Source organism: Saimiri boliviensis, chromosome 5 (assembly GCF_048565385.1).
Source record: "Saimiri boliviensis isolate mSaiBol1 chromosome 5, mSaiBol1.pri, whole genome shotgun sequence".
Taxonomy (NCBI): Eukaryota; Metazoa; Chordata; class Mammalia; order Primates; family Cebidae; genus Saimiri; species Saimiri boliviensis.
This window is the reverse complement of record NC_133453.1, coordinates 138,046,518-138,190,696: the sequence shown is the minus strand read 5'-3', so window position 1 is coordinate 138,190,696 and position 144,179 is coordinate 138,046,518. Positions and strand designations below refer to the sequence as shown.

The 144,179-nt window shown below is 38.7% G+C and overlaps 1 long non-coding RNA gene and 1 pseudogene across 1 annotated transcript; both read right to left on the bottom strand.

Annotated features, from left to right (window-relative positions):
* Positions 1-68,138: 68,138 nt before the first annotated feature.
* LOC120368089 (uncharacterized) lies at positions 68,139-128,406 on the bottom strand. Its single transcript, XR_012517561.1, has 3 exons — positions 128,287-128,406; positions 72,287-72,388; positions 68,139-68,616 (listed from the first exon to the last, which is right to left on the bottom strand). It is a non-coding gene; the product is annotated as an uncharacterized LOC120368089 (long non-coding RNA).
* Positions 76,850-78,563, bottom strand: LOC101045300 (mitochondrial-processing peptidase subunit alpha-like; annotated as a pseudogene).
* Positions 128,407-144,179: the final 15,773 nt, after the last annotated feature.

The following is a 144,179-nucleotide window of genomic DNA, read 5'->3' as shown; positions in this document are numbered from 1 at the left end:
GTAATTCTCTAAAAACTCTCCACTACTCCTTTTTTTGGTCGGGGTCACAGGAAGCGGGATGGAGTCTCACTCTGTCTCCCAGGTTGGAGTACAGTGGCAAAATCTTGGCTCACTGCAACCTCCACCTCCCTGGTTTGAGCAATTTTCTGCCTCAGCCTCCTGGGCAGCTGTGATTACAGGCACCTGCCACCACACCCAGCTAAATTTTGCATTTTTAGTAGAGATGGAGTTTCATCATCTTGGCCAGTCTGGTCTTGAATTCCTGACTTCGTGATCCACCCTCCTCGGCCTCCCAAAGAACTGGGATTACAGCATGAGTCACCGAGCCCAGCTTCCTTTTCTGTTGTGAAATCTTTGACTTTTTCTTAGACTTATTTTTCTCTACTTTATTTTTAAATATTCTATTAAATCTTATAATCTTCATTCTTGTTGGTTGAGAATTCCTTGAAAAATTATTTTCTAGACTCAAGCAATCTCTTATCTCCATGATTACTTGTGCGGGAGTGAATATATTTGATTTTTCATGCTATATTGTCTTGTTCCCTCTGAGTTTTTTTTTTTTTTCTGGCTTTTTGGTTTATTGCAGGGATTTCCACAAATAACAAGTGATCTACCATTCATTCCTAAATAGGAAGGGATACTAACAAGTTGAGTGTAAGCCATGTCCATGAGCAGATTTGTGAAACAGTAAAATGAATTGGAGGCAAATTGAGCAGAGATCCAGAAGCTTTTCTGGGGGCTGCCAGAATGCTAATATCTCTAGGTCTTCTCTCTTGGATTGTTCTATTAGCCAATTTAAAATGTATCAGCTTCTTCCCTTGGGGTTTGGAGCCTATACTTTGGAACTAATTGGGGGAGGAGAATAAGGGGATTTATTGTTCAATAAATAGATAATTGTTTACTGAATTCTCCTGTTGGTGATATGAATGGCATTACCCCTCACCCTCAGCTGGGGATGGCATGTGGGCATACAGAGCTTTAAAAGGCTCTTTTTCTCAGAATAATCTTTATCTTTTGCTTTAGTTGAAGGAATCAGAGAAGAAAGAGGACCTGGGATGTAGCTGCTTCTTGCAGAGAGTCTCAACTGATTTTTCTGCTTTTAAGATCCATTTCTCACTTTGCTTTCATAGGTACACTGTGTTTCTAATTCCCAAGCTTTCTGCATTCAATTTCATAATCATTTTGCTTATTTTTAGAAATCCTTGTTTCTTTTCTCTTCTCTTTCTCTCTCTGTCTCTCTTTCTCTCTTTCTTTCTTTCGCTCTTGTTGCCCAGGCTGGAGTGCAATGGCATGATGGCATGATCTCTCAGCTCACCACAACCTCTGCCTCCTGGGTTCAAGCAATTTTCCTGCCTCAGCCTCCCAAGTAGTTGGAATTTTAGGCATGTGTCACCACACCCAGCTAATTTTTTTGTATTTTTAGTAGAGATGGGGTTTCTCCCTGTTGGTCAGGCTGGTCTAGAACTCCCCACCTCAGATTATCCATCTGCCTTAGCCACCCAAAGTGTTGGGATTACAGGCATGAGCCACTGTGCTCAGCCAAAAGTCCTTTTCTTTACAGCACTTAGAGTTTTTTATTGGTGGCCGTGTTCTCATTGTTTAATTTGTCCTTATAGGTGGCTTTCTGCATAGAAAAGAAATAGATACATGGTAATATGTACCATATTTAAACAAAAATCTATTTGATACATTTTCAAATCCACGTTATTTTATTATCTTATTCCTTGTTATGTGTTCTCAGGTGTAGTGTACACTTCATTTCTGCACCTTTCACAGACTGATTTCTTAGTCACGTTTCTCGAACTCCCTGTACTCAGAGCAGTCAACTTGCTGCTCTCACAATACAGTTTGCTTATGTGCCTAGCTTACTGCTTCGTCTGTTGACTCCTGAGACAAGTCAATATGGGTACTGCTTTTTATAAGCAGATTTTGGGGAGTTACTTTCAATTTTGCTTCTTTTATGGTCCTCCTCATTTCTAAACCAGTTTTTATATGAGTTTTTAGCTAAGAGTTTTCTCCATGTTGCTAGAATTCCAGTCACCGGCAAGGGACTCTAGATTCACCTAAGCCTAGGCATATGGCTGTTTGGAGAATGCAGATTTTGTGGATTGGAGAATTTTTCTTAGATTCTAAGCCAGGGGTCCCCAAACTTTTTACACAGGGGGCCAGTTCACTGTCCCTCAGACCGTTGGAGGGCCGGACTATGCAAGGTGTGACACCCTTCAGAGCCAGCGCTGCTGCCTCCACTATCCCAGACAGCGGTGTACAGTGTCACAGGCCCAGCACCGCCTCCAGTGCTGTATATAGGGATGGCGGTGATCAGCCTGTGACACTGTTTATACAGTGTCCTGGACATCTGCAGCAGCGGTGGGCCTCTTCCATGGGAAGCCAACTGCTGCATGTTTCCCCTATTATAAGACACCTCCTAAAAATAAGACAGCCCCATCTTTTGGGGGTAAAATTAATATAAGACAGGGTCTTATAATAGGGGAAACACGGTGTGTAGTAATGTGGGGGGAGACTTTTGGGCAAAGGGAGGTTATAGGGGCCATTATGTTGTTGTACATTTGGGGAAGTATGGGGGCCATTGTACTGTGTAGTAATGGTTATAGTGCTTTGCCTTTCTTCCTACTTCTGCTGTTATTTCACACTGCTTCCGGTGATGTGGGGCGCGGCAGCCGCAGACCGGATGTGCATCATATGACATGCTTCCAGAGCCCTGACGTGTGCGTCCCGCATCACCAGAAGTAGTACTGTATGTGAGCCATGCCGCACTTTGTGGCGCCGCCACATACAGTGCTCCTCACACTGACCACCAATGAAAGAGGTGCCCCTTCCTGAAGTGCGACGGGAGCCGGATAAATGGCCTCAGGGGGTTGCATGCAGCCCGTGGGCCATAGTTTGGGGATGCCTGGTCTAAGCTTTGTGCACAGAGTACATTTTTAGCTGCCAGCCCTCTCTACTTCATCCAGCACAGGGTCCGGGGCTTTAACACCCAGAAAGTGGACAAGTGTGATATAAACCCAGTCCCTAAGGCACACATGTGGACTCCTTGCCTCCTCATCACTGGGCTTCAATTCCACCTTACTGCTTGAGGTATGAATTTGCTCTTCTATGGCATCTGGATAATGTCTTCACTGCGTCTTCAAACTCTGATACTTTTTTCTCATATTTTATCTAGCATGTTTCCTTGTGAAGGAGAAGAAGAAGAAGAGGAAGGGAGAACCCAGAGCCCTCATTTTATAACTACTGAGTTGCTCAGTGTGTGTGCACACATGCCTGGGTACATACACACACAATCTCTTTCAGTGCTTTGAGGCATTTCACCCCAGGTGGCTCCCAAGCCTAAAGAAGCTTTAAGACAACTCACAGGTTTTATAAATGGGAGGGAGAAAGGACTCCCACTTCCGGGTCAAGTAATCACATCAAGGTACCCTGCATCCAAGAGAAAGTGGGCATATCTATTACTAACACAAACAGGCTCACAGAAGTTCCCCTAACAAAATACCTTTCTCCTAAGCTACTCACACTATGAAATCCTGCTCAGACTGAGTCTTCTTTTATTTCTAAAGGCAGCTACTTTTAATCAGATGCCTCTCACTAGATAGACTTTAAGGGGTCCATAAAAGTCCTGAAATTTTATGCAAATAATATGGATATGGAATTTATTTCAGGTGAAATAATAAATACAGAGTGTTTATCTTCTGATAGTATACAAATAATCCTAGTGATGAAATATAATTAGGCTTATTTATTGTTTCTATGCTTTTGATTTTTTGAACATTTTCTCAAGAGGATTAGTGAGCTCCCAGGGACAGGAACAGGACCTGCTGTCTCTTTATCCGCATTCTAACACAGCATCTGGCACTTCCTCAACAAATGACAAGCATCTGTTGAATGAATGCATGAAAAGAAAAGTGGTAGAGTGCTATAGAGTGGCACAGCTTTGAAAGGGGGATGTTGGATGGAGTGGCACAGAGAGGAAACTTGATGACTGGGATTTCAGAGATAAATCCATTTGTCTTTACTGTATGTCTATTGGCTGAAAACAGTTAAAAGAACAAAAGAAAATTCATGATTAAAATGCCTTACTGAATAACTTTCCATAAATATTTCTAAAATAAAAACAATTTTAAAAGTCCACACTCCTAGGCAGTAGAGGTAATAGAGATTAATACAGGTTTAAACTGTGTGCTATTGAACATCAGGGCAGGGAAAGAAGTCAGAGATATTCTACATATGGCCTCCTCTATTAACCCATTTAAAAATAATGGGGTAAAAATTTTGATCACGATTTTCAGATCAACTTCCCATCAGGGCTCCAGGGAGCCTCCAATTTTATCCCATCTCCATTATGCTTTGTAGAAAGACACATGACTTCTTTGTCTCTCAAAATAAGAACCAGGCTTCTTGGACAGATGATGCAAGAAGGCAATTATGTGCACACCAATTGCTTCCACAGCTTGGAAGAGAAGTCCCTGGTATATAAATATGCTGCTCTGCTCTTCACAAAGCCTCTCAATCTGGAAGGAAGATCACTTGAGCCCAGGTGTTCAAAGCTGCAGTGGGTTATGCTATTGCCACTGCACTCCATCCTGGGTGACAGCCTGAGACCCTGTCTCTATAAATAAACAAATCAACAAATAAATAAATAAATTAAAATGCCTCTCAATTTGGACTGTGTTTGATTGCATAAGCCCCTTCCCCAGCTCCAAAAGATTTTACAGTTAGACAGGAAGGGACATTTAAACAGATAAACTGTCAATTGGGACACACTGAAGCACGATTTTTGAGAAGACGCAGTTACAACTTTAGTATAATTTCCTCCCTGCCAATCTAGTGTGGGCACAGTAAAAATAGATGAAGTGGCCTGCACAGTACTAAGCGGCTTCAGTCCCTGATGCTTTTTCAAATATTTCTACCAGGTTTCCAGAGCAGTGTCTGCTGCCAATCACAGTGGTTCACTGAGGAAGAACTCTAAAAAAGAAAGTAAATTATATGCTAATTCTCTTAGTTGGAGATAGGTAGGGAAATGAATGTATGGCAGGGAAGGTCAAGGGTATATATTAATAAATAAGTAAATTTCCTAACAAGTAAAATACGTCTTTCAAAAGCTTCCAGACTAGCTTATCTGTGCAGATTTCCAGAATTCCCCTGACCCTATGGAATAGTCTACCATTTCTCTAACATCCTTATTTCCTATAGTAAATTCATAAAACAGAAGTTCATGTCTGAAATGAAGTCAGCGTTCGGAGCAAAGAAACCCCAAAGCTGCTTGAAATTGTCCGGAGCTTTGGAAATACATCCAGAACTACTCAGAAAAGTACAAATCATTTTTCCCATCTTACAGGCTTTGCAAAAGGGCTCATGCCCCTTCAGCATCATAAATTATCTTTCCAGTAAGAGCCCTGGGCAAGTAGTGTAAGTCAAAGACAAAGGGCTGGTCACAGACACATTTTGAAATAGGTTAAGCTTGCTTCTGGAGCGGTCTCTTTTTTTCTGTGGAGCTCTGACCTACCTCGCTGGGTTCCTGAGCCTGTGCTTTCCATAACTTGACTGGTAGCTTTGTCTACCTCCCCTTCAGTCCTACTTCAGCTTACCAAATCTGGGCTGCCTTGTGCCAGTCTCACATTCACAACATTAGGGATGTCCATTTCTAGGGTTCAGTGATACTTACATTTCCGCGTTTAACATCTCAGACTCTTTGGGAGGCCAAGGTGGGCCAAGGATCACTTGAGGTCAGGAGTTCTGAGACCAGCCTGGCCAACATGACGAAACCTCGTCTCTACTAAAAATACAAAAACTAGCTTGGTGTCATGGCATGTACCTGTAAGGTGCCTGGGAGGCACCTTTCCTTATTTCATATATGGAAATTGACTCAAGATGGATTAAATACTTAAATGTGAAATCTTAAACTACAAAAAAACTAGAAGAAAACCTAGAAACTACCATTCTGGACATAGGCCTTGGCAAATAGTTCATGAAGAAGTCTCTAAAAGCAATTGCAATAAAAATAAAAATAGACAATTAGGACCTAATTTAACAAAAGAGCTTGTGCACAGCAAAAAGAAACAAAAGAGTAAACAGACAAACTACAGAATGGGAGGAAATATTTGTTATCTATGCATTGGACAAAGGTCTAGTATCCAGAACTTATAAGGAATTTAAACCAATTAACAAGGAAAAGACAAACACCTACTTTGGGAGGCCAAGGTGGGTGGATCAGCTGCAGTCAGGAGTTCGAGACCAGCCTGGCCAACATGGTGAAACCCTGTCTCTACTAAAAACACAAAATTTAGTTGGGCATGGTGGCCCACATCTGTAATCTCAACTACTTGGGAGGCTGGTGCAGAATGGCTTGAACCTGGCAGGCGGAAGTTGCGGTGAGCTAAGACTGCACCATTGGACTCCAGCCTGGGCAACAGAGCAAGACTCCATCTCAAAACAACAACAACAACAAAAACAAAAATAAAACAAGCAAAAACCAAATAACCTTACTAAAAAATGGCCAAATAGCAAGAACAGACGCTTCTTTAAAAAGAAGACATATACATGGCCAACAAATATATGAAAAAATGTTCAACATCATTAATCACTAAAGAAATGCTAATCAAAACCACAATGGGATACTATCTCACACCAGTCAGGATGGCTGTTATTAAAAAGTCAAAACATAACAGATGTTGGCAAGGTTGCAGAGAAAAGAGAACACATTCTCTGCTGGCAGAAATATAAATTTTTTCAGCCACTGTGGAAAGTAGTTTGGAGATTTCTCAAAGAACTTGAAAAACAGGATTACCAATTCACCTAGCAATTCCATTACTGGGTATATACCCAAAGGAAAATAAATTGTTCTACCAAAAAGACACATTCACTTGCATATTCATTGTAGCACAACTCACAATAGCAAAGACATGAAATCAAACTAGGTGCCCATCATTTGTGGACTGAGTAAAGAAAATGTAGTACATATACAACATGGACTACTATACAGCCATAAAAAATGAAATCACGTCCTTTGCTGCAACATGGATACAGCTGGAGGCCATTATCCTAAGCAAATTAATGCAGAAACAGAAAACCAAATATAACATGTTCTCACTTATAGATGGGAGCTAAATACTGAGTACACATGGAAACAAACAACAGACATTGAGGTCTGCTTGAGGGTTGAGACTGTAGGAGGGTAAGGGTATGCTTACTACCTGGGTGATGAAATTATTTGTACATCAAACTCTAGGGACATGCAATTTACCCATATAACACACCTGCATATATGTACCCCCTGAACCTAAAAAGAGTTGAAAATGAAAATAAAAGAGAGAGAAAGGTTTAAGAAACTATATAATGCAGAAAGTAAGAGCACAGTGTAATGAAAGAGAGAATTAAAAAATAAGCAAACACTATTGAGAATATTAAAATATCATTACAAAAAAAGAAAATAAAATAGCTAGAAATTAAATTTTTGTCTAAAATATAAAGCCCAGAAAATTTCTCAAAACGGATTGAAACAAAAGCAAAAACAAAAACCACCAGGTGCCACCATAAGGAAAGTTAAATGTTATGGAAGATAAGTGTAGGAAATATAATATCTGTCCAATAATGTTTGGTAGAAAAACCCACAGTCCTCCATTTTGTCCCTCACTTCCTGGAGTCCGCCTGCAGACCCTATTCTGCCTGGTAGCGCAGGGCGACCAATCACTGCTCAGCCTTAACCCGTCAAACCTAAAGCCAACCCCCATCCCCCACCCCTTGGCAGTTGCAGTAGTCTGCCTAGAAACAAGACAGCCAATAAAATTCAAACCTAAGCCCGCCAAGAGGTGACCAATCCCCTTCTGGCACGCAGAAAACCCTCCTCTGCTCTCCCTTCCACCAATCACTCCGCAACACCTCGCCTACACAGGCCACCGCCCCTATAAAAACCCTCTCCGGCAGCTGCTGGGTGCAGCTCAGCTCCCCTCCCGCCTGGGTTGCCCGCAGATCCCAATAAACCTGGACTCGGCTTAACAACTTCTTGCTCTCATTTGCTTTGGGAAGGGTCTCTGCGGGTCGCACAAATAAAATTTCAGAAAGAACAGAAATATGGAGGAAAAGAAATAATGACAGAAGCAACAATTTTCAAGAGTGAAAGAAAAGACTGAGTTAGCAGTAAAAAGAATTCACTGAATGTTCAGAATGATGATTCAGACATAAATAATAGATGGGATAAGGAATAATGTGGGCTTTCTTTAGATAGATGAAGTGCTTCTATGAAAAGGTGGCATGTGAGTTGACATGCAAAAGATGTGAAGAGCCAGGTGAGAATACGCAAAAGATGTGAAGAGTCAGGCATATGTGGGAGCTTTTGCAAAAGCTGAAGGCAGGAAAGTACTGAGTCAGCCAGAGTAATTAAAAGACCAGAATGGATCAAGATAAGGCTGAAGAGAAATCACTTACAGCATTTTAGGCCAAGATAAAGTACCCAGATGTTACTTCAGAAGGACACAAACTATTAGAATATTTGAAGAGTAGAGTGTAAACTAAAAAAAAAAAAAAAAGATCCTAAGCCCCTCAACTGACTGAATGAATCATCTCTTGGTCAAGGACATCCCAGAGTAACCTTGAAAATTGATTTCTAGGCCATGGCAAGATGGTAGGTCAGACACTCCTCCTGATATACTGTCCCTCTCTAACCATGATTAGCCTTTCTTCTCTGAGAGTCCAACAGAAACCAGCCCTTTCAAAATGCTCCACCACTGATACTAACCAACTGCTTGACACTGCCCCCCTTTTATTGCCTGATAAGAGACCAGGGAGTAACTCTGGACAGTCCAGGGAGAATGTGCAGTAAGGGTTTTCATGTTCTCTGTTTCATCTTTTGATGTCAGAGGGCAGAAAACTTTACTCTTTTCCTTTTTATTTACCTAAAATATTCTTGTGCAAGCTCTTGAATTTCCTCTAATGCTTTGTGACTTTTGGCTATTGGGTATGTTTATAAGCAAAGAACTAGCTGAATTAGTATGCTGAATATAGAATTTTTTTCTATCATATGTCTCCTAAATGGGCCCCTCCCCTGAATAGGAGAAATAACTGTGAGCTTTGTAGTTTAATTGCACCTGTCAGAAAGGTCCACTTCTCCATTTTATACATAGGCAGGGAACAGGCAGGTAGCTGAGAAGCAAGTAAATTTCTTGAGTAATGAGACTGACTCTCAGGTGGGAACATTTAATATGCATCTTTTTGGATGTCCAGATCTTATTTTAATTTAATCTGGATTCCCTTTTATGATCTTCAGTTATCTAAAGACTTTCCCTGTTTCTCTCTTAGACTTCAACATCTATACTAGGAGTCTTTTCTAAGATAATATTTGTAGTTATTTAGAAAATAGTTCATAGAATGCTATCTAGTGAGCAAATGCTTCAGCCATCTGCTCTATATATGTCAATGGCAGAGAGCTGGCTTACCCAGCTGATCTGGAAACAGTGCTTTAACCTTGAACTTGGATGATTGTCTCCAGCCCTCATTTACTGTATTTGTTAACCCCAGTTGGGTGTTCCTCAGACCTCTGACTTCTCTCAGCAGCAGCCTTTGGCTGTGAATACTTGGAGTTGTGGATTTTTCTATGTTGGTTGTGCTCCCATTCAACCTCTTCTACTTTCAATTATTAAGAAATAGCTCACAATTTCAGATCCACTAATAATATCCATTTGTATTTTTAGCACAAATGTTTATCACATATTTTAAAGACTTGTTACCATCATTTATGTGGGAATTTGGGAGGGGTGGGAAGTAAATAGATGAGCTCAATGCTATCATTATTTATTGGAAGTTCCTCTATATCTGCAGCAGTTTTATCTCCTTCACTAACTCTAACCATTTCTTTCTAGCCCTGGACTCATTTCACAGGCTTATCTTACCATGTATAATTCACCCTTGTTAGTCACTGTAATACATGTGGCATGGTGTGAGATATTAGTGAGTTAAAAAAAAATGCATATGAGAAGCTCCAAGAGAGTCAGGTACAAATGATCTGTGGGTGAAAGGGCCAGTTTAACTAGGTAGAGGCATGGATGCGCACAGAGAAGCCAACACAGTAGTCTTCACAGAGTGGGTAAATTGAGCTCGCTCTTGAAGGGAAAGAAGGCACTCAGGAAGGAGACCCCACGCAGAGAGGACAAAATTATCTGGGCATAAGTTTTACACAGGAAGGGAACCCAGTGAGCAGGCAATGAGGCGGGGTGCAAAATCAGGAGCCAGATGCTGACAACTATGTACAAGCCGGAAGAGTTGGTACAGCCCTATATTCCCAGCTACTCAGAAAGCTGAGGCAGGAAGATCACTTGAGCTCAGGAGTTCAAAGCCAGCCTGGGGCCAGGTGCAGTTGCCCATGCCTGTAATCCCAGTACTTTGGGAGGCTGAAGCAGGCAGATCACCTGAGATTAGGAGTTTGAGACCAGTGGGGGCAACATGGAGAAACCCCATCTCAACAAAAAAATACAAAAATCATCTGGGCATGGTGGTGCACACCTGTAGTCCCAGCTACTCAGGAGGCTGAAGCAGGAAAATTGCTTGAGCCCGAAAGGGCAAAGCTGCAGTGAGCCATAACTGTGCCATGTATTCCAGCCTGGGAGACAGTGAGACCCTGTCTCAAAACAAAACAACAACAACAAAAACCCAGCCTGAGAAACACAGCAACACCCAGTCTAAAAAACAAAACGAAACAAGAAACCAAAAAGAAAAAACCTATTTACGGACCAAATGCCATTCTTGCTAAACTAGTGACTGCCAAACCTGTTTTATCATACCCTGAAAAAACTTAACCTGTGTAAAGGGTAGTAAGTATTTTAAATGCATGTCCAATCAAGATGAGTTTTAATACAGTACCTGAAATATTCAATGTCCAACACTTTGAAGAGAAACTAAATAAATGGGATGTTCAGTGATAAAGTATTTTCTTAGCCTAGGTTTCAGCAAAAAGCAAAGCTTGAGCCAAGCACTGAGTGCAAATAGTTTTCGGGGGGTGTGGGGAAGCTGGGGGGAAGTGAATTCAAAGAGAAGAAGCAGGGAACTGGGAAAAGAAGCAGCCAGTCCAAGAGTGCTATAAAGTTGATTGTGACCAAGGGCAACTGGGGCTGGATCCCACTAGGGATAGTTCAATGAGACAAACAGAGTAAGTGCACTTCAAAATTGCCCTCCAGTTGGACAGAAGAGGGAGGATTTATCCCTCAGTTCTTTTCCTTCACCTCCCTCAGTTCTTTTCCTCATTGGTCAGTGGTTGCCCAATGTTCTGTTGACTACTAACACTTCCAGCCACGTGCATAGGTCAGTCCCTGAATGGGACTTTGCAGGTAATCTCTGCAGTGATGGTAAAGTAATTGTAGCAAAACAAAACAAAAAAAAAAAAAAAAAAAAAAAAAAAAAAAAAAAAAAGAAAGAAAGAAAGAGAGAGAGGAAAAAAAAAAAAAAAACACACACACACACACAAAGACACACGATGGAGCTGAGACAAGCTGCTGATAGGATATACCTGCACATAGCTGTTTATTGTAATAATGGCTTCGGTTAAGAAGGTGGGCCAAAAAAAAAAAAAATACAGCCTAAGGGGAATCTGATATACCCTTTTTAAGATCTTTAATAATTATCAAAAATGACTCCAGACAAAGGGGTGTGGGTTTTTTTCAAATGCATGAATTATAAATATTTTATTTCAAGAAATGGCTTTTGTATTTTTAGTCTAGATTCTGTTTATGCCCCATCCCTTCTCCTTCTAGCCTGATGGGAAACATTTGTCCCTTTGTAGTTAACATGCAAAACTTGGAAAGCACCCATGAAATAAAAGCAGGTTAAAATAAATTTCCTATGACATAAAATTAACCTTCATAGCTATGCCTTAGAAGTGTTTATTTGGTGACTGGAAAGAGTATGGTTGGACACTGAGCAGATTACGGAGTTGCCACCAAAAGGACTTCTAAGCATAGGTTGCTTTTAAATCATTCTGGTGATAGTGTAAGCTATGGTGTGCTGGAAGCATTTGGAAAAGTGCAGGATGTGTCTTCTGCTCTCTTCTCATAAGTACAGTGAGTCATTGTTTTCTTCTCTGGATGGTCTCAAAGTCCTCCATAGCTGTCTCTCCCCCAGCTCTCCTGTGATTTTCACTGCTCCTTATCATAGTGTCTGCCATTTTGCCATTAATATTTTTACAGAAAAAAAGACACTTTTTTAAAAAAAAACTTTTCTATTTTTTTCTGCCAGCATAGATCCATTTTTAACTGATCCATCTTTAACCTGAAATTCCTCCAGAAACTGCTTAGGCTGCCGATGCTGACTGGTACCTGGTTCTTGGGTACTAGTAAGAGCAAAAATACTGGAGTTTGTCAATCCTCTGTTGGAATCTAGGCTCGACCACTTATAAACTGTGTGAACCTGAAACGTGCCTTAACAATTTGAGCATCATGTTTTCTTCTGTGAAATGGAGATATGATTTCTCACAGGATTATTGTGAAACCCAAATGAGGTAATAGATGAAAAAGAGTAAGCTCTTTGTGTCTGCATTGTGCCTGCAACATAATAAACATTTGAAAAACGGTAATTAACATCATGATTCAGTGCTGCCATTAATTTATGTTTTTCATCTGTGTCCTTCGATGTTATCTTGAGTTTAACAGTAAATGTAAAGACAGAATGACCAGTAACAATAATTTGACATCAGTCTTGTCTACCAGTTTTAAACTGATGTTCTTTGAACCACAGTGCTGATAAACCAGGTGTGTAGAGACTTGTAAACAGAGACAAGTCTAATCAAATGTTGTTTAAAAACAAACCTAGATGGTAGAAACAATTCTTCAGTGAAGTCTTCAAGCAACACCAGTAAACTTCTGACACATCTGGGAAGCAGTGCTGGAGAGCTGACCTACCTTGAATGAGACCTTTAAATGTGAATCGTTTTTATCGACTTATTCAGTCAGAAACAGCAATAGATTTTGTTGCTGTGCTTGCAATCATGTAAAAAAAAAATGCAAGCTTCATATGTGGACAGTGGGGAAATGATTCTTGGTCTTACTTTGTGCTCTTCAATCACACCCAAAGTGCAGTCAGTACCACACAGTAAAAGAACAATGCTTTACTCAAGTTGGTGGCTCAGACAGGCAACCTGAATACCAAAAACACAAGAAAATTAAGTTGATTTTTGAAATCTAACTATTAATCACACTGGTATGTATGAATTTGCTTCTGGAGTGAACCAGAAGCTTTTCTGCAAACATGAGGATTGGGAACTCCTCAAAGACTTATTAAGATATCTTGGTTGTGATATCAGGAGGACAGCATAGGACTAGGACCTGAAAGGGGTGAGCAAAAACCTAATCAATGGCCTTTGACTGTTTGGAGAGACTCTATACAAACAGAAAAGGCTGGTCAGCTTGAAACATAAGAAAAGGAAGTTAGGGAGCCAGAATTTCACTGGGTTTATCTAAAGGCTTCCAATGAGAAAAACTCACTAGCTATAATAAGCACAAGACTGTCATCATAAAGAAGCTTTCTGCTGAGGAGCAGGGTTAACCTGATCTTCATGGGTACACGATAGCATCATGGAATTCTTAGGAGGTGATTTTTTGAAACCGGCCCTCAAGAATTGCTTGCAGGCAGAGTTATGTTTAGATCTGAGGTCTGATTACCCTATATTAAGAAATGAGGTCTTGACTTTTTTGTAATAGTTTGTATAGCAGTCTTACAATCTTGCCTGAATACTGGCAATCTACTTTTTTTTTTTTTTTTTTTTTTTTTTGAGACAGAGTCTTGCTCTGTCACCAGGCTGGAGTGCAGTGGCACAATATCAGCTCACTGCAACCTCCACCTCCTGGGTTCAAGTGATTCTGCTGCCTCAGCCTCCCAAGTAGTTGGGATTACAGGCATGCACCACCACACAGGGCTATTTTTTGTATTTTTAGTAGAGATGGGGATTAGTAGAGACAAGTGCTGAATACTTGTCAGCAAAACATCCTCTTTCATCTTCAGTGATTGTTATTAGTTTCCAAAATATTTTTGTGTATTGTTTATATATTTTCTATAGTTTTATTTTTAACTTATTGCAAGATATTATCCTAGAAATAATTTACATCAATCCTGAGAATCAAAGTCAAGGCTTTTCTTTCTCTTAAAACGTGTCTGCATATTGTATAAGTGTATTTATTCTTCAAGAAAATATGTATTTTATATATTAGGAATATACTATGGGGCTACATGTAAGACCCGGGCTTTTGGGTATAAGAATGGAACATATCTGGTGGAATTTCAGAAATCAGGAAACACTAAGGGAGATTTGGAATGAATATAGGGGCCTTCTTGCCCAACCAATTTTGTTCTTTATGTTACTGACCCAGATAATTTGAAGAAGAAAGATAGCTATTGGCTCCATCTGTCTCTCTCTCTCTCTCTCTGCCCCTGCCCTCACCTCTTCCTACCTTCTCTCCCTTTCTTCCCCTGTTCACCGCTAGGAGCATAACAAGCCTCCTCTTCCTGAACCAGGGTGAGGAGGCAACTCCTTCAAGATTGGTTGGGCTACCCAGGCTTTGATCACAGGCTTGCTTCACCATTGAGCCAGCCTGCCAGTCAGCTGTTCATGAGACATTTATTTAGAATTTGTCGTGTGCCAGGTAATGGTTTTTTGTTTTTTTTTTAAAGAAGAAATATACCTGATCTTCCTCTTTGGTAATATGCAATTTATCTTTCAGAGTTTTTGAAGGTTGATTATCTGACTGCAGATCAACCTTCCTTCAAGATTCTTGACTCCCTGGTTTTCCTTCATGACCCACTACTCAGGAGACTGCCTTTTTACTGATAATTCTGCTCAATTTCTGCTGACAATCTGCATATTCTTGATGACGAACCTACTTGATCTTTACCCTATACCCACCACCTCTCCCCTGGGTCTCCCTTTTCTTAGATTCATCGGTTTCCATTTGCACCCACATTCCTCCAGACACTGCCATCGCTATGACACTAATTTGGCTAGCCCTCTGGCAACTGAACCATTACAGCTGTTAATATAATCTTCCCATCGACTTCCTGAAGAGTGCCTGGGCAAGCCTGGTGTTCTAGACCTGGTTGCAGAGTCATACTAGTGGACAACATTTCTATTTCTTTCTGATGCTTCTGCTGGTGGTGGTGATGGTACCAGCACGAACACTGGTCAGGCATTATCACATCCAGTCATATCATATCACATTCCACAACAGCAACAACAGAAAGGAGGTGGCGATACCATCTACACTTTAGCAATCGGAAGACTTAGCTCCCCAAAGTAAAGTAGTTTGCCCTATGTCACCAAGTGGCAAGTGGCAGGAATAGCTTTATCTGTTCCTGAAACCCAGCCTGTTTCTCATAAATATCTCTACTACGCTATATTGCTTCCTTTGCAACTCCATTCCAGAGTCTTCTGACCCCTACAATCCAGAAATCTCTCTCCAAGCAAAGCTAAATCAGTACAGCATCAGCAAAAATGGCAAAAGTTAGTCATTGTCTGTGAAAACTCTTTCTAAACTCAAATACCATTTATGAATTCCTCTGTCTTCTAAAATATATAATTCACATTTATTTAGCATTTCAAGTTAGCTCTTTGCTGATCACACCGGGAAACTGCAGGCTATTATTTGGGCCATCTCACCCAGTTGAACATTCTAATGCATTACCAATACCAAAATAATTTCCTATGCCAGCAATGTCCACAATGATAGCCACTAACCACATCTGGCTCTTGGGCACTTGAAATGTGGCTAGTCTGATTTGAGATGGCTGTAAGTGTGAAATACATACTGGAATACAAAATCCTTGTGTAAAAAATAAACACAGTATCTTGTGAATAATTTTTACTGAGTGCATGTAAAAAATACTATCAGTAGAAATGGTATTTTTATCTACTGGGTTAATTATATTATTAAAATGCAATCACTTTTGTAATATGGCTATTGGCAAATTGCAAATTACATATGTGGCTCACCTTATATTTCTGACGGATGGTGCCAGCCACTGTAATCATAGCAATATCAGTTCAATTCATCAGCTTTGAAGTGAGTTGTTCTACCTTGAGTGTATAATAATCGTTTCTTTGAGATGGGCAAATACTATCCATTTTTATCTTTGGAATTTATTCCTAGCACTGGGTCTTCATGAAATTATGTCCTTTGAGAATGGTATGTAGTTCCGTGGTGGGGGACGACCAGGCAAATCTATAAAGGTCAGTCTAATGGTTCAACATCAGGACTTGCTTACAACACCACATTGTCTAAGACAGACTTGGGCTTTTTTATGTGCTTGCATTTGTAGCAGCAATTATGGTTTCCAGGGTCAGACACTTTCAGGCAGTTAATAACCGGTTTGACTAAAGGTCCATCAGCTTCCTAGCCATTCATTAAACACTAAGAAATGCCTTACCCCAAGGTCAATACTGCTTAACTCAGTCATACTTTATGATTGAAAGAATGCTTTCCTCTTCATTGTCAATAGTATTGATTGGCAGTTCTTTGGGTGGCCCTGGTCATTTTTATTTGTCCCCTTTGTTTTCAACTGTTAAGGAGATGACATCATCTCTTCTCTGACAATATGGAATTATTGCAATGCTGAAAGCTGAGTACAAGGAGGTCCACTGTCAAACTTTGGACCTCACCTCTTCATTATTATTGCAGAGTGACTCACAGGGGAAAGGAAATTGAGAGGAACAAGGGGTCCCATGCCATAAACTCTACAAATCACCAGGCTGATAAACCACCATCTTTACCATCAGTCACAATGCTCCCATTAGACTCAAACAGAAGAGTAGGTATGACTAATTCTTCCCTTTGCCCGCCAAAAATAAATCACAGCACTGAGCTGGAATGAGACACAGACTTTTCCAGGATGAAGAGTTGAGTTGGAGGCTGAGACATAGGAAACATTTTGAAAAGGAGCCAGGCAGCCTCAGCAGAGGATTGCTGAACAAGCTCCCCAGACCAGATCCTTCCATAAAAGCTGCGTTGTTAGAAGCAGCTGCCGAGACTTGCAGGACATGGTGGCATGTACAGCATTTTACTAGACATGAAATATGTCTTGTCCTTGTCAAAAGGTTATTCCTTAATCCATTTACATAAGCCTCTGTCCTTCAAAGACTTTTTACAAATTATTCATGTTCAAGGATCATTCCAGATCTTCCTGAAAGGCATATACCGAAAAATTTACAGCAACTTATGTACAAATCTTTTGTTTGCATCTGATTCACTGACCTTCAACTGCATGACACAAGACAAGCAATACCCAGGATGTAAGAGTAGCAGAAAGAACCTGAACACTGGGTCAGGAAGATTAAACTATAATATTTTATTTTGGATTTCTCATCTGTAAAATGGGAACATTCATATGATTTGGTAGAATAAAATGTATAAAAGATTCATTACAGTGCTAGTACCAAGTGAATATCATCATATTGATTGGGGTTTGTCCATAGTAGAATGAAATGGCAGAAGTTTTTCATTACTTTTGGTAGGAATCAATACATTTATCAAGCCAGAAGAGTGGCTTACATTGTTTTAGAAGTTACCTCCAAATGACTGGTTATTTTGAAACACCAAAAAATTGATTTCTTTTATGAGTATAATTATTATTGTACTTACATAATCCTGACATTTTGGAATAATGTGGTATAATTTAGCATCAAAGATCTAGTTTAGAAAAGTCATTAAGAGGATGATGAAGATTTAATTCATGTAAAACTTCTTGATGTTCATTTAGTTCATGCTTCAGTTTCATGATATACAGCCTATCACTGTGGGACAGTCCTGTATATAGGTTGGAGAAGACAGAAATGAAAACAATACATTCTGGAGTGACAGCTCCTTGCATATAAATCCTAGTTCTATCCCTTAACTATTGCATGACCTGTGGTACGCACCTCTTTGTACCTCAGATCTCTCAAATATAGGAGAGTAACAGTCTCAAAGAGATACTTGCACACCCATGTTCACAGCAGCCTTATTCACAATAGCCTAAAGAGGGAAGCAACCCAAATGTCCATAGAGAAATAATTGGATAGATAAAATATGGTATATATACAACAAAATATTATTCTGCCTTTAAAGAAGAAAATTCTGATATATGCTACAACATTGATGAACCTGGAGGATATGACGCTAAGTGAAATATACCAGTTACCAAAGGACTCATACTTGATGATCCCTCTTACGTGAGGTATCTAATCAAATTCACAGAGACACAAAGTAGAATGGTGGTTGCCATAATCTGGTGGGAGGGAAGAGTGGGAAGTTGTTTAATGGGTACACAGGATCAATTTTGCAAGAGAGTTGTGGAGATTGTTGGAGGTAATGTTTGCACAACCATGTCATTGTACTTAATGCCATGGAACTGAAAACGTAAGAATGACTAAGATGGTAAATTTTATGTCATGTGCACTTTACCACAACTTTAAAAATTAAAATTAAGAGCTGAATAACAATATTTATTTCTTTACTTTTTTGTTGTTGTTGTATTAATTAAATGGTCAAATGTCTTCCATAATTTGGCCCAATGCTGGACACATATATACAAGTCCAATAAATTGTAGGTATCAAAAAAATATAAAAATAAAAACAAAACACCAAAAACTAGCAAAAGATATTTTTTGAATTCACCACTCTTAGCTCTGAGCTAAGACTGCTAAGGCTGAAAACAAGCTTAAAGTGCTCCGCAGACCTGGAGTGAAACAGCAGTTAGGAGCAAGCCATGGTGAAGTCCTTAACAAGATGACACTCAATCTGAGACAAGGTATTTGTTTCTTATAGTTCCAGACAGAATGCAAAATAGCAGGTGGGGACAAAGAGGACAAGCAAAGTGCCTTAGGACATAACTAATGGGAAAGGTCAGAAGAAAGTCCTATGGATGGTGTCCCACTGTGGCGGGAGGTCGTAGCGTGTGGCTGAAGTCCAGTCCTCAGAACACAGCCCCTGACACTCAACCAGGTAGTAATTTCCCCTCATTATAAATGCCCTTCACAGTCCTTCACTCATTCGGATGTGTCTTTTCCCTGAAGCTAACAAGCTTGGCAAAGTTGTTCTTTTTAATAAAACATGGTGCCACCAGGAACATTTGTTTTTAAAAAAGAATGTTTTCTAAGCAGCTGAGATGGTTCAGTACCTGTCAGTTTTGCAGGGGTCATCTCACACCAGGATATGCCCAAGCCCAGCTGAGGCTACCTAAGGTTGGGCCGAAGCAATCTTTCTCAAAGGGCTGGGTTAATTTGCTCTTTCAGCTCACTTGCACCATCCCTGCAAATCTGGCCATGCTTCTTCCTACTGATCTAAAATATTCCAGTTTTTAATTAGTTCCAGGCCAGTCAATGCGACTGCCCCATCTGCACAATGCATTTGTGCCAATTCAAAGTCTGAAGTCGATGAACTAATATAGCCAACTGAAGACCTGTTGAAGGAGGCAAATGGAACTGCACTCCTGCTGTTGGAAAATTTGCCTGGAGTGCCTGCCAGCCCCCGGGGCCCTTTCCAAGCCAGGCCTGAACCACAGGCCTGTTATGAAAGGACTGCTGAATTAAGCCCTTGCCTCTCCAGAAATCAAAGGGTAAAAAGCGTGGGATGTAAATTCCCCACAATATGCAGGATGTATCCTATGATCTATAACATTATTGGCCTAGCACATGTTAACAGCAGTCATGAGCAAAATCCAGCAAGAGCCAGCAGAATGGAGAAGAAAAATTAATACACGTACAATTCCTTCTCAATATGTAGCCTCAGTTACCCCTGGAATACAGAGCCAAGCAATTTGAGTCTACAGCTCAGCTTCACTTCCTCTGCTTCTGTATCGGATAGTTTTAGGCAGGCGTCCTCAAACTTTTTACACAGGGGGCCAGTTCACTGTCCCTCAGACCGTTGGAGGGCCGCCACATACTGTGCTCCTCTCACTGACCACCAATGAAAGAGGTGCCCCTTCCTGAAGTGTGGCGGGGGCCGGATAAATGGCCTCAGGGGGCCACCCGTGGGCCACAGTTTGGGGCCGCCTGGTTTTAGGGAATCTTATGTCCAAAGTTGTCTCTTAATAGTATTATTTTGCATTTCTTAATTATGAAAAGGAAAAAAATATTCATATATCATATATGTGTGTAACGTATGTTTGGGTGTGTGTGTATATAATTTGAGTTTGAATTACATATTTAAATTCTGTATGTTTCTTTATATTACTCTTAAATACAACACTAATGTATAAACCATAACCCCCAAAATAAAATAATATGCACCTGGTAAAATTTCTTGTATCAGCTGGGATTATGTTTGCTACAATTCAATTCAGGTTATTAGACACATGGTGGATGTTAAACTCTCTCATTTTAAGTGCTCTCTAAAAACATGCTTTTCATTCATTCATTCATTCATTTATTCATTTGATGCATATTTATTGACTAAAAATACCCACTATTTGTCAGACTAAACATATTATTTAGCAGTGACCAATAAAAAATTTGTAGATGAAACTCCCTTCTTCATGGAACTTATATTGTCATGATATTATTTACCTCCCATTTATTTTTTTTAGAAAGAAAATAAATGTATCCCGAATGTTTAAGATTCTCAAGCGATTATTGCTAATTGTTTATGGTCATCATTTCTCTTACCTTTTAAATCATATTTACAAACTCTGTGGGTGATCTTTGACTCTGATAGTTTCCTCCATGTGATTCTCATATCACAGTGGAAATGGCGTTGACCCCACACCTCTGCTATCCTGCAACTCAGCGGCTGGTCCCACAAAGACCCTCTGGGACTCATAATGGTTGAATCACACTTTTCATTCAGGAAGTATATGCTTTCCCAGCCTGGCATGTGTACAAATTTTGGTTGAGATAGTAGGAAAAAGCATAGTCATTTTCACTGAACTGAATAAAAAAGCAGTCACAAGATGGCTGGATACAAATCCCTCTCAGGGGAAAAAATGAAACAGAGACTCCTTGTGTCCTAGTGACACTGGTGTACCAACATCGAGGTCTCATGTCAGGTTGGCCGGACTCCCTTTCTCCTCTCACTGGCTCTTCACCATTCTGCTGGATGGCTCCTGACACTGCTCTGGCCCAGGTTTAAGGAGAAAAATGTCACAATACATCCCTGAGGATTTCACCAAGCAACCTTCTGCTCCATACCACAGTACAGTCTTACTTCCCAGTTTGCAAACTAATCCCTACTCTTACAACTTCCTGAGTAGCTTCTCCCAACCCCTGGATGTCTGGTCACTGAAGAAGAATGTCATCATAGAGCAGGAAGTGTTTATCACAGAGAATTAGGTAGAAGGACAGAAACGTTTTGCTATGCGTCTGTTAGAAATTATTCTTTACCAAGATAGTAAAAAACAAAAAGAAAACTGGGAAGGGGAAGATCTGGCTTCACCTAGTCGGAATGAGCTAGACTTACCTATGACCTGCAGTGTTGACCAGGCCTGTCAGTTAAAACTAAACACATTTCACAGTGGCAGCCAGCCAAAAACATAAATTCTGCCAAAAACTAAACACTGCACAAGGTCTGCCTAGTTTCAAAACAGCTATGCCAACCCCACAATACACAGTGTTTTGTGAGTGTGATTTTGCAGAACTGCTGCAGGGGCAGTCTGCAGGATGGGGTCAGCTCTTAAAGCCACCAGCTTTCTAGGTTTGGAGAAGCGTCTTGGGATTTTTTCTTTACCTCCTATGACGTAATAAAAGCCAGGTGTGGGGAGAATGTCTGTTAAAAAGGGTCATTTGATTTGGTCATATGCCCACTAAATATCTTTAAGAAAGGTAGTTTTCAGAGAGCCCTAGGGAAGCATGAGTAGTCTTTATGGCTTACTCCTTTAAGATAGTTGAATTTGCAAGTAAAGACAGAGTATACCATTGTAAGAAGGTTTAGCTTCAGGATATAGAGACTGTTGTTTTGTCTTATTGTTTATTTAAAAATTAGATGAGTCTTAAAAAGCATCTCATAATGGCATCAGACTTGTAGATTTTGCATCCCAGGCTAGGAAAGGCATGATGACATTTGGGAACCACATGGATATATCTAATGACTTGAGAGCGTGAGAATCCATAAATAAAGGGCATACCTTGTCTAAGAATATAAATACATGTGCATATTTTACTGCCTTTGTTTAACAAATATATTTGAGAGATTTCTGTGTGCTGGGTCCTGAGAGTGAAACAATGAATGGTTCTCTCCAAGCACTTAAAAATTTTGTGGGAGATTGAGACAAGAAAGTAGGCAGCTGTGGAAGGTAGGTGAATGCTAGCAAAGGGACAAGCACAGAGCTTTGTTGGGATGGACAGGAGGGACATCTTACTCTATCATAGGGGGGCGGGTATAAAAGAAATCAAAGGACTTTCTGGAAGGACATGAAGGACTTGGGAATCAATTTAATGGGGGAAAAAAGAAAGAATTAAGAGTAAGCTTATTGGCCAGGTGTGGTGGCTCATGCCTGTAATCCCAGCACTTTGGGAGCCAAGGTGGGTGGATCACCTGAGGTCAGGAGTTCAAGACCAACCTGGCCAACATGGTAAAACCCCATCTCTACTAAAAATATAAAAATTAGCCAGGCGTGGTGGTGTGTACCTGTATTCCCAGCTACTTGGCAGGCTGAGGCAGGAGAATTGCCTGGACCCGGTAGGTGGAGGTTGCAGTGAGTCAAGATTATGCCATTGCACTCCAGCCAGGGAGACAAGAGAGAAACTCTGTCTCAAAAAAAAAAAAAAAAAAAAAAAAAAAAAAAAAAAAAAAAAAAAAAAGCTTATTATAGTTGGATTTCTCTTCAATTCCAGATGAGAATTGTAGTTTTCATGCTCATAATAGTGAAGAACCCTGAACCAAGGTCTTCTTGAGGAGACATTATTACGCAGCCCTGCTTCAGCTGTTTCTTTCTCACAAAGCATATTGGCTTCCTTCTCCCTGCTCCGTGCCAATGCCCTGAATTATTAGCCTCAGTTCGCAATTCTGTTTCAAAGGGAACTTTCCTGCTACCTTCAACTCCTGTTTAAACTCAACTAGCCTGGAGGAGTTTGTTTAGTTCTACACCCATATGAAAAGACCAATCAGAGCATCAGTGCTCTTTGGTAAATATTAAATAACCACATCTCTAGAAAGCATAATTTGGATCTGCTGGGCAATCCTTGAGACATCATGCCTTGCTCCACAATTCTATTTCAACCTATTTTTAAAAAGCTCATGACAATGAGGTCCTATCCGGCTTGTGATTGAAGCTATGTAAGTTAAAAGCCAGGTGTAGTGGTGTTTCTGTGGTCCCAGATGCTCAGGGAGGCTGAGACAGGAGAATCACTTGAGGCCAGAAGTTTGAGGCCACAGTGCACTATAATTGTGCCTCTGAGTAGCCATAACATTCTAGCCTGGGAAACATACCAAGTCTCTCTTCCTAAAAATAAATAAATGACTTTAAAACTATGTAAATTATGAAGCTTAATTCAGTATTTGAGATTTGAAGTTGATCTGGGTCAGAGGAGACTGTATGAAAAAAGAGTTTTGGGATTTTAGGGCAGTAAAGTTTACCAACACCTGTGGACTTGCCCTCTCTTATTTCCCTACTAAAATGTGTATAAGTGCACAAGAGGAAGTGCAGAAATGGCAATTGAAGCTGAGACTACTGACTGTGGCTCTCTGCCTATGGGAAGACTCTGTCAGCCTTGGTTAGGATGGTCTAAGAAGGGAGGCTGTTAACCAGGTTCTGACAACTGGAGTTACTTCAATGCCTTTGATCTTTTTTAAAAGTCAGTATCTTGGGCCAGGCCCAGTGGCTCATGCCTCTAATCCCAGCACTTTGGTAGGCCAAGGCAGGCAGATTGTCTGAAATCAAGAGTTCGAGACCAGCCTGGCCAATAGGGTGAAACCCCATCTCTACTGAAAATACAAAAATTATCTGGCTGTGGTGGTGGGCACCTGTAATCCCAGCTACTTGGGAGACTGAGCAGGAGAATCACTTGAATATCGGATACAAAGGTTGCAGTGAGCCATTGCACTCCAGCCTGGGCAACGGGAGTGAAACTCCATCTCAAAAAACGAAAGTTAGTATCTCAAAATATATATTTATCTTCCAATGTATCAAATAATCCTGTATGCAAAAAAATGCAGCATTTATTTTACCCATCTAGACCCCAAATGCATGTTCCTCAAAAGCAAACACATACAACTCTTTAGATTTTTCTACTGGTATATAACCAATATGTTTCATGTTTTCATTTAGAAAGATTATTGTCTTCTGCTAAAGAAGATGAATATTCAATTGCTTTTATATTCCCCCCACATCCAGATACAACTTCTTCCTCTCCTCCATCATTTTCAGACTCTCAATAGGAGAATTCTGTTTGCATTATTATGATTATGTATGCTACTTAACATTCATGAACTAAATCCTGTAGTGTGCCATGATTATATTCCTTTCCTTGTACAAAACTTTGGTTTTCTGGAGATTTTTATTTTTTGTTTGCATAGCTTGTTATGTGTCTGTTAGCAATTCTTCTTCCACAAACTCTAACAATGTACATTACATCCCCAGGAAGTCAGACACACCAGGTAATCTATGAGGCCTACCTTGTACATGTTACTCTCAGAACCTACTCTCCTTCAGTTCCAATCTGGGCTCCCTAGGTATGCTTCTTGCTGGGTAACAAACACACTAAACTCAGTAGTTTATACAACATCCATTTTATCATCTCTCATGGTTCTATAGGTTGCTCCACTGAGCAATTCTAAGACATCAAGACTTCAAAACTCCCTGCATCTCACTGAACCTCAGATGGCTCCATGTGTTAACTGTGGGCTTCCTCATAGAATGGCCATCTCAGGGTTATTAAATGTTTGGCTATCTCCAAACGTACCTGAATTTCTTAATGTTTGGACTTCAAAGTCCCAGAATGTAATTTCTACCCAATTCTAAAGGCTAGTCCAGATCTAAGGGAAGAAGAAATAAGCCCCACCTCTTCCCAGAATCATAGGAAAGCTATATTGCAAAAAAGTTTGTGGGATGGGAGATTACACAATCAGCTATATAGCTGTGTATCTTCTAATTCATGAAACCTCCCTCTCTCATCATTTTGATAGTTTCCTTTACCATCATCTAGAACATATTGTCCAGTGCGGTGGTCAATAGTCACATGAAGTTTTTTTAATTTAAATTATTTAAAATGAAATTAAAACTTAGTCACATTTGCCACATTGCAAGTTCTCACTAGCTACTTGTAGCTACTAGCTACTGCATTGGTCAGTGTAGATACAGAAGATTTCCACTGCCTTAGAAAGTTTTACTGCACAGAGCTGATCTAGATGTCTTTATCTCTTCTGTGATAGAACCATGATTCACTTGGCCCCAGATCTTTCTCTTTATAGTTTTATTCCTTTACTTTAGTGGAACATACCCGTAAGTATATTTCGAAGAAATAGCATATAGTTATCAATTTTACAGATGTTAGATGTCTGTATATGTGTTTAGTCTATTATATTTAATTAAAAAGTTTAAACTTTTAGCTTCAGGGGTACATGTGAAGGTTTGTTACATAGGTAAACTCATGTCACAGGGGTTTGTTGAACAGATTATTTTGTCACCTAGGTATTAAGCTCAGTACCTAATAATTATCTTTTCTGCTCCTCTCCCTCTTTCCACCCTCCTCCACCTCAGTGTCTGTTGTATCCTTCTTTGTGTTCATAAGTTATCATTTACCTCCACTAATAAGTGAGAACATCTGGCATTTGGTTTTCTGCTCCTGTTTTACTTTGCTAAGGATAATAGCCTCCAGCTCCATCCATGTTCCTTCAAAAGGCATGATCTCGTTCCTTTTTATGGCTGCATAGTATTCCATGGTGTATATGTACAACATTTCCTTTATCCAATGCAGCCAAGGCAGTCATTTAGGTTGATTCCATGTTTTTGCTATTGTGAATATGTTGCAACGAACATTAGCCTGTATTATATTAATGGTTGAATGATTTGTATTTCTCTGGGTATATACCCAATAATGGGATTCCTGGGTTGAATGGTAGTTCTTCTTTTAGCTCTTTGAGGAATCACCATACTGCTTTCCACAATGTTAGAACTAATTTATACTCCCACTAACAGTGAACAAGTGTTCCCTTTTCTCTGCAACCTCACCATCATCTATTACTTTTTGACCTTTAAATAATAGCCATTCTGACTGGTGTGAGATGGCATCTTGTTGTGATTTTGATTTGCATTTTTATAATGATCAATGATATCCATCAGTGATTAAAATTTTGAAAAGATAACATTTTTGGGGAAACATTTTCTCCAGGGTTTTGAAGGCATTGCTCTATTCTCTTCAAGCTTACAGTGTTGCCTTGAGAAGTTGGTAGATCTTTCGATTCCCAGCCTTTGTATGTGACTCCTCTCTATATATATCTTAAAACATTTAAGATTAGGAAAATAATCTTCATTGTTCTGAAATTTTATAAAGATACGACCTGACAGTCATTTTTCACTTATGACATGGGATGCTCCGTGGGCCTTTTCAATCTGGACAGTCATGATCTTCAGTTCTTAAATGTGTTCTATATAATTTATTTCATAATTTTCTTTTCATCATTTTTGCTATGGAACCCCATATGTCAGCATCAATAGACCTTTTTTCTTTGACATAGTATGTTTCTTTAGAAAGGTGTTAAACTTATTTAACAAGTAAACACATTTAACAAGCACATTTAGCACCCTTAAAAAGATGCCATTGGCCTGAAGCAGTCTCCATACCTTGAGTTTCTACTTATTGAACTGCAACCAAAACCAGCAGACAAATAAACCAAAACCTAACTTAAAAGAATATTTTTGATAACATACAGTAGGGTCTCAGCCAACTACATGAAGCCAAGTTTAAGCCAGTCACAGGCTATCAACTGATCATACCATATCCAAGAAAAGACAAATACCTAGCTGTAACCAATAACACAATTTCTGTGCATCACTTTCATTTTCTGTCTATACCATTCATGTTGTGAAATGAAGCATGAAGCACTCTGAACCACTTCTGGTTCTGGTTCTGAGTGCTGCCTGATCCACGAATAGTTCTTTGCTCAAATAAACTCTATTAATTTTTATTTTATTTTACTTTTTGAGACAACATGTCACTCTGCCACCCAGGCTGGAGCGCAGTGGTGTGATCTCAGCTCACTGCAACCTCTGCCCCCTGGATTCAAGTGATTTTCTTGCCTCAGCATCCTGAGTAGCTGGGATTACAGGCACACACCACCAAGTCTGGCTAATTTTTGTATTTTTAGTAGAAACAGTATTTCACCATGTTGGCCAGGCTGGTCTCAAACTTCTGACCTCAAGTGATTTGCCCACCTCGGCCTACCAAAGTGCTGAGATTACAAATGTGAGCTACCAGGCCTGGTCAATTCTATTAAATTTAGCTTGTCTAAAGTTTTCTTTGGTTTGTTTTCGCTTTTGGGGTTTTAACAACAAATAATGACCATACTATCTTATTTTAAATATATGATGGTCTTGCTGGCATCCTGGGAGCAGAGCAGGAGGATGACAGTTGGATTCAACAGGCAAAATTTTGTTAATTTTTATTTTTATTTATTTATTTTTTTCAATTCTGGAGCCCTCCAAACACCCCTCCCCTTCTCCCCCTCTCAATCCCTTGGTCACCTTCACTTATGCCTGATACTGCTGGGTCTAGGGCCTCCTGGGTGAAAACTCTTGATAGAGAAAGCATTGTATCTTATACAGGGAAGAAGAGGAGTAACCATTTCATTCCATGAGGTGTGAACGAAAATGGAAAATCTCACTGATCCTTATATACACTTCTATCAGTTCTCTTGGGTCAGGTCAATCCCACATCTTCCTTAAGTAGTACCTCAAATTCAGGACCACTCCAATGTTCTATACCATAAACTGGCATGTTTCGGCATTCGTTCTTGCATGCACTGAGGAACTTTCTCTGCCTTGTCAAGGGAGTTGCTAGCCATGCAAAGTTGATCTGTTGGCATCTAAGGGACTTTCAGAAGTGAGTAGAGATAAGCCTAAGTAAGAACTTGTTTTCTGAAGCATCTAATTCAGGATTTCTTTCTTTCCCCACCCCAACTTATATTTTTGTCTTGACATCCATATGGAGACCAAAGTTCCCAGATACATAAAACAGAATAGAAAAAAGTTAGGAATTAAATCCTTGGATTTAAAGAAAGAGGTTGAGACTGGAATAGCATTTTGTAGAGTCTCATTTCAGATGTTGCTATTCTTTGCATACCTTTTCAGCAGAAGGATAACAACAGATTAAACAGCAAAAAAACCCAAAAACAAACAAACAAAAAAACCATGAATTGATACAGTAAGAGGGCTAAGCAGTTGTACTTACTGACTCTTATTTTGTAGGCCAGAAGAAAAATACCAACTAAATATCTGCCAGTCTGTCGAAATTTAAAAGAGAATGTTTCCCAATACGCACTTTGGCTTAAGTAGGGAGACCACTATACTAACCAAAGGAAGACATTAAGGACGCATTTGAAGGACGAACCACATGAGGATGCAAACCCAGATGAGTCCTTTGCATGTCATATGTGTACACATGTGTGTGAATTCCTAGGCATACATGCTAGTTCTCATTCACATAAACTGGTCCATTGTACAGCAGAAGTGAAAAGTTTCCCCTTTCATCTGTAAATGTAAAACTCTCTACCAAAAACTAAAAAAGTCCCCTAAAATTAAACATAAAGTCTGGTTTTACAGATGATTATGAATCCAAAAATATTAAGTAAAATGCCAGAATATCAGTAGCAAAATATTAAAAAATAACCTCTAGGCAACTATAACTTATACCTTGAGCTGAAACATTTTTAAGCATATTTATCACTAATAACAGATGATGACATTAAATATAGACATTTAAACAAATTCACATCAGTTTTTTAAAAATATATATTTAAAAATAAAAAAATCGGATGATTCTAATAGGATAAAGAACACACTATTTGGAATGTAAATAAGCACCAAATAAAGTATGATGCTTATTTGGAAAACTGAGTTTAGGTAACAGTGTTTAAAGCATATTAAATAACAGGTCAAAAGAAAAGAAAAGGCCTAGTGCAGTGGCTCACATCTGCAATCCCAGCATTTTGGGAAGCTGAAGCAGGTGGGTCACCTGAGGTCAGGAGTTTTAGACCAGCCTGGCCAACATGATAAAACCTCATCTCTACCAAAAATACAAAAATTAGCTGGGCATGGTGGCAGGTGCCTGTAATCCCACCTACTCAGGAAGCTGAGGCAGGAGAATCACTTGAACCCCAGAGGCGGATGTTACAGTGAGCCAAGATCGCACCATTACACTCCAGCCTGGGAGACAAGAGCAAAATTGCGACTCAAAAAAATATATATATTCTTATTTGCAGAGCATTTGAGAGGTTTTCATATGCTAATTATAGAATGAATTTGAATTTTAAATGTGAATTTCCAAGACGCTATTAAATAAGCAGTTTCACTATCAATCCTCTTTCCCTCCCTGCCAGTACATTTTGAGACTCATTTTTCTTATGACAAAGGTGGTTCATTCTCAATACTATAATATGAATTAACATTGTTCTGGAAGATCCAGCCAATGCAATGTTCCATGAGGTTATGAGTATTATAAAACATAATAATTTATCAATATTTGCAAGTGACTTACTTGTCTTCTCAGGAAAACTAAGTGAAACAACTAAATGTTATGTACACTGGAAAAACAATCACTTTCCTAATAGCAAAAACAACTAAATGATACTTAGGCATAAATTGAGCAAGACTTGGATACAACAATAAGACACAATGTAACTTTACCAAGAGACACAGAAGTGTTCGAGAAAGCAATAGAATGTTACTGGATAGGAATGGTACACAGATGTTAGTTTTCCAGAAATAATTTGTAGGTTTAATATAATAGAAGTCACAATGCAATCTATGTGGGAGTAACAATAGAAGGGGAAATATTTGATTATATGGCTCTAAAGGATATCTGAAAGAATAAATACTAAATAATTGCCCCTTGCCGAATCATGAAAGGGTCAAGGAAAATAGGTCTGCCAATATCTAAAATATAGAATTGATTGTATAAAAACAGGCTTTTTCAGTGTATAGTCTTGCATTACCTTTAAACAAAATAAACCTGTTGTCCCAAATTATTTATATTATAATTACTGGGGCAACTGGTTTACTCTTGAAAAAGATTCAAGATATTGCCCTTCCTCACCACTCAAACTAAAATCCATCAGATAGACTGAGTATTTAAAGTAAAAAGTGAAACCATACAAGAAATGAAAGAAAACGTAGGTAAAGGTATATCTGATCTGGAAGGAAGAAGGTCTTTGTAACTGTAACACCAAAGGAAGAGTAGAAATGACATCATTGATGGGCTTGACGCTCTAGAGAGGGGAAAATTCTTTACACCAATTGACTTCTAAAGACTAAAAGACAAATACACAGTGGAAAAAACTGAAAAATACAAAAAGTGTGCATCAAAATGAATTACACAAATATAAATATGAATAAACTCATAATGAACTTACAAAAGTGAAAATATAAATAGTAAATATAAAAGCAAAAGCCCAATGTGTGATTATCAAAGAAACACATATTAAAATATAATGGCGATATGTCATGTTCACTAACAAATCAGCAAAGATTTTTAAATGCTAATTTTTGTAATGGAGCAATGGTACACACAAGTCAAATACTGCTGGTGATAGTATAAATTGGTATGGTTTTTCTAGAAAATAATTTAGTAACATATATGTTGAGTCCTGAAAAAGTTTGTCATTTTTTAACCTGGTATTTCTCCTTTCAAGAAGGCAGCCATAAGTCAAAAACACTGAGAAAGAATTATGCTTGAAATGTTCATTACATTCTTTATTATTATCCTAAATAAAAATTTATATGTATTAATGAAAATGGAAGAAAAGTAACTACTCCAAACATGAAGAATAATCACATATTTTGTGACAGGTCCAAATAATAAAATGTCATAGCAACTTTACAATGTATATTTTAAAAGAGTATTATTTAATAGCATCAGAAAGGGTCACACTAAAATGTAACAGAAAGAGACAGGGCACAAAAAAATGTATTGGTAGGATGATCCTGAATCATCTTCAAAGCAAACTGGAGAGAAACAAATAAAAATATCAGTGTGACTATCAATGTGTGATTTCAAACAAATATTCAAAATTATTTTTAATGCTCCCCATCAGCAAGTTTTGAGATTCATTTAATGAACTTTTATATGTTAAATGTGAGGTAAACACAGCACATTCTATTGTAAAAAAGGGGTTAGTTGAATAAATGAATGCATTCCTCCTGCAGTTTTATTTAACTTCTGGAAAGAATCGGGGGAGTCTACCCTGAGTTATGTTTCTGATACAGTATTGTCACTAGCCTAGAAGCTAAAGAATTGGATGACAACAGAACTTTGCCCATCCAATTTTCAAGAGAAAAAAAACAGTAACTCTAGAAAACTTTATAGAACTAATGAAAGTATGTAAAATCAGCTACACAAATTTAAAAGCCTACGTTATATTAGCTACATTACTTTTCTGGGACAATGGCCTAAACGTAGAAAACAAGCATTTTCAGCAAGCTAGACGAACATTTGGGAATAGATCAGTGCATAATGATGCTTCTATCATAATTTTTAATGTTCTATCTGCTTCTTCATTAGTAAGATCTTATCATCTTCAAAAAACACACAGATTTTCATCATTTGTTACATAATTCTCTTACTTTCCTTCCATAGTCAAATATTTTATTGTTTGTTGGTGGTAATTTCTGGTTGTTTGTGGTTTATTCCTTAAAAAGTTATTATTTAAGGAACCAATGTGGAAGAGAAATGTATGTGTTATTATTGCTTATGAAACTGTTGAAGTATGAGGAAGAATCAAGCAATGGTAATGACGGTGAAACTGTCCTTTTCCTGAAATAAACAGCAATTTTAATTTAATTTAACCTGAAATAAACAGCAATTTCCTGAAATAGGCAGCAATTATTTACAATTCGGAAATCTAGCCATATTAATTGGGAGAATAAGTTGAGATGCAGAACTTCTCTTGGGAGGACAGATATTTTCAATTACTCTAATTAACTCAATCTTGGCTTTCTGATAGTAATCACAGTACAGAACATATCTAAAATCACTGACACATTCCTTGAGCTCAAACTTTCTTCTTTGTTTTCATTTATCTTGCTTTTAAACATATTTTTCAAAGAGAAGTTTCACCTCAATAAACTAAAGACTAGGTTCTCTTTTCTGGTTCATTTATGTATTTTTATTTGTATGTTTCTCCTGATATAGTACTAATACAAGTAACTTTGAGTTTGTACATATAACACTCTGCTTCCAGCAAGTATCTTCAGTAGTTTGCAAGACTAACCTATGTATATGTATACACACACACACACTTTAAACGCTGTAATAGCAGCATTGACATCTTGAAGAATTTCTGAATTCTAGGGGCTAGCTTGGAATGCCTCACTTTGTCAGGTTTGTTAGTAGGGCTGCCAGTGAGGCAGAGAGAGGCCCTGGAAGACATCTGTGCTAAAGCACAAAGACCTGTGTATCTTTGCTCAGTGTGAACAGGAAACATTGAGTCTCCAACAAATTAAAGCTTAGAATATTGCCAAGTCTCATGGCTCAGGAAGCTGGTGGCCCTTTGGTTATCTACACTAATTTCCATCCTCTATGGGACAGCTAGGCCTCCATATCCCCAAGGCAGCAAACGCAGTGTGACTTCTGTCATCCTTGGCAGAGCACACAGTGGCAGGCCCAGAGAGATCCTTACAGCTCTGCTGCTCAAGTACTTGGTTTTAAGTTGCCAGGTGCGACTTGTGCATCCAGAGAAATCTCTCTGTGATGCTGAAACTTCAAAGACATGCAGATAGTGTTACATTATTAATTTCCATCTTTCTATATTGGATAACCCCTTCCACATAAAAGAAAAAGAAGGCTACACATTTTTTATAAATTCGTTATAGTACTCCAGGCCTGAAGAAAAATTTATTTTCACCAATGTGTTTTCATGGCTCTCTGATAACAAAGTCTAGAATTTTTTCTATCGTTTACTCTCTAATATCCATAATATGCATGCACGATCATGTCTCTAGCCTAGTATAGCTGTTTATAAGTTATATCTAGCAGCATCTATATTGTACACTTGATCTTAACCAAAAGGCTGAAAAGCATTAGTATTTGTATTTTAATATTTACAAAGTAATTATTGCAGTGGTTGCTAGAAAAACTATCTTTTCATTTGATTAGTGTTACGTAAATTTTTCATTAATGTTATATTCTACCCTTTAGGTGAAAATACCTAACTATTTCCTTTGTGTATACAATTTGTGTGTGCATGTATATGTGTACACACACACACACACACACACAAATTTTTCCCTCACGCAGGACTTATATTTGGATATATGTCTCATTAACTATACTGAGTCTTTTATGGATTATCACACGTTACAAGATCCTGATCACTGCTACTCCTTTCCTTATCTCCTTCACTGTCTTGTAAAAACTGCTTACTGGATGGAGAGCCCAGGATTTAAAACAACATTATTCTTTAGTATTATAGTTTTAGTGCATCTGAAGGCAGTCTGGTGACATTTAAACAGCAACGCCAATTATCTTCAAGTCTGTGGGCTGTGTTCTGATGTTATCAGTGAGGGTGACCACACATGCTTGTGGAGCCTGTCAGGGGCATTTTAATGTCACCTCTGAAGGGCCACAGCTACTCTCTGTGCATGGATCAGAGAAAACTATGCCAGCTCTCATTGCGGTTAAACATGCTAGATTCCTGGTTAATTTGTATTTCCTGGATTTATAAGGTAGAATACTATAATACCTGATCTTAGCATACAAACTCCCTAAATTCTCCCGCAGAAACTGCAGTGTGTCTTAGATTTGAGTTTTAAAATGGAAATTAGTACATAGTGCCAGACATACTTTTTAAGGTCAAAGTTGACAGGACAGGAGAGGCATGCTTTGTCCAATAGACTTTCCAGCTGAGCAGAGATTCCACCCTGGCAGGCCAAAGTCAGCAGAGTTGAAAATCATAAATGGGAGGTCTGGAACAGAACCCCAGACTTTAGGCAACTGAAATCTGGCAGGGAGAGTCTGACGAGTGATTCAAATCCTTCCCCAAACACATGCGAGTGAAGAAGGATCTAACAGAGCCAGTCAAAATCAGCAGGGGAGTTTAGATAGGAAAGGCTGAAAATTGCCCACTTGGCAGGAAAGTTGCCTGTCAATGTGTGTTAAACGCCCAGGATGGAAACAAGCACTGCCCCAGGTAGCTTGCAGGAGCAGTGAGGTGAATATGATCCTTAGGTGGTGCCTTCGGAAAACTCATATTCAATTGGTTTTCAGGACAAGGGGAAGCCAGGGCTACACATGTCACCTGCGACTTCTCTGTTACTCAGCTCTCCCTGATTAATTTATGTTCTCGTCAACAGTATGAGCTTTATGGCTTCATTTTTGGTCAGAACATATCTCATAATAATTTGCAAACCGCAGACTCTGGAGGAGGAAGCTCAGAGAAGGTTTAAAATAAAAAGAACAAGAGAAAAGATGCTTAAAATTGGATTAAAAATTTTAAATTAAAAATTCAAAACTGTTTGAATTAAAAAGCAGATAAACAATTAAGAAATGAGCTCAGAACTACAATAACAACAAAAAACTAATGGAATGCAATGGCCCTCGGGTGAAAAAAGAAGAGGCACAGGGGCCTCAAAAAAAAAAAATAAAAATAAAGTCTTACAGGCTGAGACTTCAGAGGGCCACAGTAAAGAGAGGAAGGTAGATGTCAGTGGTGTCTCATAGCTGGAACTATGAGAGCTGATGGTTAAATTTTCAGAAATTTTGTGAACTGGTTATTAAATACAGCCATTATTAAGCATTAAAATATACAAACAACAACGAAATAATCTTATAACAAAGGTAATAAATATTCGAAACACATCACTTCCTAATTATTCTGCTACAGTTTGCTCTTACCTATGCTCTTGGGGTTATTTGAGTTGTTTTACCTACATAGTGGAAATACTATGTAATGATGAGATACTCTGCCTCTCTTTCCAACTCTACTTTCACTGACATAAGATTAGCAGCATAAATTCCACCATGGTGGGAATATTTATACCATGAAAACTGAAGAAACCTAAAAACACAACCTAGGTCTATTATTTTGTTGGTTGTCTAGACTTAAGAAAGTGATTATGGAGCAATTATTTATAATGTAAAATAAACTTAAAATACGTCAAACCTGTAGCCATTACATTGTGAATTGCATAGGAAATTATATTTTGTAGTATCGGAAAACTATTATCAGACTCAGCAAAAAAAGAGTAATGGAATTTTGACATACATCTTGCTTATTTCACTTCCCTTTGATCACACCAACAAACATTCATGTTGAAACTTCACTTAATTCATCAATTACAGTTTTTGGTTGGCTATGGATACAAGAATTCAGACAAAATCAACAATAGCATTCTGTGAGAAGTAGCTGACAATATGGAATTTATAATAAAGAGTACTGTATTCTTTATTATTTATTAGATGTTTGCCACATATCCTTTATATGGATAAAATATATAATAAACATGTACAAACACATATATCTGCATTTTTTCCCCCAGAGTGTGGGTCATTAAACATTTATCAGCACATCATTGGGAAGAATCCAGACAATAATTTAACAGCAGAAAACAGTAGGGTATAGATGGGAAACTTAGTCGTGGGACTGTAAGAAGGGAACCTAAAATCATAATTGATTTTGCCTTCAGATTGGACAGCAGGTAGTCCCCTTAATAAACCAAATGTTAGACTTTCTATGTGCTTGATGATAACAACGTAATAAAAGTCAGTGAACATGGCAAGGTGTGGTGGCTCACGGCTATCATCCTAGCACTTTGGGAAGCTGAGGCGGGTGGATCACTTGAGGTCAGGAGAATAAAACCAGCCTGGCCAACACAGTGAAACCCTGTCTCTACTAAAACATGAAAAGTTAGCTGGGTGTAGTGGTAGGCACCTGTAATCCCAGCTACTTGGGAGCCTGAAGCAGGAGAATCACTTGAGCCTGGGAGGCAGAGGTTGCAGTTAGCTGAGATTGGGCCACTGCACTCCAGCCCTGGTGACAGAGCAAGATTCCATCTCAAAAAACAAACAAACAACAACAACAACAACAACAACAAATCAAAGAGAAGTTAGAAAAAAATGCATTTTTTCCTCACTGCATCTTTATGCAAAAACTGAATTGTAATTTAACTTATACTCTAGGAAATCCATGTATGCAGTATTTGCAATATATCAGTTTGTAAATGTGATATGTGCTAGAGATAACAAGAGGAAGAGTCCCTCTTTCTACCCCATGTACTCACTCCCCTTCACCTTTTTGGGAATAAACTAAACACACAAAGCACTGTTGCTCATACGTAAACCATGCAGGGGATATCTCTGAGGTTCTGGACCAGCACACACTCTTCAGGATTAGAGTCAAGAACTCTTGAAGATGAAGGCATTATGCCCCAGAGAATAAGAATACTGAATCCCAGCATTTCTTACAGGGGATTTAGCTACTATCAGCCTGAATGCCTCTCCAAGGTGACTCCAAAAATCCAAGGTGCTAGCACACAGGCCCTCTCTTCCTCAGGAATGCTATTCACCAAAATCCCCTGCCCTCCTCTCAGGCCAAGCTCTGACTTGTTGTGAGCCAAGGAGGAGCAAACAGCCCAGCTGCCTTCCACTTTGAGCAACCTGTGTATCAGTGAAACAGCAACTTCACAAGAGTTAAAGATAAGGAAACTTCTTGGCTGGATGCAGTGGCTTACGCCTGTAATCTCAGCACTTTGGGAGGTTAAGGTGGATAGATAACTTCAGGTCAGGAGTTCGAGACCAGCCTTGCCAACATGGTGAAACCCTGTCTCTACTAAAAATACAAAAATTAGCCGGGTGTGATGGTGCGCACCTATAATCCCAATGACTCAGAAGGCTGAGGCAGGAGAATTGCTTGAACCCGGGAGGTGGAGGTTGCAGTAAGCCGAGATCAGGCCACTACACTCCAGCCTGGATTAACAGAGTGACACTTGGTCTCAAGAAAAAAAAAAAAAAAAGATGAAGAAACTTCTTTTAAGATGGATTCACGCACTGTCTGGGTCAAATAATAACCACAGTTACTCTCTATTTCATACACAAAGAAGTCTACAAAAACACAGAAATAAGATTCCCTTATTTAAACTAACTCAAAATAAAGTGATCCAAATCTGGTACCAAAACTCATGGTACAGGTGTAATACACAGCACTTACAGATAAGAAGAGCCTTATTGGATCCATCCTCTATGAAGACATGATTACCTCCTATGTCCATTTCTGGACCCTTGCTGTCAACAGGTATCTATAGCAATGTTAGAAGCAGTCTGAGAAAGTTTACAAAGGCAACCAAAAGACAATTTGGAAATCAGCCTTAAACTTTTGAATATAAACTCTATCATCTATCTATCTATCTATCTATCTATCTATCTATCTATCTGTCTGTCTGTCTGTCTGTCTGTCTGTCTATGCCCCCCCACACCATAGTGCTAATGTGATTGAAGTACTTTTACTAGCATGATTTTCTATAAGCTGAACTGCCTGGGGTTTAAAGATGCCTGCGAGAAGTTTGTATGTGGTTAACTGGGTCTGCATGCAAAATCGTGTGGAGGGGAGGGGACAGCAGAAGGAGAACGGAAAATGCTGCATGATCTATGCCTTCTGTTGTTCAACTATGCAGCATCTGGGACATGCACCCATCATTCAACAAGAAGTGTATTTCCTGTGTGTGTACTCTATGCCAGCCACTATTCTAGGAACCTGAGATATATTAAAGGCTATTTCTGAGGAGCTTATGCTCTAATGACATGATATTTGATATATAAAAATACATATGTATATATACAAATCTGTAACATACATAATGAGAATATATAACTACTATAACATATAACTACTATTGTCTACATACTATGTATGAATACTATATACTATATATACTACCACATTCTATATATAGAATACTATACCACATTCTGTATGTAGACAACTATATATAACTACTATATTCTCATTATATATTATATGATATATAATATATTGTATATAGAATATAGTATAGTTCTATATAGAGTATATATACATATATTCTCATGATATATAATTATATATTACATATAAATATCTGCATTATATATATAATTATATGAGACATATTCTCATTATATAATATATAAATGTATAATATATAATTATATATATTAGTTATATATAATATACATTATATTATATAATATACATTACATATTGTTACATATATTATATACATATACACATATTATATATTACATGAATATATATTTCCACTTCCCTTTAATATTTCAGCTAGTTTAAACTACTTTTATTCTCTTGCAACCTGAACCATCTTAACTGACACTCAGCAAGATGTGACATTGGGCTTTGGAAAAGTTAGTCAGTAACTCAGTATTATAAGGAAGTGGAAAATTGTATATATGTTACATATTATAAATAATATATTTAATATGTACTATATTTCATATGTAATATAGTACATATTATGTATATTATATAAAACTATATATTATATAAAATTATGTATAACTACTATATATTACATATGAGAATATATTAGTTATATGTTATGGTATATATATATTATAGTATATAGCATATATGTTATAGTATATGTTATATATATATTATGTATATACATATATATGTGTATATGTGTATATATACATAATATATATACATATGTACTATATAACTATATATATACTATAACATATATATATCATACATATAACATGTCATTATATGATATATATAAAACATATATAGGTTATAGTGTGTATATATATATATATAGTTGTATAGTACAAACTGAGAATGAGGAAGATAGGAGCAGGGAAACAAGGAATTGTAGTTAGGAAGGTAGAATTTCTCCAGTAATCTGTGTCCTCTGGCTCCTCTGCTTTCTCTCCCATTTCACACCTGGGGAGAAGGAGGGTTGAAATGGATGGATCAATGGTCAGGACATTTATTGGACCACTGGGAGAAGATCACTACCTGTTCCCAGATTCAATTTCTCTGGACATTCTCTCTTTCCTCCTTAGGCAAGGCTGCTGCAACAGAATCTTGGGATATCTTACTTGAAGTTTAGGTGCCTCTCCCCTCTGTGAAGACTGAAGTAGCTCTGATCTCCTTTGGCTTGAAGTAAGTTTCCTTGAATTGAGCTAGCCTGTCCATAAGATCTTTAATATACTGAGGATTTAGTCAGATGCATCTTTTGAGGAATACATGGGACTTGTAAGAAACATAAGACATTTCTAAACTTAATTTTTACTGTTTTAAGCCACTTAGATATGTCTCTAGCCAGGGAAAATGAGTTCTTCAGTTCACTAGAGGACACACTGGTTGGTTCTCCAACATTTGTTTCTCCTTTTCTTTATAGACAAATGGTTTGCATGGGCTGTGTAGGCATCATGAATTGTCTAATCCAATCACGATAATGCCATCCGCCCTGACAGAGTGACTGGTTCAGGAAATAAAGCCTAGGGCAATCACTGGTCACAAGGCAGTTCAGTCAATGAAATACTCAAGAACATTGCTGGGAGCTGCAGAACATCCATAGTCTCTCTTCTTTCATAGATAGTGTGTTGCATGGTTGAAGTGGAAACTCAGAGGTGGGAAAAGTTGAAAAATATGTAAAAAAAAAAAAAAAAAAAAAATAGAGCCGAAGCCCTGATTCTAAAAATGTGCCTGAAACTTATTCCCTCTATAGACTTTTTAATCGTGTAAGTAAATAAATTCCCTTTAATATTTCAGCTAGTTTAAACTACTTGTATTCTCTTGCAACCTGAACCATCTTAACTGACCCTCAGCAAGATATGACACTGGGGTTTGGAAGAGTTAGTAACTCCATATTGTAAGGAAGTGGAAACACGTGCCTGGACTTGTCATCTGTGCATATTTATCCTCCCGGAACCGTTCTGATTCCTGGCCATCTCTGTCACTTCACTGGAGAAGAAATGAGCAATGTTCTCTACTTCCAACACTCCTCTCTTATGGTTACTCCTTGCCCTAATACTGCATGGTTCTGAGACATACTGTCCAAATCAGGTGTCCCCAAACTATGGACCCTGAGGCCATTTATCCGGCCCCCCGCCGCACTTCAGGAAGGGGCACCTCTTTCATTGGTGGTCAGTGAGAGGAGCACAGCATGTGGCAGCCTTCCAACGGTCTGAGGGACAGTGAACTGGCCCCCTGTGTAAAAAGTTTGGGGACGCCTGGTCCAAATAATCATTCAATTTCCCTTTGGAGAAGGAGGGGAAAATAGAAGGGAATCAATGAGAAAGATTCACCAGATGTACTTTTTTTTTTTTTTTTTTTTTTTTTTTGGCAACTAACAGAAACATCTGAGCAGTTCAGACCTATCCCATTTCTGTTAAAGAATGCTTGCTGCTGATATATATTAGGTGTATCTTGCTGACATGTGTTTTTAATAATGATGATGATGAAAAAAACCCCAAAAGTTGATAGCAAACAGAAAAATGCTAGTACTGACCAGGATTTTTTTTTCCCCTAAAGCCAGGGAGTGCATTTTTGAGACGACCTGGGGTCAATCCCCATCATCAAAATCTTGCTATTCTGAGCATTTCTGTGCTGAGGACATTTCCTTTAGTGAACAGAGAATTATTCACTTTAAAAAAACCCCTCTAAGCCTTTACTCTGAATTGCAACCACAAAGGTAGGAATGCTCTTGTTTTTGTCTGGGGCATTTTTCTCCACTATCTGCTATACCTCATTAAATTTAAATAGTTCAGTGTCTATGTCCATATTTTATTATTCTTTTCACAATATGAAACATTTTGTCCGCTGTCAGAGACCTTGAAAAAGTGACTGTGTTAAGACATCTGGCTTGATTGTTGGCAACAGTGAAGCTGAGGGCTTCCAGAGGAGCAGACTCAGAATAAAGCCTTATTCTTAACATTGTCTTAGGAGAGGCAGTCTTTAACACCTCATCTTCAAACACCCTACCACGTTTGCTGCTGGCACACGCCAGCCCCCCACTATAACCCACTGCTCCAGCTGGGCTCACTCGCTCACCTCGGCACTTGGGGCTTGGCCTATCCTGCTACTTACCCTAGCCCTAGGGGCCAGCCTGGCTCTAACTGGAAGCCACCTTCAGTTTGCATTCTGATCTGCAGCTTTCACCTTTGTAAGCCGGACTTTCAGAGTACAACAATAACTTGGGTTAACTTAAATATTTACAAACTCTGTGGCGGGGGGTTGGGGCGGGGCAGTTTTGTATACTTTATGTATGTTCATTGTAGAAAATGTCAATACGAAAAAAATCCCCCATATCCTACATTCCAAAGATAAATACTACTAATATTTGATGTATGCATTTCCAGATTTCTTTGCAAATATTTTTCTACGTCCTACACAAACACATATCCATCTATATCTATATGGATACAGATAAATACTCTAATGTGGATGTATCTGCCAATATAATATATAAGTGATTATACTATGCATATAGTTTTATAAGGTACTTTTTTATTTTCCACAAAGAAATTGTATTTTATTTTCAGTAAATACATAGGTACTTTATCATTGCTAATGAGATGAGGCATTCAGTTATATTAATATGCCATGACTTACCTATATTAAACAAACATTTTATATGATGACAAAGTTTTTATTATTAATAAATTGGTGCTTCAATTTTAACCAAGTAATGTCATTATCATCTAGGATACATTCTTAGAAGAGCATTTTCAATATAATAGGATACGGATACTTTTTAAAGCTTTTGCTACACATCTGTATTTTGTTCCAGGAAAGTGGTACAAATGTATGCTTCTAGCAGTAGTGCATGAATCAGCTTAAGCTTTGACTGTATTTAAATGCTATTTCCAGGATCAAAGATTAGAGGTACCATGAAGATGGCTTTTTTGTTACCAGTCAGTTACTATTCAACCAGGTCAATAGCAGTCAATAGCATTGTTGATGTTATAAAGGTTGTGAAATCCTTAACGAAATGATATAGTTTAGTAACAAATGACAATTGACTTAACATAAAATCAGACATAAGATTCGTAAAATATTTTCAGAGCCAAAAGCACCCTAGCAAAAATGGAAATTATTTATTTCATGTAATTTTTATCACAGATGCAGCATTCATATGCAATGCTTTGAGACAGGCCCCTAATAGGTCATCTTTGCCTAAATTTTCCCTTTGGTTCTAGGTGTATATTTCTCTTAGTGCAAGGTATCTATCATCTTTCTAGCTATCATCTATCTATCTATCTATCTTTCTTTCTTTCTTTCTTTCTTCCTCCCTCCATATAGTTATGCAATCCCATACCTCCAGAGTTCATTTCCAACTCTTTTACCAACTTTCTGATTTCTGTTATGAACACTGTCAATTATCCTGTTTCCCAGGCTCAGCAAGTCTGAGCTGTCTTTAACACATATCAAAATCATTACATTTCTCTGTACTATCCCTTCTTGATATTTCCACCAAATGAAATCTGGGCTTCATATCTTTCTCTCAACATTTCTGGTCTCCCCGCTACTGGGTTTTTTCCTGTTTCTCATTCATTTGTTATTTTATGACTAATTTTTAAGTTTTTGTAAGTTGTGACTCGGACTCAGCTACTCCCCACATCAAATGCTCTAAAGAACTCCTGACTGCTTTCTGAAATAAACCCAAATATCATATCTGGGTATCCCATGCCTGAATACTTTCATCTAATTTAGCTGTCCTGTGATGTCTCTCTCAATTCTCAATTCTTCCCTACATGAATTCTCCAGTCTAGCTGAACTGGAGTATTGCTGTGCTCTGAACATGTTCCATACAGTTTTCATTTTAAAATTTGCCCCAATTATTCCTTTTCCAGGATGCTTCGCTCTTCTACTAGTCCCATGTCTTTACTATCTATTCCATCTTTAATATTTCTTTAGAGTTTTAATTCAAAAAAAGCCAAGAAGCCTTCCACCAATACATTTATACTACATATTATTTAGTCTTTGGACATGATCCGTATTTGCTTTCTTCTATCATCCCTGTGGTTAGTGAGTTTAGCTGCTTGTGAGCAGGGGCTATGACCTGTTTCTCTATGAATCTCCTGCAGTTACCAAGTGCCTAGAGTAGAACAGTTGCTCTAAAATAGCTGTTGGGTGCCAGGAAGACAGAAAAGGCTAGAAAGGAAACTTGGTAAGCTAGTACATGTTAAAAACATGCTTTGATACCTGAAAAGATGGAAAAAATAACTTTTATGCTCAATGGAAACTCAAGTCATGTTAGGTATTCCGAGTGACATAATCCACTTTATACTTTTAGAAATCCCAGAATCCAGGAAGTGACAATGGGTTTCTCACAGATAAGTTAACTCTATGAGGGATATTTTTTATTCCAAGTGGCTGTTTCTCAAGGGCCAGTACCATAATAAGGCTTTGCTTGATCATCCTGTATAGTGATGAGGCTGTTCAGAAACTGTACTCTGTCCCTTCCAGTAAGTAGTGTGCCTCACCTTATGTGAGCTCTTGGTTTTTTTTTTTTTTTTTCTTTTTTTTAAATTATACTTTCAGTTCTGGGGTACATGTATAGAATGTGCAGGTTTGTTACATGGGTATACAGGTGCCATGGCAGCACTGTTCACAATAACAAAGACTTGGAAACAACCCAAATGCACACCAATGATAGACTGGATAAAGAAAATGTGGCACATATACAACAACCATAAAGAAAGAATGAGTTCATATCCTTTGCAGCAACATTGATAAAGCTGGAAACCATCATTCTTAGCAAACTGACACAAGAACAGAAAACCAAACACTGCATGTTCTCACTCATAAGTGGGTGTTGAACAGTAAGAATACATGGACACAGGAAGGAGAACATCACACACTGGGGCCTATCAGGTGGTGGGGGATCTAGAGGAGGGAAGAGCAGGGGGTGGAAGGATAGGGAAGGGATAGCATTTGGAGAAATACCTAATGTAGATGATGGGAGAGACAAAAAATCCTTTAAATTTCATTGATATTCCTTTTTTTTTTTTTCTCGAGCTCTTATTTCTTGGAAAACTGTAACATCTTGTCCTTCACAACTAGTGTGCTCCAAGTTGATTGGGTCTATGAGGAAAAGTAACTTCCGCTATTGATAAAGCTGCTGCCCGAATCCCCAGTTGCCAAAACAAAAAAGACAAGACACTTAAAACATTCATGACATTGTTTTTAGTTTTTATGTCTTTACACTAATTTTGAAGACGCATAAGAACTAGTATTTCACTGGTAACTCAGTCTCTACCAATGAGTGGAGTTGGATTTAAGGCAGTGAACTGCAAAAGAATCTTGAGTAATGGATAGTGCATACAAAATTATTTTAATACTGATACTAAGAAATGATACTCAACTGTTCAAAAACCTCCCCCGGGTCCCCACTGTCCCTAACATTTAGCCCATGCATGATTTGCTAGCCCCTTTTATAGTCAAGCTATACCTTGACTTGAAAAATATACCTTTACATTCTTACTTCTAAATAAAATCATGTAGGCATGTGATGCCAGGCTATAACATTTGATTTAACCCAGTAAGCAGTTGGAAACCATTTACCACATTTAACATGAGGAGTAGCTGAGTCAGAGCCATGCCCTAGGGATAAAGGAGTAGAGTAGTAAACAGGAACCCTCCATTAGAGGGAGACGGGCACATTAATAGCTTCACTCCTTGCATCCTTTAAAGATTCCACTAGTCTGGAACGCTGATTCTGGTACTCTAAACCCTATTCAATGCCCATATTTAGTGCATGAAATATTTCCTGATTATTTCCCTTTAAAGGGACAAATTATTCTCTTTTTAGGCATTCTATAGCACAAATTGTCTGAGAGATCAGGGAAGTTTTCGATTAGTGATTGCTTTGCTATATGTCATTGTCTTACATGATCATTTAATGGGGTTTTAAATGCATGTTGTTTCTTCGATTAAAGTTTCTTGAGATCTACTATATTGTACACATCTTTAGAACCAAGGGACAAGTTTACAAAATGTATTTACTGTAGATATGCTATCAATATTTGGCAAATATTGTTAATGCATAATCAAGTTTAGTTTGGGAAACGTGATTGCTCTGTTACCTCTGGCTCCCTCTAGTGATTCCCAAAACATAACATCTAGCTGCACATTTCTGTTTCACTCCATTTGTTGGAATTTTACAACTATCAGATGTGATGCAGAGAACAAATTCAGCTACAAGCAAAAAAATAAACAAATAAATAAATAAAAAAGGATGTAAGACAATAATATATAGCAAAGCAATCGCAAATTGAATCCTTCTACGATTGCAGAATTTGTGCTACAGAGTATCTGAAAAGGGAATAATTTGTCCCTTTAAGGTGAAAGGAACAATAAATTATCGTTGCATTATTTTTGTTTACTTAATAATATCATAACTATTACAGCCAAAGTGCATCAACTGCCTATTTGATGCCAAGGGCTGCTGAAAACATCATACGTATCTTCTCACCTAACCTGCACAAGAATCCTGTGAGATAGCTATGACTGTCTTCCAGCAATTTACAGGTGAAGAGACCAAGGCACAGCAATGTCCAGGGACTTGCTTAAGGACACACAGTGGGACTTCCCTCATTCTAGTGTAGACAGACTGGAGTATGTGAATGGGTACCTTGAAACTCTGAAATAACTGGGCTGTTGGCCGATGTGCTTTACCCTGAAATCTTTATCAAGAACGTATGTTTCTGACAAACACATGTGCGAAGCCGGCAGTACTTAGTTTATTTTGAAAAGCATATGGCAATGGAAATAAAGGAAGCTTGTTCAAATGGCCAGTCTATGCTCACATTTCTAAATGAGGTAGCTATTTCAGAATAAGCCTTATGTATCCTTCTATTGTTTTGCCTATGAATCAACCTAATTAAATATTAAATGATTTGCATAGTAATAACACATATACCTTCTTATCCGTTAGTATCACAAATGGAATTAAAATTAAAAATGTCATATAAAGTGGGAAAATAGTATCTAATGTTAACATTAGTGTTGATCTCTTATTGTACAAGAGAGATAATTATATCACCAAATAAAGAAAAAAGTGCATAAATTAAAAAGAAAAATCTCTTTCACAATCTGTGCTACCTTCTTGCAGGGAGGTAAATCATGTAGGTAGGTTTTACCCAAATAATGATAGATTTTCAATACGAATCTGTATTTCAATATATATATATTTTTTCAGTATAAATCATACATTCTCCCTCACTAGACAACACTAATATTTTTTGAAAAACAAAACTTAAAATCTCTGTCTCTCTTTTCCTGAGCATACATTATTATTAACAAGAGGCATCTGGTTCCCATTAATATTGAGAGAAGCGATCTATCTTAGGAATTATGGTTGAAGTTGAATTGCAGGGCAGGCGAATTAGCCATCCGTCCTGATTCACATGCATTTGTAGTCATGCTAATCACCAGCAGGAATCAAGTCAGTCTCTCTCTCTCAAAATGAAAATAGTGTAAAATCTCTTTCACTGTATTTAGGGCAAGTGAGTCATATGTGCATGTGAGATCGAGAGCATGAACGTGCATGGGGTGTGTGTGTGTGTGTGTGTGTGTGTGTGTGTGTATGAGGAGAGCAAGAAAGGTGGGGAGTGGGAGAAGGAAGTCCTTGGAAATAAGTCATCATGTTGCCATTCACAGCAAATACCCTACCTACTACAAACACACACACACACACACACACAAACACACACACACAAATCAAGTCTTAAAACTTCTCCATGGGTTTATGAGAACTGCTTTTAGGGATTATCCAGGTACTTGGAAAGGCAGTCAAAAAATAAATGATTTCTCATTTAAAAATTAATAAAATGGAATTTGCAGATACAAATGAGAAGTCTCCAGGAGTGAACGATGGCCTGTGGCAGCCAAAAGATGTAATGTGATTGAAAAGTAGGGTTGCTTAGTGTCCAGAAACCTTAATTCTAAGCAGATAGAATTAGATTTGCAGTCTCTACCTGCCAGTCATTTGCTCTGTGACCCTAGAAAAATTGCTCAGCCTTTCTGAGCCTCCTTTTCCTCACCTGTAAATGAAATGAATGGTATTTATGTCATGGGACCATGGTAAGAACTAAACTAAATAAGACTTTCTCTTTGAAATCCTTTTAAGGCCCACAGTGTGGTTGAAGCTTCCAATAATACTTAGTTCCTCTTTTGGTTCCTTTCACCTTACCTTGGGAAGGCCGGTCAGTTGCCAGTCTGTCACCTGCTTGAAATATCTGCACATAGCTATGCTCGTCTCACATAATGGCAGATCCTGATCATCTTATATGAAGTAAGATAAACAAATCAGAGGCTTCAGTTCTGCCTGGACTAATTAAATAATGGCTTGTTCATCTACATTTTGGCCCCCAGCCAAATGTCAACCTTGACATTGCCCATGAAGATGTATGGTTCACTTCTTTGCCAAAGAAAAAAAAAATCAAGTTTGATTGACAGTTCCTATTTCTTAGAAAGTATTTTGGTATTCACGTATACCTTCTTATTTTGCTTTTCTTTCCTCCCTTCCTTTTCTATCTCTCAACTCTTTCCCCCATAAAAAGAAAAAAAAAAAAGAGTTTGATTATAGAAAATGTCAAGACTCTCTCATTTAATAAAAAAAAGCACCTAACTTAACCAGGGGAAAAAGTATTTTGGGAAAATGGTCTCTCTTGCTTATGAAGTTGAAATCTTGAAGTAGCTTGTCATGGCTAAAATTTGGCAGAAAGCATTGAATGTCCTTTGAATGATAACATTAAGATAGAGGTCAAAAGAAGAAGAAAATTGTTTCACAGAAGGCCATTAGATATTCCCATAGGAAAAGTATACTCTAATGGTCCCATAGCTATACACTGTTGAAATCAGTGGCTCACAAAATGCAGAGTGATGAAATGAGGCTTGTTTTATACTCTTGCTTCATTAGATTTCAGGTTCAGAAGTGAAGGGTTATAATATGTGGCCAGATGGGCGAGGAAAGCTGTTGGAAGAAAAAAAGAGGCATCAAGGAGAGGTCAGATGTTGCAGGGTAAGAAACTTCTCATAAAGCAAATGAAAATACAAATTAAGCCATGGCAATATGGCACATGGGCATAATAAACCTTGACATTTCCACAATGTGTGAGAACTGTTACACCCTGTGCTCTGCAGATCGTATTTATGAGATGTTCTCTTGGATGAAAGCCATTGACAAGTATTATCTTTAGAAATTGTCGTTAGTAGTCCAGGAATGGAAAGCAAAGACTGGAATCGAGTTGTGGGGTAAAGAAAAGTCATCATTGTTGACTGAATGCCAACTGTCTGCCAAGTACTACACTAAGTGCTTTCCATTTTGCTCAGTCCTTAGCAAATATGTTGTACTTTTGAGATTATTACAGCCTTCTTGCTGATGATATGACTGAGTACTGGTACTACTAAATAATATGACCCAGTCAACATGACTGATGAATGATAGCACTGAAATTTTACCCAGACCTTGATGAGTTTAGTAATGTTTGTTTCTTCTCACTACAGCAAGTCTGCCATAAAGAAAAGAAATAAATTTATGTGTTTATTTAACTTATTTAAATTTATTATTTTAAAAATTTTTTTTAAAGAAAAGAAATAAATTTATCTGAAATCTGAGATAACTTTTCTAATCCATCACTCCCAAAATGTGCTGAAGCGAACACTAGTCTTGGGATTTATTTCCCAAAAAAATCATTGTTGTTAAATATGTGTGTCCTTATATATTCTTTGGTGTCCTTTCAAACATTCAAATGCATATTAGCTTAATTAAATTTCTGACAAGCCCTATGCTAAAAGAAATAAAACTGTTGACTGGGCACAGTGTGGCTCACATCTGTAATCCCAGCACTTTGGGAGGCCAAGGCAGGTGGATCACAAGGTCAGGAGATCAAGACCATCCTGGCCAACATGGTGAAACCCTATCTCTACTAAAAATACAAAAATTAGCTGGGCATTGTGGCAGGTGCCTGTAGCTGTAGCTACTCAGGTGGCTGAGGCAGGAGAATCTCATGAACTAGGGAGGTGGAGGTTGCAGTGAGTTAAGATTGCACCATTGCACTCTAGCCTGGAGACAGAGCAAGACTCTGTCTAAAGAAAAAAGAAAAAGAAAAAAGAAATAAAGCTGTTTAACTCTATTTAACTGAGGTTCAAAATTTTCTTTTGACCATAGCACCTTTCAATCTCTGATTGAATCAGTGCTCAACCCAGCATTCTTTAAGAAATGCCATTCCAAAAACCAACAGGACATTCCTAATCTTCCTCCTGTCTGGTTGTTCCCATCAGCAATGGATTAATAAACATGCAGGATTGAAAACTCATGGCCAGTAGGAGAAGGACCTCTTTCATTAAAAAAGAAAAAGTCAAGGTACATGGAGCAGACCAATGTAGAACATACTTAGTTTTGGGTTTTGAGAAATAGAGTTCAAATCTAACCACGGTCTCTTCTTGGATAGGCAACTTTGGACAAGATTAATCTCCCTGAGTCCTAGTTCCCTCATCTGTACAATAAGAATAATAAATTCTACTTAACAAGATGGTTACTAGAAGATAAAATAATAATTCATATGAAACATTCTGTAAATCATGAAAAGCAAAGTGACATTATTTTAACCTTGCTATTTCTTTAAGTAATCTTATTATTTCTTCATGTGTCTTTTCTGTTGTTACTGTAAAATTAATTGCAAGACATAAACATAAATGATCTGAGACTCTGGATTATACCAGTTGTGTGAGTAGTTAGGAGAGGAAGTCAAGTCAGCAACAACTCTCTATGGACTTCTACAGTGGAATTATAATTATGGTATGATTGCCCTAATGTGATATGTGATCTTCATCTAAAACCAAGACTTACCATCATATCTAAGGCTGAAACAGCAAATTCTAGGAAATCTCACTTAAACATGTCACAATATTCTTATTACTCCTAATTGGTTTTGTTCTGAAAATTCTAGACAACACATAATTTAAATCATATAAAATTGTTTTTGTAGGTCAAGAGTAGGTGAATAAAGGACATGAATAGACATTTCTCAAAAGAAGGTAGACAAATGGCCAAAAAACCTATGAAAAAATGCTCAGCATCACTGGTCATCAGGGAAATGAAAATTAAAACCACAATGCAATACCTACTTACTCCTACAAGAATGGCCATTAATAAAAAGTAAAAAAAAAAAAAATTTAAAAAAAAAAAGATGTTGGCAGGCAGGATATGGAAAAAAGGGAATCCTTATACACTGCTAGCAGGAATCTTAATTAGTACAATCACTATGGAAAACAGCGTGGAGATTCCTTAAAGGACTAAACATAGATCGATCTACCATTCAATCCAGCAATTTCACTACTGGGTATCTACCCCAAGGAAAAGAAGTCATTGTATGAAAAATATACTCACACTTGTACGTTTATAGCAGCATAATTTACAGTTGCAGAGATGTGGAACCAACCTCAGTGTCCATCAACTATTTGGCAGATAAAGAAAATGTGGTACATATACACACTCTTTTTTTTCTTTTAATGGCTAAGTAATATTCTGCCAAAAATACATTCCATAGTATGTGGACTACTACTCAGCCATTAAAAAGAACAAAATGATGTCTTTTGCAGCAACTTTTTGGAGCTGGAAGTCATTATTCCAAGTGCAATAACACAGAAGTGAAAAAACAAAACCTGTATGTTCTCCCTTATAAGTGGGAACTAAGCTATGAGTAAGCAGAGGCAGACAGAGTGACATATGGACTTTAGAGACTAAGAATGGGAGGGGGAGGAGGAGCAGGGATAAAAAACCTACACATTAGGTACAAGATACACTACTCAGGTGATGGGTGCACTAAAATCTCAGAATTTACCATAATATAATTCACCCATGTAACAAAAAAAAAAAAAACCACTTGTGTCCCAAAAGCTACATGAAGTAAAAATTTTGAAAAACAGAGTAAGCCGGGTGCAGCGCCTCACACCTGTAATCTCAGTACTTTGGGAGGCTGAGGTGGGTGGATCACGAGGTCAGGAGTTTGAGACCAGCCTGGACAATATGGTAAAACCTCCTATCTATCAAAAAAAAAAAAAAAAAAAAATTAGGTAGCCGTGGTGGCACATGTCTGTAATCCTAGCTACTCGGGAGGCTGAGGCAGGAGAAACACTTGAACTTGGGATGCAGAAATTGCAGTGAGCAGAGATCATGTCATTGCACTCCAGCCTGGGTGACAGATTGAGACTCTGTCTCAAAAAAAATAAAAATAACAATAAAAAAAGAAAAAAGAAAAAGAAAAAAGAGTGGGTAAATATTAGTTATTTCCTGTAGCTTTACCTAAAATACATCTGAATATCTACAAGAAATAATTCTAAATGCCCTCAAGCTGCACACTTGTGGAGTAAGCAAAGAATTTTTAGGAAAAGAACACAATTTAAGTATCATATTAAAAACTTATAGACGTTTTCTTCATAAAATTTTGATAAGGTATGGGAGGTCATTTAGTAAACTGGACTTTTACCAGGAAAATTGCATGAGTGCCTCACAAAAAGGTGGAACCAGCTTGAGTCTCTGCTAACATGTAAGGTTGACAAGTACAGAGGGTTTTTCTATTCACTGCCCTGCTCTGTTGTCTAGAATTGATTCTGCTCAGCCAACTTACAGGTGGTTGATAAATAGCAGGTTGGTGCAAATGTAATTGCGGTTTTGTTACTGAAAGTAATGGCAAAATTCACGATTCCCTTTGCACCAACTTTATACTTGTTAAGGAAGTTAGCAAATAAGTCGACAGTCACAATACCAGTGTGTACACTGTAGGTATTCACCTGCAGGAAGTTCAAAATTCTTCATGTATTTGATACTGCCCACACTAATTCTTGTGATTCAAAATGCCATATCCCACTTTACCTACTACTAGCTGTGTAATTGAAAGAAAGCCGTTAAACCTTTCTGTGTATGACTCCCATGTTTCAAGTGGAAATAAAAACATAAAATGAAACTTTTCTATGATTTGGTGCCTAGTACACAGTGGGAATGAAAATCAAATTCCATCATAATGTTACAATCTCAATTACTTCTTTAACGAAAACAACCAAATTGCAACCTCATTCTATTCCCTCAAAAGACAATTATCTTGCAGAGCTTCTATTACTCACTCACAGTAAAGAATGTGAGAAAATAAAGCAACTCTAGTTTTCTGGGAGGCCCTGTACAGTGATATGGATAATTTATAAAAGCTGCAATTTATCAAGCATTTACTCTCTACCAGTTATTATCCCTGATATCCAGAGATGGCATCCACTGCCCTTCATCTTGATTCTGGGCTGATTTGTTTTAAAGAAAAGAATGTAGCAGTGTGGGATCCAAGGCTGGGTCAGTTTCTACTGTAGTCTCTTGGACTCTCTGGAGCACTGCTACCATACCCTAAGAAGCCTAAGGCACATGGAGAGACCATATACAGGCATTCCACTTGAAAATCCCAGCTGAGCCCAGCCTTCAAGTCATCCCAGCCCAGGTTCCCAACCTGTGAGTGAGCCAAGCCTCCAGAGGATCCCAGCTCCCAGCTGTCCCTGTCACCCAAGCTGTTCTCCAGTCATACTAGCTGAGGCCTGAGAGGCTGTGGAGCAAAATCAGACTACCTCTGCTGTGCTCGGTTTAAATTCTTGCCTCACTTGTAAATTATTTTTAATCCTTTCTGTCCGCCACAGGTCACAGCCATGAAGTAAAAATCAAATGGGAAATGGCCTTAATTGGAAGGAAGTCACTGATTCCAGAATTTATTTTGCTATGAGAAGGAAGAACACTGACATGGAAACACTCATTTCAAAGTTGACAGAATGCTGCCTGGAGGAGTCTAAGTGAAAAGTAGCATGAGTTGTCTACCATGCAAAGAGAACAATAGCTCTTATTACAATCATCCTGCCTAAAAGAATCCCAGCCAGTCGGTATAAATAAATAATCAAGAAACCTGGGGAGGAGCCAAAGGTTCCAGAGAGCAAATTGTATCTATTAATACATTTTTAAACAGATGGAAGATAAATGAATAGTGCTTGGCATGGAATTGCAATATATTTGTAATACAGTCATTCATGAGATTGCCTCGGATGGTCAGTTGGCGGGCAAGGAATAATCAAGGGAACAGGGCCGGAAACAACCAAGTTGTTGAAATCACCCCCAGTGGTTGTTAGACTTTTCCCAAATACAGTTAGGTGATTCTCAGACTTACATTTAGGAAGCATCTGTAACTGACTAACAGTATAAAAATTAGATTCTGGGGGAAAAATAACCTAAGTGAAAGGCAGCATTATTTTTGATGAGATGTAAGAGAAAGACAAAGAGGGAAACATTTATTATAATACCTTTAGACTTTTTTGGTGAAGTTTATTTGTTTGTTTTCTGAGACAGAGTCTCACTTTGTCACCCAGGCTGGAGTGCAGTGGCACCATCTCAGCTCATTGCAACCTCCACCTCCTGGGTTCAAGTGATTCTCCTGGCTCAGCTTCCCAAGTAGCTGGGACTACAGGCACTTGCCACCATGCCTGGTTAAGTTTTTCTATTTTTAGTAGAGATGGGATTTTACCATGCTGGTCAGGCAGGTCTTGAACTCTTGACCTCAAATGTCTGCCTGTCTTGGTCTCCCAAAGTGCTGGGATTACAGGCATGAGCTAACCACCACGCTGGGCTGTAAAATCTTTCCTGAACATCTGCTGTTCCATATATATCTGTATATCTTCCTTGCCCATTCCCTACTTTATTCCAGTGTCATGTCCCTCATGTTCCTGAGGATCCAGCTCAGGCTTTGCTCATTTTTTCATTCTCCTGGCATTTGTTGAGCATAAGTTTAGACGAGTTATCAGGCTTGGTGCTACATATACAAAGTCAAATAGTATAGCTTCTGCCTTCAAGGAGCTCTTTATTTAATGAGAGAGACAAATGCATAAATAGACCACTGCAGGATCGTGTAATAAGTCTTCAATAAGGACACACATGCCAAGGAACCTAAAAAAGCATACAAGAGGATCCTGAGCTCACCCTGTGTGCCTCAGAAAAGGGCTTCCACAGGAAGTTCTGGCAGGAATGTACCCTGAGGAATGAAGAGGATGGAGTAGGAGAGAACATGATTGGCGAGAAGGCTGTGAGCAAGAAGGGATCATTATCAAAGCAAGCAGGTGCCAGTGAGCAAGGAGGGATCATTATCAATGCGTGCAGGTGCCCGGGAGATGGGAAAGACAAGAGACAAGAATTGTCTGGGAATTGCAAGTTCTCCTTTGAGGAGCACATCTTGACAGCCTTTATTCTTTAATTGCACTTTGTATGATCTCCCCCATAGCCCTGCCACATTATCAAATGCTTCACTATACTCATTATTTGATCAGTCTGTCTCTCTGGCTGGGTTTTGAGCCCTTTCAAGGAGGGGCTACGTCATTTATCTGAACATCCCTAGATCCTAGTTCGGTATTCAGTATACGCCTAGTGATTTAGCCTACCCGAATTTATTGATCCAGCTATTCAGTAAAATGGGTCTCTGAATTTGATTTCATACTCAAGGGTTTAACTGGAATAAAATTGATTGCTACCAGGTTGATACCACTGATTTATCTCAGAACCCAGGCTTCCCTTAATAGGATTGGTTCACACAATAGGGAGGGCATTTTCAAATCAGGCGGACCCTGATGGAAATCTGCTTTGCTCCCTAACAACTCAGTGCCCCTGGATGATTTCCATGTCTTTGAATCTTGTGGTTTGTAGCTGTAAATTAGGAAGGACAATACACTGAAAGTTTTGCCATGAAGATTCAGTGAATAAAGGATTGGAATCGCTTCCTAGTGTTTGGTACATGAGAGGCACTTAAAACAAGCAAGTCATATCTCCTTGGCTCTCACCTCCCCTCTTTCCAGCTTCTATCCTTTATAAACTGGCCTAAAGGCCATAACCGAGGAGAAATAGGAATCATTAGTGCAGCTCTTCTTTCATTGCTGTAGGCACCACTTACTGAATTCTAGCTGTTGGGCTCTCTGTATACATTATTTCCAATTATTTCAGAGCACAACTGGGTAGGAACCACTTCTGGTTCCTAGGTGAAAAAAAACTGAGATCATTTGCCCCAGTTCGCACAGCTGGGCAGGGACTGGAATTGTAGCCAGGAAGTGGGTTTGCGTGAGCCTGTGAGAGCTGGCTGCTAGGTTTTCAGAAATTCCATGAGCCGATTTTTAAATAGAGCCATTATCTAAAATTAAATTATTCAGGCTTACAATTAATTTGGTTAAACACATTACATTAAAAACAAATGCAAAAATAATGAAAACCCATCACTACATAATTATTTTCTATATGTCACTGTAACTTATGTCAAGAGTCAGCCTCCTGGTTATGTTTGGCCCACCATCTCTTTTTGTAGATGAAGTTTTATTGAAAGACAGCCATGCCCATTTGTGGAGGAAGCTGTTTTGTGCCAGGGGCTTTAGATAAGCAGTGTCAGTCAATTTAACAATCTAACTTTCATCGATCACAATATTGATTAATAGGATAGAGTCAGACCACCTGAGATTTAATTCGTTCCCAGTCCTAACTTGGCAAGTGTGACTTTGGGGATATGATTTAACTGCTCTGCTTCAGTTTTCTACATCTGTACAATGGTCTTTTGTGCCTTGGTTCCTGGGGGGTTAAAGAAAGAACTGCTTACAGAGAGCTTAGAAAAATTTGATGCATTAGCAACAGGACAGTAAATGTTGGTCATTATGGTTTGATTCTCTCCAGGAGACGGTAGGTCAGAGATCATCCCAGACTGGCCAAGAAACTGAACGATCAAACGACTCACCGAGGTACACTAAGTATGGCGGCCTAGATTCAAACCCAAATCTTTCTGATATTTAAGTCTGCGCCATTTCCAATAGGTCGTTTAGGGTCTAAATGACAGAACCCTCATCAGGGACTCAGCCCAGTTATTGGAGACTGGGTTTTTAGTAGAAAAAGAGATTAGGATGAAAAAAATTTACTGGAAGTATATTGTAGAGGCTTTTTGTTTCTTTGTTTTCTGTCATCTCAGAAAAAGGAGCTTGCACTAAATTTGGAATTTGCTAAGGAGCGATCAAAAACTTCTCAGCAGTACAGAGACACGGTTTGCTCTGTCATGGTATGTGTAATCTGCTCCCTAATCAAGCAACAGTTGGTTGTGTTGGGTGACCAATCAAATCACCCATCTGTGAGAAAGTTCCAGCTGCTTTCTGTGTAACCCACCAGGTCCTCCAGCTGAAACTCATTTAACTAGTGCATGTCTCTGTTGGTGGCATCATGGTATACATTGCTTTCCAAGCAAGATCAATCCCTTACAGGCATTTCCTACTCTTTCCTGTCTTTCACGATTACATCCCAATTAATTAAGGAAGTCTTGCCGACTACTACACCCTAAAGCTTTCCCTTCCTTCAGGCCATCTCCTCACACCGAAACTACCCTCATTTCCAGCACCCATGATCTCTCATTATGGCTGGAAGTCTGTATAGCACAGTGGTGACAGCTCTGTCTCTGACCTCACCAGACTGATTGGGGTGGTGCTCTCACTCTGCCAGATACTGGATAGAATGCCTTGGGCAACCTACTTAGACTTGGTGGCTTGTAATATTATTGAGGAATTTAAAAAGATAATACTTTAATGTGCTCAAAACAGTTCCTTGTATACAGGAGGAGCTCAATAAATGCTATTGCTGCTGATACTAATAACTGGGTTGATAACATCTTGCAACCCAGTATTTGTGGATCCAGAGTCTCCTCACTCCAAAGCAGTGTCCACATTAGTACCTGGGTGATATTTCTAAAATACTTGCCTCCTCTCCAGCCCATGCTGCTACCAAACTCCAATTTCTTAATGTCTATACTGATCTTGCCTACACTATTTACGTTAATGTTGCTTAGTGTGCACCTCAGATATTCCTCATTATACAGCTCTGCACATCTCCAGGGATGTCATGCTTTATTTTCTTCCTGCCACTTTATGCTTCAACAAGCATCAAGTACTTAAGATCCCTGGAACATGCACCATTGTGTCTGTCCAAATTCACACATCTTCAGAAGTGTCTCTTACTTAGATTAGAGATCACTGTATTCAGGTCTCCTTTTCCTAACATTCAATCTCACTCTTATGATGATTCTTCTTTGTAGCACTTATATATGATACATTTATTTTTATATTTATTACTGGTCTGTAGACCCTATTCAAAAAAAATACTTAGCAGACACCTTGTCACACTCATCTCTGTATCATTGGCACCTAAAAAAAGGGTGTCTATTCATCTAAAAATAAGTTTGCATGTACCAAGCTCCAGCCAACCTAGTATGTCCTAAGTTGTTGAACAAAAGAATAAAGGACAAATGATGGTTCAAATAAGGGAGTATCTTATACCTTGTGCTTTTCTATGGCCTAATCTCTCTGAAACAAAAGGCTTTTCCCACCTTGTCTTCCCTGAGAACTCTGATTCATGCGTCAAAATCTATCTCAATTACCAACTACACTGTTACACTGAGACAGGAGAAAAATAGGAAAAATGAGGCCGGAGAACAGCAAAGGGAATTAAAAGTTGGATAAAAGCAGAATAAGGAAAAGCAGAGAACAGAAGCAAGGTGAAGGGACTGGTGAACAGGAAGCAAGATAAAAAGCAGAGCTTCAGTACCCAAAACAAAAGTAAGATTAAAAAGGTGAGCAAGGACCCCACGACCAGCAAGATTAGGACCAAACCAGTATGTGGCAGCTCTTCAGAGTTGTGGATGTGCACTAGAGAGAAAAAGTCTCCTTAACATAACCTTGTATGATAATTCCACTCTGAAGGTTCACACCTATTGGCTGCATATCATGCATGTACTTAAAATTATGAGATAGAGGTGACACACAAGTGCACAGGGGCCTAAGTAACTAAGCAACACACCTATCAATGAAAAGGGCAGCTGGCTAGAGATTAGGCAACCTTGGGAAGAGAAGGAAAAAACACATACAAAGACACAAAGTACACTGAACTGACGCTGATCTCATCTCACAGAGGTCAGTTTGCCCTCCTTCTCCAAGAGTGTCATATTGCACTTCATACACTTTTCTTTCTTTGCTATGTGTGTGTCTTGTCCAGTTCTTTGTTCAGGACACCAAGAACCTGGAACTGAGTGGCACCATCTGGTGGCAACAGCACCCTTGATTTTCACTCTAAAGTAAAACTTTCTACTTCTGCTGTTTTTGTGACTTGGACTTACAATGATCACAACATGTACAAGTATTTAAAAAGTTGTCCCACATGTAAGACTCTGGGGGCAGAGCAGAGACGAGACTTTGATGGGACTAGCGTAGACTTGGACATAAGTATTTGTGACTCTTTGTAGAGGCTGCTGGATTGAACTGTGTGCTCCTAGACGGCCTTAGAATGCCTTGCAGATGCCTGATATGACAGGAGGAGAGGCCTGTGTGGCATCTCTTCAATCACAAATTCAGAGCCTCCAGATCACAGGACAGAATTGGCTGCCCACATCTTTCGTCAATCTTGGCCTCAACGATCTGCTATTTTGGGGCAAAGGAATCACAGAGGGCAGATACTAATGGTGGCCTATATTTGCATTTGGTGAAGAAAATTCAGGGAACTTCCATGCAAAATTAGCCCAAATGCCCAGCTCAAGGCAGCCAGCCAATTCTAACTACCAGCCTTCTGTACTCTTCCTTTCCAGGTTTCAGAAAAGTCAAAGGAAGCCTGGAGATTCCTAAAGGATTTTCAGTGCAAAGCAATTTGTGTGCCAGAAATGTCTTTTCTCTCTTCCAGTTAGGACCTTCTTCTTACTATTATTAGATTTTTACATTGTGCATAGATAGAAAGTAGACTAAATAACTGGGGAAGATCAGTTTGGATATATAAACTCCCGCTGACCTAGTGGATAAATGTCAGCAATACAGGCCAGTGAAAAGGAGGGGCTGAGGGGATATGGGGAAAAGAAACTGATTGAAGATGAACTTTTCACATTCAAGGTTAATTCTGACCAGAGATACCAAAAAAATATAAAAGATATTTTTTCACTCCTCAACTCTAGGGACATAGCTTGCATCCAATGTTTCCAAGATTCTTCTAAATCTTTACATCTTTTCTGTGGCTTCTATAGGAATACATAATCCCACCCCCCGCCCCCCTCTCTCTCTCTTTCTCTTTCTCTCTCTCTCTCTCTCTCTCTCTCTCTCTCTCTCTCTCACACACACACACACACACACACACACACACAAACATATACACCCCACTCATCCTATCCCCCATTCTCATCCCAAGTTAATCTCTCTATCCTTGCCATCTCTATAATTGTTGTATATGTTCTTATGACAGAGACTAAAAATGTGGTCACATTAGATATTTTCTTACAAAGAATAAACCACTAGGATATAATCCAAAAAATGCCACTTTTCAGCCTGAGCTGGGATCCCTGCATGCAAGCTGCCACCATCCAGCATCTAGGTAGGAAAAGTTTATCTGACAGGATGTGTCTGAGGATATTTTGCCAAAAGCAGTGAGTATTGGGCCAAAAGCAGCGATTATTGGGAGAACAGAGGGCTCCAATGAAAGACAAGTTCTCACTCAAATACAAAGGTGAAATAAAGGCATTTCATGGAGACAGAATGGAGGAAAAGTCCCATTTTTCTCTGGCTTTCTGTTCCCTGTGAGAATCAAGAGCGAGCACAAAACCATGAAAACAATGGGCCCAGCTGCAGGGGCAATAAGGCAATTTATTAGGGAGATGACATTTTTAATGAGAAACACTTGCTAGAGGAGAACAAAAGGCCTTGTTTGGTCAGAAAGATGCTCTTGAATCTCTTCTGAAGTGCATGAAAAAGTAATTTCATTTACGCATCATACCCTGAGCGGTGGAATTTCCTCAGGCTCCAGATGTTGTCCAGCGCAGATGCTGAACAAATGGAACAAATGTCCTAAGAGGTTTTTTTTTTATAAGCGACTCAAGGGAATTTTATGAGCTTTGTGGCCAAAAAAATCATTAGCAAATAATGAGCTTAAGAAAGAAAGGCTGAGGTTAGCAATATGTTGCTGGACATACAAAACTATTCATAATCATCTGCAATCGAAGAGAGGAATCAGTTTTCAACTTAGAAAAATAGAAATCAGTGGGTGTAGCTGCTGTGTTTTGGACTTCCTTGCTGGCCTTCTGAAAGTGATTTGGTAAATACTGTTTTGGCTGTGTTCCAAAAATAATTTAAAGCAATATATTTATAGTTTGAGATTTGAAAATCTAAAACACAAAGATTATTACCTTATAGTAGTAATTCAAATGCTTCCAGAGAAGGGGCAACACCATTATTTTGGCTTGAATTTCCCTTTGAGGATCCTCAGTTCTTCACCAGCTAACACACAAGGTGAGGCAGAGTGTCCCAGTAGCTTTAATAGGAGAGCCTAATCAGGGTCTCTCTCTGTGCTAACTGCAAGGGCTGCAGTGCTCTCTGGGGAAGCCATCAGGATACCTGTATGGCCTTTCTTCAGCCCAATTCATTCTCTGCAGCTCTGACAGAGGCCAGTATGTATGAATGGTTTTGGAAGATCATGGTGTCACACAGGGTGTTTTAGGTCAGGGTCTAAGAACCAACTGTGTTTGAAAATTCAGGACAAAAGAAGACTCTGATTTAAGTGTCAAGATCTATGCATAGGACTCAAGTCATGAGTGCAAGGTCACCTGGGAGGGCTCATGTTAGGAGAGTAAATAAAGATACAGGTGCACAGGCTGGTGCAGCCATGGGCGAGGAGACAGAAGGAACCAAAAGAGAGTCACTACTATCCAAGCGTTAAAAGGGCCAGGTGTTCTTTAAATGTCTCACCAACCCCATGCATAACAGGACTTTAAGCTCCCTGACATCACCTGCATCACTCTCAGTGTCATCAGCATCACAACAAATACGCATTAGTCATTATCTATAGCTATGTCTAACCCTTACCATGCATTAGTCATTATCAATAACTATGCATAACCCTTATCATCACAAATCTGCAAAGCAAATACTATTGTCCAACTCCATATTTTAGGGATGAGACACAGAAGCCTAGAAAGGTTAAGTAAATTGTTCCAGGTTACACAGCCAGTTAGTGGTAGAAAAAGTGCCCATGGCACCATCACCAACCCTCCTGGTCCTTAGTACTTGATAATGTGCTCATGCATCAATTCCTGGACCACACTTGTAGCATCTGGGCTCAGCAAGGGGGAGATCTGTGAACTAGGAGGAGTGGCTGTACAGGCCAGTGTTTAGAGATCTGGCTAGGGTGTTGCACCATAGAACAGCTCTGTCCAGCTCTGGGAAGAGGTTTTTAAATAAACCTCTTCAAAGCAGTAAATTATCTTCCATCTCTTAAGCAGATGGGTGATAAACAAAGTCAGTGAAGTAATGTCCATATGTGTATTAATCTAGCAGTTGAAACGTGTGTGGAGATCTTTAATCTGTCAATAACATTGAGTGGGAATACTGTAAACTAAGGTTTACATCGGGACGACCTTCACTCTTGTCTGTTTGCTGACACTGTCTACCTGGCATTGACTCAATGCAGAAGATGACATCTTGATCAAGATGGTCAATAACAATGCAGAAGATGACATCTTGATCAAGACCAATTAACACATTCCTTACAGCTGTTTATTGCTAGCTGCAGTGAAGACAGCATCTGAGGAGGCAGCTGGCAGCCACTGCCTTTTCCAAGCAAAAAGCAGTTCTCTAAGTGCAGAAATCAGGTTGGCCTTAAGCCAACAAGGGTGATAGTGCTTTCAAGAACAGAGGATAATCAAGGGTTTTTGTTTTGTTTTGTTTTGTTTTTTTCTTTAACCCTACGACGACTGAATTCAGATCAGTATGTTTGAATAGAATAAACTGGCCAAAAAATAAAATGCCGTTGGTCTCCATGTACCTAGGGCTGGTGAATGGGCAAAGGGAGTGACTTTTGTAGAACCAAAACCCAGAGAGAGCATTTAGAACTGGAAGAATGAATTGCAACTCTAATGGCTACTGGCTATTGAAAGCCTTCAATACATAAACTGCAGTGCCATCCATGCTGTGCATTTTCTCTTTCATTCTTTTTCTAACAGTCCTACCAAACAGTGACTGTTGGTTTTCCTTTGAACATGTTAGGAAATTGAGGCTCAGAAAAGATGATTTGTTCAAGGTTACACAGCTGGCTAGAAATGGATTTGGAGTCACAGTGGGTCTCCCTGAAGTGAAAGCTGGCACTGGCAACCACTTTTTTTTTTAATTTATAATTTTTTTGTTGTGTATGTATGTGTGTGTGTTTATTGTCATTGTTGTTGGGACAGTCTCCCCATGTCGCCCAGGCTGATCTTGAACTACTGGACTCAAGTGATCCTCCTACCTCAGCCTCCCAGAATGCTGGGACTACAGGCATAAGCCACCACATATGGCCTCATGACCACTTTAAACAAAGTTAAGACCCTTTATATTTTTCTATAATTAACCAACATGACCAGTAACTTCCTAAGGAGAAGAGGCTAGGTAAATTAGTTTTGGGATGAAGAGAGAGAGGTTTTGAGAAGGTGTTAAGTTTGTGATAAAATAACACAAAAGCACTAAAAATAGCTCACATGAAAAAATGGGGTGAAATCAGTGCTAGTTTATAATACTGAAGGATGGGAAGCAACTTTGTTTCTCAGAAGGGGCTGTATTCATGTGCAGGAAGCCAGCAGCAGCTTTCTTCATCCTTCTTCCCTTCTGACCTGGTTTCATCCATGCTTGCCCCACTTTACTCCCTTTCCAGACCACTTTTTCCTCCTGACTGACCAACTTCTCCACAGTGTACCAGTTCTCAGTTCAAACAACCAGTCCAGATTGATGAAAACAACAGCTTTACAATTAGAATCTTCCAAAAGGAACTTTGATCAGCATCCTTTGAGTTAGGAGCCTATTAAATCCTGCTGTTCCTCCCCAACTTCATCTGGTGCCTGGGCTCACCAACCTGGTGGCCAAGGCCCTGCCTTCTGAGATGTACCAGAGAGCAGCCATCACTCACATGTGTGGAGCCTTTCCTATGATTTCAAGCTGGTCTACTGACTTATTTGAGCTGACATTAATAATGGTTGAGGGGTTTAGATTCAGAGGCAGACTGAATAATTTACAGCTCTTACCAGTTGAACCATTTACCAACGTTAACTGTATGGATCACTTACCTACACTGAGGGAGGGAGGGAGGGAGGGAGGGAGGGAGGGAAGGAAGGAAGGAAGGAAGGAAGGAAGGAAGGAAGGAAGGAAGGAAGGAAGGGGGGAAGGGGGGAAGGTAAAAGAAAAAGAAAGAAAGAAAAAGAAGGAGACAGAAAGAAAGGAAGGAAGAGAGAAGGAAAGGGAAGGAAGGAAGAGAAAGAGAAAGAAAGAGAAAGAAAGGGGAGGAGAGGGAGGGAGGGAGGAAGGAGGAAAAATGAAAAGAAATTCAGTTTTAACATAATGTTCACCAACTGCAGGCAATTACTGTCTTAAATGTTAGCAGAGTAAACTACTGTGAAGGTGAACAAGGCAGAGGACATTATTTCTTTTTAATAAATAAAGACACTGAGGTTCAGGGAGTTTCAGTGATTGCCCATTTTTTGCATATTTTGTAAGTGACTGAACTACAATCAGATCCCAGAGGACTTCTCATATACCATGTCTTTACATGCAAGAAACGGCAGCTGAGAAAAATGGCCTTTATAGAGATAACGGCAAATAGTGAGTGGGGATGGGAGTAGGGTAGGATGGGTCTCCAGTGAATTCCTGCCCCTGACTCTGACTATTCCAAGATTCTTCCCAAGGGGAAGACTTTTACATGCCTCCTCTTCTGCCATCCTCCAACTTTGAATGTTACCTAGGCCACAGGCTATATGTGACAAATCTGAAACAGTATGTTCTCCACATACAAGCCAATCAATTTTTGTGCTTCATTTTTTTCAAATAAAGGTCTTCTGAAGTGGCTCAATAGAATTGACCAAACATAAGGAAACTGCGGAATGAGGATTTTAAAATATCCAAATATTCTTCCAAAAGATTTTTGAAAATTTAATGAAAACAATCAATCCAAATGAAGTATTCCTGTGGTGGGGGAAGTCATCCTGTCTCCTTTCCATGAGTCTCCCATCTGTTCAATAATTTTTTTTTGTGTGTGTGACCCACATACTATGAAGGAGGGCAGGAGGAAGTGGTAGGTGGAAGGAAAACTGGAAAATGTGTTGAGGTTATCAGTCAAGTAGACACTCTCTTCCCCACCCCTCCAAAGTTTATCACCAATCCAACAGGTGAATAAGCTGTATTTTCTTTTTATGCAAAATGCTATATAATTTACCAGCCCTGGGAGTTAGGAGAAGTTCTATGGCATCATAACTAAATATGTGGCTATAAGGCATTCAGAGTTCTAAACACTAGACAGTGGTAAAGCAAAGGAAGTTAGGGCATTTGAGGGTCTGAGGTGACTTCTCTCTTGGGGTGAAAAAATAATTCAAATGTGAGTGTTCCAAGGGTTGTGCAAAGCCAGGCTCAATGCATTTAGTGCAAATAGGTCCCAATTTGTGGATGGGAGACAGCAGCAGGCAGGCCCTGGCCTGGGCAATGATTCCCCTAGTCAGGCAGTGCCTGTAGAGTAATTCCAGTAAGAGGTGTCCAGGACTAACTAAGGGGATTAGATGGAACTGAAGCCACAGGGGAGGGGTTCTGTAGAACAATGAGAGATACTGAGAGAGGGAGGAACATTAGGGACAAAGAGTATGCATAAAGGAGAATGATGAGCCACAAGGCTTAATACGCTTAGAAAAGTATATACTTTTATACCCTGATAATTTAGTATTCTACTGTACTGAGTCTTCCTGGTTTGGTGATCTTGAGGGTGTTGGCTGATGTTCTCATTCTCCCGGGAACATGGTGGAATAGAACTTGTTTGCTTCTTTGAAGCTAAGTATAGCCATGTGATTTAATTTGGCTAACAAAATGACTAAAGTGATGTGCATCACATATGAACTAAACTTTTGAGACCCACATTTTCTTTCTACTGGTGTGGAAATAGTGGAATTACATGTTGTAGTGAAACACCTATGATGGAGGGACCATGTTGAGTGAGCCAAGCTCCCATGATAATTCTTCATTGGATGTCATGATAGTTAATTTTATGTGTCAGCTTGACTGAGCTACGGGATGCCCATTTAGCTGGTGAAACATTATTACTGGCTGTGTCTGTGAGTGTGATTCCAGGAGAGACAGGCATTTGAATCAACAGGATGGATAAAATGATTGCATTCCCAAGTGAGCACCATTCAATCCATTCATGGCCACAATAAAACAAGAAGGTAAAGAAAGGGTGAATTTGCACTCTCTTGAGTGGGGCAACTGTCCTCTCCTGCTCTTGGACATCAGAGACCCTTGGGACATCAGACTTAACATTCTCCCTACTGCCCCTGCTCTCAGATCTTTGGCCACACAATGAGAATTATACCATTGATTTCCCTGGTTCTTGGCCCCTTGGAGTAGGACTTAATTATACTACAAGCTTTTCTGTCTGTATTAGGCTGCTCTTGCATTGCTGTAAAGAAATACCTGAGACTCAGTAGTTTATAAAGAAAAGAGGCTGGGCTGGGCACGGTGGCTCACGCCTATAATTCCAGCACTTTGGGAGGCTGAGATGGGTGGATCATGAGATCAAGAGATCGAGACCATCCTGGTCAACATGGTGACACCCTGTCTCTACTAAAAATACAAAAATTAGCTGGGCATGGTGGTGCGAGCTGTAGTCCCAGCTACTCGGGAGGCTGAGGCAGGAGAATTGCTTGAACCCAGGAGACAGAGGTTGCAGTGAGCCGAGATCGCGCCATTGCACTCCAGCCTGGGTAACAAGAGCGAAACTCCGTCTCAAAAAAATAGTAATAATAAATAAATAAATATAAAGAAAAGAGGTTTAATTGGCTCATGGTTCTAAAGGCTGTATAGGAAGCATAGCTTTGGCATCAGCTTCTGTGGAGGACTCAGGAAGCTTACAATCATGGTAGAAGAAGAGCAAGCATTTCACATGGTGAAGCAAGAGCAAGCAAGAGAGAGAGGAAGGTGCCACATACTCTTAAATAACCAGATCTCATTAGAACTCACTCACTATAATAAAGATAGCACCAAGAGGATGGTGCTAAATCATTCATGAGAAACCTAGCCCCATGATCCAAACACCTCCCACCAAGCATCCAAACTATTTCACTGACTAGCTTGCGGATGGCATATTTTAAGAGTTCTCAACCTCCATAACCACATGAGCCTATTCTGATAACAAATCTCTTATATCTAGCTATTAATCTATGTATCTATGCATGTATCTATCATCTATCTATCTATCTTATTGTTTTTTCTGTTTCCCTGGAGAACCTTGACTAATATAAATACCTAGAATAACTTATAATTAAATTTTGTTGTATCATTCACTGAGATTTGGGGGTAGTATGCTTTTTCAGCACAACTTAGTCCATTCCAACTGATGCTCTTGCAACTGCTAATGTGTTTTGGGGTATTTGTGAAACTCTTTTACATTTTCAAAGCAGTACCTGATTAGTGGGAAACTCCAAGGACTCAGTAGCAGATTGATAAAGGAGGCAAAGAGACTTACTATCTTAACAACTACATCTTTATGCCTGGATTAAAGACCCTCTTACTCACTCTATTTACCACCTCATTTCTAGGCAAATTGGACTGGGACTTTAGGCTGGCTTTCTTCCATAAAGCTCTTTCAAGATGGTCTCCTCCATGAAGAGTCTCCACAATGAAAGCTGGAAAAGGTTTCCTTAACTCCAGACAGACAAGCTCAGGGAACCACAAGAGGGCAGGTGTTCCCTAAATCAGATCTTATGGGTGCCTCCTTCAGACATTGAACTTAAAATTTAAATGCTAGTTCAAGACCAACTCTTATTTTCAGTAAAGACAACATAGATGAGCATGGAGTTTGGAATCAGAAAATAACAGTTTTAATGCAGAGATGGGTCTTTGATAAGACTGGATGAGCTCAGGGATTTGAAATGGTTTGCTGGGGATTTTTAGAGGCACCAAGGAAATAACTGAAAAGGAAAGGGGAAGCCAGAACAGAGAGAGAGTGGGTCTGCAACTCAGCTTCTGGGTGTTTCTCTGCTTTATTGTGATCTATTATGCTTCTCAGGAAGATACTGGTTAAGAGAGGTTTATATAGCTCTAATAGTTTATGACTTAATTATTTTACGCTTACCTGCGAAAAGCTTTTATCTGACCCTGAGCCACCATTTTTTTCACCCATGTTTTGGGAGGAGACAGAAACATGGCTTTTAAAAATCAGAACCTACCTGGGCTTGGATCTCACTTTTATTTTGGTTAAATGAAAACCCAACAAATCTCAACATGCTAGAATATCTAATCATCCCATAACTAAAACTCTGCCAAAACATCTATTACTTGTAATTGTAGGAAGGGATTTCCAAAGGAGTTCTCTATATATTACAAATTAGTGTCTCATTATATATATATATATATATATATATATATATATATATATATATATATTTTAATGTAAATGTATATATAATGGGATATTAATTTATATATCATATATAGAGAACTCCTTTGGAAATCCCTTATATATAATATATATCATAATGGGATATATGTCATATATTATAAAATATATATAATGGGATATTTGAGATAGATATTTTAGTAAGAAAAACAATTGAGACTTTGAAATGGGCTGAGAGCAAAAAATGAGTGACTATTCTGTCTAGCTCATCTGTCTCTTGTTCATAGAAATGCAAATCAATTGTGACTAGTGGAATGCAACCGATTATTGCCCCGTGGATAGACCATCAATTTGTACATTCATTTCAGATTCCTAATTTCCTACATATGCCTCTGATTTTTATACGAATTGTAACATTTTATCCATTCCCTTATTAATAAGCTAATAAAGTCTTTGATACCTGTTCATTTTATATCTATATAAAATTCACAATTACATGTCTTAAAAATTATCTTAATAGTTTCAAAGACATCTTACTCTTCTAGCTTTGACCAGAAAAATGAGAAAATGAAGAGAGAGAAAGTACATTACATTTTTATAAGGTTTTTGGCTCTAAAGAGACATCACAAATTGCCATTTCACGTCTCTAACTGTCACAAGAATGAAGCATAGAAACCCTGGGAAAATCTCAAGTCATATCTTTTGGTTTATAATGAAGATGCCTAAGGCTCAGGAAAGAAAGAGACTACAATAGTTAAAATCTGGGGGAAAAACCATGAATTTAAAAATGTTTTTCCTCTGTGTGTCTTTAAAACATAAATATAGAAGATTTATTGTGTAAATCAAGTGTTTGCTCCTTCTGACCGCCCTGCTTCTGGATCATTTTCCTATAGGATCCCACAAGCCACTGTTTTATGGATGTATTTGTGGACACATCTGGATGAGCAGAGCAGGATGGTCCAGTACGGCCTCCTTAGACAGGACAGCCAGCCAGCCTTGCCGTAGATCTTTCCATTATCCATGGTGTCCCTCTTGCTCAATGATGTGCAGCTGAAGGAATTGTTTGGGAGAAATGAGACCCAAGGGAGTGCAAAGGAAACTCAACATTGTAAATTAAGAGAGACACTCACGGCCTTTCCAAGCAGAGGAAAATAAACAGGGTTACAATGAGAGCATGAAAATCTGTCTGGAAAATCCAGTATACGCCCAGAAATCTAGTTTTCTTCCAAAAGACTGATAGATGAAGATTTAACCATTCCCCAATATAGTAACTGACACATTAAAATAGAATTTCATAGAATTAAAGGAGAAATAAATTTAAAAATTATCACATACCTGTAAATGAAAATATGGAAAGAGAACAAATATGTGGGATAAAACATTTTTTAGAGAAATAAATTGTAAGCAAAAAAACAAACTGTTTACTTTAAAATTTTTTTCATTGTTAGACCAGAGAAATGACAATTGTATTCTAAGTAGTAGTATTCGTAACAAGAGTTCTATACCACTATTTCTTTTAGTTTGGTGTTTCTCCTGTTAAATCTAGGATCTTAAACTATCTCTAAAACAATTGATCACTAATGGCCTATAAAAACATATGTAGTATTCCTGGGGATATTCTTTCCAGAAGGCTGAAATTTCTTATACAGAAAGAATTATTCACAACCATTGGTTAACGTAAAAAGGCAAAACTAAAATAAAGCTCCCATATGTAAAGAAAAACTGAGATTTTTCTACCTATTCAATAGTAAAGACTAATTTGTTGTTGAGGCTTTAAAATATGCAGGGCACAGGAGCACTGAAAGGAGTACCCAGCTGGCATCGATGACATTGACATCCAATGTAGGAGAGTGACCTGGGAGTCTAAATACACTTCTGGAGGGCAACATAACAATAGTTATGACAACCCTTAAAGATTTACATTGTTTTTTAATCTAGCAATTTTCACTTAATGAAATTTGTCCTAGGGGAAAAAAAAAAGTATAGACATGCCTAAGGATTGTTTAACACAATTTAGATTAAAATTGAAATTAATTAGAACAGCCCTACAGGATTAGAGTGCACATTACTGTACATCTGTCTGATGAGCTTGAAACATTCATCAGAAGTAATGTTGGGGAAAGAATTTAATGATATGAAAAGCAAAAGAAAAAGTCACAGGTTCATGATGTATTTTAAGTGGAATAAAGCAGATGCCGTGTGAATGTGTATGTGTCCATGTATTGTGGACACACAAACATTTATGTTTATTTATTTATATTTACTCGTATGTGGATAAACATCAAAATATTTACCATATTGAATTCTGGGAGACATAAATACAGATTTTTCAAATTGTTTTATATTCATTTTGAAAAATTTGTAAAAATATTAACTGTAGCAATAAAAAGTAGCTTATTTCCATATTGTAATTTATTTTTAAGGTAGAGGGACTGGAAGGAATCTTCGTAAATACCTATAGATGTGCCTAGTATTTATATTCATAATTGAATTGAAACTTTATCCGAAGCATATAAATAAGGTATTCTTATTTTATTTTAATATATGATCTCATGGTGACTAAGAGGTGCTCAATGGCTTGCTTAAGGATACTACAAGTAAGTGTCAGAACTGACAGTTGATCCTGGTCTGTCTCCAAAAGCCTTTACTCTCTATTTAAACCTTAATCTTTTAAATGTCTTGGAAACTAACAGCATAATTACAAGTAAGCAAACCTAAATCTGTAAGTAGATCGACTTAAACATTATAAACAGGTGTGATTAAAGTGGATATTAAAATATACCTGATAGACATGTTTCAAGGATTAGGGAGAATGAAAATATTTAGAAACTCAGTATTTCACTGTGACCCCTCTGAAACCCCTATACACTCCTGGCATACACACCCACCCAAGTGACGACAACCGCATTTTACCATTCTTACCTAGAATGCCATCATATTCATGCAGTGTGCTACTATTTGTAAAAATTGCTTTAACTATTGGTCTTTGTATACTGACTGCACTCTGCAGTTGACACTGGCTAAATAAAAATGCAAATGGAAAGTGCTTTACTGGTGATATTTCCAATCCTTGACTACCATCCTCGAGTGGACCAGTAGCGATTCATGGGGCTCACTCATTCCCCTAACCATTTCTCTCCCATTATCTCTATCCCACATATACCAGACCTTCTTCCCTTTTATCAAACCCAACACCTCTCCCTACTTTTCACTCTCAACTAATGACTCTGCCTCTTATTTCGCTGAGGATGGAGAAAACCATGAGGGAAACTCCTATACTTCTTTCTCTACCAAACTTGCCCATCTGTGCTCTCAGCCCTGACTCAGCTTTTCTTCCTGTTACCATGGATAGAAATTTTGATGCTTCTAGCTAAAGCCAAATTATCACAGAAATAAGGATACTTCACATTTCTCCTCTCTATTACTAAGACACTGACCCTTATTTCCTCTATTAAAAAAAATCAGAACAAAAAACACTTGACCCCACTTCTCCCTTCAACAACTCTGGCATTCTTCTGCTCCCCCTCTACAACTAAACTTAACAATCTGTCTCTACTTGCTGTTTCTAATTTCTTCAGCTCATCTTCTCTTGAACAAATTCCAATCAGCACTTTCCCTCAATACTCCACTGAAGATGCTCTTGTACGGGTCGCAGCTATAAGGGTTGATTTAATCCTAGTCCTCATCTTATCTAGCAATCAGCACCTTTGACAGAGCCCATCATTCTTTGTACCTTAAAGGTCATTCTTCCACCCATCACTCTTTTCTGGATTTTCTTCTGTCTCACACTGGCTTCCTCTCAGTCACCTTCTCTTTCTCTATTTGTCTTGCTAATTTTTGATCTGCAGAATATCCTGAGATGCTATTTTTGGCCACATTTTCTCCTATCTACAGTAATACCCTGGGTGAGCTCATCAATGACTTCAGATTTTGTTTATATTCTTATTACCTCCAAATTTATAATCCTTAAAGAGGTTCTCTCCCTAACTTGGACTCTCTACTGGACATGTTTCCTATGTTGTCTAACAGGCACTCCACATTTAGCATGTGCAGGGATGGAACTCTATCACTTGATACCCCATCCTGCTCCTCCTGAAATCTTTCCTAGATCATTAATATCATCTCCAGTCTCCCAGCTGGGACACCCCTCCTTCTCGCACTTCTCTCACGCAAATACTGTTTGCTCAAGCTACAGAACATTTCTCCACAAATCAGCCACATCCCATAACCTCCATAACGACCACCCTGATTTGAATCATCAGCATCACTTAACTGGAATCATTTCACTAATCTGTAGCAGGTCATATGGATTCTGCCATTTCTACAGTTCATCTTCATCATAAATTCGAGTCATTCTAAAATACTTCTTCTCAAAATTCTTCCTATTACTTCCCAATGCTATCCTCTCCCTATCTCCATAATCTCATCTCTGCCCCTGGCTCACTTCACCCTGACCACCCTACCTTTCTTCCGATTCCTAGAAGGTTCCAGCCTTTCCCTGATGTTGGGGCTTGCCTTTGGGATCAGTAATACTCTACTTCTGGAATATCTCCTCCCAGATTCTGTGGGGCTTGCTTCCTCCCCTCCACCAGGTCTTTGCTCAAGTACCACTCCCCTATTTTAAAGTGAAATACTTTCCCATTCTGGCATGCTCTTTCCTCATTATTATGCTTCATATTTTTTCTTTAGTGCTTGTACAACCTCCCACACTATACTTTACTTACCTTACCATCTCTCTCCATCTGCTAGAGTGAACGTCAGGGAGGGTGGGAACTTCTGTTTTGTTCATTATCTTGGCTCCCTTGGCTGGATTGAACATTACCTGGCAAAGTATACACTCAGTAAATATTTGTTAAATGAATACATGGGTACATGGAAAATAAAAACATGTGCATCTATACATGCAATTGATTCCAATTGTATAAAGATACTCTAAAAGGTAGCAGAGATTAGAATAGGACCCTAGTAATGGAGTGAACAGTGTATAAACAAGATTTTTACTACATATGCATACATATATTTTAAGAGACAGGGTCTTGCTTTGTCACCCAGGCTGGAGTGCAGTGGCCACTGCACCCCTCATCATAGCCCAATGAAGCCCGAAACTCCTGGGATCAAGAGATTCTCCTGGCTCAGACTCCCAGGTTGCTGGCTATTGGCATGTACCACCATGTGTCACTAAATCTGTATTTTTTACTGTTCAATGCTTGGATCATGTAAATATATTACCAATTTTTAAAAGTTATCAACGGAAGAAAAGAGGTCTACTTGTCAGTCTTCCAATACAGCAAGATTGCCAGAGCTTTGGGAGATTGGATACTTGCCTCACCATGTTTACATTTATTTACCCAAATCCCTATTGTTTTCTACTTCACCTTCATCATATTTTCTCTGAAACCTTTAGCCACTCCTTGGTACATTTATTCTGCTACTCTGACTGCACACTCTCTATCCAAATCACAAACTTTCTGCAAGATCATCATTAGGGCCTTTGTCAGTTAATAGTCAATTGAAATTACTTTTCTATTTCCACTTACTTAACAAAAATTGCTACTGCAGCTGAATCAAAACCCCATCAAAGCCATTCCAGTGGATTTAGAGGAGACATTTATTTCCACAAAACACGAGATGGTTTAGAAAATCAAATAATTCAGGAAAGATCCTATTTGGATGACTAACAGGCAAAACCCAACATTTATTCAATCCCTACTATGTGCCTGGAGGTGACCCAGGAACTTTGCTATGAGCCACTTTACATCACCAAATGTCACCGGATTTAGCCCCAGAAATGACCCTATCTAAACAATTCCTACAGATGCTTCATAATTTAGTTCCACTGCCACCTCCTTTGAGAGGTCTTCTCCGATGCCTGCATCTCATTCAGTTTGTCTTTCTATGAGAGAAATCTATCTTTAATTCTTAATTGCATTATTCATGTGATTTTTCTTTTGCATTTTTTTCATTCTGTGTGCAAGGATTTTCATGTGTTACTTGGTGCAATCTCTCCAGTGCCTGTCATGGTGACTTGCCCAAAACAGATGGACTGTGAAACCTTGTTGAATCAATAAGTAAATTAAATAATAAATTATTTACTATTTTCCATCTTTCGATTCTTTAAAAAAAAGACAGAATTACCCAGAATTATCTTGCAGTGGATTATTTTGCCTTGCAATGGGTCAGCAAAACATAGCATGTCTTTAAGAATTGAAACAAATGCTAAAGAAATACTAAAACAAATGCTAAAATCAATAAAAAACATTTCCCTATCCACAAGGTGCCTGGCATGGATGTAAAAATGAATTCATAGCAGAACACAGTGCTTAAAAATAAAAAAATCCCAGTGTATAATGAAACATTTTCTTGACTAAGTTTTCAGTTCCATGATTAAAATACCTTTCATATCTGAGAGAGGAAAGGAGAGAAGCCAAAATGCAAATGTCAAGATAAAATTGCTTATGAAAATGTAGAGTTTACTTTACAACATCCTATGGAGAACAAAAGTGTCTCTCTGACTAGTACCCAGCAGTGGAATTAAGTTATGGCCAATATCTCATGGAAAAGCTTAAAATGTGTCTGACAAGCAGGATCTCTCAATGAGAAGGGCCAGAGAAGGTGAAAAATCTCTGAAGGAACCTCATCAAAATGAGAGTGTGTTCAAAAAACGACAAAAAAGCCCACGTGCAGTGGCTCATGCCCGTGATCCCAGCACTTTGGGAGGCTGAGGTAGGCAGATGGCTCAAGGCCAGGAGTTGGAGACCAGCCTGGGCATCATGGCAAAATCCCATCTCTACAAAAAATACAAAAATTAGCCAGACATGGTGGCACATACCTGTAGACCTCACTACTCCAGAGGCTGAGGTGACAGGGTCACTTGAGCCTGTGAGGTCAAGGCTGCAGTGAGCTGTGATCATGCCACTGCACTCCAGCCCAAACAAAAGAGCAAGACCCAAAAACCAACATAAACATGTGACACATGGGAACATTTCAGCCCCTATCTCTGTTTCTTTGTGTGTGTCTTCCTCTGTCCCTTTCAAACACACACACATACACACACATACAAAACACATTCATACACTCGAGCCATTTTCTTTTGGCTGCCACATAGTATGCAATGCTCTTGGTATTCTAGCTGACCCTAGGTGACAATTAACAGGAGATGAAAGAGAAGAAGGAAGAGAAGGAAATGGAAAGGTGGAATGAGGAGGATGGACACGGGCACGGACACACACACACACACACACACAGACACGACATGCAAGTACACACATACACAGTCTCATTTGTTTTCCCAACAGTATCACTAGGTGGAAAGAAAGGATGGGGATTGCTATGATCATTGCAAGGACATAAAACAATGCACACAAGGTCAACACCTTGGACCAGGAACCTTCTGAAACCTAGCCTATAGATTTCATCAAGACAAGAATGTAAAATATTACATTTTCACTGAAAAGGATTTCCACTATTTTCCACATGCAGCTGCACTGACCATTTTAAGTAAAATAATTGTATATGTGCAGAGGCCCTATATAGCTTTTCTAAAATTTGACAATAATACTAAAAACTTACTTGAAAATCCAATAATAGCACTTTGGTTTTTACCCAAAGCAGTGGAAAACTTATGTCACTACCAAAATCTGTGTGTTCATAGTAGCTTGAATCCTAATCGCCATAATTTGCAAACAACCAATATATTCTTCTATAGGCAAATGTATAAATACACTATGATACATCTAGGCAGTGGAATATTATTCAGTACTAAAAAGATAAATAAGCTATTAAGACATGAGAAGATGGAAGGCATTTAAATGCATATTACAAGTAAAAGAAGCCCATTTGAAAAGGCTACATACTGTATGATTCCACTATATAATCTTCTGGCAAAGGAAAAGCTATGGAGACAGTAAAAAGATCAGTGGTTGCAGCTGGGCCTGGTGGCTCACACCTGTAATCCCAGCACTTTGGAGCCTGAGACAGGTGGATCACGAGGTCAAGAAATTGAGACCATCTTGGATAAATGGTGAAACTCAGTCTCTACTAAAAACACAAAAAATTATCTGGGCATGGTGGCACGCGCCTATAGTACCAGCTAAGGCAGGAGAATCACTTGAACCCGGGATGCCGAGGTTGCAGTGAGCCAAGACAGCACCACTGCACTCCAGCCTGGTGACAAGGTGAGACACCGTCTCAACAACAACAAATTATCAGTGGTTGCCAAAGGTCAGGGGGAAGTTAGAGATAAATGAGGAAGCACAAATAATTTTTTAGGACCATGAATTATCCTGTATGACACTATAATGATTAATGCATATTATTACACATTTGTCGAAACCCACAGAAAGTACAATACCAAGAGTGAGCCTTCATGCAAACCACAGACTATAAGTGATAATATGCATTAATGTAGGTTCATCAGTTATAACAAATCTATCACTCTAGTGGAGGTTGTTGATCGTGGGGGAGGCTCTGCATGTGTGGAGGCACGGACTGTGTGGGATATCTCTGTACCTTCCTCTCAGTTTTACTGGGACCTCAAAACTGCTCTTAAAAAAAGTCGTCTTTTTAAAAGTGAAAGCTAAAAGAAAAATAACGTAAAGCTAAAACGTTTCCAAAACAGATTTTTGAACAATCATACTGGAGGAACGAGTGAATTCTCTCCCTCTCCCCCACCCCTTCCCCTCCTTCCCCCCTCCCCCTCTTCCCCTCCCCCTCCTTCCCCCCTCCCCCTACTCCCCTCCCCTCCTTCCTCTCCCCCTCCCCCCTCCCCTCTCCCCCTCCTCCCCTCTCCCCCTCCTCCCCTCCCCCCCCAAGATGCCACCTCCTTATTCCCAGGGAAGCGGGCATGCACACGCATGGACCGTGCCCCGAAACAGAATGGGCCCTCGCCTTGTCCCGTTTTTCAGAGGTGAGTCCTGGTACTTCCTGCTGACCCCTGCTGCTTCCCGTCTCAGGGCTCGCTCCTCTCACGGAAGATGCGGGGCCCCAGGTGCTGAGAGCCCCCCGGAGGCCTGGGAGCGCTGACTGGCCTCCCCTCGTGGCAGCCGCGCGCGAGCGCTGGGCCCCTCACCTGCTTCTGGGCTCGCGGCGGTCAGGGTCAGCACTGACTCCACGGATTGGCACATTCAGTTCTGAAGGAATGCTAACTAAGTTGGGTGCGCCGGAGACATTGTTTGCACTGTTTCTACAACCAGACAGCTTTTTAGGTGAAATTCGTGCCCACACTAACACACACGGGCGAGGACTCCAGCTGCCGCTCCTGGGTCGGTGAGGCCGGGGAGCGGCTCTACCGGAAGAGCCCGTGGTGCGTCGTGCTCAGGCGCCCTTCCTTGCTCAGCAGGGCGGCCAGGAGGTGCTCAGCTCTGCAGGGGGGCAGGTCGGTCAAGTCGCCCGGGGCGACCACTGCCGGCTTCCCTCGGAGCACCTCAGAAGCGGCTCTCTCCAGGTCTTCCGGCGTCACGCGGCGGAGGAGCGTGCGCAGCGCCTGAGGCAGCTTTCTGAAGTGAATGCCAGCACCTGCCTCCCCACAGCCTCAGGACATCACAGGCCTGGACTCCGGGGTCATCAGGAGCATGGCCGTCAGCTGCGTCTTGGCTTGCTCCGGCTGCACGGCGTCCACGGGTCCGCCCGTGAAAATAAACTCCTTGGTGGTGATTTCTGCCGTTTCTCCCGGGTCGGCGCTGGCGTGGTCGCTCAGGAGGCCAGCGTCCTCGTGGCTGTGGCGGCAGAGCCTGGAGAACATGCCCTTGCCGGGCCACCAGCCGAGGAGGAGCCGCCTCTGCCATCATCAGGCTCCACACAGCGGAGCGATGAAGTCCTCCTCCAGGAAGGAGCAGCTCTGCGGCCCCACCATGAGGTGCGTGAGCTCGGGGAGGGGGTTCGGGCCCAGGGTGACGATGGGCATGTCTCTTTCTTTCTTTCTTTCTTTTGAGACGGAGTTTCCCTCTTGTTACCCAGGCTGGAGTGCAATGGCGCGATCTCAGCTCACCGCAACCTCCGCCTCCTGGGTTCAGGCAATTCTCCTGCCTCAGCCTCCTGAGTAGCTGGGATTACAGGCATGTGCCACCACGCCCAGCTAATTTTTTGCATTTTTAGTAGAGACGGGGTTTCACCATGTTGACCGGGATGGTCTCGATCTCTTGACCTCGTGATCCACCCGCCTCGACCTCCCAAAGTGCTGGGATTACAGGCGTGAGCCACCGGGCCCGGCCCGGACGTGTCTCTTTCTAGCTTGGCAGTCCCCCCCCCCCCACCGACTGGTGTACTGGGCCACAGATCTATCAATATCCACGGCCTCCGCGCTCCTCTAGGCTGGCTGGACCCCCAGGAGGTACTTCCAGGCACAGTCCCCCAGAAGCTCATGCTCCGCACCCTTGCCGCCCAGCGCCATGCGGTGGGGGGGGTGTGTGTGTGGGGGGGGGGGACGGGGTCATAGTGCGTCGGAGCAGCACTTCTTGAGTGATCTTTGCTATGTCTTCTGTGGGGCAGACATGGTGGAGGCCATCCGTGTTCTGCCTGTAAGCCGCTTCATGTATCATCTTGGTGGGGAGTGGCTCTGGGTCAGACCGCATGTTCAGGTCCTCCTGCTCAAACTGGACCGCCATCTGCGTCATCTCCACTTCTTCATCTCTTAGCCGGGGCTGCAGAACCACATCAGCCAGTAAGCTAACCACCGTGCCCAAGCCTTTGCTACCAGCAGACACAGCATACGTGCTGGTGTCTTTTTATGTCTGGCAGTCACAAGTACCCCCAAGCTTTTCCAGTATAAGCAGAATTTCATCTTTGCTGTCAAATCGAGCAGTAGACGAAAATGCCAATTTTTCCAAAAAGTGATCAATTTCACTTAGATATTTTGCTTCATATCTTGATCCTGAATTAATAAGAATTCCTACTGAAAAAAACTATCCAAACTTATTTTGAGATGCCACGCGAAGCCCATTATCCAATGTGGTTACTTTGGTTTCAAACTTTTCCCGTCCATCAACTGTAGCAAAACCAGGCTTGGGTACTCCAGGTAAGGGAGAAGAGAGGGGGTTGTTGAGAAAGATGCCACCACTACTAAACTGTCTGTCCGCAGGAGGTCCAAACCTCAGCTGGCAGCAGCCCCAAGAGCCCCAGCCCTGCAGCCACTGTAGCCACCTTCTTGAGTCTCCACCCACTGCTTCTTTCTCTGTTACTTCAAAAGGTGATTGTGACAGGACTAGGCTGTGAAATCCCAGCACTTTGGAAGGCTGAGGCGGATGGATCACGAGGTCAGGAGTTCAAAACCATCCTGGCTTACACGGTGAAACCACCGTCTCTACAAAAAATAGAAGAATTAGCCAGGAGTGGTAGCAGGCGCCTGTAATCCCAGCCTGTAATCCCAGCTATTCGGGAGGCTGAGGCAGGAGAATCGCTTGAACCTGGGAGGCGGAGGTTGCAGTGAGCTGAGATGGAGCCACTGCACTCCAGCCTGAGCGACAGAGGGAGACTCAGTTCTCAAAAAACTAAAAAAGGGAAAGAAAAAGTATATAGAAAAACAGTAATAGATGTCAGGCAGTTAATTAGAAAACATTGCATTTTTCTAAAGGTTGTGATACTTATATTTGCCAACCTTTAAACTTTATAATGTACCATGATTGATTTTCTTTTTCTAAATAAACATTAATTTTAGTAACTAACAGCGATACATAAAAATCAAGTTGCCTCTGTAGGTAGCAGACTACCTTCACTGAGCTTTGTCTTCTCCAACAGTCCACAGGATAGAAATGCATATGTGCATTTGAATGATTCCTTTTAAACTTCATGTGGTATGGATAGAGGGTCACATATCCTGCTCTGTAAAATCAGCCCTCCTCAGGAAGATCTATGAGGACACAGTAACTTAGATCATCCCAACTTCCTTTAGTATCTCTTATTCCTCTGTTGTACTTGCCTCTTTTGGTTCTTGACTTGGACTCTGAATTCTCACCATGTCTCTGGCATCCACTTCATTTGGGATGCGGCATCTCCTACCCTGACACTGGTGCTGCCCATTAATTCTCTACAATTTTCCCTACTGTGTCCCTGGTCTCAATCTCTTTGGAGGTGGCCCATTTGCTAGTTTAAGGCAGAGTATGGTTTTGCATAAGCTCAGTTTCAAAATGTAAGCACTCACTAACCCCAAACCCTGAAACTTACCATTCTAAATGGTTAGATGTTAAGTCCTCTTTGCCCTAATAATGAACCTTTATAATCTTGGAGTGGCGCTGGTCCACTGCCCAGAGATTATAAGAAGATATATCTGTTCACATAACAAATTGAATTCTGTTCCTCAGATTTCTTTAGTAATCTTAGCTTGCGGATGCCCACTAGGGTGGCAGTGGGGCTGTATTTGTCAGTGTTTTTAGAAAACCAACAACACGCGCACCTGTGTGTGTGTGTGTGTGTGTGTGTGTGTGTGTGTGTGAGAGAGAGAGAGAGAGAGAGAGAGAGAGAGAGAGAGAGAGAGAGGTCTGATAGATTTAATATAAGGAATTGGCTCACGTGATTACAGAGGCCAAGAAGTCCCAAGATCTGCAGTCAGATCTGGGGCTGAAGAAACTGGAGATCCAGAAGAGTCAGCAGTATAGTTCCAGTCCAAATCCAAAGGCCTCAGAACTTGAGGCTTTAACTTCCAGTCCAAAAGTCAGGAGACTCTAGCTCCAAGAAGTGCCAATATTTCAGTCTGAACCTAAAGGAAGAAAAATGAGCAGTGTCTCAGCCCAGACAAGAGGCATTCCCCTTCACTTAGAAGAGGATCAGCCTTTACATTCTATTCAATCTTTAACTGATTGGATGAGGGCCACCGCATTAGGGTGGGCCATCTGCTTTACTCGGTCTACCAATTCAAATGTCAGTCTCAACCCAAATACTCTCACAGGCATATCTAGAATTGGCCAAATATTATTTGGTGCCACTGACTTCTAGTAAATAACACAAACCAAATTAACCATCACAAGTCCACTCCTTGTCAGTTGGGCACCCATACACATCTTTTAAAACCATACTTAATCTCTAAGTAAAGATAATAATAAGTTCATAGTTAGACCTCTAAATAAAGACAATAATATGGTCATAGTTAGGCTTGGACACAGTGGATAGCTTACTGGCTGATGTGGTTCTGCAGCCCTGGCTGAGAGACGAAGAAGACCTTAAGATACAACTGTTGTGTCCTGAAAACGTACAACTGCTTCTCCAGAAAACAGGGTGAGATCCTTGAGTGATATTTACTCTCTGTTTGATGTCCTATAATTTACATTTTATAATGGAAAATTAGCAATATTTATATACTTTGATATAACATCAGTGCATCTTATGTTGCATAATAAGGGAATAAGAGAGGAAAGATGACAAAAGACAATGGTTAGGCACACATGTACACACACACACATTCATAATAAAATAAGGAGAAAATAGTCCTAGCAATAACAGTCCTCATTTCTCTAACTGGTCATGTGGTTGTCGCTGGTATTTATAACCACCTTCTTCCATTACTTACGCTTTTTTTTTCTTCTTGTTGAATTTTGTTAATTTTTAAAAATTGTTTAAATTTCCATAGGTTATTGGGGAACAGGTCATGTTTGGTTTGATGAGTAAGTTCTTTTGTGGTGAATTGTGAGCTTTTTGGTGCACCGATCGCCCAAGCAGTAGATGCTACACCTTATTTGCAGTGTTTTATCTCTCACCCCCTTCCTACTCTTTCCCCAATCCCCAAAGTTAATTGTGTGATTCTTATACCTTTGCAACCTCATATATATGTATATATATATATATGCAATGGAATAGTACTCAGCCATAAAAAGGAATGAATTAATGACATTTGCAGTGACCTGGATGAGAATGGAGACTATTATTCTAAGTGAAGTAAGTCAGGAATAGAAAACCAAACATAGTATGTTTTCATTTCCACTACTCATTCTGTATTCATTTTGCCTTTGGCAGGCACCTCAGCTGGTCCTTGCTCTTTACCTCTACAGTGACCCAAGCCATCATTCCTGAAGGGTGTGAGCCATTAGTAGTTCTGCGTGGATTGGGTTGTGGTAGTTTTCCATTGACCTTGATCACAAGGCATGGTAATACTAAGAGACACCCTAAGGGATTGCCTATATTCCAGACATACTCTTTCTTACCTCCATTATGGGGTAGTAGGCCAACTCCCCTTTGATTTCAGGATAAATCACCACAGGCAGAACAGTAACTCCCATCTTTGCCTATTTATTCAGAGGCATGAGGAACCCTAAATTACTGAGGTGCTAGTCTTAATTTCCTGTTCAGTAGAATCATTTGTTCTGTCTCCTGCTGGGAGAATTTCTCCCTTTGGAACTAAGACCTCTAGGCCAGCATAGCATAAAGTCACAGGAACAGGGAGCAAAAATTCTGCTAGATGGTTATCAGGAATAATAGGTTGGCAAATGTAAGTATCACAACCTTTAGAAAAATGGCGCTATTTCTATGTCCATCCTTTTATTCCTGGACCCATGAATCTTGGCTTTGAGAGAAACAGTACCATATATTGGAAACTTATACAGGTAATACAGAGCATTGTGGAAACCTGCCCCATCCCTGCAAGCTATGCCACCACCTGGTATTGTAACTGAATCTTCAAAAGGCCATTCCACTGTTCCATCAAGCAAGCTGCTTCAGGACAGTGGCTGTTATAGTTTGGATGTTGCCCCTACCCAAATATCCTGTTGAATTGTAATCCCCAATGTTGGAGGTGGGGCCTGGTGGGAGGTGACTGGATCATGGAGGCAGATTTCTCATAAATGGTTTAGTATCATCCAGTTAGTACTATCCTTGCCATAGTGAGTTCTCACACGATCTGTTTGTTTAAAAGTGTGTGGCACCTCCCCACTCACTCTCTCTCTTACTCCTGCTTTGGCCATATGATGTGGTTGCTTCAACTTTGCTTTCCACCATGATTCTAAGTTTTCTCAGGCCTCCCCAGAAGCTGAGCAAATGACAGCATTGTGCTTCCTATACAGCCTGCAGAACTGTGAGCCAATTAAACCTTTTTTTCTGTATAAATTACCCAGTCTCAGGTATATCTTTATAGCAATGCAAAAATGGGCTTATACAGTAGAGAACAGAGCCCAGTGAATTCCATGAGTTTGGGTCTACTGTCACTCTTCATTTGCTGTGAAGTGAGTTCCTTGAAGAAGCAACTTTGTGGGGAATACTATGATGGTGGATAAGGCGTTCTGTAAATCCCTAGTTGGTAGTTTTGACAGAAGTATTGCCTGCAGAGAAGGCAAATCCATATTCAGAGTAACAGTCTATCGCAGTAAGAACAAAACATTATTCCTTTCATGATGGAAGCAGTCAAATGTAATCAACTTGCCACCAGGTAACTGACTGGTCACCCCAGGAAATTATGCCATATAAGGAACTCAGTATTTGGTTCTGTTGCTGGCAGACTGGACACACAGTGGTAGCTATAGCCAGGTCAGTCTTAGTGAGAGGAAATCCATGTTGCTGAGCCCATGGATAACCTCCATCCTGGTCACCATGGCCACTCTTAAGGGGTGACTGGGGGAGAAAATGACTTGCATTCATAGAATGGGTCATCCTATCCACTTGAGTATTTAAAATCCTCCATTGCTGAGGTCACCCTTTGGTGAACATTTACATGGAAACAAATATCTTCTTGTTTTTTGCCCAGAGAGTTCTATCCAGATACTACTTCTCCCTTCTTTTTTTTTTCCAATAGTTTTCTAATTATGTTTTTTCCAAGTCCTTAACCATCTAGCCACACCATTGGCTGCAGCTCATGAGCAGTATAATCACATATCTGACCATTTCTTCTTCTAAGCAAAATGAACAGCCAGGTTCCGTCTCTTGATACCAAAATCTGCATTAGTCTGCTTGGGCTTCTATAATAATACCTCATAGTCAGGTGGCTTAAACAATAGAAATTTATTTTCTCACAATTCTGGAAGCTAAATGTTCAAGGTCAAGGTTCTGACCTATTTGCTTTCCGATGAAGGGTATTCCTCCTAGCTTGCAAATGGCTGCCTTCTTGCTGTGTCTTCCCATGGCCTTTCCTTGGTGTGTGTGTGTGTGTGTGTGTGTGTGTGTCAAAAGAGAGAAATATTTTCCTCTTCCTGCTCTCTCTCTTTTTTTTTTTTTTGAGGCAAAGTTTTGTTCTTGTTGCCCAGGCTGGAGAGCAATGGCACTATCTCAGCTCACCACAACCTCTACCTCCTGCGTTCAAGTGATTCTCCTACCTCAGCCTCCCAAGTAGCTGGGATTACAGGCATGTGCCACCATGCCCAGCTAATTTTGTATTTTTAGTAGAGATGGGGTTCTCCATGTTGGTCGGGCTGGTCTCGAACTCCTCACCTCAGGTAATCTGCCTGCCTCAGCCTCCCAAAATGTTGGGAGTATGAGATTACAGGCGTGAGCCACCACCCTTTCTTCTCTTGTAAGGCCACCTTCTATTAGATTAGGGCTCCATTCTTATGGCCTCATTTAACCTCAATTACTTCCCAAAAACTGTATCTCCAAATACGGTCATGTTGAGGTGAGGGCTTCAACATAAGAATTTGGGGGAATGCAATTCAGTCTATTGCAGGAGCATCCAGTCCTAGATCTCTCCGTGACACCTGAAATTAAGCCAAGATGTGACCTAAGAACCCTCCACTTTTCCCCAGTGATTGGAAGGGCAAACTGCCACATGCTGGGACTCAGCAATGACAACAAGGCTAAGACTGTTGCAGGGCTGTAGGACTATGGAAGAACTGGCTGCGGTTACGGTTGCCAGGGCCAGACTCTATAGGTGTATCTGTCACCTTATCATCAGAGCTCTGGCCTCTGGGTGTCCTTTCCTGCAGGGACCCTGGAGGTCAGATGCCAGATCTGTGACAACTGAAGAACCATGAGAGGAGAGAGAGTTGCTTGCAGAGGCCACGTAATCCTCAGGCCACAGACAGAACTGTCATCTTTTCAGCTGACATGCATACAATTCCTGCTATAACAAATCCCCTTTCAGTTAAAAGTAATAAATCTCCTTTGTTTCAGGAATAGTCCTTTGGGATTTATGCTTGGAATAGTCCTTTGGGATTTCTGCTTTTGCTTTCAGAAAATTCATATGAGAAAAATTGAAACCACATGGTTTGGTGAGAAAAAGATAGGCTAAATAATTAGATAAGACTTGATCATCTAGCAAGCAGGCTAAAGACAGGATAGCGGGCTTGTGTTTCAGACTAGAAACACTTTTATTTGGTGGGGATACAGCAGACCAAGATATGTTCATTATTCCCTTTCCCCGGGTTTTGCCATACCTATTTCTCAGAGATGCTGGTCCTATGTTTAATTGTCTTTGGGCCTCATTCTCAGTGGCAAATACTACGTTCCAAGTGTTTACCACTTAAGATTTAATATAAATGTGGCCTCCACAAATAAAGGAGAAAGGACTATTGAAATAAACTTCTAATAATAGGCTGATAAGGAAAAAAATATGTATATATAGTCATATATATGCAAATGTATTTTTTGAACCAGAAACTGCTTTTCTGTATTTCCCATAAATGATACACTACATACAGCTTATTTTTCTCACTTTAAATTTGGCCTCTCTTTAGACTCTCATTAACATTCTGTTCTATTCTATGTCTTCCAGGGATACAGCATAATGGTTATGTGCATGAGATCTACCCTGTGACCTCCTAGTTCATAAGAGGCTTTAGCTTCTGCTGGCTGATCTTTGGACAGTTAACTCACTAGATCTAGGTTTTCTGGCCTATAAAAGGGACACTAAAATAATACTTACTGCTGTTTCCTCTGAGGCCTACAGATAACCACTATTCTGTAATTATTAGGGTACCTCCTATGCAGTAAATGCTTAATAAATGTTGTTATTATTTTTACTTCCCCATGAATGCATTCCCAAGCTGTAAAACAAGGATAATATTCATACTTATATCACGGGATGATGTATAATTACACGAGTCAATACATGTATAGGTATCTAAAACGTTTTTGGACTCAGAGTGTACATTCCATAAGAATTCACTATTGTTCGTCTCCCATTTCACCTTGTTCTTGGCCAGGCGATTTATTAGTTTTTAATACACTCTGTTTCTCTTGAATAATTTCAAAAGGGAAATATTTATCGTAGTGAAAGGGCTGCTCAGGTTTCTTTTCCCAGATCTCTCCAAGGCACTGAATATCAAACCTAAGACCTTGCAGCTAATGACAGGAATTAACAGCTCTTGCTCTGAACATAGTTGAGAGAACATTCCTCACACCTAGATCTCACTCCTATCTTCAAATACTTAACATGGGGCACTGCTTACTTCAGAAAGTAGGTTATACTAGAATTGAAGTGACTTTTCCTAGTTTAAAGACAGTTCACCAAATATAATTAGAAAGATGAATTTAGGAATTAGTAACAACATCAAAAGAGTTTTATAGTGCCTCAAGAACTAGAATTGACTTTATTAAATCTCTGCAACTTAGCTGGGTTTGCATTATTAAATCTTAAATTCTGTGACCAGTTGGTTTTAGATTTGCAAAGCTAAGACAGACAAATTGGTTATTGTTTCTCCTGGAAGGCAAATATGCAGGATTGACTAGATGTGACAGATGAATTCTATTAAATTTACAAGTCTAAGTGAAACTGGCTAGTTTCAATGGAAAATCTCAATAATTTGAATAATAAATACTATTTTCATCAACTATGGATGAAAAGGAATTTAGAATGTAAATTATTTTAAAGGATCATCATCTCGAGAGCCATGGACTGGTGCACTGGTACATCAAAATACCTATTCTAGACAAACCTTACAAAGAGCAACTATTATATTTCAATCATCTTGGTTCTCTATAGTTTTATTAATGTTCCTGCTTTGATTGAAAGAGTTAGGAATGGTGGTGGCCAATCTGACAGATGTTCCATAGGGTCAAGGCTGGGGCCAACTCATCTAAAACCACGGACAATTCTTCAAAGGTCCTTATAAAGCAGAAGGTAGAAAACAAAGGTTAGAAGGGAAATTTGAACAGATCACTCCATCAAAGAGACAGACCAGATGAAGTATCAATATCTAAACCTAAAATGCAGAGCTGAGGTCATAGATCTGGGGAGCTAAAGAAGCAGGGAGCAACATTTCAGGCAGGGAGGGCTTACTTCAATAAATTGTAAAATGTGCTTTTGCCTGTAGAGGCTACTGGTGTTGTAGGTAAAGCTCACATGTTTAATAAACCAGAAATGAAACTGAGACCACCTTGTAAATGTAACCTTCTGAGTGGTAGGCATCGTGTATCCATGTTTTAACCAGGATCTGTCATGATTCCATTTGTCATGATTCCATTTCTTTCTTTCTTTTCTTTTCTTTCTTTTTTTTTTTTTAGGCAGAGTTCTGCTCTTGTTGCCTAGGCTGGAGTGCAATGTCACAATCTTGGTTTTCTGCAACTTCCACCTCCCAGGTTCAAGCAATTCTCCCGTCTCAGCCTCCTAAGTAACTGGGATTACAGGTGTCCACCACCATGCCCAGCTAATTTTTTGTATTTTTAGTAGAGACGGGGTTTTGCCATATCGGCCAGACTGGTCTCAAACTCCTGACCTTAGGAGATCCGCCCGCCTCAGCCTCCCAAAGTGCTGGGATTACAGGTGTGAGCCATTGCACCTGGCCCTCATCTCTTAATTGTGTTAATTTCTACTGCAGAAATCAGGAATTGGTCATAGACACACACATAGAAAAATGTATACAATTTTATCTATTGTTAATAACCTCTCCTGCCATCTTTACTTCAGAAACCATACTTTTCACAGTAGTAGACCCCCACCTAGGCGGCACTGAAGGTAATGAGAGGCAGGCACCCAGATAGCACAACAGAGTGTGTCTATCCAGAGGGCCAGTTGCCTATTGAGCTGAGAGCCTCCAGGGCTGACAGCATTCCAGGATGAAGGCCCCGAGCAGATTCTCATCCACGTATTTATTCTGTCTTAAACAGGTGATTCTTATTAATAAACAGGTGTTCTGTATTTACTCATAACTCAAAAATGTACCAAGTAGGCAGCTGTTACCCACCTACCACTAATTACAAACTAAAAGATATTCTCCACAAGGGAGCCATGGGGGCAGGGTGAACTTAATGTTTCTCAACAGTAGTCACCTATGTAGATGTCACAGTCCTAAACTTTATCTGAATTGTATTTGTTAAATAGAAAAAGAAAAGTTATAGGTGGTAGATATGAGTTAATGTCAATGAATGAGTCATTTTATTGTGCCAATTATTTTTTATGAATAGAAAGCATATACTAGCTAGAATATTTGCATAAAACACAGCATATGCAAAATATAGTTTATACAAAATGTATGCAAGTAAAATTCTTTTAAGAACTATCTTGAATATATTTTTATGGTTATCTGCTATAGACTATTTTTGCTTCCCATTATAGTTGACCCATAAACCTATGTGTGGGAGTCTGAGAGAGTAACTTCTGACAGAAGAAAGATTTCTGTGGTCTTTGTTGGCTTGGCGTGGTGAAGTGTTTTCTAACTTGACATGGGAAAGTTTTCATGAACATGACAGCAGAAATATGACTCCATGACTGAGTGAGATTCCCATCTGTAAGAACAAGACATAATGAGGAAGGGACAAGTCACACAGGAAGCTGAGTTAATTAGAATTCACATGGAACAGTGTAAGAACTAAATTTATTTTGAAAAATTCAAATTTTAATGATAGTCAAGATACTGTACTTTCAGGTATTAACTTTCTGTTGTGAGTTTTAAAATTTCTCTTTGTTATATTCAAATATCTTTTTACCTTAAAGCTATTTTTTTCTCCATTTCTTAATAGAACACTGGATACTTCATAGGCCCATGAGATCACTACTCTTCTGATAAAATGCAGGAAAGGCAAAGGAGGAGGCATATGAACACCTTCTTCTCATTTTTCAGTCCTGTTTGCAGACTAAGGAATTTTATGCTCATTTCCCCTGTCAGTATTAAATCTTATCAGTGCCACCATCTCTAAATGATTACTGATCTCATTTTTGATCCAGAACTTTTTCCACCAAATACGTTAAAGTTAATGATTTTCCTTCTACTCTCCATTCTCTCAGCAGGCTCTGGATTCAACAATCACATTTGTAAACATCTGAAACCCTTTGACTTAGTTCTTTCTTTCTTCTGCCCCACACAGATTCGGTTTTCATTTTTCAACATTTACCTTATACTCTGGACATGTAGTCTCCTCTTCACCATGAAAACATGCAAGCCTACTTCTGATTTGATGCATATTCTCAGCATTATTCCTCTTTGCTCTTTTTTTTTCTGCCTATATATCATTATTATTATTGGAGACAGAGTTTCACTCTATTGCCCAGGCTGGAGTGCAATGGCATGATGTTGGCTCACTGCCAACATATTAGATTTGTCAGACAATGACTTTAAAACACATAGATTCAATGTGTTAAATGAATTAAAGGAAAGCACACTTAAAGAATTAAAGGAAAGTTTGTTAGTAATTATTTAATGGCTCGGCTGTCTCAAAAAAGAAACAGAAGTTATAAAACGAATCAAGTGGAAATATAAGTTGTATATAGCAACATAGGATACAATGTAAGGTTATCTGAAGCAATAATTATGGCACTGCATTGTTGGGTTTATAAAAAGCATGTATACCTGTAATACTGCATGTGAAAACAATAGCACAAAGGAGAGTGAAGGAAGATGGAATGGATACGAGTGTCCATGTTTTACCAGAATTTAGATAAAAATTGTAACTGTAATTGAAAAACTAAGTAGAGAGGCTCTATAAGAAATTTGATATGGCAGAAGAATCACCAAATTAGGAGAAAGATCAATAGAAAATACTAAATCTAAAGAATACAGAGAAAAAAAAAATGAAGAAAAGTGCCCTAACTACTTGTGGAACAGCTTTGAGCATAACAATTTAAATGTAATGTTATTTCTAACAGCAAAGGAGAGAAAAGAAGAAAAATATTTCATGAAGTAATGGCTGACAACTGTCCAAATTTAATGAAAATCATTAATCTACAAGAAGCACTAGGCATCAAGGAAAAAATAAATAAATAAACAAACACAAAATGATTCACACCTATATACAACACAGTCAAATTGTTAAAAGCCAAAGATAGAGAAAATCTTGAAAGCAGTGAGAGAAAACACAGGGGAAAAAGAATATATATAACTGCTAACTTTGTCAATCAGGAATTCTAAACCAAAAAAAAAAAAAGTTGTTTTTTTTTAATGAAGGTGAAATAAAAACCTCTCCAGACAAAAGCTAAGATAATTCATCACTTGGACATCTGCCTTACCAATTTTTTTTAATTACTAATGGAATTTTGTCAATATGTAGGTAAATATATAAGACTTAATAAATACATTTTTTCTCTTCTTAACTTCTTTAACAGATAGAATTTTGTATAAAGCACATTTATAATATTGTTAAATCTGTAATATATCTATATCTATCTCTAATACATGTGATAATAACACAAGAACAAGTATAGGGAAAAATAGATATATTAGAGAAAAGTTTTAATAGTTTACCAGAAATTTGTTAGTATTATTTTGAAATACTGTGAGAAGTTCAGATGCACACTATAATCTTTATAGTATCTACAAGAAAATCAAGACAAGTAGGAAAATGGCACACTGAAATACTTAACACAAAGGAAAACCGTCAATGAGAAACAGACGGACAGAAAGACATGGGATAAATAGAAAACAAGTAGCAAGAAATAGCTGATATGAATCCAATAGTGTCAATAATTACATTAAATGTGAAAGTACCAAAGTCTGCACTTAAATAGCATAGAATGTCAGAATGAAGTTTTAAAAATTAAACAATACACTGTCTAAAAAGGAAATATGTTTGATTTTAAAATATAGGTTGGGAGGAAAATAATGAAAAATGTATATCATGTAAACAGTGACTATAAAAGGGCTTGAGTGGCTACATTATTATAAAATTTTTAAAAAAGGAAATATTACTAGAGGCAAAAAGGGCTATTTTATAATGATAAAAATCTCATTATGTCAAAATGATTTAAAAATTATAAATATATTCATACCTACCTCAGAGCTCCAAAATACATAAAGAAAAAAATTATAGACTGAAGAAAGAATTAGACAACTTAGCAATAACCGTTGAATATTTAAATAAGCTAATCTCAGAGATTAATAGAAGAGCTAGATAGAAGATCAGCAGGTGTATAGACAGCTTAATTCTAGCAACCAATTTATCTAACCAACATATACAAAATATTCTACCAAATGACTGTAGAATACTTATTAAAGTACACATGAAGTATTCTTCAGGATAGAAAAAAAGTCAGAAAATGTCTCAATAAATTTTAAAAAACTGTCATCGCACCAAGTATCTTATCTGATCACAATTAAATATCCATTATAGAACCTCAATAACAAAAAAATAAAAGCCAAATATTTGGAAAGCAAACAAACCTCTAAATAATCCAGAGGTTAAGAGAAATCATGAAAGAAATTTAAAGATATATGAAATGGTACAAAGTGAAAGTCCAGTATATTAAAATTTATGGAATTCAGGAAGCAGTGCTTGAAGGGAAATGTTTACCTTTAAATACCTATATCTGAAAAAAATGAGAAAATGTTTAAATCAACAAACTAAACTTTCACCTTAAGAAACTGGAAAACAGCCAACTAACCTAAAAACAATGAATTAATAAATATATTAGAAATCAAAGAAATAGAAAGCAAATACAATAGAGAAAATCAACAAAATAAAAATTCTTTGGAAAGATACACAAAATTCACAAGACTTTAGCTAGACCAATTAAGAACGAACAAAAAGAGATACAAATTAACCAAAATCAGAAATGAAAAGAAGACAACACCACTAATTTCACAGGAACTAAAATACTTATAAGAGAATTTTATGAACAACTTTATGACACCAAATTAGATAACTCAGATGAAATAAACAAGTTCCTACAAAGATACAAATTACCAAAACTGATGCAAAAATAAATTTTTTAAGTTTGAATAGTTTATACTAAAGCTTATACACAAATTTTTTCAGCAACATGATTTCCAACACTCAAAAACTAGAGACAATTCAAATATCCATCAACTGGGGAATGGATAAACAGAGAATATAAATACATACAATGAGCACTACTCTTCACTTAAATAGAATAGTACATTAATGTATACTACAATATATACAAATATACAATATATACCTATTGAAGTTTAGGCTTAAAAACCACACATATTGTATGTTGTATTTGTATGAAATATTCAGAAAATGCAAATTTATGGAGATAGAAAGCATATTAGTGGTTGACTGTGGCTGCTTGTAGGAGCAGGGATTGACCATAAACAGGCTGTAGAGAATATCTGGGGAGTAAAGAAAGATTCTAAAAAACTGGATTGAGATAATAATTGTATAACTCCATATAAATTTACTAAAACTCATTGAATTATGCATTTAAATTGAGTGGATTTTATGGTACATAAGTTATACTTTCATGAATCTAAAAATAAGCAACATTGATGATGTTGCATTTTTTTCTCATTGCAACTAGTCAGGAGCTTATGAGGTCTGGTTGTTTCATTATTTTGGTTGGTCACTTGTTTCAGGTGGTGTCTGCTAGATGTCTCCACTGTAAACTCGCCTTCTATGATCTGAACATCTGACTCCCCCCAAATTCATCTGTTGAAATTCTAACCCCCAGGGTAGGGTCTTGAGGGGTAATTAGCTTTGAGGACAGAGCCCTCATGAATGCAATGAGCCTCCTTATAAAAGAAGCCTGAAGGAGCCTCTTTGCACTTCTACCAGGTGAAAACACAGTGGGAACACATGCATAAACCAGATAACAGCCCTTACCAGCCACCTAATCTGCTGGTGCCTGGATCTTGAACTTCCTCCACCTCTAGAAGAAATAAACGGCTATGATTTATATACTATGCAATCTACAGTATTTTGTTATGGCAGCCTAAATAAACTGAGACAGTATCTTTTCCATGCATAAATAAAAAGTAATCTGTAGAGCAGTATTTTGATACTATATGAATGCTCTATTTCTAACAAATGCTTGCGATCTTATTTTATAATTTCTTCAGCTTCATTAGCTATCATCCTTCACTAAAATGAGCTCACTCTCCACTCCATTTTCTTTGCATATCACTATGGACACCTGTATTCTTTTTTATTCAATATGTTATAATCTACCTGTCTCTGTTTTATAGATGTATTGCCCTAATGCTGACCAGCTGGAGTCCCTTCAAGTTAGTTCCTTTTTCTTTTGACATTTCTGCATCAGTCTTTGAGCACTTAATTGCTTTCCAGGAAAGCAAGACACTCCACATTCATCCTGTCTTTTTCCTGACCCAGCCATTTCTCCATGTATTCCTGGTAGCTTTGGGTGGTTAATGGTGTTTAAAATGAGAAATGATATATTCTTTATCCTCCTTCCTCTCCACCCAATTGAAACTCTAAAGAGTTGGTGAGTCCATAATAAATATTTCCAATAAATGCTGGTGAGATTAAATCTCATCATAATGATCTGGGAACACTTGAGAGTCCTGTGATGGATGTGTTGGTGAGCAAGAGGAGGCAAGGGGGTGGACTGGAGCTCTGGCTGGCATTGCTTCATCTGGTGGCCTCTGCAGGTCAATACATAGTCAGATTTATTCTCTCCAACTGTAAAAATAATTACCTGCTTCTTAAGAGTTCTGGGAAAATTAATTTGCTAATGCCTTTAAAGAGGTTTGACGATCATAAGTTCTATGTATATGCTAATATTATTATTTTAAATGGTTCTCTTGCTCCTGACTGAAACTGAGATGGCTAAATCATGGGTTCATTGTAAAACCACTTACAATTCCTCATCACTTTAATGGCCAAGCAGTGCAAATGTGAATGGTGGCATTGAAGCAGCAACAAGCAAAATGCAAAATAGTAGGAGTGGCTCTTGAATCTCAAAATCCAGGTGTGCATTTACTTGAACCAATATCTATGAACTCTCCACTATTCCTATCTACTAAGTGTAAACTATTAGGTAGGCACAGTTCCACTTTCTAATTTTATTTCTCTTCATTCCTCTCTGAAGTTATTTCTTCTGAACTTGCAAAATCCGCAGAGACCAAATAAATCCGATAATTATGTTACATTGAAGAGAAGCTGTCATGAGAAAACCTAGTTTTAACCTCTGCTAACAATAAGATCTGACACTAGGTGAAGCGAGTCAGTTCTCTGTGACCCTGGTCAGTGGCCGCATTCAGAAGTTGTGATACTGTGATTCTGGCTGCTGAGGCTATTGATGTTGCATGAAGAACTGCTGAGACCCACAGCAAGGGCCAGGATATAATGAACAAATGAGAGAAAGGGAGGCTGGACTGTGTGAACTATACAGGGTGATACTGCAGCCTCTATTTGGTCTTTAGTTGCTCACTACCTTCATAGTCATGGGCATAGAGAAATAACTGTGACTTGGGGCTATCAGATGTTTTACTAGTTTGTCTGTAAAGGCAGTTGTAATAATTCTACCCTTCCCTGTATGTACACCTATTTTGCAATGTGATCTTGCCACTTCTCCCATAAAAAATAGGAAAGAATGCTTTCCCTTTTCAGGAATCTGAACTGACCTTGGGATTTACTTGAATCCAGAAAATGAATTTAAATGAATATTGTGTGACTCCTAAACCTTGAATTTAAGAGGTGTGTAGCTTCTGTTCTCACCTGTTGGACACTGAGACAACATGCTATAAAGAAATCCAGAAGGAAAGAGCACATGGGGAGAGAGACCCAGCCATGGCAGCCTGTCCTGCCATTCTGCAGAGCTGAGCCCCCCAAAGTATGAGTGAGCTCTAACAAGACCAGTCCACCCCCTTGTCTCCTCTTCCTAATCCATCAAACCAACTCACAAGGTCATGAGAAGTGATAATTCATTGTTAAGTACTAGAATGGTGGAAAAAGAAAGCTAAGCCAATAACAAATATTTATTGAACACTTACTATGTATCAGTACTTATTCAGGCCTTTCAATGGTAGTAACTCATAGAACCCTTTTAAGAAGCCTATGGGATAAGTACTATTTTTACTTGAATTTAACAGATGGTCAAACTGAGTTAGGCAGGGATTAACCAACTTGCCAGTGCTTTCACATACATTAAGTGGTGCAAACAGGATCCAATCACAGGTAGGTTTGACTTTGACGGCTGTGTCTAGATAAAATGCTACGGATAGTAGGCATTTCACCAGTGGCCTGGGGGCACCCTTATGATGTCTGATTTTTTCCAGGTAAATGAGCAGCATAATCTTTCACTCACTAAAGTCTGTCCAGCATCCCAATGTCAAAAGAAACCACTCATCCTCCTTTCAAAAGGTCATTGGACTGAGGGTGTGTTTTTAGACCTTTGAAAGACCATCATAGTCCTTATTGTTTATTCTGGATAACACTCTTAAGCTATGAGAGGGTGCAAAGTCATAGGGTCCAGACATGTAGTTCTGGGATAGAAATGAGAGCAGAATTTGTATCATCAAATGTGTTTGTTTGGGATTTCAGGACAGGTCACCTTAAAGTAGCAAGCTGGTTTGGCAGGGAACTGCCATGCAGTTTACCAATGTACAGACTAAAGAGGGAGTCAAGGCTGTAACATGGTCGTATCTGACAACAGTACAAATGAAGTGCCAAAAGAAATTACCTTTTATACACAGGTAGATAAACAATCTTCTGCCTTGCCTTCAGAAATGGGTCCAGGCATTCAAGAAGGCGAGACGCTAAAAGAGACGTGGCACTAATATGTCAAATCTGAACAATGAGTTTTTTGCTTAAGGCAATGACAAAATAGCTCCTGATAAAGAATGAAATTGGCCAGGCACGGTGGCTCAAGCCTGCAATCCCAGCACTTTGGGAGGCCGAGGCGGGTGGATCACGAGGTCAAGAGATCGAGACCATCCTGGTCAACATGGTGAAACCCCGTCTATACTAAAAATACAAAAAATTAGCTGGGCATGGTGGAGCGTGCCTGTAATCCCAGCTACTCAGGAGGCTGAGGCAGGAGAATTGCCTGAACCCGGAGGCGGAGGTTGCGGTGAGCCGAGATCGCGCCATTGCACTCCAGCCTGGGTAACAAGAGCGAAACTCCATCTCAAAAAAAAAAAAAAAAAGAATGAAATTAACATCGCATGGGAATAATTGCAATGAGTAATGTCTCACTCTTCGTTGCAATATCCATGAACATCATCTTATACACTATGAAAAACAGAATTACAGAACTGACCTGGACTGGAAATGTGAAGAAGCTACCGCTAAAGACTGGCTTATTTGGATAAGTTTCCACTATTTATTAATTGAAGAAAATTACCATTAAGTATTTTTGTGTCTTCTGCAATATATCTTATTTTAAAATACTGGAATATTCTTTGAAGACTATCTAAACTTCTTAAGGAATTGCCCTGGATGTGTTTTTTAAACCTCTTACTATTGAGGATGTTACATTAAAGACTGAAAACACTTCCTCAGATAAAAATTGAAGATACGAGAAAAAAAAAAAAAGATACATCAGCAAGGGTATTTCCAGCCTACTACATATGTTGTGATTCTGTTCAGTAATAACCAAGCAATCTTCTTGATTCTCCATATGAATACGCCTATGCAAAGAGATACATCTGGTTCAGCAAGGATTCTATGTGTCTATGACACACGTTCCTTTAGAATCCCATATTCCATAAGAATCTTCGAAAATATTCACTTCAGAGAAGTGAATAAAAGTAATAGCAGCCAGGAGCTATTTAAGCATGCAGAGCAGAGCTATTCAGTGCTTATTAATATATGCTAAGCAAAATATGAATAATATCTTACAGCTCACAGAACAACCTAATGAGGTAAGTAAATTTTACATTTTTGAAAAAAAAAAAAAAAGAGGCTCAGAGAATAAGGAAGTTGTATCTGTTAAGAGCCAGGTACCAATTTGTCTCCAAAGCTCTTGTCTTTCTAGGTTACACGTAGGAAACCGGGCTCTATAGCCCCACCCCAAACCAACACACCAGGTTTAGCTTCAAATATCTTGATCACTACAAGGCTTTTATTTTTCCATGCCTCCCCTCTGAGTCATCAAAACCATCAAGCCCTGTTTTGTTTTAGAGCCACTGTTTAAAAGAGTAGGAATATCAGTAGCAAACTTAGTCTACTGTCTTGAGAGATGTGAAACTATGTTTGTTTCTATATATTGAGGAACTGGCATATTATGTCTTCTCGTTTTTCACTTTTAACCATTCACTGAATGTTTTTAATAGAACAACTCTTATATGCAAGGTGCTAGGCTATGTATTAAAGAATCAACAACAGACAAAATGTAAATGATACTTGCCTTAGACAAAGAATTACAGAGTTAAATACAGAAGTAGAAATGTGTATTAAATCTTACAGTAGATAAATTTATGATGCTATAGAGCTGCGCTGTCCAATACAGTGACCACTAGCCAATTGTGACTATTTAAATTTACTAGAATTAAATTAAATGAAAAATTATTCTGTCACACTAGCTATATTTTAAGCGCTCAATACCTTCTTGCAACTATTAACTGCCAGATTGGAATGCACAGATACAGAACATTTCCATTATTGCAGAAAGTTCTATGGAACTACTCTTATCCTTGTCTTTTTTTCATATCATTTATAACTACTCTTTAGCTTACTTATATTTATTTGTTTGCTTCATGGCTATTTCACTAGAATGTAAACTTTTCCATGCTGGAAATTTTATTTCCTTTTTTGTTACTAGAGGTTTACTCTAAACTGTGGCTGGTTTATCTAGAGGTCGACATCCATCTATCCCTTGCTAGGTGCTTCCTTTACCCACCTAGCATGTGATTTGCTGGAGCAATGCTATTTGTTGGCCAAGGTCTTCACAACAGTGTCCCAAACTGCATCTGGGCTCAATGCATGCTTTATTGACTAGCTTAGCGTCCTGGAAGAGTCATCCCTCAGAGTTGGTATTTTCCCCATCTCTCATTCTACTGATACCATCCCCATTTCCTTCTGTTTCCTACTTGTAAGTTGTGCTGCATGACTTGCTCCTGAGCATATCTGAGTTATGAAAGCCCTGCAGGCCCATTCCTGTGCTTCCCAATGGCACAGTGGGTTACATGAGTGAACCTCACATACATCTTATTATAAAAGCACATGAGCTGAACTTTCCACCTTAAACTCTTTTTGTCTCTTCAAGAACAAATGAGATGACTCTGCTCTGAGAAGCCCAAAGACGAGGGCAGAGAATAGAAATCAATATGATGCTTAGAGAGATTCTCTAAGTACTTGCACCCTGTGCCTGATGAAGGCTAAATAATGGCCTCTGTAGCTAGCATGGATTGTGCTATGCTGACTTGCTCAGTGTTTTTAGTAATTTGGACACTTGGTTTAAGACTTTAGGAAAATGATTTAGAAATACATAAAAACATCAATAAAGCTGTCACGGCAATCTGACAGAGATAGATTAGATAGATAGATAATAGATGATAGACAGATATAGGTATAGATATAGATATATGTAGGTAGGGATGGATGGATAGATGATAGAAGATAGATATGGGTATAGGTATAAATAAATGGATATAGATATATATAGGTAGGGATGGATGAATAGATGATAGATATATACATAGATAGATATAGGTATAGGTATATGGATATAGATATGTGTAGGTAGGGATGGATAGTTAGATAAGATAGATAGATACATAGATACATAGATTCATTAATGCTCCTGTCCTCTTTTACCCTGCATTAAGAAGAATACACCCCTTTGCTTCTCAACTCCTCCCATCCATCCTGTGAACTCCCTCCAATGAGCCTTTGGTAGATAAGCTCCTGTGCTCATCTTAGATGCAAACAAGGTAATAGCTAAACTTAGAAAGACCAGAAAGTTATTGGTAAGAAGGGAGGACATTATAACATAAGCTTCAGTAGCAATGAGAAGAGGGCTTGAATGGGGAAGGAGACTTTGAGGTTACAGTGGGGTTGGGGGTATATATTAGGAGGGAGAAATAGAGGTTTGCACAAAGAAGATGTTATGTTTTGCTGCTTAACTGAAATGTTTTTTTTTTTTTTTTAAATAAAGCAGTAAACGTTTATGTTTCTTTCCATTGTTTTCCTATGCTGAGCTGTGCTGGGATGAGGACACTGAAAGATTTACATGGATGTATTTCTTATGTTCAACAGATAATTTGACCAGGAAAATTCAAAGAAATTTTGAAAGAGAAAGTTATGAGCACAAAAATATGTACCCAAGCCTTACTGGCAATATCAGAATTCGGAGATATTAATGTTGCCAACAAATAGGAAAGGGATCAAGTAAACCTTGGTTCTCAACTGGCTAGAGACAGCCACCACCACTGCCACCACACCCTACTTAATCGTTACTGAATTTCTCCTTTGCACCATTTTTCTAAGCATTTTGCATATAATAACATAGTTCGTTTTCACAGTAACTTTATGAGGTAGATGCTTACAATTGCCGTTTTACAGATGAGACTATTGAGACATGAACAAGTTAAGTACATTAATCAAGGTCACCAAGCCAGTTAGTCTTATTCGGCGTCAGTGCTTTCTCAATCAATATTCCATTCTACTGTTAATAGTGTGCGTGAAGGACATGAGGCAATACATAAGAAAAGAATCCTTTATGACAAGCTGTATGAAAATGCAGAACTAACATTTTGTGAGTTGTTATAACCACAGGCACTCACACGTGTATGTGGATATGAGCTGGACCTGGAAAGGAATTGTGTTCTGCTATGGGCTTACGGCCAATCTACCCGAATCTGTTGAACTTTCATAATATTATAATATGACTTTTACAAACAGAAGCACGAAGCCAGGGTAATCCCACAAATCCTAATTTAAAAGGCTATTCCAATTATTTACATTTCTTCTATATGATTAATTTTATATATTTATAAATATATAAGTAAGCAAGGTTTTTCCTTGCTACTTTTCCTCTTTTAAAAATGTGTCACATACCCCTTCTTCAAGAGGATTTTTAAAGATGGTAATTAAATCCACATATAAATATATGGTTATGTCTGTTTATAAAATTAATGTTAATATATGGCATGTAATCATCATCTAATTGGAATTATATAGCATGTGGTGACATAATTATAACATGTAATGATGGGAAGATCCTTATTTAAGCTGAGTGTAATGACTGCAGTTTGAATTAGATGATTCTTAAATTATAATTTCCTAGTTGCTTTAAGAGTCCCTCAGGGATAGGAACAGGCTGAGCTATGTCTATTGTTAGGAAGAAAAAGGAAAACAATTTAAGTACCTAAGAAAATAAGGTAATCTGAAATGTGATGTTTCCTGTTTTAATCAGACAGAAAAGACAGGGCTTTAACTAAAGCATGTTTTTATGTTATTTGTTAAATAAAACTTGCTTTCAAGCTGTGATGAAAAAAATGTGACTTTAAGATTCACCTCATTGGTCCACAGAGAATATCCATTAATCACAGAATGGGGTACAGAGGGAAACATTGCCATCCTGGTGATGTTCACCCCCATCCACAAGTCACTTTACTCTCGTCCCCCATGAGTTTTTTTTCTGTACCGTGTTACAAATGTCGTGTCCTTTGCAGAAAGTTCTGCTTCTGAAAAGGGCAAAAGATGACATACTCAAACTCGCAGCAATAATTGGAAGGAGAGACGCAAACTCCCTGTTGCTCTGGAGAAAGTGATGAAAGTTCCCAGGGCTCTGGCTAATGACAGGAAACACATAAGTGGACAGAGTATCAGGTATCAAGAAATGAGTCTGGGAGTAATAAAACAAATTAGGGCAGGGAAAATGTAAGCTAAACATGGAAGTGTGTCTCTGAGCTGAGCTGTGTGAAGTACAACAGGAGTAGAACTCTGAGCTGCCCACGTTTAATCAGTCCAAACCTCACAGATTGAGATATTGGACACGAGAAGTGCAGGACCTGCTGAATCAGTAGCTATCAAACATGCAGGTTGTGGAATATTTTTGTTTTGCTTTGATGCCTTAAGAGCTGTAAGCATGCTTCAGCATTGGGGCTTGGAGGCTTTGGAGTGGGCATTCTTTATTTTTAAGTTGTTTTTGCTTAGTTTTTCTTTCTCTCTTTAAAAGAACTGTGAGAAACTCCACTGGGAAACTCATGATTCTGGCAGAGTCCTGTTTAGGAACTAAACACAAAGTTTCTGGGGCCTTTGCTTTTTGTACCGGGAGCTATTCCTGGAGAATGGTAAGGTGGGCTGTGTTTCCAGGGGTGTTGGAGTTGTGGCTCTAACCCTTACCTTCCCTGTTAGTGTGGATGAACTACTTTATCCCTCTAAATTGTATCCTCCTGTGTTAGATGAAGGTGTGAATAAGGAAAGCTCTAAGCAATCTTGGATCAAAAAAACCACAGACCTTTCCTGTTAGAAGCCTCCATGATTTGAATTCTAAGCCATCAGAAAGGGTGGCCTTATTGGGAGGGACTAGTGGTAGCTTCAGCCTTGATCAGACTTGGGATACCAGCTTCTGACTCTGTTTAATTCCTAACAACAGTATTCACTTAACCTGCAGGTTTGGGACAAATTAGAACACACCAAACCTGCAGAATAAAGTGGAATGTGGCTTATGGCTGTGTTGAAGTAGGAATTGTCATGATTTTATAACCAGGTGAATCAGTCGCAATTTGGGGGCTCTTGTGGGCTTAAACCCACCAGGACAAACCCACCTAAGGAAGTGCAATTATTTATTATTTTTCCTTTGACCATTGTCTCAAAGAGTGGCCCTTGTCTACTGGAGGTCCTCCCTCAGGTCCTTATGGATTAGAACCACCATCATTAGCCGAGGTCAGACCATTATGCAAGCAACCAGGGAAGGGAGAAAGGGCGTGTCCTCCAGGTTCCTTGGGGTGCAAAGGCTGAAAGAATGGGGGCTCTGTGCATACTTGGTGGGCTGCTGTTCCCTGTTCTATCTGCCACAAAGAGGGTCCCAGAAGCAGAAGTGAATTGGGCTTGAGAAGGTTTAGAGGGAGGTAGAGTATGGCATATGGGTCTACCTCTTATTTATCCAGGCTACCTGGTCCTGCCAGACCTAGCATAGTGGTATCCCAATTACTATTCCAGATTAGCCCCTACTTATAGAACGAAGTGAACCTGTGTGCCCTTGAAGTCCTCCCAGATTGTTCTGGGAGTTCCATTAGGTCTCTCTCAGGTTCTATGGACACTAACCTTTCTTACAATTATTTTCCCTTCTTCTAATTTTATCACCAGCTTCTGGGGATCCCCAGATTACAGTTCAAAGGCCAGCTTGTCTGCTCAGGAGCTATGGGGTTCCTGCTGCTGCTTCACCCTTCAGGTATAAGAGGCACTTTGACCCTTCATCGTTCTTCACCCCAATGTCCTCTGATCATTTGTTGTAGTGCAACAAACAGATGCACAGAAACACGGGGCTGTACATACTTAGTTCTTTATATACAGAGTAATGCCATTACTCTTTTGTGCAGTTGTCATATTCTTTCATTATAAGCCTTCCTATCCATCTGACCGTCTACTTAAACTTGGGGGCATAGTCTGGAAATCAATCTAAGACACATACTTTCCTTTAAGCCTAAAGTATCTCTAGTCTTGTAGGCGAACCCTTGGTCTTTGAAACAAACTCTATGCATGAACTCAGGCGTGGAGGCCCCTACTAGACTTCCCTGTGGCTCCCCAACCCATGATGAAGAAAACCTGAGAGTTCCAATGAGAACAGGACCTAGGGCAGATTCTTGGTCTCCAAATACAAGGGTCATAGCAAATGACAAAACTGTAAGTGGGTTGTATGTATTGACATGATGCTAAAATTGATTTCTTCACTGGGTATCAAGGTAAGTAGATTTTGTACACCCACTGGAGGTTGCAGATTTCCAAAACAAATGAACTAGAACTAGTTTCACAGCTCTTGAATTCCCCAGAGTCCCCTGGGCCAGTTTGAGGCTATAAAAGCATTGGAGAAGTTAAAGAGAGAGAATTTTGAAAGAATTTTTAGAGAAAGCTGTGGAATCTATCAGTGCATCTCCCTGTACCCCATCCCAGAGCCAAATCCAGGATGGGCTGGGGAGGAAGGCATTCTTACCTAAACTTTAGTGACAGGAGTTTGAAACAGGCATCTTGGAACATGATATGGATTCTGGCTGTAAGCAGATGAGTCAGTGAAGGAGAAAGAGAAAGGGTAGAAGAAAGAGCTGTAGGAGGAGAAAGGATTTCACATTAAAACAAGTTTTGGCAATCCAATTTCTGAACAGAAACCGTATTTGCTACTTAAAGTCACTTGCATGTCTGTCTCTGGTCTAAGAATTAATTGAATATTCTGGGATACCCACTAAATCACCTGGAGACAGCAATCAAGTTAAGTTGCTAGACAAACTAAACGTGTCCTGACCTTGCTTGCAAGAAGCTTATGTTGTGAAACAGGGAAAATTCATGATGAATCATTAGCTTCTTATATACGTGGATAACACACTGAGGGAGGATGGACCAGGGTTTAAATTCTGCCCCTTTTGTAGTCCTTAGAAAAATATCTTATCATCCCCAGCCTCAGTTCATCCATATGTCAAAGAGAGATTTCAATGCCTCCTTTGTTTGGTTATCATGAGGACTTCATGAACCATATTAGCAAAGCGCAATCACTTAATTCAACATCTGGCATATAGCTAGGTGGTCAAGAAATGTTATTTCTCTTTCTCTTTTATTTTTATTTTTATTTTTTGAGACAGAGTCTCAAACCGTTGTCCAGGCTAGAGTGCAGTGGCACAGTCTCAGCTCACTGCAACCTCTAACTCCCAGGTTCAAGCAATTCTCCTGCCTCAGCCTCCTGAGTAGCTGGGATTACAGGTGCAAGCCACCATGCCTGGCTAATTTTATGTTTTTGGTAGAGATGGCGTTTCTCCATACTGGTCAGGCTGGTCTCAAACTCATGACCTTGTGATCCACCTGCCTGAACCTCCCAAAGTGCTGGGATTGCAAGTGTGAGCCGCTGCGCCCGGCCTCTCTTTCTCTTTTTATAGTAAAGGAAAGGAGAATTTTTTGTACCAAAGATCTTGCTGGAGAGTGCTTGAGCATCATTGAGTTCTTAGAATAACCTAAGGCTGAAAGGTTATTACTTGGGAATCATTTAATCATGTCAAATAATTAGATGAAACCTATGAATTAGAATGTGAATAAGCACAAATAGAAATATAAAACCCAGTCTTAAGGGAAAAGACATCTGTCCTCATAAGCTTTCTCAGTTAAGAAAGAAAGTTGTCTCAGAACTTCTATTTAAAAGCTAATAATGAATATATAAGGAGCTCAAACTATTTAATTCTGTTTTAAAGGCTAATTGAAATATATAAGGAGCTCAAACAACTTTACAGAAAAAAGATCTATCAGATCAAAATATGGGCAAAAGATTTGAATAAATGGTTAGATGTTAAATCTAACCACTTTTTTTCCAGGTGGCTTTTTTTCCTCCACCTGCGCAGATGGAGAAACTGGTACAGCCAGGTCCAGGCACTTGCCCCAAGCAGTCCCTCAGTGGCAGAAGCAGCTTTTGAATTGAGATAAGCCTATGCACTAATCTGCTAGGTACAGACCTGCCTTTTGAGACATATCGAGCCAAGACTGGCTTTGTCTAGTGTGCCAAATGAACGAGGCCTTGGAAAGTTGCTTAGCAGTGACGGTCACGTCTCAGGAACGGCTACTGAATATGAACAGAACTGCCAGACAGCTGCTTCCTGATCTAATGGCCTCCCTTTCTAAGGGCTGTCTTCCACATCTACTATGTGGATCACATTCAAAAGCAGGGCTATGCTTCTTCTGGATACAGCAGTTACCTGTAATACAGAAAAATATTCAGGTCTTTATTGCCATCGTAAATTTCTTGAGGCCTTGTGAAAGGCTGAGGATGTCGCCAAGCAGGAAACTGTCAATACACCATCAAAGGCTCCCCACCCCATCCCAGCCCCTAATCGGTGCATTGATTATTGTTCTATAAAACCAGTAAAAAATAAATGTTTAAAACTAAGTTTAAAAGTGAAGCAAAATAATACCACCTAAATGTATGTCTCTGTGTGTATGTTTAATATATCAATTTATAGTCAAAAGCTGGAAATTATCTACCAAGGAGGCAACTTATACAGTATTCTTTTGTCCCTAGAGGAAAAACTGCATGCCTTCTCACAGAGTAGTACAATTTGCAATGTGATTGTTTTATTTTAGGCCATTTGTGCAATAAATAAAATATTTTTAAGTCAACCAGAAACAAGTCATGTTTTGTAGTAGTATTAAAAAATAGAATCTATTAGTTACATGCCTCATTTAAAAACGCTGAATTGTTGGTGGACAGTTTGAGGATACTACTGGCATGGAAACACTTGCTCTGGATAGTTTATCACAATTTTATGTTTTAATTCTATACAAGATTAGTTGTTATTTTGATTTGTCCAACTCTAATATCGTAGAATATTAAATCATTCACCATTTTCTATTTCTCATTTTTTATTTTGATAATGATGAAGATTTTAAAAAGTACCATTCAGAAACAGGACTGTCTTTCCTATGTTGTCAATACAGTTTTCTACTGTATAATTTTTACTATATTCCGCATATATAACTAATGATGCTTGTGAAACACTCATTGATTCATTCATTAAAAATATATTTATTGAGCCAGAAATATATGTCAGGAGCTATATTAGCTGCAGGGGGACAAAATGACGAGCAAAATGGTCATATTTCCTGTTTTAAAGAAGCTTATGGTCTTGAGCAAGTGTTAGCAAAGCTTTTCTATCAAGGGCCAGTTATTTTAGTGTTGCAGGTCACATTGTCTCTGTTGCAACTACCTAATGCTGCTGTTACAGTGTGAAAGCAACCATGAACAATATGCAAATGAGTTAATGTGGCTATGTTCCAGTAACACTTAATTTTGCAAAACCAGATGGTGAGCTGGATTTGACCTGAGGGCTATAGTTTTCCAATCTCTGGTATAGGAAGGAAAGTAAATATTTATCAAATAATCAGACAGATTATTTGCCATGGTAAGTTTGCTAGTTGTAATTCACAAGTGGCTTAAGGGCCATGAATGAGAGCTGCCTTTCCCTGTAAGCATGAGCAATAGACTGGTTCCTAGTGGACAAAAAGGTCAGAGAAGTATCTTCTGGGAGAGGAACAACTGAGCTGAAGTTTGAATCAAGAAGTAGATGTTACTTTGGTAAAGAGTGAAAGGAATAGTGTTGCATGCAGTGGGAACAGCATGTGCCTTATGATACAAAGGTATTCTAGCTTTAGGGAGTAAAGGAGTGACTCACTATAGTGATTGACACAAAGTAAACAGGAGGGAGTGCCCTAAAAAATGGATGCATGAACAGAGCTTTTCAAAACACTAGATATTCAACAACACTCAAGTGAAGAGTGTTTTGTTAGTTCTCCCCAAAGAGCCAACTCTTACCTTCCATTTATAAATCTTGACTGGGAGCCCAAAGCTAAGGTCACTTCCCCCAAACCAAAGCAAGGCTGTATGGTTCGGTCATGTGTCTCCTGAGAGTGGAAACTTGGCCTTAACTGACTTTACTGCTGTGGGTGGATACATGGCTGGAGGCAGTGAAGGATAAAGGAGCCAATTTGGGGGACAACTGGAAGATTCAACTAGAGTCTCGGCTTTTTCATGTGATCTTCATGAAATCATGATATAACAACATTTAGAGATCATCCAGCTTTGCAATTTTCACCTTGTATTTCCAGTATCCCCAGATTTCTGCAAAAATACTCTGGAGGGCCTGGGTAGGTGGGAAAGACAGTGGGCAACCAGGGTTTCAAATCATTCTGCTCTATTATGATCTATGAAAAGATAATTGAATCCTGGATAAGATTCCACATTCATAAAGGTGGCAGAGGGGAGGAAAAAAAAGTTTGAAATCTATTACCCTATAGACACTTCTATTACATTATAAACACCTCCCATGAAAACAAACTAGTTCCCCTCACTTTCCATCACACTTGCTGCTGCTCACCTTGAACTACACCTCCTGTCTGATTTCTTATGCAAGGTTCTGGACATCCAGGAGAAAAAGCTCCTCCTAGAAGATTTTCTCAGATGGCCTTTGGCTGCATTGGTGCCTCTTGGGAAAACTGGGGCTTCTGCTGACCGGACATACATTGTGCACCATAAGCCTGTCTTCTGAAATAGGTATCAATCTACTCCCTCCCCTTCTGCTGCCCAGGCCTGTGGTCCCATTCAAGGGCATCAGCTGGGTAAATGAAGTAACTCTGTAGACACTGAACTGCAAAATGTAAATGGGACATGGAAACTGAAATGTCCTATTATACCTAACTCAATTATTTCTTTTAACTTTTATTTTATTTGGGGGTAGGTGTGCAGGTTGGTTATCTGAGCATGTTGTATGATGCTGAGGTTTAGGGGTCTGAATGCTCCTGTCACCCAAGTACTTAGCCAAGTACCTCATAGTTTTAAAACCCTTTCCTTCCCTTCCTCTCACCTCCAGAAGTTCTTCAGTTTTCATTGTTCCCGTCATTATGTCCATGAGTACCCAATATTTAGTTGTCACTTACAAGTGAGAACATGTGGTACTTGGTTTTCTCTTTCTCCATTAATTCTCTTAAGATAATGGCCTCCTGATGCATTCATGTTGCTTCCAAGAACATGGTTTTATTCTTTTTTATGGCTGTGTAGTACTCCATGGTGTATATGTGCTACATGTGCTTTATCCAGTCACCTAAATTGATTTTCATGACTTTGCTATTGTGAATAGTGCTGCAATGAACATATAAGTGCATGTGTCTTTTGGTAGAATAATTTGTTTTCTTTTGAATATATACCCAGTAACGGGATTGCTGGGTTCAGTGGTAGTTCTGTTTTAAATTCCTTGAGAAATCTCCAAATTGCTTTCCACAGTAGCTGAACTAATTTAAATTCACACCAGCAGTGCATAAGTGTTATCTTTTCTCAACAGCCTCACAGCCTGTTGTTTTGTGAGTTTTTAATAGTAGCCATTCTGACTGGTGTGAGATGGTATTTCATGGTGGTTATGATTTGCGTTTCTCTGATAATTAGTGATGTAAAACATTTTTTTCATGTTTGTTTGATGACTTGTATGACTTCTTTTGAGAAGGGTCTGTTCATGTCTTTTGCCTATTTTTGATGGGTTGTTTTCTGCTTGTTCAGTTTGTTTAGGTTTCTTGTAGATTCTGGATATTAGACCTTTGTCAGATGCATTATTTGTAAAACTTTTCTCCCTTTCTGTAGGTTATCCTGTTTGCTCTGTTGATAGTTTCTTTTGTGCGTGAGACCTATTTACTTTAATTGAGTCCCACTTGTCATTTTTTGTTTTTGTTGTAATTGCTTTTGAGGACTTAGTCATTCATTATTTCCCAAGGCAGATGTCCAGAATGGTGTTTCCTAGGTTTTCTTATAGAATTCTTATAGTTTAAATTTTTAATCAATCTAGGGTTAAATTTGCATATGTTGAAAGGTAGGGGTCCAGTTTTATTCTTCTGCATATGGCTGGCCAGCTATCCCAGCACTGTTAATTAAATAGAGAGCATATTCCCTATTGCTTGTTTTTGTTGACTTTTTGAAGATCAGATGGTCGTATGTGTGTGGCTTTCTTTTTGGGTTTTCTGTTCTCTTTCATAGGTCTGTGTGTCTGTTTTTGTTCCACTTCCATCCTATTTTGGATAATTTGCAGATGCTATAAATCTATACCTAAAAAACCCTAAAGCCTTCACCAATCAGCCATCAGACATGAGTTCTAGGCTCCAATAACTTATTAATAACTTTGGTAAAATTTTAGGATACATATTGATGTATAAAAATCAGTAGAATGTCTATACACCAATTACATTCAATCTGAGAGCCAAACCAAAAAAAAAAAAAAAAAAAAAAAATGCAATCCCATTTAAAATAACCACAACCGGAAAAAAATACCTAGGAATGCATTTAACCAAGGCGAAAGATCTCTCCAAGGAGAGAACTGCTAAGAGATATAGTAGGTGACACAAACAAACAGAGAAACATTCCATGTTCATGGATTGGAAGAATCAATAACATTAAAATAGCCATACTACCCAAAGCAGTCTACAGTTTTTCAACATTATTCCTCTGAAACTACCAACATCATTTTTCACAGGATGAGAAAAAATTTGATTTTTTATTCCTGTCTTCAGTGTGGCTCTAGGGTTTGATTTTAAAATTCAAAAGTTACTGTTATTTTAAAGTGAGATAACTTCTACTGGAATCAATAGGGCTGCATTCTTATCTGCCTCTTCATTCTATTGCTTTTTTTTTTTTTTTTTTTTTTTCTTGAGACAGTGTCTCAGTCTGTCTCCCAGGCTGAAGTGTAGTGGTGAAATCTTAGCTCACTGCAACGACCATCTCACAGGTTCAAGCAATTCTCCAACTTCAGCCTCCTAAAAGACTGGGACTACAGGTGTGCACCACCATGCCTGGCTAATTTTTGTATTTTTAGTAGAGGAGGGGTTTTGCCACATTGGCCAGGCTGGTCTCAAACTCCTGATCTCAGATGATCCACCCACCTCAGCCTCCCAAAGTGCTGGGATTGCGTGAACTACCATTCCTGGCCTCCATTGCTTTTTAATGCCATCCCATGTTATAGTTGCCATTCCTATCACAATTTTTCTTATGTGCCCCTTGAATTCAGTTTGTTGCTTCCAGATCCATATCTTTTGCTGCACAGGTCTGCCAATTCTTGCCTCTACTTATTTAATGCCAACATCAAACAGAATCTGGAACAAAGGAGCAAATTCGTTCCTCATTTCTGAGGTTGGGCTTAGCTGTGTTAAGCCTGTTGTGTTCCAGTGTAGAAATGTACTAAATCTAGGCCGGGCGCAGTGGCTCAAGCCTGTAATCCCAGCACTTTGGGAGGCCGAGGCAGGTGGATCACGAGGTCAAGAGATCGAGACCATCCTGGTCAACATGGTGAAACCCCGTCTCTACTAAAAATACAAAAAATTAGCTGGGCATGGTGGCATATGCCTGTAATCCCAGCTACTCAGGAGGCTGAGGCAGGAGAATTGCCTGAACCCAGGAGGCGGAGGTTGCGGTGAGCCGAGATCGCGCCATTGCACTCCAGCCTGGGTAACAAGAGCGAAACTCCGTCTCAAAAAAAAAAAAAAAAAAAAAAAAGAAAAGAAATGTACTAAATCTAACTACACTTTTCCCAACATAGCCTTTGGATCTCTATTGGCAAATGTTTCATCAAACAAGCTGCAAACAGTTTTGACTGCTAAAAATCTCCAAAGTGGATGTTCCAAGGGCTTTTTAGCCAGAAACTACCTTAGATAAGTGATGGTCAAAGTGCACAGGTGACTCAGCAATTTTAGCTACTTGGTACATTCTGAATTTATACAACCTTACTCTCTAGTTCTTCAACTGAGCATATGGGAGAGAGATACAAGATGTCCAAATAGACACTCCCATTAAAATCGCCATGTGTATGAACTCATAAAGCCCCACGTCCCTGTTTCAGGCTGGGATTCTGCATTTCAGCTTTGCTATTGGCAGCAAAACACAGTCAGGTCCCCACAACTGGTTCCCAAATGTGATGTGCTCTTCTCCTTTGGTCATGGAATTGGACTGGATTGTTATGATAAAAAGTGTGTGCTATTTGGATTCCCAGAAGACAATATTATAAAAATCCACTTGTCAAATTTTATGTGAGTTGATTATACATTTATCCATTACTCTTCCACTGCCCTCAAAAAAGAATAAGAAGAAGAAGAAGAAAAAAAAAAAAAAAACCTTTTTGATTAAGTTTTGAAGTAATTGTCCATATGGGTGTTCTTTGTAATTTATGAGACCAATTTCAAATATTAAAGCTTCAGAGTAAAGAGAATTAAGATGTACTTTGTAGAAAAGCAAAAAGGCACAATAAGAGCTGTAGTCTGGAAGAATTTTTAAACTGCTGCTAATGGGAAAAATGAAATGAGGCATGTTATTGAGATTATTCTTTAAAGACAGAGCCTTCTAATGCCTATAGAAAGGTGTATTGCAGAGACCAGAAAAGTGGATTTACTTATTGTATAATAATCTACATTTTCTATAAGTATAAATCTTTTATGTGGTAGCATTCATATTTAGAAAGGCTTCAGTATGGCACTTTTGAATGCAACAAGTTATTACATGGCAGAGAAATTCACAAGGGGTTTGTTGATGCTAAAAAATCAAGATACTTCCTGTATGTCTTCTTTTGTAAAGTGTCTGTTCATATCCTTAGCCCACTTTTGAATGGGCTTGTTTGTTTTTTTCTTGTAGATCTGTTTTAGTTCTTTGTAAATTCTGGGTATCAGCCCCTTGTCAGATGGGTAGACTGCAAAAATTTTTGCCCATTCTGTTGGTTGCCAATTCACTCTAATGACTGTTTCTTTTGCCATGCAGAAGCTGTGGAGTTTGATTAGGTCCCATTTGTCTATTTTGGCTTTTGTTGTCAATGCTTTTGGTGTTTTGGTCATGAAGTCCTTGCCTACACCTATGTCCTGAATGGTTTTGCCTAGATTTTCTTCTATGGTTTTTATGGTGTTAGGTCTGATGTTTAAGTCTTTAATCCATCTGGATTTAATTTTAGTGTAAGGTGTCAGGAAGGGGTCCAGTTTCTGCTTTCTGCACATGGCTAGCCAGTTTTCCCAACGCCATTTATTAAACAGGGAATCCTTTCTCCATTGCTTGTTTTTATCAGGTCATCATCACTGGTCATTAGAGAAATGCAAATCAAAACTACATTGAGATACCATCTCACACCAGTTAGAATGGCGATCATTTAAAAATCTGGAGACGATAGATGCTGGAGAGGGTGTGGAGAAATAGGAACACTTTTACACTGTTGGTGGGAGTATAAATTAGTTCAACCATTGTGGAAGACAGTGTGGCGATTCCTCAATGACCGAAAAATAGAAATCCCATTTGACCCAGCAATCCCATTACTGGGTATATATCCAAAGGATTATAAATCATTCTACTATAAGGACACATGCACACAAATGTTCATTGCAGCACTGTTTACAATAGCAAAGACCTGGAACCAACCCAAATGCCCATCGATGATAGACTGGATAGGGAAACTGTGGTACATATACACCATGGAATATTACGCAGCCATCAAAAACGATGAGTTCGTGTCCTTTGTAGGGACATGGATGAACCTGGAAACCATCATTCTCAGCAAACTGACACAGAACAGAAAATCAAACACCGCATGTTCTCACTCATAGGCGGGTGTTGAACAGTGAGAACACATGGACACAGGGAGGGGAGCACTACTCACTGGGGTCCGTTGGGGGAAAATGGGGGAGGGATGGGGGGTGGGGAGGTAGGGCGAGATAGCATGGGGAGAAATGACAGATACAGCTGAGGGGAAGGAAGGCAGCAAATCACACTGCCATGTGTGTACCTATGCAACAGTCTTGCATGTTCTTCACATGTACCCCAAAACCTAAAATGCAATTAAAAAAAAATCAAGATACAAAACGGTACACTGAATTAATGAAAAAATGCCATTTAAAAATTGGAAAGAATATACCAAGCATTTTACATGCATTTTCAGAATCTGGTCATCCTCTTTACATAGTAAGGAACAGTAAAGGCCAGTAGTATGTTGGAGTCAACTTTCACTAAATCATGATGGCTAATTTTTAATTTCTAAGGATCTTGTGAAGTAGTTGCTGAACTTAACCATTATTTTTAAAACATAAATATTTAATAAACTCACTATTAAATACTTTATAACACAATATTCAAAATTTATCAATTTCCATATTTCTAATATTTTTGTTTTTAAATTTACTTACAATTCCTATATGGTGTGAAGATTATAGATTGATATAATACTGTGCATCTCTCCCTACCTTCACATTCAGTGGGACAAACTGTCACTTGAAATAGACCACAGTAAGAATTTTTACACCACCAAAATCAGCAAATAATGTAAACTATAGCTCAATTCATTATTTTGTTGTTTGTCTAGACCTAAGATATTTATGGAGAAAATGTTTATGAGGCAGATATAACTTAAGAGAAGGAGGCCAGGTACAGTGGCTCATACCTGCAATCCCAGCATTTTGGAAGGCCAAGGTGAGAGGATTGCTTGAAGCAATCAGGAGTTCTAGACCAGGCTGAGGAACACAGCCTAAAAAATTTTTTTAAATTAGCTTGGCACAATGGCACACACCTACAGTCCCAGCTACTTGGGAGACTCAGGCGGGAGGATGGCTTGAGCCCAGAAATTCAAGTCTTCAGTGAACTGTGATTGTAACACTACACTCCAGCTTGGATGACAGAGTAAGACCCCATCCTTGCCTTAAAAAAAAAAAAAAAAAAAAAAAAAAAAAAAAAAAAAAAAAAAAAGAGGATTGTGTTCACAGCTATTAGATTGTGAACAGCACAAAAATTCTTTCAGAAACTATTCTTTCAGTAATCAAAAATTATTATTTGATTCGGCAAAACCATCACATGGGTCACTAAGTGATAAGTGATATTATTTCACTAATTAGTGGAGTTCTCACGTGTGCCTTTGTTGTTTCACTGTTACCTTATTGTAAATGTTAACTAAACTGCAACAGACATTCATTTCAGAACTACAGTCACTCAGTCAGTTCCAACCACAGTTTAGCTGTGGGTATAAGAGTAGGCAAAAATCAATTAAACAGTTCTGCAATTAACAATTGGCTATAGGAAATTATGCTATAGAGTATTATATGTTATATTTATAAAATGTATGCTACGCATCTTTTATATCAGTAAAATATATGATAAATTGGTGTGCGTATATTTTCAAAACACTGAGTAAGGCTCAGAGACTCTCTTCCCTGAGTCATTTTGAAATGACTGAGTAAGGCTCAGAGACTCTCTTCTCTGAGGTCACACAGTGAGTATTACGAAACTGAGGCTGGTGATAGGGAGTAGCATCTATCAGAGGAGCTGAAAAATGTCAATGACCCAGGAGCTTCTGCAACCCTTTCTTTAGCAAACTCACCTCTGCTTTCTATGTAATCTCCTGTTTGTTTTCTTCTGACAGTTTCTGGGAAGGGTTGGTCTGATAAAACCCACCTCAATACCGTCTCTCCTTATGTAATTAAACATGCACAAGATTAACCAAACCACGTGTATGTGGATCTTTCATCAATCACATTTCCAGGCCCCACCATTGTCAGCCCTCTGCCTTCCTTTCCTGTAAAACATAGGCACAAATTTTAAGGAAATCATTCTCTTGCCTGCTCCCCCTACTCTGCCCCCCGTTTTTTTGAGATGGAGTCTCGCTGTGTCACCAGGCTGGAGTGCAGTGGTATAATCTCGGGTCACTGCAACCTCACCTCCTGAGTAGCTGGGATTACAGGCATGGACCACCATACCAAGCTAATTTTTGTATTTTTAGTAGAGATGGGGTTTCACTGTGTTGGCCAGGATGGTCTTCATCTCTTGACCTCCTGATCCACTCTCCTGGCCTCCCAAAGTGCTGGAATTACAGGTGTGAGCCACTGCAACCAGCCCTCTTGCATTTTTTTTTTCTAGATGGAGTCTCACCTTGTCACTAGGCTAGAGTGCAGTGCCTCAATTGGGTCACTGCAACCTCCACCTCCTGGGTTCCAGTGGTTCTCCTGTTTCAGCCTCCCCAGTATCTGGGATTACAGGTGCCTGCCACCATGCCTGGCTAGTTTTTGTATTTTCAGTAGAGATGGGGTTTCACTATGTTGGCCAGGCTGGTCTTGAACTCCTGACCCCGTGATCTACCCAAACTGGACTCCCAAAGTGCTGGGATTAAAGGTGTGAGCCACGGATCCTGGGCCCTCTTGCCCTTTTTAAAGCAATGTCACTTTCAGACAAAACATACTCTTCAGTAGTTCACTATTGTGGGAGTGCTAGCACTTAAAATAGACACAGGACCACTTTTATCTGCAGGTTTTTTCTTGCTGTATAGCAGCCATAAAATAAAGATCTTACATTTTTTTATAGAACTTTAAGCTTTACAATGTATTTACCACCACTGTATCTTTCGATCCTCATAACAGTGGTGAGATATGTAGGATAGCTCTCATTTAACCTAAGGGGAACTTGAAACTCAGTAAGATTAAAGCAAGTATCTATGATTATTGCCCTATCATATTGTAACTCAGGTTTTATTTTTCATCATCACAGCACCAAATACCCTGAAGTGGAAATGTAAAAACAAAAACAAAAACAGAAACAAAAAAACAAAAAAACCCACAAACATTGGCCAAAGCAAGGCAATAAAGAAAATTACAGAGTCCAGATAAATTGAGCAGCAAATGCCCATCAGTTCCTCATTACAGACACAGAAGAGCTAGGAAAGGAGAGAAAAGGCACTGGAGACAAAAGTTAATTCCTTGCAAGTGATTTTTCTCAAAGAAATATCGATTTCATCTACCTGAAAAATCATATCAGTTCTTGATATAAATTCACAGCACCAATGAGCTGATTGTTTCATTATAGAAAAAGAAAAATGAAAAGTCATTGGAAAGGTAATATATATTAATATTAGCTCACCTCTATGAGCAGTTACCATGTGCCAGACATTTTACCAAATGCTTTAAGTCATTTACTCACTAACTTCTCAAAATAATCCTGTGAGACAGCACTGTGATCATTCTAGCCTATACTTGAGAAAACTGAGCCTTAGAGTTAAATAAATTTTCTAAATTTTCTCAGGTAAAAAGTCCAGAAACTTTGATTTGAACCCAGGTTTGTCAAACCCCAGAACCTGTACTCTTAACCCCTATGCTAATCCAGAGATAAAGTGGATTGCCTGTTGCTATCCATCTTGAGGCATTTTACAGCTGCTGCTTCTGCTCGAAAAGCCTGTGTTTACTTAATACAGGATTACGTAACTCCAAGAGCAGTGTAAGCTTAGACTCTAGCTCTGGGCATCAGTGCAGAGCCTGTACATTGGGGTCAGTGCAGACTAACAGAGGAACCCCAGCTTGCCATGGATTGGCTGTGCTTCTTTGGGCACATGGCATTGTCTCTGAACCAGCTTCTTTATGATAATGACAGGTAAACTTCTGCAAGGGCTCATTGGAATAAAATGTATTAAATTGCCTCATACTGAAGTGTCTGAGGTACTCAGTAAATGCTACTGCATCCTTGCACATTTTGGTTTTACATCATAGGAATGCTCCACCAGGAACATTCAATTGAAATTCCCTCGATGTGAGCTGGACCCCAAGCAGAATACATGTGTGTGGGAGAGCTACACAGAAAGGGAGAGGGCAGATATCTATTGCTTTCCATATCCCACATCCCAGAAGCAGGGAAATGGCACTCTATGGGGTGTATAGAGCCCTCAGAGGTAATTCTGTGCATTTATCCTCATTTCTCCACCCAAGGCCTCTCAATGATCTGAGGACCCATAAGGGCCTCCATGGCTATGAGTTTTAAAGGTTATGAAAACTAAACATCTTTCACTTTCACCATCCTGTCTTCTTTCCAAAAGGAATTTTCCTGTATTTCCTCTGGTATGCTCTTGATTCTCTGCTTTCTCCTGGGGAATTTAATTAATGCATCCTAATGAAAAAGAGAAATCAATGTGAGTGTGAGTTAGGAGGCTGAAATTCAGGCCATTGCTATGTCTCATGTAGATTGCTGCTTCATTTTTTTTGCTTGGTTTGTTAACTTTCAGCCTTACCCCCATTCCAGTTCATTCCATATAGTGATCTTCCTAAAATTCAGATATCGTCTTGCCCCTCTACAGCAAACATTTCTTCATTGACACTTCAAGTCATCAAAGGAAATTCCAAACTGCATTGAAAACCTCCCACTGTCCTTCAAGCTCTAGTACCTGATCAGTTCTTCAGACTTATCTCTCACCACTTTAATACCATCTGAGATACTGTAGTTACACTGAATTATTTGCAGTTTTGCAAATTGAAAACTTCGCTCAGATTATTTCTGCCTTTCTCTCATAATTCTTCAGACCCAGATTGAGTATCACCAGTGTCTTGAGAACCTGGATTGAGAGGCAGTGGCTATTTTATGCTTTTTTACATACCTAGTCACACTCTGTCTATCTCTATCACAGCTCTTACTTGGCAAGGTGATAATTGGTGCTTACTTATCTCTTTCTTTCACTAGTTAAGGAGTTCCTAAATGACAAAAACTGTGTCTTTCTCTGTATTACCAACATTTCTTCTAGGGTTTTGTACATAGAAGGCACTTTGGAAATGTTTATTAAATGAATACGTCTTACTTACTGATATAAAATACACTCAGACTTATAAACATGCATAGTCCTAACTCTAATGCCATCCACCTCTGCAACTTTAAAACAATAATGCATACATAGAAACTTAAAATTATAAGAGATAAATTTTAGTTTCAGCTCTGCTGCTTATAAGCTGTGAACATTTGGGTGTCTCAAATCTTTTTAAATCTCATTATCAGTAAAAGGGATGGACACATCCACTCGGACCATCTGAGAGAGTATATCATCATTAGATATGACTGCAGTATGGTTATATCCCAGCCAAGTCTCCCTTTTGGAGTGAAGAATCTATTGTATTTCACCAAGTGATGGGCCAGGTAATATCAACAGGCTCAGGCTATTAGCTGTCACCCTATAAGGAGTCCCTTGCTCAAGATTAATTACTTTTCCAAGGAAGGTTCTTATTTAGTGACTTGATATGGGTAAGGGTACTAAGGTCTGATCCCCTTGACGAGATATCGTCTTGCCTCTCTACAGCAAACATTGCTCTTTAGCACACGCTGAAGAGCAATCCCATCTTCAGAGCTTCCCTTGGGGTCTGAGGTCTCTTCTGACACCATCACACAGCTCCACATCTCCCTGTTCCCCATCCTGCTGTGCTCCAGTACCTCCTACAAATGCTGCCCCCAGGAACTGGACTGTACCTCCTGCATGATAATTTATTCATCTCCAAAATTCCTTTTATCAAAAAATAGTTATTTTGAAAAGGGATCTTGGGCATATACTTCTAGTGTTACTTAGTACAGATATTATAAAAATAGGGTTTTATGTGGAAAACTGTAAAGATAGAGAAACAATAAAGTACATATAATCCAAGTTCTCCCGTCCTATAGAAAGGTATGATTAGGTTACACAAAGCTAAAGTAGATGCATCATGGCAAATGATCCAGTAGAATGGTTATGCCTATACTCCCTACCACAACTAAAGTCTTCTATATAATTGTAGGGGGAGTGTGCAGGGAATATCTATGTGACTATATAACTATGGAAAAATTACCTTGCTAGAAAGAGGGACTCTGTGAAGCCCAGTAGCTAGAATCAGTTTTTTCTTTCCTTGAGCTATTTTGTGCCTGCTGAGCCAGCTTCCACTAAAGTACTAAAAGGGGGAGAAAAATGAGGACCATCCAGATTTGCCTCTCTTTGCCAAAAAAATTCTCAAAGATGCTCATCAAATCTCTACCAGAGTCTTTCTGAATTACATAATCATCATGAAGTCTTTTGATGATAATGTCTAATATCTACAGTCTAAAACTTACAGATGTATTAATGCATACAATCCTTTCAATAATCCTATAGGGTAGAAACTATTAGGGAGACTAGACGGGAAATTAGATGGGGAAAGTAGAACTTAATAAAACGTCAGTTATTCTCTCAAAGTCTCATAGTTAGTAAGCAGTTCAGCTGGCATTGGCACCAAGCCAGAAACTAAAGCTTTAACTACTCTGATCCATGACTTCCAAAGAGTTTTATCAAAAATAAATTATAGTTATAATGATATGATGTGTTAGTATCAGTAGAGTACATTATGATATACTGTCAGATAAAACCAGTTTATCTTTCAGGCAATGCCATGCTAAATAATTGGCTTAAAATATTTTTTAAAAATCTTCATCAAATTTGTGGTTTTAAAACTACAATGTAGCTAGAAATGACACAAAAATGCAAATTTTAGGGCCCCACACCAAAGGTTTTAGATAGGCCTAGAAATCTTCATTTTAAAACGATTCTTCAGTGATCTTTATTGAGATGGGTCTCCATCCACACTTTGAGAGATGTTAATCTAGCTGCTAGGTATAGGATTTAAAACCATTAGGCACATGGTCACTAAAATGTATGCTTGATATCATTCTACTAAAAATAAAACTGAGCACTAGACACTTAACTATAACTATTATTAACTTACCTCTACCACATTATAGATTTTACCTTCACTGTTTTTATTTACAGCAACTGTAATGTCTATAAGAGAGGATTATGTATGTTCAATATAGGTAAATAGTATAGTACCTACTATGTGAAAGGCACTTCAATCCATTATATCTAACCCTGACGTCAGCATGATGGTTCCTATAAATTAGAAAATTGAGGTTCAGAGACATTAAGAAATGTCTCCACATCACGCAGTTCATAAATGCCAAAATTGAGATTTAGATATACTGGTTTAGCAAACTGAGTAGCCAATACTGTTTTCCCCAAGACACAGTTTTCCCAGTCAAGTCTTCAAATCTGTTGAGTTGTTTCATGACCTCTCACAGATAACTCAAGTCTAAGTTCTTAAAGAGAGAGCCAGGGGTAAAAATACTGGCTTCATCTTATGGCAAGTCTTCTTTAAGATACATATATATTTACTTCTTCTTCATTTAGAAACAGAAAATTGCCTATATTTAATACAGAAGAGAGTGGCTAAGTATGTGTGTGATTATCTCTAACACTTCCAATTGCTACCACCTCAACAATAAAGGAAAAAGAAAAAGAATGAGAAGAAAAGAGAACTAGATACACTTAAGGTACTTATTTAGATTGATGAAGCCAAATGTGCCTTCAGAATCTAGCACTAAAGTTTTGCTGCTGCTGCTTTTTTTTTTTTTTTTTTTTTTAATGGTGGGTGGTGGAAATGTGCCTTGTTTATCTAAACACATCTTGTAATATCGTCTGGTGTAGGCACAAAAGGCACAAATTCAGTCTCCTTGCTTCTGGTCTCTTTTTCTTCCCATTTCCTCAGGGGTAGCTTTCTGGGAATTACTAATTCATTGAGGATGCTGAAGAGGGCAGGACCCATGCTGATGACTCACATTCTTTCAAATACAAGGGTGGGCCCGAGGACTGCTTTGGTTGAATCCCATTACACACATCCTCCAGCTCTCTGCAGGCTATTTGTAGAAGCAGACAGAAAGCTCGAGGAGAGACGGTCCTTGTCAGAGATCTGGGAACAGCACCAGAAAAACTGTTTCACCCCATCTCTGACTCAGATACTTCCTGCCGTGGCTGGAATCAGATGCTGCCAAGACAGCTGTGGGGGAAAAAAAATTGAAGAAAACCTAACTTTTCAAAAGTAAGCTTCTATTTGAATGGAAGTTAATCAAGTAGTTGAATTTGGCCAAGATTCAGGTTGTGACTGCCCAATGCCACCAGAAAGTATAAGCTCAGGACCAAAGTCCCTCGTGGCTAAATCCACCAGCCCTGGCTAGGTGTTAGTCACATCTGGACTCTGCAGATTCTGCTCAGGCTTCACCTGGATGAGAACAATCCAGCAGCCAGGTTGAGGGAGAGTGAAATCTAATGCATCTCATTTTCTTTCATATTTTTGGAAGTAGTAAAGAGCCAGTTTCTACAGTATTATTATTTGTGCTGACTCTAAAGGCACTGCTTAATTAAGATAGAATGTGGACAATTCACTAAAGCATTAATGGAAAAAAAACACCCAAAGTCTCACCACCCAAAGATAACTACTATAAAAAGTTATGCACTTGAAGCCATATGAGAAAAATGTATACTCTTGTTTTGTAGTATTTATACATGTAATACTCATATCATACTTTTGCACCAATTTTCCATATATGATATTAAAGTTTTTATAAACATTTTTTACAATTCTGATTTCTTTCATTTTCTCTCAAATTGTTTTCTCATATAATAATAATATCTCATACTAAGTGCTCACAATATGTTGTCACATAGTGTTCTAAGTGCTTTATATGTGCTAATGTAATCGTCACAGCAAAGCTTAATTTATATATGATGGAACTGAGACTCAGAGAGGGAAACTGACTTGCTGAATGTTCCACAGCTGAAAAGAGGGGAAGCCAGAACTTATCCAAGTGATCAAATAAAGAATTCACACTGACCGTACATACCTCTTGTCTCTATATAACCAATTCTTCCTTAAAAAAAAAAAAAGGTACATTTTATCATCAGATAACTTTTCTCTTACCATAATACTTCTACTCCAGGGAGCTATTTGTTTAACAAATAATCGCTGGGATAATACACTAGTCCAGATTCTGTGCTAACTATTGGGAAAATACAAAGTTAAAGGAGACACAGCTCTGATTCGCTCATCAATTTATTAAAGCATAATTTGCTGAACACCAAATGTATCCATGGTTCCAGAAGATAGAGGTATAAAAGGAAAATGGAAGAAAGACTTGTTTCATGGAGCTTATATTCTCATTGGGGGGACAGAAGACAAAAACTAAGCAAACAAAAATATTTTGTGCTGTCAGTGTTGTGGAGAACAGCAAGGCAGGAGGTAGAAGGGTTCTGGTGCTCTTCTCAGTGAGTGCTTGGGGAAGGAAGACCTCACAGGCGAGTGGCATTGAAACAGAGACATGGAAGAAGTGAGAGAGTGAAGCACATGGCTGTCTGGAAAAAAGCATTCTGCAGGATTCCACAATCAAAAGAAGGACATGAACATAAATTTAAGTAAGTGTTCCATAGCAGGGAAAGCAAGATCCAATCCATGGAAGCAAGGCCCAGGAAGAGCAAGCTATGAAACATGGCAGGAGGGAAGGCTGTGCATGCAGGGGTGGCGAGGCATAAATGGCCAGAAAGCAGATGGTAACCACACTATAATGAACTTGAATGTCAGATTGTCTTAATACAGTTAGAAGCTGGTCTACAGTGAAATATCACCTCACACCTGTTAGGATGGCCATTATAACAAAATAAAACAAGAAATAAAATGAGTAGGTATGATGTGAAGAAACTGGAAGTAGCTGACACCATTTCCCTTTCATCTTGAGTTGAAACCATGAAGACCAGAGGACTCCTTTTTCATTCGCTCATGCTCCCAGCAGCCTGGCTGTCATGGTGAAGATGAATGCTCTGTTTCATTCTAGAAGAGATTCTGTAGACTGTACATTAGGTCCCCATTCCCTTATGGAAGGCTCTGAAACATTACTAGCCCTGCCTTAACACATGGCCAGGATTTTATGTCTTGTGTTGCATTCAAAAGACATAAATCAATTTAAAAATTATTTTTGATAATATAATATAGGTCTTGTGAATAAGCGGAGATACACAATTACATTATACAACACATAGCAAAAGATCTCGTTAAACCTCTGTCCCTCTCACGACATACAACAGCTCATTCTTTTCCAATGCATTACTATCTCACTCATTCTTTTTAGCCTACTAAGCATAACTTTGATAAATCTGAAATACATATTCCAAAATCCTGTGCCCTTAACAAGCCTTCTTGAAGCTCAAAATTCACTGCAGAGTAGAGTCTGTGATCTATACTGAAGGTGCCTTGCAAGAATAGCATCCTGTTGAATTCCACTGAAGAAATTTCTTCTACATAACAACCAGCATAACATTAGTGTTCACATTTTCAAAAAACAACAATGAAAATGTAAATCCTGCTAACTTTGGTATCAAGTCATGGTTATTTGTAAAGATATTAACTAAATATAATGAATTAGAAGTTTAAATGACAGTTTAACTGAAAGTTTCAGGCAAAACACAGCAAAAGGAGTGGGAGATTAATGGTAAGGACTGCTAAGGTCATCCTCTTGCCCTGAATCGACCCTCCCCTGAGTGTCTGAGGACTGGGTTTCATTCCAACTCCTTTCAATTGCCTTGACATTCAGCCACACTTCCTGGACCTTCTGCCTTATTCTTCCCTCTCAATAAAACATTTTTGTTTCCAAACCTAAAATAACTTCATTGATTTTTTTTATAATTGTAAAAAAAAGACATTATAAGTCCAAATTATATAAAACTCTAAAAAGTAATAAAAATAATAGTACCACTGAGAGATGACAAGTATTAACATTTTGATATACTCCATTCAAGCCAGTTGTAATGAGTGTGTTTATATAGACATGCCTAACATGGGGAGAAATGCCAGATATAGGTGATGGGGAGGAAGGCAGCAAACCACACTGCCATGTATGTACCTATGCAACAGTCCTGCATGTTCTTCACATGCACCCTGGAGAAATGTTCATCAAACCATTACTTGTGTCAATAATTCTCCAAATCTTTGCTCCGACTCTGTGTGTAGGTATAGGGGATGCCTACAACATTCAAGCAGCCCGTTCTCAACTCTACCCTTCGGCCTTTCACAGATTCGGCCTTTCACCTCAGGCAGCCGCAAAGGTAAACAATTGCCACTGGTTGTTTTCAACCAATGAACTGCAAATAAGGCCATTCTCACAGAGTAGCTGAGTCAGGTCAATTAAAGACAAGCCCTAAGAATGAAGCTTTTCAATGTACTGCCAGACAGGTGAAATAGCGACAATTAAGGGAACGGTGTATTTGGGTAGCTCCAAGCCCATTCAGTCCTTTCCAGTGGCTGCTAGGTTACTGTTCTTCAAATGTACCATGGATCTTGGGAGGAGAGCTGAGATTAGGTCAAATTGTAATGCTGTAAAATTTATTGTTATTACTAATATTTAGCCATTACTCTTAAATACAGTTCTTCAGATTGTTGCAAGCTTTTAATTAACTTCCAGAGTTCTGAAAAAGTTGATTTTGACAGTTTTAAATATATTCTTCTTGTTTTTATAAAGGAATTTTAAAATATTTTTCAGAAGTCTTCACTCATTTTTTAGTGATTAAAATGGTTAAGACTATACATAGTTTCTAAATACAGCTTAGCTGTGTTCCAAATATTCTAGCATAGAGTCCTCTTCTTCTTGTTACTTTAAATTATTTAAATTTAAAAATTCATTGTTGAACCAATGCTTAATTTTAGAAAGTATGTCACATTTTTCATGTATATACTCTCTTGTTTCTTTATTGTTTATTTTAGTTTTATTGTATTAAAGAAAAAGTGTGACCTTGTCAGTCTTGACTTTTGCATGTTCATTACAGTTTTCTTTGTGGATACTTCCATGAATGATTTTTGTAAATGTTTCTGGAAATAAAATTATATATTTTGTGCAAAGGGTACAAAGTTATCATATTAGTCAAAGACTGTATGTTGCTGACATATCATTTTTCCATTTAATTCATATTTTAAATATTTATTTATCCTTTTAGTGAAGCAGGGGCAGCCACAAACAAACCTCTCAAACACCAAACAGGAAAGGAAGTGGTAATTTTATTCAGCCAGGAGCTGCAGCAGGCATAGATGCCTCAATAACCAAGCTCCTCAACAAAGGAAACCCTGGCCATTTTAAAAGCTTACAGTCTAAGAGATGCACATGTGAGAGAGTGGAGAGCATGGGGGATGTGACTAGGTAGGGGTCTGAGCAATTGAGCAAGAATACCTGCTAAGGAAAATTTCTCCATACCATGTCCATGATCTATAGATGGGGCTGTGGTTAGCAGTAGGGAGTTTAATCCTTAAAATGGCCAGTGGCACCAACCGGTCCTTCCACTGGCCTCCTCTGGCTGACTTTTACCTTTTCCTATTAAAATGCAATGTAGATTATTTGAAATAGTTTCAGAAGGAATGGTACCAGCTCCTCCTTGTATCTCTGGTAGAATTCGGCTGTGAACTCATCTGGACCTGGGCTTTTTTGGGGGTGGTAGGCTCTTAATTGCAGCCTCAACTTCAGACCTTGTTATTGGTCTATTCACGGTTTCGACTTCTTCCTGGTTTAGGCTTGGGAGGAGGCAAGCGTCCAGGAATTTATCCATTTCTTCCAGGTTTACTAGTTTATATGCATAGAGTTGTTTGAATAATCTCTGATGATGGTTTGAATTTCTGTGGAATCTGTGGTGATATCCCCCTTATCATTTTTTATTGCATCAATTTGGTTATTCTCTTTTCTTTTTTATTAATCTGGCTAGTGGTCCGTCTATTTTGTTGATCTTTTTGAAAAAACAGCTCCTGGATTTACTGATTTTTTGAAGAGTTTTTTTGTGTCTCTATCTCTTTCAGTTCTGCTCTGATCTTAGTTATTTCTTGTCTTCTGCTAGGTTTTGAGTTTTTTTTATCTTGCTCCTCTAGCTCTTTCAATTTTGATGCTAGGGTGTCAATTTTAGATCTCTCCTTTCTTCTTATGTGGGCACTCATTGCTGTATATTTTCCTCTAGAGACTGCTTTAAATGTGTTCCAGAGATTCTGGTATGTTGTGTCTTCATTCTCGTTCTAAACACTTTGGTTTAGAAACCAATTTATTTATAATCCTTTGGCATATATCCAAAGGATTATAAATCATTCTAAACAGGTTCTAAACACTCTTTTTGTAGAATCTAAGAAGTGGTTTCAAAGAATGTCTTTATTTCTGCCTTCATTTCATTGTTTATCCAGTCAACATTCAAGAGCAAGTTGTTCAGTTTCGATGAGGCTGTGCAGTTCTGAGTTAGTTTATGAATTCTGAGTTCTAACTTGATTGCACTTTGGTCTGAGAGACTGTTTGTTATGATTTCTGTTCTTTTGCATTTGCTGAGGAGTGATTTGCTTCCAATTATGTGGTCAATTTTAGAGGAGGTGTGATGTGGTGCTGAGAAGAATGTATATTCTGTGGATTTGGGGTGGAGAGTTCTGTAAATGTCTGTTAGGTTTGCTTGTTCCTGGTCTGAGTTCAAGTCCTGGATATCTTTGTTAATTTTCTGTCTGGTTGATCTGTCTAATATTGACAATGCAGTGTTAAAGTCTCCCACTATCATTGTGTGGGAGTCTAAGTCTCTTTATAAGTCATTAAGAACTTGCCTTATGTATCTGGGTGCTCCTGTGTTGGGTGCATATATATTTAGGATTGTTAGCTCCATTTGACCCAGCAATCCCATTACTGGGTATATATCCAAAGGATTATAAATCATTCTACTATAAGGACATATGCACACGAATATTCATTGCAGCAGTGTTTACAATAGCAAAGACCTGGAACCAACCCAAATGCCCATCGACGATAGACTGGATAGGGAAAATGTGGCACATATATACCATGAAATATTATGCAGCCATCAAAAACGATGAGTTTGTGTCCTTTGTAGGGACATGGATGAACCTGGAAGCCATCATTCTCAGCAAACTGACACAAGAGCAGAAAATCAAACACCGCATGTTCTCACTCATAGGCAGGTGTTGAACAATGAGAACGCATGGACATAGGGAGGGGAGCACTACACACTGCAGTCCGTTGGAGAGAAATAGAGGCGGGAGAGTGGAGGGTGGGGAGTTGGTGGGGGGATGGCATGGGGAGAAATGGCAGATATAGGTGAGGGGGAGGAAGGCAGCAAATCACACTGCCATGTGTGCACCTATGCAACAATCTTGCATGTTCTTCACATGTACCCCAAAACCTAAAATGCAATAAAAAAATAAAAAATAAAAATAAAATGCAATGTAGAAGTCTAAAGAGGAAGTGGCCTTAGAAGCTTAAGAGGAAGGGGTCTCCTTCCTCACCCCCCTGTTTGAGAACCTCACCTATAACGTTAGTGAGAGTTCTCACTCTCATTCTCATTTTTATTTTCCTAGTCGTCTAAAGAAACTGATTAATAATGATTCATATAATATACTTGCGATGTGGTTCTCTGGTTAGCTACAGCAGTGATAAATCCTCTATTCATCTGAAGGAATGGGGGAGCAAACAAGGGAGTAGCAGGCAAGTACCTATTATTATTACAATGCTGATGATGAGAGTCTTGAATCCTCCCAAGGATGAGGGCCAACCTCCAACCTCAGTTGTGCATATTTCAGACTATTTGCTTTCTCTCTTCTTTTTTCTAAACACTAATATTTCTGTTTCTGAGTTTTAATATGAAATGGGAAAAATGTCATGGGAAAGGAAAATAATTGACAATAAAAATAATACTAGCTAATTTTGCTAAGTACTCATGCATGCTTATGCTGGCAGAACGTCACTTCTTAGATTCTACAAAAAGAGTGTTTAGAACCTGTTTCATCAAAATGCAGGTTCAATTCTGTGATATAAAACAGCACATCACAAAGCGTTTTCACAGATAGCTTGGTATAATCCATGTTTCCAAAAGGGCTATTGAGCCCTTATAAGAAAATATGAATATCCAGCCCTAAACAAGCTATCTGTGAAAACGCTTTGTGATGTGCTGTTTTATAGCACAGAATTGAACCTGCACTTTGATGAAACAGGTTCCAAAGACTCTTTTGTAGAATCTAAGAAGTGATATTCTGCAAGCATAGGCACCCATGAGTACTTGCCAGAAGTGACATACTGCCCAGTATTTTGCTAAATGCTTCATATGATATAAGTATTATAATTATCTCCATTTTACAGATGAACTACTTGAGGTCCAGAGATGTTAAGTTCTTACTTAACACAGCTCACCTGAACAAATAAATGAAATGACATTTAAATGTACATTTATTTCAGCTTTTTAGGAATTTTGAGGAAGTTTAGGAAATGTTTGCACATACTGTTTGTTCATGAACATTCATGAACACATTTGGAATGATTTTTAAGAGATATAGGAATTAGTTCTGAGCAATCAGATTTTTTTACATTTATGCTTCAAATATTTAGTAAACATTCACTTTGTATCAGGATATCTAAGGTTTGTGCTGTTGAAGACATAAATGCTGTCTCTCTAGGTCAATCCATAGAGACAATTTTGTCCTTTGTCATACTGTGACTTATTTAAATATGATAATGTTTTTATTTTAGAAGTAGAAAAGCAAACATCACAAAGCTGTGATTTTATAAATTCTATGTGAGGTTTTGATTCAATTTACTTTTTAAAAATGTGTCTCATGTGATAACTCAAGACTTTCCATAAACTGGCAGTAAACAAAGTAAATAAATTATTGATTGTAGGGAATACATTTAAAATATAGGGAAAAGTACCTCTGGAAGGCCTTACAAGATATTTTGATGTTCATAACTTTTCAGGGCTCAAAAGTCAAAGTCAAGAGTAAATAAGATCTAGTGGTGATATCACAACAGGGTGACGACAGTCAGTAATAGTTTATTGTGGATTTTGTACATTTTAATAACTAAAAGAGGATAATTGTAACGAAGAAATGATGAATGCTTGAATTGATGGACACCTCATTTACTCTGATTTAATTATTACACATTGTATGCCTGTATCAAAATATCTCATAAACCCCTTAAATATATACACCTACTATATATCCATAGAAACAAAAATAAATAAATAAAAAGTCAGTGTCCATCTATAGTCATAATGCTCAAATCACAGCCACAATTTTGCTGAAAATTTCCACATCAATAGCAACTTAGAAGCATGAACTTTAAATCTGATTTCTCTTGGTCAGATTGCCATTTCCCAAGCATTCACTTCTCTATATTTCATAAGATCCATCTAATTTCCACTAGAACAAAAATTTCAATGAATTTGTAAGGTGACATTTTCATTCATTTCCTGGGATTTCACTTACCTCTGACATTTAGAAGTTCCTTTGATAAGAATACATAAACAAGACAATGGCTTACATTCTTAATCCAGGAAAGAAGGAAGGGGAAATACTTGACTGGAATAAATGTCATTACCTTTAAGCTAAAATATGTCCTATGGAACCTAATTTTGTAGAATCCTGTGGTTTTCAAAATGCTTTCCTGTATTTCAGACACAGCAACAAATTAGAACCTACCAAGTAACAGGCACTGTGGGAGATGCCAACTGCTTATCATGGACCTTTACGTCACAGCTTGAGCCTGTCTTCCCCCTCTCATCTTACAGGACTCAAACTAGCAAATCTCCTTAGGCTACTATGAGGAGGATGGTTTAAAATGGGGAAAAGGCTGAAGCAAGGAAAATTAATTAGGAAACTGTTACAGTATAACTGGGGACAAATTATGATGACCTGCATCATTGTAGTAGTAGTAAAAATAAACTAAAAAGGATAGATTCAAGAAATATTTAGGCAATAGACTGACAAAATTGGTTGATGAATTGACCTTATTGGGAGAGTTTCTGTGAAAGATGGAAATAACTGAAGGATAAATCTCAAGATTTTTTTTTTAATTGCATTTTAGGTTTGGGGGTACATGTGATGAACATGCAAGATTGTTGCATAGGTACACACTTGGCAGTGTGGTTTGCTGCCTTCCGTCCCCTCACCTGTATCTGTCATTTCTCCCCATGCTATCTCTTCCCACCTCCCCACCCCCCTCCCCTCCCCCATTTCCCCCCAATGGACCCCAGTGTGTAGTGCTCCCCTCCCTGTGTCCATGTGTTCTCATTGTTCAACACCCACCTATGAGTGAGAATATACGGTGTTTTTAATGTCTACAAATGGGGAGAAAGTTGTGATATTCCTTATTCATCTTGAGGCATAAGGTTCAGTTACTTGAAGGATGATCAAGAGGAGATGCCTAGTTAGCACTTACGTTATAATACAGAAGAGAAATTTTGTTGGTTTACGAATTTGTGAGCAATTAACACATAATAAAATTAACCAGATCACCCCAAGGAAACTTTTACATTGATAGGGGAGCACAGAAAAGACCCCAGTGCCTATAAAAGTGTTTGGCACATACATAGTTGTCAATTGGTAAGTGCATGAAGTAACTAACTAATGAAAGAATGAATAGACTATAGAGATATCTCTTTCTGATGAATAGATAGATGTATAAACCAGTAAGCCCATTCCATGTGTGATAATTGAAGTACTATGGAAATAGGTAATATTAAATGTTTCCTCTAATAATTTCTTATATTTTACAGTAAATACAATAAATTATGTAAATACAATAAATACAGTAAATACAATAAATGTACTGTAAATACAGTAAATACAATAAAAAATGTCATGGAAGATTATTTTCTTATTTTAATCAAGATATGATTGAGGCCAAGAAGGGTGCTTTTGTCCAAAGCAGCAAGGATGCAGTTTGTAAAGATAGAACCAGGACTATAATCAAATTTCTTTTTTAATATTGAATGAGAAGTTATTGAAATAAAGATTATTTTGTCTTTTGGAATGCAGAATGCAGAAAAGATAGCAGAGGTAGAGGAGGGGAAATTTGCTCATTGGACTGTAATGCAAAATAACAAGAGTCAGAAGGCTGCGCTGCAAATTGAAACCATTTGAAATAAGTGCAAGAAGATTAGAGAACCATGGTCCTTTCTCCCTTTCTCAAAGCCAGCAGCAGTACCCCTTTTCAAACTCTCCCTCAAGAGAGCCCAGAATAGACTCGTATCCTGCTAGATTTACAGAGTCCTGGATCTGTCTCTCACAGGGCTAACAGCAAGATTTGTATTAATCATCCTATTCCCCAAATGCATAACCTGAGATTCCTTTGAGATATTCGGGTTGCTGGTGGAAATTTTGTTTGGAATTTAAACTGCATAACATATTGAGGTCCCTTTGCCCTCATAAATCAGAAGTTTCTCTACAGGGGCTTTAAATCTCTACATTGCATTAATGGGTGTTTTAACATCTCCAAAAGGCAAATATTCTTAATGTAAGTAGTTCCCCTTTTTTCATCCATCAACTAGAAACTTATTCCCCGACATTACTTGTGCATGTGTGTGCTTCTCTCCATGTCCTTGAGAAATGTGGGATTAGGTGGAGGGGAAGAATCATACATTTTCAGCCGAATCAATGCATCTTTCCAGGGATCTCTATGGGGTTAGGTTACATAGGACTTCAGGGCACGTTTTCCTGTGATCCAAGTGGACATTGCATTTTATAGAGAATAAGAGAGACTGATGTTTTCATCATAATGACTGTCAATATGAAGTCACTGTGATTTCAAGATAGAGCACATGATTGCCTTTTAGGAATCCCAAGAGAGGGAATCTCAAGAGAAAAAATGAAAGTAATAGTAAATTCATAATAAACTACTGCCAAGGGAAGAGAATCTTTTAAATGGAATTCTGTTATTAAGACTATTCTGTTCTGGTGTTAATGACAGAATAAAATTCTATTTCCTTGGAATAGAAAAACCAACACTTTCAGATTATCATGGGAATATCCATTGTCTACTACACTAAGATTTTAGGACTTGGAGTTATCGTAGTCTCTTCTCTTTCTGATGAAAATCTCTACACTTGATGCTGCTGTTGATACTCATGCCAGCCCTTCTGTTCCCATGGCCACTGCTTGATTTCAGGCACTTCCAGTGGCCCTGGCTTGAGAAAAGTGGCTCAGATTTAGGGAATCACTCTCAATTATACAGAACTAAATATCATGAGGTATTTATTAAGAAGTCTTAGCAATGGAGATACTTCTTAAGAACAGCAATTTCTTCTATTATCTAGTTCTTGGTGCAACCAACAGGTCTCTAGTTTGTTATTTCATATTCTAGTTTGACCTACTTTCCAGAAGAAGGGTTTCCTTAAGTGATAAAGGCTAGTTATCATAATAGATACATACTGCAGTGTACCTTAATATAGACTCTTCCCATTTATTCAAGACTATTGTGATTTGATTCCTGCAGACAACTTCAGAGCCTAATAGATAAGGGTAAACTGGTAAAATTCAGTTCCTTAGACTGCAAATCAGTGAGCCGAAAACTGAACCTTGGGCTTTCATCCAGGAGTATCCAAATCCCTTACTGCAAAGACAATGAACTTCATACCCAGGCAGTCATCACTGAAGCTCTCTATTCTCTATTTCTCTATTTGTAGAAATTGATTTAATCTCACTGATTCTGAATGCCCTCATTTTACAAATAGGTATAATAATATCACATTTAAAGTTTTATATAATTATTTATGATAATGTATATGAACCATCTGGTGCATAGTAAATATTGATACCTTAATTGTAATATTATTAATCTATCAAAGATTTGTAGTTACTGTTACTACAACTAGTATTGTGACTGTTACGAAAACTACTATCACTGCTATCACTACAACTCCTTTTATGACTACTAATACTACAAGGACCAATCTATCTATTTTTTAGGGTTATTATGAAAGTGATTGTATGTTAAGCTCATACATAAGTGCTTGGCACATTGTATGCAGTCAATAACTGTTCCTCTTCTGCCAAGTGACTAGATATACTCAGATTGATGGTGTTGGATGAGGAGGATGACCTCCATTTAAAAATTGTGAAATCTTAAGGAGATTTTATTTTAATGATTGAAGATGTTCATATAACTTTTCTATGAAATTGGCTTTATAATGTGGGAAAGGGCAACAATATTTGTGGTATATTGAAAGGTATGGGAGATCTACAGCCACCATTTTGTTCAATAATCATAGGAAAACCTGAAAGATGGGTTTTGATCCCATTTAACAGGTAAGTATGGGAGTTGAGTAAATTGTCTTTTCCACTGTTTTATCAACAACCTCTTCTTCAGTGATGCCTATAACTGTTGCAATTTCAAACATCACTTTTCTGAAGATAACTCTCCAAACTGAATCTGTAGGTGGGGTATGGCTTCTGACTCCATGCCTGAACGATACTCATTTCCACTAGGAGTCTGACTGTTCTTGCAAAGGGAACATATTTAAAACTAAATTCATTGGTTTTCTTACTAACCAGTGCTTTCATACTGGGGACATATCCATTGTCTATTGCATTCAGATTTGAGGACTTGGAGTTATCTTATTCACCTTTTCTGATGAAAATACACAAAATTATTAAAAAAAAAAAAAGATCTTTTATCTAATCACACATAATCCATCTACTTCCAGGACATCATGGTACATACATTTTGATGTTAAGCCTTTTAGTTTTATACACATAATATTTTTTGTCAATTGTTTATTTTTATTTAGCAAAATAGTGTGAACATCTCAAAAAAATACTTAAAAAGTATACCTTTTCCAAAAGTCAGTGCCCAGTGAAGCCTTTTATATGTATATTTACAAAGTTCATACTGAATACTGTAGTTATTTCTTTGTTTTTAGGCAAAATCTCTTTTACTATTTTTATTACTTATTGATACATAATATTTGCACATATTTATGGACTGCATGTGAAATTTTGCTACGCACATAGAATGTGTAATGATCAAATCAGGTATTTAAGATATCCATCACCTCGAACATTTACCCTTTCTTTGGGTAGAGAACATTTCATATCTTCTCTTCTAGCTATTTTGAAATATCCAACACACTGTTGTTAACTACAGTTAACCTTCTGTGCTATCAAACAGTAGAATTTATTCCTTCTGTCTCACAGTGTACTTTTAAATGGATGCACAGATCATAATTTATCCTCATTTTTGGTCATTGAGAGTATATGTATAGCGTGTACTTATTTAGGACGGAGTAAGGATTAGGGTTAGTAAAGCCCCTGCCTTTCCTTGTTCTTCATTATCCTGTTTGTTTACAAGTATTAATACACAGTGTTTTTTCTGTGTCTCACCACTGGCTTTCAAAACTTTGTATGACAAAGAAAAACCCATCCTTGTGTTTATTCCCAAAACTTGCTTCCTAACAGGTATCTGGGGTTGTTCCAGTGTCCCCTTACCCCTGCCTCCAGGCCCTTCCTAGTCCCAATGGCCTTTCTCTGATCTTCTCTGGTAGTGATATTTAGATGTTGGGAACTTTGCTTAGGGTTTTCTATAAGATACATTATCTTTTTTTAAATTCTCACAGCTCTGAGAGACAATTATTACATTTATATTCTCTCATGCCTGCCCCTCTCACCGCTAACCTTAGAGGATACACTAATTGGCATACTGGTTTAGGGAGAAGTAGAGGGTTGTGTGTTTGAGTCTAAGCTGAGAAGCTGTTTGCCTTTGAAGACTTTCACTGAACGTGCTAAGAAGAGAAAGCCCTCTGCAGACACACACAGGTGTTCTGTAGTTTCCTAATTTCTGGTGTAGCTCTGGCTTTTGGGGAATTTTTTTTTTTTTTTTTTTTTTTGAGAAGAAGTTTCTCTGTGTTGCCCAGGCTGGAGTACAATGGCATGATCTCAGCTCACCGCAACCTCTATCTCCTGGGTTCAAGCTGGGTTCAAGCGATTCTCCTGGGTTCAAGGGATTCTCCTGCCTCAGCCTCCCAAGTAGCTGGGATTACATGCATGAGCCACCATGCCCAGAAAAATTTTGTATTTTTAGTAGAGACGGGGTGTCTCCATGTTGGTCAGGCTGGTCTCCAACTCCCGACCGCAGGTAATCCTCCCACCTGGGCCTCCCAAAGTGCTGGTATTACAGGCGTGAGCAAGCACACTCAGCCACCTTTTGGGGCTTTAAGGGCATTGGTTAAGGTAAGAAGAATCTGTCGTTTCTTCCCGAGGTTCAGGACGGGTGATTATAAATTGTTTTTGACAAGTTTAAACAGGTCAGAGGAGCTTTTCTCAGAGTTGGGGATTTCCTAAATGGTTTTTTAAAATTATTTTTTAAGTAATACAACATTATACTCATAGTTCTTGCTTTTTAGGGCTCTGTTTGCATTGGAGATTTTTTTTCTATTTTGAATATCAAGAGCTGGAAAGTTTCAGGTTTATATTCTGCCAGGGCAGGGCACTCTGAGTAGAACTTAAAAGTTTGGCTTGAGAGATCTAACATAGCTTTGATAGTTTTCACCCAGTTATTCTATAAATGATTATTCTGAAAAGAGGACTTCCCTCAAATGTAGAGTCACCAGATAAAATACCTGATGCCCAGTACAATTTGAATTACAGATAAACAACAAATAAATTTTAGTATTAATATAAGTATGACTCATGTCAGTTGGGATATACTTGTGTTAGAAAATTGTTATTTATCTATTTTTTTATTTGCTAAATTCTGCAAACGTATCCAAGTGTTTATAATTAACTGCACTGGCTAATATTTCCTGAGGACTATGTTAATATAATTTCATGTAGTCTTTCTAGCAATACTGTGATATACACATAATCAATTCTATTCAACAGAAAAGAGAATTGGCCAGGCGCGGTGGCTCAAGCCTGTAATCCCAGCACTTTGGGAGGCCAAGGCGGGTGGATCACGAGGTCGAGAGATCGAGACCATCCTGGTCAACACGGTGAAACCCCGCCTCTACTAAAAATACAAAAAACTAGCTGGGCATGGTGGTGCGAGCCTGTAATCCCAGCTAGTCAGGAGGCTGAGGCAGGAGAATTGTCCGAGCCCAGGAGGCGGAGGTTGTGGTGAGCCGAGATCGCGCCATTGTACTCCAGCCTGGGTAACAAGAGTGAAACTACGTCTCAAAGAAAAAAAAGAAAAAAGAAAAGAAAAGAGAATTGAGTTGAGCCTCAGGGACTTTTAAAATGTTGGCCCGAATCACACTATTGGTGAGTGTCAGATCTGTGAGTTAAAGACAGGTCATCTGACTCCAGAACGCACAGTCATTCCAACTGTCTAAGGTGTTTAAAATGTGTTAGGAACACTGAGCAGCCCCTGCTTCCCCATGAAGCAAGCAAATACCTAGAAAGCTGACCTGAAGTGCCTGGGGCCTACGTTTCAGGTTCACAGTGTAATTATAGTGCTTGGCATTCAGTGCAGACACACACATCATCATTCTAATTAAGCAACTGTCTTAATTATAAGGTTCTCCAGGGAGGCTGCTCTGCCAAGTCCCGCATTTCGTGGCTAGATCTGAAAACAGGCATTATCTCTTCTCCCAGTGAAGAGAGAGTGATGAAGGCTCAGAACAAAAGGAGGCAGGGGGATGATGCCACCAAGGGACCATTCTGGAGAACCATCAGCAAAAAGCAGCTACACCTGCTTATGTGGCTCTGGGAAAAACTATCTGAGCCCTGGAACTTAGATGCAATAAAGGCCATTGTGTGAGCCTTCTCTGGCACTCTTCCCCAAACAAAGAGGCAACAGTTCTGTTATGTTTTGTTTTGTGTGGTCTCCCTCATCTCATCAATAAGCCTTTTTAAAAAGAAGAATTTTGTTGGATGGGCATGGTAGCTCACGCCTATAATCCTAGTACTTTGGGAGGCTGAGGTGGGTGAATCACCTGGGGTCGGGAGTTTGAGACCAGCCTGGCCAACATAATGAAACCCCATCTCTACTAAAAATACAAAACATTGGCTAGGCATGGTGGCATACCTGTAATACCAGCTACTCAGGAGGCTGAGGCAGGAGAATCGCTTGAACCTAGGAGGCAGAGGCTGCAATGAGTCAAGATCGCACCATTGCACTCCAGCCTGGGCAACAAGAGCAAGACTCCATCTCAAAAAAAAAAAAAAGAAGAATTCAGTATTTCAGTACTTTCTTTAAAGATGGTAGAATTGGCTCTTATTTTAGCCTGTTTTCTTCTTCCTAAGTGAGGAGCATCCTTCTTAACTAACACAGGAGCCCAAACTATCTGATCAGAAAGAAAATAATTCAATCTGCTGTTTGAATTGACCTCCAGCAATGTCTTAAATTTTAATTAGCCCACTGCCTAAAACAACCACAAATTGCATGTCTTCCACACACCTCTCACCACCACCATCACCACTGCCCCTTACAACCACTGTAAGCATAGTACATACCATGATATTGAATGCTATTCTCACTCTTCTTTCTCTTAATCTGATCTTACTCAGGTTCTGACAGTTGATACTGAAAACACCTTAAAGGAGAAACAGATTACCAATTAGTCATAAACATGAGAATTATCTGGCAACCTTTTGGTTAGATGTGGACTGTTACTATAGAACCAACAAAAACAAACACGATGAGCACTAAATATCTGCTAGGTGTTGTTATTCAGAGCCCCTTTTTATCTCATTCGATCCTTGCTGTAGATCAGGTATCAGCAAAGTAAGCTTTCACCACTTGTCAGAGGTAAAGCCATGTCAGTCTGACTCCAATGCTACACTGTTAGTTGCTCTCTTACACTGCCTACTCCAACTATTTGAAGGAGAATGGTTTTCAGTTAATAAGTTAATAGTTAAAAACTAGTGGCTGGGCATGGTGGCTCATACCTGTAATCCCAGCACTTTGGGAGGACGAGATGGGCAGATCATGAGGTCAGGAGTTTGAGACCAACCTGGCCAACATGGTGAAACCCCATCTCTACTAAAAATACAAAAATTAGCTGGGCATAGTGGCAGCCACCTGTAAGCCCAGCTACTTGGGAGGCTGAGGCAGGAGAATCACTTGAACCCAGGAGAATCGCTTGAACCCAGGAGATAGGGTTGTGGTGAGCCGAGATCACACCATTGTACTCCTGGGCAATACAGCGAGACTTCATCTCAAAAAAAAAAAAAAAAAAAGTTAAAAATGAAAGAAATCGCAGGGCCGGGCGCAGTGGCTCAAGCCTGTAATCCCAGCACTTTGGGAGGCCGAGGCGGGTGGATCACGAGGTCAAGAGATCGAGACCATCCTGGTCAACATGGTGAAACCCCGTCTCTACTAAAAATACAAAAAAACTAGCTGGGCGTGGTGGTGCATGCCTGTAATCCCAGCTACTCAGGAGGCTGAGGCAGGAGAATTGCCTGAGCCCAGGAGGCGGAGGTTGCGGTGAGCCGAGATCGCGCCATTGCACTCCAGCCTGGGTAACAAGAGCGAAACTCCGTCTCAAAAAAAAAAAAAAAAAAAAAAAAATGAAAGAAATCGCTTTGTTTTTTAACTTTTATTATTAACCAAAACTTGAAAATATATATCCTCCCCCAATGATAGTTTTATTTAGAATATTTAGAATAGATATTTGGTACTTAGCCCTCTGTTTTCCTGGATGAGTATTATTTTGAAACCTGTGTAGTTGTCTAAGCTACAAATCATTCTGTCTCATACCAAGAGGGAGTTTCCATGCTCTTCCATGTGGGGCTGACCACGTGGTATTAGCATCCATTGTCACCACTAATTGCTATTTACTAAGGAATCACACAGTACCTGCGTGTACATCAGAGACACACTTGACAGAGCTTACTCTTCACTAAGAAGCAAGAGGCAGAAATATGAATTAGCTTCTTTCTATGCATGTGAAGATGCTTGTCTGTCTTTACTACTTTGCAGGAATACTGCCAATGAGGAATGCTCTGGAATTCTAATCCATTAGCACTAAATAACATAATAAAGCTGACATGAATATGAATGACAGGGTGCAGTTGATGCATCCTGGTATTAATGTCAAGAGACTGAGCAGTCACATGAAAGCAAAGGATTAACCACTTCTGCTTTGGGAATCTTGTTCCATCACTCTCTGTGCAAACGTTCACCTGTAGAAAAATGAGATTTGGAATTAGGTTTTAGGAGTCACTGGTGGGGATCAGTAAAGAACAAAATGCTTTCCCTTGAGAATGTCCTGGAAGTTCCTAGCTCAATCTCTGCTCTTGATCACCTTGCTCTCTTGGTTGGTTGGTTGGTTGGTTGTTTTCCCCCTTAATAATTCTGAGCATCTCACTTTTTCAAATGCACATGTTTATCCTGCAAAAAAATGCATGCATATCTGTACTTATGAAACACATTTATTAGGGAGTTGTCATCTCTTTAGTAGAATAATTAATCTTTCTAAACACCCTAACTGACTTCTTTTGAGAAATGAAAAAGAGTATCAGACTCAACATGGGGAAATAAAGATCTTTGGCTGCTTCTCAGGGATTCTGAGGCTTCTTTTCATGATCTTGTGCTACCATGCATGATGCACAGAAGCATACACATCCACAACAGCCAGACACCATACTGCTCCTTCCTTCTACGACAATCATGATGTAGGCAAAACTTACGGAGGACTTATTATGGTCATGCATGTGTTAAGGAGTTTGCTCAAATCATCACCAATGGGGCCACAGATGGCCTCTAAGATGCCTCGGAAACATAACCAGCCTCTCTTATGCATTGACATGATAACTCATTTCTGTTTGTGCTGTATCTAAAGTAAGCATCAGGAAGTTTGAAAAAATATCTTTATTTATCCCAGAGAAGTGAAGATATTTCTAAGATTATGGTCTCCACAGCCAGAAGACTTGCAATCAAATTGCAAAGCCAGTGATTACTAGCTAGGTTACTTTGGGCAAGTAATTTAACCTCTTTTTGCCTTCCATTCTACATCAATAAAATGGGAAAATGAATATTTTTGAGAATAAAATAAATTAATAGATGTGGCATGCTAATAACAGTATTTGGATCATTGTCATTATTGAATTAAAGTTAGCCAATAACTACATGTTAAAGTTTAGTAAAGAACTATAGACCTGAGAGAATTCTTGATTTTACTATCATGCTGTCATATTTCTGAAATAATCTTTACTTGATCATCAAGTTTTATTTTTAAATGCTCTACAGGAATCTGTTTATTAATATTAATGTTAATAATATATATTTTTGATATTCTGTGAAATAATACTTATTCCTAAAAAAGATAGAGTCTGCCTACACACTGCTATAATGATCCTACTTGAGATTGGGTACAATTCAATCAGGATAATTTGGGTGAAGACTCAAAGCCTAACCATATCAGTCTGTAGTTTTATTTGTGGCATTTATCAAGCTTTGGTGCAAATAAAATGCTTGTTTCATGTTAAATATCTGGAATTTTTTTCTTTTTATCTTCACTGTGGAATAATTTAAATGACATTGTAATTATCTATTCTTTAAGTGGTGATATAATTCCCCTAGTGATATTTTTCCCAGGGTAGTTTTTTGGGGTTTTTTTTTTTTTTTTTTTTTTTTAACAACTTTTATTTGTACCTTCTACAGAAAGTGGAGTTATGTTTTATAGTCCCCCTGGACTAAGTTTTAGTAATTTCACTAAAAGAATTCCCATTTTATCAAGATTTTCAGATGTATTTACATAAAGTTGAGTAGTACCATTCTTATGACTTTTAAATTTTCTCTTGCTTCTCTTGTTATTTCCCCTATGTTTTTTTTTTTTTTTTTTTTTTTGAGATGGAGTTTCGCTCGTTACCCAGGCTGGAGTGCAATGGCGCGATCTCGGCTCACCGCAACCTCCGCCTCCTGGGTTCAGGCAATTCTCCTGCCTCAGCCTCCTGAGTAGCTGGGATTACAGGCACACGCCACCATGCCCAGCTGATTTTTTGTATCACCATGTCGACCAGGATGGTCTCGAACTCTCGACCTCGTGATCCACCCGCCTCGGCCTCCCAAAGTGCTGGGATTACAGGCTTGAGCCACCGCGCCCGGCATGTTTTTATCTTATGTGCTTACATTTTCTTTCCTTTGTCTTGATTAGTTAGTGGATAATCTGTTAAAAAATCAGCTTTCAGATAACTAGTTTTACTTCTTTTTAAGACTGATTTTTAATGTTTTAATTTCTTAATTCATCTTTATTTGTCCTTTCTGTCTTCCTTATGTTCATCTTGCTGTCTTTTTCTAACTTCTTGCATCAAATGTTAAGTCTTAGTGTTTAATAATAAGAATAGCAAAGCTTTTGAGTTTTCTTTTGGTTTTGGTTGTATCTCATGTTCTGTTTTGATTTTTATAATTGTCTGAATAAGCCGAGGTTATATGCTATATATTTTCTTTGGTACTAAGAATTTATTAATAAATAATTTATCAATCTCCAAATTGGTGGAGTATTTGTTTTCTGATTATATTTAGTAGTCATTGAATTAAAATAATATAATGTGGTCTGCATATTTATTGTTTAGAATTTACTGTGGTTTACTTGGTGAGTTAATTAACATACAACCAGATTGTGAGTACTATCTGTCAGCAATGTGTGTTCTCTCTTCTTACACAAAGTCTGATAAATATCAATCAGGTGTACTTTTTAAATTAGGTATTTAGATATTCTATACTTTTGTTTTATTTTTGTTCATTTTACCATGAAATGCAGATGAATTCAATTATCTTACTAACATTCTTATTTTTTAAGATATTAACTATTAGTCTTGCTATGAGCAATAATAAATTTTTTTCTTTATTATCACCAGATTTCAGTCCATAATATTATCTTTCTGTGTGTTTACTTTGTACATCTAAATACACATACTTTTCTAAATATACGTACATACTTCATGCTGTATCAGCATGTAATAAATAAATGATTTCTGGCCCAGCTATGATGAATCAATCAGTGAACTTACTCTACCTCTCACCTTTCTTCTCTTCTCAATTTTGTGTTGTTGGATCCTTCCTTTTTTTCTTTCTTTTCTTTCTTTCTTTCTTTTTTTGAGACGGAGTCTTGCTCTGTCACCCAGGCTGGAGTGCGGTGATGTGATCTCACCTCCTGGGTTCAAGTGATTCTCCTACCTCAGCCTCCGGAGTAGCTGGGACTATGGCTGTGCGCCACCACACCAAGTCATTTTTGTATGTTTAATAAAGATGGGGTTTCACCGTGTTGGCCAGAATGGTCTCGATCTCTTGACCTCGTGATCCACCCGCCCCAGCCTCTCAAAGTGCGAGGATGACAGATGTGAGCCACTGCACCTGGCTGCATCATTTCTATCATACATTGGTAAGGCATAGGGAATGTGCATTGTATCCTCTCACTCTCATATGCACTTCTCTTTTAGTGTTTCCCAATCAAAATGTATTGAATATATTCACCACTTCCAATTCCTTTGCTCTTGTATCTTCAGCCATTCCTAGGTTTATTGAAGTTTGTTTTCTATTATTTGTTGAAGTTTGTTTTCTGTTGTTCTTCTATCAAGAAGAGATAATGGGTAAATATTTGCTGAGACATTCCATGTTCAAAATTGTTTGTGAACCGTATACTTAAAGAAAGCTTAGCTGGATATAAAATCTTTGTCTAACACTTTCTTTCCTTAAGGATTTTGTAGAGGTTGTTCCACTGTTTTCTGTCAATGAATGTTGCTTAGGATAAATCTGAACCTAGCTTGATTTTGGTTTCCTCTTATAAGTGACTTGACCTTTCACCTTGTTTGCCAGAGAAATTCTTCCTTTTATTGTAAAAATCCACCAATGTCAATGCAGTATATCACAGTTTCTATTCTCCTAGTATTAATATTAACTACTCCCTGGCATATTTTGTGCCTTTTCAATAGGTTCATAGTCTTTATGTGGCAGGAAGTATTTTTGAATTATATATTGAAGTATTTGTCTTATTCACAGTTTGGCTTTCTTCTTCAAGGACTTTAGTAATGTGGTGTTAGATATTCTTTGTCTATATTATATGGTTTCTTATTTTCTTTCCAAACCTTTACTTTGTATTTCCCTTTTTATGTTTGATTACTTCTTTCTTTTCTTCTTTTTCTTTTTTTTCTGAGATGGAGTCTCATTTTGTCACCCAGTCTGGATTGCAGTGGCACAATCTCAGCTCACTGCAACCTCCACTTCCCGGGTTCAAGTGATTCTCCTGCCTCAGCCTCCTGAGTAGCTGGGACTACAGTCATCCACCACTAGGCCCGGCTAATTTTTTTTTGTATTTTCAGTAGATAGGAGGTTTCATCATATTGGCCAGGCTGGTCTCGAACTCCTGACCTCATGATCCACCCGCCTTAGCCTCCCAAAGTGTTGGGATTACAGGTGTGAGCCCCTGCCCGGCTGATTTCTTACATCCTCTGTGCCTTTACTGTGACTTTCTCTGTATTTATACTATCTTGTGTGCCTTTAAAATGTATCTTCATTTCTGTAATGGTTTTATTTTCCCATTTATTTCCCTGAAATTTGCCAGCTCACCTTCCATGTCCTTCCGATAAGGACATATATTTATTATCTGTTCTCTGAATTCTGGCATTTTGGCTTCATGGTGTTCCTCATTGAAGTAATTAATTATTCTTTGGGATTTTAAACTTTGTGTCCAACATATTTGGTCACAATTTTTATCTACTCCATGGCAAGTTCATGTATTTGAGGTCTAAGAAACAAATTTGTCTCCTAGTTTTACTAAACATAATGTACTAAGCTTTTTGTTGTTGTTGTTGTTTGGTATCTTTTAGATGACTTGTAAGAGGAATAGAAAAAGTTCTGATTAAATAACCATATTCATGCTGGAAGTCTACATTTTGAATTTCTTGCCCTGTAGGATTCTGTTGACCAGTTATCAGCTGACATTTTGATGAGTAGCTGAATGGCTGAAAAGATTAGTACAAAAAAGGAATTACTAAAGTCCTGAATGTGATATTTGGTTATATCTATTATTTATCATTTTTTTCTATTATTTTAAATGCAAATATTTCATGGAGGTATATTTGGATACAAAAGATTATAAAATTACTAATCCTGCGTTTTTTAAATCCCCTGCTGAATTTCTTAGAAGCACATCACATAAATAATATCTTCTCTGGGTAGTTGCATATATTTATTTTTTTCTTTCATGTTCTAACTTTGTTGAGACAAAGAGCTTTTACTTTAAACCAAAATAATCAGAAATCTTAATCAGTTTAGTAATTAGGGATTGAAATGCAAAGCTAATAAAGTAAGGCTGTTTTGCAAGGTCTGATAGTATACAGTAGTTTAATGTTTATTTCTCTGGCATCATGTCCTCTCCATAAGACAATGTGTTGGAAGATTAAGTACAAATAGTTTGTTGCTTGACATGCTATATTTCATCATGCTGCTAATTAGCACAAATATTTACTCCAAAAAGTGAGATCATTACTTTCTCTGGTAGTAACAGAGAGGTTCTTTGTGTTGGAGAAAAAGCCCAGGTGTCCAGCTTCAAATAGCAATTACCACCCAGGTGTCTATCCTAGTAACAACAAAATACTTTGGCTAAAAATACAAGAATAATGGAACCACTTTATTCTTTCTGTGTTGGATGGCATTCACAAATAATTATTAGTAAATAAAGTAGTTATCTCTTGCTGTGTAAATTGCCCCAAAATTTAGCAGCTTAAAACCACAAGCATTTATTATCTCACAGCGTTTCTGAGAATCAGAAATCTGGGAGCAGCTTAGCTGGGTGGCTCTAGATCTGGACGTCTTGTGAGGTTTTACTCAAGCCGTTGCCTGGGTACAGTCACCTGAAGGCTTGTCTGGGGCTGGAGGATCTTGTTGCAAGCTCCCTCATCTGGCTGTTGGCAGGAAGCTTCAGTTACTCACCATGTGGGCCTCTCCAAAGGAGTGCTTGTAACAAGGCAACTGGTTTCTATCAGGGTGAATTATGAGAGAGAGAGTTAAACTGAGTGTCTTTTATAGCATAATACATAATACCATCCCTTCTGCCATATCCTGTTGGTCACATTGACCAACTCTGGTACAATGCAGGAGGGAACTACACAAGAGTGTGAATATGGGAGGTGGAGATTATTGGGGGCCATCTTGGAAGCTGATAATCACAAGGTACTAAACTTGTTCTAGGAAGTACACCAGGCATAGATAATACATGTATGAACAGAACAATTTATGTATTCCTTTTATTAGTCTTGTGATCAATAGAACATGTATTTAATATCTACTATATACCAGCATCTGTGTTATACAAAAAGTATTCTAAATAATACATGAATTTATTCCTATATTCTAGCGGAGAGATAAATATGTCAGTAAATAGACAATAATGTTACACTCTAACATAAAAGAGATTATACTAAGTACTGTAGGGGTATTGTGGAGAGAGGTTGCATAGAGAATGTGCAAAGTTGAGCAATTACTCCAAGGTGCATTTGAGTAGGATATACAGAGCAATTAGTGTTGAGAGCTACAGCCACACAGCATTTTAGAAGAATGAAATAGCATGTGTATAGATTTACTTTTCCAAATATGGATACAACAGTATCTCTTGCTCTATATGCTCTTCTTCAGTGTGGCCTAGATATTTTCCCAT